The 144,179-nt window shown below is 42.7% G+C and overlaps 2 protein-coding genes across 3 annotated transcripts; both read right to left on the bottom strand.

Moving 5' to 3' along the window:
* Window positions 1-19,856: 19,856 nt before the first annotated feature.
* Window positions 19,857-36,019, bottom strand: ROPN1L (rhophilin associated tail protein 1 like; the record flags this gene model as incomplete). Its single annotated transcript, XM_082650601.1, has 4 exons — window positions 19,857-20,101; window positions 30,341-30,502; window positions 31,689-31,812; window positions 35,889-36,019. The coding sequence occupies 4 exons, from the start codon at window positions 36,017-36,019 to the stop codon at window positions 19,922-19,924; spliced, it is 597 nt and encodes a 198-aa protein (XP_082506727.1). The 3' UTR covers window positions 19,857-19,921.
* A 6,746-nt stretch (window positions 36,020-42,765) lies between these two features.
* MARCHF6 (membrane associated ring-CH-type finger 6) lies at window positions 42,766-117,130 on the bottom strand. Of its 2 annotated transcripts, none has more exons than XM_082651420.1 (26): window positions 116,899-117,130; window positions 98,205-98,301; window positions 97,309-97,382; window positions 94,162-94,305; window positions 89,798-89,870; window positions 85,642-85,810; window positions 83,946-84,135; window positions 82,276-82,337; window positions 81,624-81,656; window positions 78,647-78,698; window positions 74,200-74,258; window positions 72,831-72,911; window positions 72,313-72,381; window positions 72,160-72,234; window positions 70,709-70,843; window positions 68,617-68,736; window positions 67,755-67,855; window positions 65,180-65,317; window positions 63,653-63,857; window positions 61,423-61,492; window positions 57,912-58,093; window positions 56,284-56,418; window positions 50,877-50,966; window positions 48,801-48,933; window positions 47,683-47,818; window positions 42,766-44,889 (listed from the first exon to the last, which is right to left on the bottom strand). In XM_082651420.1, the coding sequence occupies exons 1-26, from the start codon at window positions 116,915-116,917 to the stop codon at window positions 44,799-44,801; spliced, it is 2,733 nt and encodes a 910-aa protein (XP_082507546.1). In that variant the 5' UTR covers window positions 116,918-117,130; the 3' UTR covers window positions 42,766-44,798. The 2 variants fall into 2 exon arrangements, with proteins under 2 accessions (XP_082507546.1, XP_082507545.1); XM_082651419.1 differs by lacking the exon at window positions 116,899-117,130 and adding an exon at window positions 108,217-108,322.
* Between the last annotated feature and the right edge of the window lie 27,049 nt (window positions 117,131-144,179).

Raw genomic sequence — 144,179 nt, 5'->3', positions numbered from 1 at the left:
TTAATGAAAACAAACCTATCAATCTGTGTTTGTGTCGCTCCAGGGAACAATTGAAAGAAAAGAAAACTTCCGGCAGAAATAACCATATTTGTTTATGGCCTATTTATTCATTGATCTGCTCTTCAGGAAGCTAGGAATTTCCTATTTTTAGCACCTCCCGGGCACAAGCGTGGATTTTTCTTTTTCCCTAGAGCTCTCTTAAAAAGTTGACAGCTCCCAGCCTGTAAACTGCAGAGTCATGGCTTGCATTCAACAGGGGGAAACAGTGGGGCAGCAGCTCAGTATGAGGTCCACCCCAGCCCCCAGGAAGTATTCACAAGGCATCTGAAAATTGTAAAGCACTGTAGAATTTAAAGAAGCTTTCATTCAATAAAAAAGAAAATTTTAAACATTCACAAGGCAAGAAAGGCAGACAAAAGTGGCCGGGAAGTGTCACAGGGCTGTCCCCAAAGCAGCCTTCCAGCAAAAGTGCCTGCTCCTCCGCCTTTGTGGACTCTCTGCTCTCTGAAGCTTCCAGGGAGTCAGGTATGAAGGGCCCTCCTCCGCCCTGCCTGTTCTCTTCCGCTTCCAGAGAGAAGGTGTTAATTCTGGAGGCTCCTCCCTGCATTTGCATCTCTGCCAAGCGCACTGGACCAAACGGCTGTTTATAAGCCACTCCCTGAAAAATTTGGGGCGTGTGAGCCGCGGTGGACCCCCATTCTTTTTCTAATACTTTTTTAATTCCTTTTTTTTTTTAACTTTTCTCCTGTTTATTTTCTTCTATTTATTTATTTTTTTGGCCACGCCATGCAGCATGCGGGATCTTAGTTCCTCGACCAATGCCCCCTGCGTTGGGAGCGTGGAGTCTTAACTACTGGACCACCAGGGAAGTCCCTGAACCCCCATTCTAAGCCTATAAAAATATTTGAAAGAGGATGGTCATTGCAACGGGGGTGCTGGGCTCCAGAGTTGTCTAACGCTGACCACGCCAAGGACTTGGGCAAGTCTTTGAACTCTGTGGGTCTCGATTTCTCTGTGAATGACACGGGAGTAACAATTATAGATCCCTCACCACCACCCAGTTATACTCCTGGAACTTGGAAGAGCTACTGCATAGTCCAAGTGACTAATGTATAGCTTAATCATTCGTGATATCTTTCTGAAATATCCAAACCGGTTACCATAATTACAGCAGCCGCCTCAAAAATGGGAACAGTGGGATAATCATAATAATAACAGTAATAATACAGCACTAGAACACAGGAGCTTTCCAAGGCATTCATCTTCTTAACGCCTCTGTGAGGACGGGAGGCTGCTAATATATGAAAACATCATCACTGTCATCATCACACATCTTTCCAATGCACTGCATATTCTTTCCAAAATTGACAGTCATTTTACCATCTTTCCTCACTCCTGCGAGAAGGGGAAAAACTCTTCTTATTTTCTCCAACTAATACTTTTTTTAGACATGAGAATCTAGCAATATGGGGGTAAGGAAATGTAGTGAATTGAATAATGTCCCCTCCCAAAATGCACGTCCAGCCAGAACCTCTGAATGTGACCTTATTTGGAAATAGGGTCTTGGCAGAAATGATTAGTTAAGATGAGGTCATCCTTGAGTAGAGTGACCAATGACTGCTGTCCTAATGAGAACAGAAGGAGACACACTAATACACACAGAGGGGAAGGCCGTGTGCAGAGGGGTGCAGAGGCTGCAGTGATGCAGCCACAAAGCCAGTGAACCCCAGGGACTGCCAGCAGCCACCAGACCCTGGAAGAGACAAAGAAAGATTCTTCCCTAGAGTCTTGGGAGCACAAGATTGATTAGAACTTCCTGCCTCCAGAACCGTGAGAAAACACATTTTGTTTGTATTTGTACATTTGCTTGTATTTGTTTTAAGCCCTCCAGACTGTGGTACTGGTTACATCAGCCCTAGGAAACTAACAAGGAAGGGGGACCAGGACCTGGGAGCCAGAAAGCCCAGAAGGGAGCTCATGGAGGCTTCGAGGATGCTCTGGGGCTGCCACTCAGGCACCTGGAGGAGGCTCAGGGCCCCTGTGGTCCCCGCTGATCCATCTAGGAAACAAATGCTATGGGGACCAAGACAAGGCAACCACGAAGCCAGCTTGATGCCCGTCCTCTCTGCCGGCCCATCCCGTCCGGCCAGCCCACCCTCGCACACACATCTCTGCTTGTACCTGTGGCAGGAGGAGCTTCATCTGAGCAGTCAGTGAAAGTCCCATGTGTCCTCCAGCGCTCACATCAGACCACCGCCTCCTTCAGCTGTACCTTCCTCCCATGGGAGATGATCGAGATGATTAGGCACGTGTCCCTGCTGCCCATTCTTCTGCATGTATGCTCTCCCTTTCCTCCCATTCCAACAAGACTGATGAAGAGAACTTTTCACCATTGTTTTCAGATCCTGTGAGTGCCTTGACTGCCAGTCCAAGCCCTTCCTGCCGCTCCGTGACCAGGTCTCCATGCTGGTCCTCAGAGGCTTCGCATCCTCTTCTGCCTTATCTAGGGACTCTTCGCCTTCTTCACGTATAAAGTATGAAAGACGGTAATGGGTCCTTCCTCACTGCTGCCCTGAAGGCAGCAAGTTCGTGGAGCAGGGCACGGAAAGCCCTTTGCGCAGTGCCTGGCGCTGCCAGCACTCGGGAAATGCTTCACGTCTTTACGATTCAGTAGGTCAAGGTCAATTGCACGGGCCAGTGGGGGGCAAAACAGCACCTGAGCTAAGAATCCTTGTTACATTTATAAATAGCTGAAAGCAAATTAAAGAAGAAGAGTATTTCGTGACATGTGAAAATTACATGAAATTCAACAGTGTCCGCAGGTGAATTCTTATTGGAACACGGCCACGCTTATGTGTCTCTACGTGTCTGTGGTAGCTTTCACTCATCAGCAGCAGACTTGAGTAGTTGTGACAGAGACCACGTGACTGGCAGGGCTTAAAATATTTACTAGCTGGGGGCTTCCCTGGTGGCGCAGTGGTTGAGAGTCCGCCTGCCGATTCAGGGGACACAGGTTCGTGCCCCGGTCCGGGAAGATCCCACATGCCGCGGAGCCACTGGGCCTGCACGTCGGGAGCCTGTGCTCCGCAACGGGAGAGGCCACAACAGTGAGAGGCCCGCGTAGCGCAAAAAAAAAAAAAAAAAATTTAGTAGCTGATGCTTTACAGAAGAAGTTTTCTGGTCCCTGGCATGGACTCTGGAGCCAAATTATCTAACTTTAAATCCTAGCTCCACTGTTTCCTAGCTGTGTGATTTGGGGCGAGTTATTTCTCCTCTCTCTGCGCTCATTTCCACATCTCTAAAATGGGCAACAAGTTCTCATTACAAAATATTATTGTGAGGATTAGATGAACTATCACTCTAAGGTCTTAGAACAGTGCCTGGCACAGAGAAGTGCTAGAGATGGGTTAAGTTACTTTCAGGTCTCCATTTTAACCCTCAGTCTCCCTAAATCCTATACCATCCTACCCCAGAGTAAAATGAATAAAAATTCCCAAGCCTTCGTTTTACTTGACACACGGGGGTTCTTTAAGCTCATCACTTTCTTCCCTTTTCTTCATTTCCTTCACTTTTCATTATTGCTCCATATGCAGACAGATCCAGGAAGCATTAGCTCAGACTTCTCAAATACCAGCTGGGTTCTAATTTGTTACGTTGGAGGAAAAAAGTCAGTATTCCCCAGCAGACGCACGGGAGTGTTTTGTTAGGCGCCCCTGCCACTTCCTTACTCTTCAGTAACAAAGGACATTCTTGCAATCTCTACAGATCTTGACTTTATTAGCAACACAGAATGATGAGACATGGATTTCCCGTGTGGACAGGATGTTTTCCCTCTTTCACTGTCAGTGGCTGGGTGACACGTGGAGGAGTCTGGAAGAGCTGGAACAGAGGAGGTGGGCATTGATGGTCATCCCCCATCTTCCATGTAATCGGGCTGTGGCTGGAACCACGGCCGCTCCATTGGAAAGCTCCACTTCCCAACCTCCTGTGCAGGTCAGCATGGTCATGTGACCAAGCACACCCCACTGGGATGCAAATGGAGGTGACAGCACACTTCTGAGTCCGCTCCCCCACGCTCTCCACCATCCCAGGAACTGCACACACGCAGATGAGGATGGTTCCCTAAGTGATGATGAAGCAACAAGATGGACAGAACCCAGGTCCCTGAGCAGCTCTACTCCCGTGGAGCAGAGCAGCCCTATCACATTGGACCCCTCATGGAAGGACTTATTTGAGAGAGAATAAATGTCTGCGTTCTTTAAGTCGCTTTGTCACGGCAGCTTAGCTTTTACCCTAACACAGAGGCCCTGCAGCCCACTACCTTCAGGCCACAGAGACAGAGGAGGAAACTGAGAGATTGGATGATTCCCCACCTTCTCCAATCCCACACTTAGCTGCAGAACCAGGTCTGGAACCAATCTCTTAATTTGTAGCCCTGTGCTCTGTCCACTTAACACGGGCATTATGTTTGCTCTTTGGAGACAGGACCCTGTCACCTCAGGCCTCTGAATCAATCCACCCAGTTGTTAGCACATGGTGCCCACGTGCTGCTGGGGGACGGTGCGTCAGTTTGGGTCCAATCAGGAGAGAGAAACGACAGGGTCAGTCAATGTAAGACTCTACAAACTACAGGTAAACTGCAATATAAGAATCAGGCACTATGACAGGGTTGGGTATGAGCAACTGGCTGGAGAGAAGTACAGAGAACTCCAAAGAATATGTGAATAGCAAGTGTAAGGAGCATTCGTGACTCCCAGCACTGGGACGGGGCACTCAAGGACAAGCGTTCCCCTTCCCACCGCCAGGGCTGAGATCCGGGTCTCGGCGGCTGGGGCTGATGGAATGGCAGAAAAGTGGCTGCGGTTCTGTGCTGGAAGAACCTGCCAGAAACGAGCCGTCTGGGGAATCGGGGAAAGCTGTTCATGGGAGACATCTCCCTGCTCTGAAACCACCCGAGGGGCTTTGGGGGAAGCTGCCGGCCACACAGAGGGTGATGAGCAGGCAACTGCCATGGACGTTTCGAGCACATTTATGAGTAAGCAAGGATCATCTTTTGCTCATCTTTTTTCTATTTTCTTTAGAGACTTTCAATTTTTTTTTTTTTAACGAATGTGTGATTCATCTAAAAATACAGCTTAAAAATATACATCCATTTTTAATATGGGATCATTTAAAAAACCCACAAAATCAAGGCTCAGCAGCGTTCATTCATTTATAATTGGGAGGAACTTTGGTCAGGAACTGCATTCGTTTTCTATTGCGCATCACCCATGGTGGCAAAGTCGTGGCTTCAAACGGTCCACGTTCATTATCTTGCTGGTTTCGAGGGTGGGGAGTCCCAGCACAGGCTGGCTGAGTCTCTGCTCACCTGGCAGAGACACCTCGTCGAGGTGTGGGCTGAGGCCGCTGTCTCGTCTGACGCGCGGGGCTCCCTTCGGGGCTCACTTCCAAACCATCAGGCTCATTGACAGAATTCAGTTCCTTGCGGTCATAGGGCTGAGATCCCCAGTTCTTTACTGGCTGTCAACAGGAGGTCGCTCTCAACTCCCAGAGGCCACCCTCAGGTCCTGAACACCTGGCCCTCTCGTAATGACAGCTAACATCTGAAAGCCAGCAGGGGAATCTCTCTCTAGTCAGCTACCTCTGAGTCTTATATAATGTAAGAGAACCAAGGGAATAAGTATCCGATTGTATTCACAGGTCTACCCACACTCAAGGACATGAGACTATACAGAGATTATAGATTATACGGCGAGTACATACGGGGGTGGGGGTGGGAATCTTGGAAGCCGTCTCAGAATTCTGCCTGCCATGGAGACTCATAGAAAGTCTGAGAAAATCAGAAAATTATCTAGAGCAAATCTAGCTTCTCCCCATTCTAGAAACCTCTCTGATCTTCTAAATGAGCCAAGATTCCCTCACTACTCTTCAACTTCCCCTATCCTCAACCCCTCTCCACCTCTGGAATCCTTAAAGGGCTTTCTTCAGCAGAAAACAAGGGGTCTACTGACCGCTTTCTTCAGGGGTCAGTAGAAAACCAAATCCAGATCTCGCTTTGGACCATTCCAGAGCTCTGCTCCATTTCTGACACCCCCTCTGGACACAGTTGGCAAGAAAAGAGGTCATGGGGCACATTAGCTTCGCAAGGCTGTTGTATCAAATAACCGTACCCTGGGGGGCTTAACACAACAATAATTTATCCTCTCACAGTTCTGGAAGCTGGAGGTCTACAGTCAAAGTGCTGGCAGGACCGTGCTCCCTCTAAAGGCTCTGGGGGGTTCCTTCCTCACCTCTCCCAGCTCCTGGTGGCCCCAGGCGTTCCTGGCTTGTGGCTGCATCACTCCAGTCTCTGCCTCCGTCTTCACAGGTCTTTCTCTCCTGTGTCTCAAATCTCCCTCTGTCTTTCTCTTATAAAAACCCCAGTCGTTGGATTTAGGGCCCACCCTAAACCGGGGATGATCTCATCTCAAGATTCTTAGCTACATGTGCAAAGGCCCTTTTGCCAAACAAGGCCACATTCACACCTTCCAGGGTTAAGACATGGACATATCTTTTTGGAGGGCCACTATTCAACCGATTGCATGGGGAAACTGATTTAGAAGTCCGGCTATGTCAGTTGCAAAGACCAGATATCCCCCTTGGTCTTGCTGGAGCATGGCAGGTGCCTTGATGGGTGAGTTTAACGGAGCTGAGAGCCTAGCCGAGGTGGTGTGCCCCTGGAGAGGCATAGCGCCGGGATCCGAACCGCTTGGGACGCTGCCGCTCTGCCTGTCCTCTGCACCCCAGCCCCCAGTGCAGAGAGGCTCCTCCACACTGGGGCCCGGCAGAGAAGCACCAGAGTCCTCTGCAGCCTCGCACGAACTGTCCAGCCTCTCTCCTCCTCAGCCGTCGCACCCATAGGAGGAGGTTAATAACGGTAACACCCACTTTATGCGGGTGTTGTTATGAAGATTAAATGAGTCAGTGTAGGTAAAGTGGGCAGAATTCTAATCGGCTCCAAAATTCCCACTATGCTGGTGAACCTGCCCTGCAGAGCCCCCTCTCCTGAAGGGCCTGGCGTGTACTAGTTTAAACTAGCTGAAACTGCCATTCGGGGATGAAAAATGGAGTCTATCATCTGTAACTTGCAGGTTTCAACGGAATGTAAGTATCATGTAACTGTTAGCTACTATTACCACCTACAGCTCTAGAACCACCTCCTGATGACTCTGCAACCACAGGAAAGGAAAAGGACCTCTCCTGCCCAGCTCCAGGATGAAAAGCTCATGGGAGGCTCTGATTGGCTGAGCTTGGGTCATGTGCCAACGCCTTCCACGAGTCACCGTAGCCTGGTGAGGTGTTATGATTGGTCTAGCATAGGTCACAGGCATGCCCTTACTGGCTGCATCCCAAGCCCCAAAACATCAATTCTTGTTAATGATTGGTGGATGGATGGATTGAATATATAATACACACACGGGATAAAAACCAAACCGTACATAAAGTTACACCATGGAAAGTAGGCCACTTCTTCTCAGAAGTTTCTACCAATGCCTTCTGTGTGTGTTAACATTCCAAAAATAATTCATGCATCTATAAGCAAGCATATGAATGCATAGAGACATAGATACAAGTCTCTCGCATCTGCTTTTCACACGAATGATCGTGTGCTGGATGTTTTCCACTTCTTCGACCCTGCGCATTCCTCTCCTCGCTTTGCCCTTTTCCGGAGCCAGAGACACTGATTTCTGTGGCCTGGGGCCTTTCTTGCCCCTGCTTCTGGTTGTGCTTGGCCAACTTAAGGCCCTGGCAGAAGATCAGAGGGTGGGAGGCAAATAGAGAAGGGGATATGTATTCCCCCAGCTGCCCCTCTACCACATAAAGCCGCCACCATGGCTGGCCCAGGGCCCTGCACCCTTCCCTGTGGGTTCCCCTAAACCCTCCCCGCACTGGTAAACAGTCTTCTGTGAAGCCTTCCTCTCCAGCCCTCTTTGCGTGACCCTATCAGATGACACACTCTACACACTTTTCCAATAGAAAATCAAGAAACGAATTCTCCCCCCATTACTGTCCCCTCCCCAAGAGCCACATTCCCCTTCACCTTTTATTTAGAGTAGGGGCTCCCCAGACTCTGAAGTCAGACTGCCAGGGTTTAGCCACAGCTCTGCCACTTTCTACCTGAGTCACCCTGGGCAAGGTACTGTCCTCACCTGTAAAACACGGGCAATGGTAAGTACCCACTTCCTGCAGTTGGTGTGAGAATTCACTGAGCTGTGAAAACAACCCGTTAGCACAGTGTCCAGCACTTAGTAGGTGCTGGTTAAATGCTTTCTCATTTAAGCCAGGTTTTACCCCAACTCAAATGTCCCTGAGGCCCCACTGGACAACATTTGCCAGGGTTCTTCATGTCCTGTCTGGCCATCCTGGTCACGTTGATTCAAACCCGGGTTGGGTTTGGGATGGTAACTGAGTGGAACGTGTGCCCAGAGGGGAGACATGCTCCATCCCGGGTCAGTGCGTCCATCTCAGCGCAGAAAAGTAAGGGACCCCTGCCCCATCTCAATGGGGTTACATACCAGCTGTCCACGAGGCTTCTGGGAGGACCCAGCCATTCTGGGGAAAACTTTTCAGTTACTTTTCCTGTTGGGTCTTCTGACCTCATGGAAAGCCAGCTCCAGGGAAGTGGGGCAGATATTAGAAATGCTGGTTGATGTGGGAAAAGTTGAGAGAGACAGGGGCCTGAGAGAGGGGGACAGAAGGAGGACCTGGGATGACCCTGGCCTCTGAGTCCTAGGGCTCAGTCCCCTAGAAAAGGGGTTATTTATGTTTTTGCAGCCCACCTCATGGGCTTCTGGGGAGAATCCACTTTGATAATCAAGGAGAATGAATTCTGCAGAGTGACATAATGGAGTTGGGATGTTCCTTAGGGAGTGTCTGAACCGCTTTCATTCCAGACGCTGAGGCACAGAGCCTCAGGTAACCAGGGCTTCAAGGACCTTTGAAAACATTTAAGTCTTGAAAAAAGTTAGAGGCTGCAATTATGGAAATAGAAAAATCAAACTCAGCAAATGATTAATTTATATATTCACTCTTCATTAATTGTTAAATTGAGTATACATCAAATTCTCGCTACATTTGAAAACCATTTGTAAAGCTAGATCTTCTCACGTTACAAGAATTCACGACATTTTTTTTTTTTTAATTCCATATATATGTGTTAGCATACGGTATTTGTCTCTCTCTTTCTGACTTACTTCACTCTGTATGACAGACTCTAGGTCTATCCACCTCATTACAAATAGCTCAATTTCGTCTCTTTTTATGGCTGAGTAATATTCCATTGTATATATGTGCCACATCTTCTTTATCCATTCATCCGATGATGGACACTTAGGTTGTTTCCATCTCTGGGCTATTGTAAATAGAGCTGCAATGAACATTTTGGTACATGACTCTTTTTGAATTATGGTTTTCTCAGGGTATATGCCCAGTAGTGGGATTGCTGGGTCATATGGTAGTTCTATTTGTAGCTAGGGTTGAAACAGGAATAAAGACACAGACTTACTAGAGAATGGACTTGAGGCTATGGGGAGGGGGAAGGGTAAACGGTGACAAAGCGATAAAGAGGCATGGACATATATACACTACCAAACGTAAGGTAGATAGCTAGTGGGAAGCAGCCACATAGCACAGGGAGATCAGCTTGGTGCTTTGTGACCGCCTGGAGGGGTGGGATAGGGAGGGTGGGAGGGAGGGAGACGCAAGCGGGAAGAGATATGGGAATATATGTATATATATAACTGATTCATTTTGTTGTGAAGCTGAAACTAACATACCATTGTAAAGCAATTATACTCCAATAAAGATGTTAAAAAAAAAAAAACAGCGCATGTACACCTTCAATATTTATCATGTTTATTTGTCAGCTATACCTCAATAGAGCTGGGGGAAAAAACAAAAAATAAAAAAAATAAAAAAAAAAATAAAAAAAAAAAAAGAATTCACAAGTATGTCAGTGACTGCCAGGAAGTAAACAGCTAATCTTAAGTAAGTTAAATGAGTGAGTTGTAGTTAAATCTTTTTTTTTTTTTTTTGGCCACGCTGCACAGCTTGCAGAATCTCAGTTCTGAGACCAGGGATTGAACCCAGGCCATGGCAGTGAAAGCCCAGAGTCCTAACCACTAGGCAACCAGGGAACTCCTGAAGCTAAATCATTTTAAGAACAAAATCACTGGTCCTGCCCAACGGCCTGGAAACTCCATCCTGCCAGGTGATGGCCTATTTCCAGAATCATCTCTACTTCCACCTTTTCTCTTTCTTATACATCATGAATACCACCCGAAAGAAAACCAAACCAAAGCAAACCTAGTTTAAAGGTGAAAAATACAGTAGCCGACAAATAGGTTGAAAACCAAGTGGTTCGCCGGTTGCACTACAGGGACATGCACTGCAGTGGGACAGTTTGGAAGTCCTAAGGCCAGAGTCACCTTGGGCTGATTGGAATCTGAGGCTTTTCCAATCCTGTTTTCCCCCAAGCCACTCCGTTGAAATCCAGGGAGAGCAGATTTTTTGCAAACCCACAGCTCACAAATGCCAGGGATTGTTGTTCTTTTCTGAATGCTGCGTCTCCATCATTGCCAAAGTCTCTTTTCTAAGTGACTTTAATTGGAAACATCTTCTCTGTCTCTCGAGGGGCTGAATGCAGGCGGGGCCATCTGCCTCCTCAGCCCTCAGGATCCGGGCCCTCCTGGACCCCAGCCCAGGCTCCTTCTCTGTCTAGAGCTCCTTAGTTCAAAACTTCCAGTCACTTGAAGAGTTTATTGTATCCAACACGCAACGGTACTTGCAACGAAGCTTGTGGTTATTAATTAAACCATCTGAGTGAACCCTCCAAAGACCTTTAACAATCTGATTGAAAGCTAACCTTCCTATGGCTGTTTTAAAAAAAGAAATAACTGCAGGGCATGAAGGAGAATAACGCTGATTCAGCTGTACCATAGTTAAGAGTCCACATCAGCCCGAGGACAGGAAATGAGCTGAGGCCTGCTGTCTGGACTCCAGGAAGCTGGGCACCGAGGAGTACACCGTCCAGAGTGGATGCCCAGCAGCACGTGGCTGGATGAGGTGCTGGAACGTGGTACTTGAGGCTCTCAACAAAAATGGGACAGAAAAGTAGCTTCCCCTTATGCTTTGCTAATGGCAAAGTTAGTTCACCCTCCACCTTGATGGGGCCCAGCCTTTCTGGGCACTTGGGACCCCAGCGGCGGCAGGCAACCGAGGGGCCCAGCCTCTGAGGGGCTGGAGCCAGGCTGAGAGTGACCCAGAGGAAGACCCTACAGCCTGATGGCGGAGGGACAGGGACACAGCACCATCGTCCGGGTGTGGGATCGGCTTCAGTATCCTTTGCTGGGACATCCTATGGACCATCGTTAGAGGGATATCCACCTTCAACTCTGCTGATCCAGAGTCAACTCTAAAGAACATTCTGGAAACCCAGCTTGGGTCTGGCTATTGAGATGTTCCTTTACCCTCAGAAACAGAACTTGCATTTTGGTCGCAAAACTTCCCCCCACCCCCAGCCCCTGCCCCCAGCAGATGACCTATGTGTCAGGTGGCATCAACTAGACAAAGGCAAGTTCATATTTCTGGGTCAAGTTCTTTTTGTTTGAACTTTAGGGCCCTGACAGAGCCTTAACTGACCAAAACGATTTCAGGGACTGAAAATTTTTTGAGGGAACGCCATTGCCAGTTCCACGACAAAGTCATTCTTAAGAAAGATCTGCTTTTTAAGACCAGGGACAAACCCCAGAGCCTGTTCGCCAGCAGGATGGTTTATGGGCACCCACGCTGCAGCAGGAGTCAGTACTTCATTCCGTGTGCGCCCTGCACAGACGCACGCCTCCTCCACCACTGACGTCCCCACCAAGGTCCGTTTGTTCCACTGACACATCCTTATCTCCCAGAGGCTACAGCTTACCTTAGAGCCAGTCTTGGTGGTGTACAGTCTATGGGTTTGGACGTGTAGCCATCATTATAGTAACATACAGAGGATTCTCACTGCCCTACAGATCCTCTGTGCTCCACCGGTTCATCGCCGCCCCCCTGCTCCCCGCCCCGCCGGCAGCCACTGATGTTTTTAGTGTCTCCGTAGTTTGCCTCTTCCAGAATGTCCCACATACAGCATGTAGCCTTTGCAGCTAGGCTTCTCTCACTTAGTGATATGCACTTAATGTTCCTTCATGTCTTTTCATGGCGTAATAGCTCATTTCTTTTTAGAGCTGAATAATATTCCATTGTCTGATGTACCATCGTTTATCCATTTACCCACCTCATTCTCTTTCATTACTGAAACACGTGATTTTTTTTAACATCTTTATTGGAGTATAATTGCTTTACAGTGTTGTGTTAACACATGATTTTTTGGTAAGGTGAAACAGTATCCCCTGATTTATGTCTTTTGAGTTCAGATGTCCCCATTAGCAAGTTTATTTATGGCAATATTCATCTATTCTCAGTCTTATAAAATTCCACCCAAATGTATCTTCTTGACCTAAGCCAGTTTGGCTGGTCAGCAATCTGATGAGTCTCTCTTGGTGAAGGGGGGTGGCCTCCAGCAACAAGAGGAGGTGCGGGCTCTATGTCCCCCTGTAGCCCCCCCCCACTAGACAGTTACAGTGAAAGCAAGTCTCACCCCCAATTCTGCCCAATGGACAGACACTTGTTAGCAAACAGGCCCCAAAGTAGTCATGGGCCCTGCCCCTGTAAGCTTGGGAGGGGCCCGCTCTTGGTCCTCAGGCCCCTAGAAGAGCACCTTGTTTAAGCAGCTCTGAGAGGCCAACTTGGTGACTTTCTGATGGCTGAGCACCTGCCTTCCCGCTGGGCCAGGCGGCAGGGTCCTCTGGGAAGCAGCAGGCCTGGCTCCTGGGGAGCGACCGTACAGGAGGGGCCCTCTCCTCTCTGACGTGGAGTCTGTTTAGAGACTCATGGCCCACTCCAGAGAGCACATTTTTAGAGGGAAATTGAGAAAACGGTGTAACCCCGGGGGGGCAGCCAGAGCGGCAAGGAATCTTCTGTATTGCTGGAGGACGGTCATAGGGGTGGATCCCTGAAGAGCTGGGCAAGCGGAAGTTCATTCAACCTGACTTTTGACACGAACCCGAAAGTCCATTACAGCTTGTTGCTAGTACGACACTTTGTTCTGGGCTTCACCTTGAACATTCCCTACCCAAGACCCGGATCAGTCCTGCTTCAAGGAGCCCCAGCTCCTTTCCATGGATAGAGGGATTTAAGGACCACACCTGGCTGTTAGGTGTACTCCCCGATGACTGGATGCATCGCTGCTTCTAGGCCTTTCCAGTGGACAGGGATGGTGATTTCATACAGATGCTCCAGTTCTAACTCAGGACCACAGGATTTTGACTTAACCTTATCTTTCTTTCTTCATTCCTCCATTCCTGGACAAAAATCCGGGTTCTTACTGACACCGAAATACTCACTTATCCCATTACTGCCAACGCTGATCACTGAAAACAATTTGGGATTTTTAACTGTTTTGTAACTTTTGTTTGTTACTGTCTATCCCACTAGGAATGTTCAAGTGACTTGTTGTAAAGTCACTTGGAATAGTTCCTGTGGTTACACCACCGACTTGATACACAGCCAAGTTCATTGGTTTCATTTTACTTTCAATTTTCAGGGATTTTTTAAAATGTAATTTTGTTTTATAATTATGTAAAATACGTACAGGATTCCAAAATCAACAAAAAGGGACTTTCAGAGAAGACCAGCTTCAAGCCTCCTCCATCTGTTCCCTCCCAGCCTCCCTCCTAGACGTAAACATTTTTTATTTTTTGGTTCAGCTTTCAGAGGTTCTCTCTTTTTACCTACCCACCTGTCTATTTATATTGGTATTTAGGAAGGCTTGTATTTCTGCTGTAATGATTACTGTACGTATCTCTAGATAATATCCTTAGTCTTTTCTTTTCAGGCTATGTGTGTTGGTTCTCTACAATGATCAGTATTGAAATTGGCTAGAAAACTCTTCTTCCCTCTCCATCCCCCAGATATCTGATATGAATGTTGGTTTACTTCTGGTTAATAATTATATGACAATCAGACAGTAAGCTGATTCTTGTCATATAGACCCCCCAGTCTCCGATATTCGATAGATGTTATGTCCCTGTGTTGTCAGCACGCACAGCCATTATACACGATAGCACATCCTTTATCACCATCATTTAGTCTCCGTTCTACGGAGAAGTATACATTCCGCATACACTGGTCCTTACGTTGACCTCCCCAATCTCTCTGTCTGAAACTCTCTAGCAGCTTCCTCAGAAAGGGTTCGTTGGAACAATATCCCCTGAGGATGCTACTTTGTGGCCTTATACCTCAACGTTCCTTGTCAGTTCCACACCCAACTTGGACGGCAGTCTAGAAGTTTGTTCACCCAGGTACCCTGCCGACCTCCAGTGGGCCCAGTGATACTCCAGGCAGCTCAGTCCCTGCAAACCCCGCAGGCAGGTCACTCTCCAGAGCCGCCCCCCGCCCCCAGTTCGGGTGGGGAGCCTCTCCCAAGTCCTCCCTCCGTTCGTGGTGCCCTCTGAAGAGCGGCTATGAATCCATCCATCATATTAAGTTGTCCCTTTTCTGTCCCCTGATAGCAGGCCAACATCTCTTCTCTTTGTCACATGCAAGTGTCCTGTGCTCTCTGCCTCACATGTGCCTCCTGAGGTGGTTGACTGTCTGGCTTAAAAAAACACAAAACCCTCTGCGCCTTTGTCGGGTCTGTGTCAGGTGCACGGGATGGCCAAGTATCGTTTCTGTGTCTTCCTTTGCACACCCCTTCCTGCTGCAGTGCTTCCCCTGCACACATCTGGTCACTCCACACGACTTACCACTGCACTCATACAAAACCTAAGGTGTCTTTCCACTTACCCCCGTGCATGGAGGCTTTATGATTAGAAGGAGAAAAATACTTAAATTCTTTGGGGAAATTAAACTTTGAGAAGGTTTAAAGCAACTCAAAAATTGCAAAAGCTCTTAAAACTCCAACTCTGAAAAGTTTCTTGTAATTTTATGAAGAGTCTCTCTATATCGTCTGTTCACTGCAAGGGTGACTGTAAGTCCAGGAAAACGATCATCTCAAATACAGTAGCTTAGTGTCCAGATGAAAAATATACTTCACACCTTTCAGTGCAAAAAATGACACACTTCTTTAGATAACAACTGCATCTCCTAACTTTGGGTTTTCACAAGTCTTTGAACACCGATAAAATTTACTAGCATGGTAACAAATCTGCAGAGAGAAAACATTCCCAAGTTCTCAGAAAACTAACCTGAGATGTATTCATTGACACTGTCATTTTGAGGACTTTGTATCAAGAGAGCAAATAAAGGATCTCAAGGCTTATCTCTGTCCAGTGGACCAAGTGCTGGTCCAAGTTGATGGTCCAGTTTGCTTCCCAGCCACGGATGCGCTTCCAGCCAGTGAGTCCTTCAGGCCCTCCTGTCACAGAGAAGACTCAGCTTCAGCGGAAGACTCTTCTCCCAGGGAGCCTTAGGTGTGGCTGCCAGGGAGCAGGGGGCATCTGCCTTCCTGACGCTCAGGAGTTTTGAAAGAAGAAGAGATACAGCTGACTTTAAACTGCCCATTCCCCTTCCTACTCTGCAGCATCCAAACATTGTTTTACTCAGATCATTTCACTGCTGTGAATGTTTTGCATTAAGGTTCTTAGGAGAACACGGTGAAGAATAATCATTAAATAGGGCCCCATGATGCACTGGTCACATTCCATTAAAAGAAAAACTCACACTACATATGCATGTGGTTAATGACAAGTTGTATTTGATGCCAAGATTTTAAAAAACACTATTTTGACATTAAAATGTGTTCTTCTCTGTATTAATGGCCTATGTCTTCTGAGTTTTCTTTTCGAGGTTTTCTACATTTTCCTTTTTAGAACGAAGAAAATCTGAAAGTCCTATCATGCCATCCTTTCTAGAGTCTCTAAATTGGAAACAGATAAAGACACTTATTAGTAATTTCTTACTGCACACAATACAATTTTTATGGAATACAGTATAATTTATAAGTTTTACCTTAAAAAATTGATAATTTATGGTCTCAAATCAGTAATTCTTACCTCTAAAAATAAAGCACTCTTTTACAAAAAACGCACATATCTTTCTAGGTGAAAAACTCAGTACTATGTTTGCAGTTTTTTCTTTATTGACAACTCAAATTTTAGTCACTAGTATAACAAAAGTATCTTTCTATTTTAAGCATTGGTCCAGTAAAACTCAAAGGACTGTCTTAAGTCTATGAAACTTTGGCACTGATGAGTATATCTTTTGATTTTTTATCTATAGATAAAAGATGGTGAACATTAGTAAATTTCTACTAGCAACTTAGTAGATGTAAAAACACTGAACTGTAACAATGCTGATTTCCCACATCAGTGGGAAAATTAGAGCTGTCTTGAGGGCTCATATTTAAAAGTAAAAGGAACACAAGTTAGCGGTTCTAAAATATATTTTACCGTAAAAAGGAACCATCTCTTACGGGCCCAGGGGAACCACACCTGTGGGAGAGCCTCCCACTGTGGCCGCTTGGCAACGGGCCGAGAGGATGGGGATTGGACCATCCTCTGCTCCGGAGCAGGGGAATCCCGTTATTGTCTGTATTTTCAAACACCAGGTTATAAACCCCGACCTCCCAGCCGGCAGTTAAATGCCCTTCTTTTTACCTTCAGCCCCTCCCTGTGGAGGTCAAGCCTACCTCCCCGTTCCTGGGAGTGTGAGCTGTACCCGCGTGGGTAGCTGGAGGCCACACTTCAGCTCCTCTGTCCCCATCACTCCTCGGAAATCACCGGTGCCAGGGGCACAGTGACCTCTGTGGCCAGCGTAAGGGACAGCTTTGGGGTCTGCCGCTCTGGACAAGGCCCCTCACTGCCTGCCCCCTCCCCCAAGCCTTTCCTGGAGTCACTTCCTCCGCTTCACTCTTCCTGCTTCAGGTCCTCCTTACTCACTGCCCCCACCTCAAAAAGGCTGGACTCCCACTGCCCCACCCTTGGTGCTCTCCTCATACTGGGATGCCCGGCGTCCCCCTGGGAGGATCCCAGCCTGGGTCTGAGCTCCCTGACACGTCCTGCAGCACCCCCCGCCCCGACCCCGCCACAGGCCCATCAACTCACAAGTACTGCCGCCCCCAGGTCCTTCCTGGGAGAGACACAAACATCCACCCGGGCGGGAGCCACTTGGGCATCCTGGAAGGCTCTCTCCCCTCACTCCTCACCTCCAGTCAGCCACCCAAATCCAAGCAGCACTAAAAAGCCTCTCGCTTCTTTGTCAGCTCTTTTCCAGACCTTCGCAGAAACCTCCTAGCTAGTCCCCTTACATCTGCTGCTCAAGGGGTCTTCTAACCAAAATTCACCACCACTCTCCCTAAGACCTTCTATGGATCCCTAGTGCCACCAGACATAACCCGAACTCCTTAGAGGCTCCCGTGTCCCGCCATCTCCACCACCCGTGGGGTGCATTCACCGATGTCCCCCCAGCACCGCTCCGCGTGCAGACGCCACCCCAGGCTGCTGAACCCGCCGCATGGCTGTGCTCCACGCACAGCACGGAAGACGGCTTCACGGTGGGACCCAGGGCGGAAGGTGCTGCCTCATGGGCAGAGCCCCTTAGTGGAGGCCTTGCTGAGCTGAGGACCCTCGGCAGCTGTGCAGATGGGCAGGGTGTCTGAGGCCAGGGCAGAGGCCTGGAGTCGGGGCAAGCTTTGTCTTCTCCAAACCCAGGGCGGCGTGTGGCTGAAGCGCCGCGGGCGGGAGAGACGCACAGGCAGCGCTCACCAGGCAAACGGTGGCGGGTCGGGCAGGAATCAGCCCCTGGGCGCGAGAGGCCGGGAAGGCGTGGCGGGGACGTGACTCGAGTCATCATTCCCGGGGACGGTGGCCGCCGTGTGGGGAACGGCCGAGCTGGGGAGGTGCAGGCGGGAGAACCGGTGGGGCCAGAACCAGGGGCAGCAGCGGGTCCCGGGGGGAGGGGTCGGGGGGAAGGGGCTTCCGTCGAGAGTCACCCACGTCTTGTCCTGACCTAGTGGGGGGACGGTGACGCGGTCCACAAGCGGGGAAGCAGAACTGCGGAGGGGAAGGTCCGGGAGATATGGAGTTCTGTTGGGACGTGTTAATAAGCCTGACGTGTGCACCGGACCCACCTACACGGCCGAGGAGAGGGCGAGCGGGCGCTGTGACATCCGAGTGTGGAGGTCAGCGGCCAGACAGGGGCCGCGTGCCAGGAGGGGCTGGGGTCCCCGCGGGAGGGGACAGGAGAGGGGAACGGAGGGCCGGGCTCGGAGGCTGGCCACAGGGCGGGGGACAGGAGGGCTCTGGTCAGTGCGTGAGTGTGAGCCGCTCTGGGGCCTGGTCGGGGACGGCAGCAGGGGCAGGGGGCGGTCCCCAGGTCAGACGGCTTTAGCAGGACGCCAGGCCCCCCTCGGGCTCGTCCTCGGTGAGCGGGCGGCACGAGCGGGCGGCACGGGGCGGCGGGGCTCAGGAAAGAGGAGGATCAGGGAGGGGCGACCGCTGACAGCGGGCAGATTCCCCTGGGACGGGCGAGGAGAGGGCCAGGGAGTCGTGGTGTCTGGGGAGACGGGGAGGCCCAGGAGGATGAAGGAACCGCGGCCGCCAGACGGAGGTCTGAGAGGTCAGAGTGCGGGGCCGGCCGCAGGTGTGTGGAGAGGCGGAGAGAGACCGAGGCGCCGCAGCTTCGAGGGGGAGGGGAGAGGTTGCCACGTCGGTGGATGACGGACCAGAGGGAGGAAAAATGGGAGGACGGGGTCTGGAGGCCCAGTCCTGTGGCGGGTCCTCAAGGGGGTGCGCTTCTGAAGGGAGGAGGGGAGGAAGGGACAGGGAGGGCTGAGAGGTCAGCTCCGGGGCACCCCAGACGTGGGCGGTTGGGGACGGTGGAGGGCACCGAGCCTGGGAGGTTGTGATGGGCCTGCCGGGCGTGGGCTCTCAGGGGCCAGGCGGCGGAGCTGTCACCGTCACCAGCTCCCAGCGCTGGCTCTCTCGTGATCTGAACCCCCGACTACATCCCGGCACAGAGGCGGCACTGGGAGGCCTGGCGGCACTGGGAGGCCTGGCGGCACTGGGAGGCCTGGCAGCCTGGGGCGCTGCCCTTTCATCACAGGGCCTCCTCCTCCCTCTTGGCTTGCCTGAAGCAGCACCGTCACCACCCTTAGAGGGGCGGCCCTCCCCCCGCGTCCCCCCCCCGTTAGAGGGGCGGCTCTTCCCCCGCGTCCCCCCCGCCCAGAGGGATGGCCCTCCCCCCGCGTCCCCCCCCCGTTAGAGGGGCGGCCCTTCCCCCACCCAGAGGGGCGGCCCTCCCCCCGCGTCTCCCCCATTAGAGGGGCGGCCCTTTCCCCTGCGTCGCCCCCCTTAGAGGGGAGGCCCTCCTCCCCGAGTCCCCCCCGCCGTAGAGGGGTGGCCCTTCCCCCGCGTCCCCCTCCCCCACACACAGGCAGCACAGCACGGGGCGGGGGAGGGCAGAGGGCACGGGGTCTCTCCTCACTCACGCCCTCCACCTGCAGGGACCCATTCGGTGTTTCATTGTTGAGAAATGTATTCTTACTTTTGAACATGCCCCGGTTTTAAACCATGTGACATCCCGTGTTTAAGAATCAAGATGCGTTTTGGATACATGTTTCTTAAGGACGAGATAAGTTGTCTCCCTCTGAAGTCTGCAGAGACCGGCACAGCCTCCCGAGGCCCGGGTATCCTCAGCATCACTGAGTGACACCTCGGGGCACAGCGTGTGCCGCCTTCCCTTCTACAAAAGGCCGGATTCGCGGGTACCACGTTATCTGAGAGCAGAGAAGAATGGGAAGAAAGAAGTCGTCCCGCCACCGAGACACCTGCGTTCCTGGGCCCTCGAGCACTTACATGCTGTTCTTCAGAGAGGAGAGGTAGGACTCCGTGTCTGATGCAGATATATCCCAGTCGAGTCCCGACAGGTAACGGTAGACGTAGGAGAAAGTCTCAAAGGGAATGCGCGCAGGTCCCCCCTCGGGGTCAGCAGTCAGGATCTCACACAGGTGCTTCATGGCAGTGTTCAATGACTAGAAACACCACAAACCAGGTGGAGAAACGGTTACTACCGGGATTCACTAAACTGAAAGGAAAGACAGCAGCAGAATAAACACCTGAGTACATTTTACAGAAGTTCTCTCAAAAGTACATCCTCTCGGTGTGAATTAAGAACTAGGGGAATTTATAATTGCCTTAAGAAAGAAAAAGAAAAGGGTTGATCGAGATGTATTGTAATTGGCCTGAAAAAAATTTGATTCCCAGATTTTATTTTATTTATTTTTTAAATAGAGTTAATTATTTTATTTATTTATTTTTGGCTGCATTGGGTCTTCGTTGCTGCACGCAGGCCTTCTCTAGTTGTGGCGAGTGGGGGCTACTTTTCATTGCAGTGTGCGGGCTTCTCATTGCAGTGGCTTCTCTCATTGCGGAGCATGGGCTCTTGGCATGCGGGCTTCAGTAGTTGTGGCACATGGGCTCAGCAGTTGTGGCTCACGGGCTCTAGAGCGCAGGCTCAGTACTTGTGGTGCACGGGCTTAGTTGCTCCGTGGCATGTGGGATCTTCTTGGACCAAGGATTGAACCCGTGTCTCCTGCATTGGCAGGCGGATTCTCAACCACTGTGCCACCAGGGAAGCCCCCAGGTTTTATCTTATGTTAAATGGGAATGACTCTTACAGCAGAAATTAACACAACACTGTAAATCAACTATACCTTAATAGAAAAAAATCTAATGAGGAAAAAAACAAAAGAATTAAAAATTTTTTTTTAAAAATGGGAATGACTTGGGACATCCCTGGTGGCACTAACATCGAGCAGCTGCCACTGTAGGGAGGACAGAGCTCAGACAGCAAGCCTAGGAGACAGACTAGAACCCTCCAGAGAAGCTCCCGTGGGAATGAATCTGGGCTGCACTCACAAGGAGAAACAGCAAGAAAAAACCGGTGGGATGGCTACAGAGGACAGTCCCCAGGGGAAAGGTGCAGGTTTAGGGAAAGTTGCACGCAGACCTGCTTGACCAGAACAGTGACTGTGGGGGAAGTACATCCCATAGCCTCAGGGACACGCAAAGGGCCGGAGCCAGCTCTGTGTAAATTTTAAACCACACATTCATTCCCTCTCAGTGTCTGCGGGTCAGGAGCCTCGGCACTGCTTCGCCGGGCCCTCTGTGAGGCTCCAATCGGGTGGCAGCAAGGGTTTGGTTCTCATCCAGAGGCTCGACTGGTGAGGGATCCACTTGCAGCCGCCCTTAGGGAAGGGCAGAACTCACTCCCTGGGGCTGTAGGACTGGAACGGGGCTGGACTCTTACTGGCTGTTGGCCGGAGACCCCCCTGAGCTCTGAAAGGCTGCCTGCAGTTCCCGACACGGGGGTCTCCCTGAGGTCCTCTTACAACACAGCAGCTTGCTTCTTCGAGCGCCAGGAGCTGGACCAGGTTCTCATGGTCAATATCAGAGAAAAATCACCTGTGCTTCCGGCAGCAGGAGAGGAAAGGCAGGGGGACTGAAATGAGGTTCTTGCACAGAAGTTGCGAATGGCTGGCACCCTCCACGTCCCAGGGACCCTCTGAGAGCCTGACTTGGCATCTCATTTACTCGTTACGGTAACCTCATGAGATGAGGCCAAGGGGGCCCAGAGAAGCTAACTTGTCCCAGGTAAGCCAGCTGGGATGGGACGCAGGCAGCCAACCTCCTGAGCTTGGCCGTGACCACCACATTCCACCACCGCCAACAGTCACTGGGCTGGCTCGGGGAGCGAGTGACAGGGCTTACACGTGCCTGGGTTCCAGGCATTCGGCTGGACCATAGGAGCACATCTCCCCCATCGCCATCAGCTGGGACTCGGGGCGTCTGCAAAGCTACCAGCCATGCCCCACCCCGACCGACAGCCCTGCTGAGACAGAATGCACTGGGGTGGGGCTGGGGCAATGGCGCAGTCCTGACGTTAGCCCAACTCTGCGGGCAGAACGATGCTCTAGTTAGAAAAATGACGGCATTCATTTCTGCAAGGAAAACTGCCCACGCCGGGCCCCCAATAGGCTGTCCTGAGGGAGGACTTGGTGAAAACAAAATTGTGTATTTTACTGGCTCCTTGCTTGAAATGTCTCAGGGACGCATTGCTACATTAGATGCTGCTGTTTTAGCCCACACAGCGGAGGGCAGTCGTCGCGAGGGTGGGACCTGGGGCGGTGGGGGGAGGTAGCTGGCGAGGAGCCTGCACAGGAGCGCTGGGTGACTGATGTTCCAGCGCTTCCGAGGAAGAGCTATTTAAGGAAAAAACACATCAAAGTGTTCTGGCATCACTTCCCTCTGCAAAGGCGAGATGACATTACCAGTGTTGATGTTTCTGGCAAAAAGATTTGCAGCAATTTTTACACCCTAAAGGATTCATGAGGCACCTTGCCTGGTTTGGGGACTTTGTTTCCTACAACAGATTTCTCACTTCCAAGGGTTGTGCGCTGTCAGGCTACTGGCTCACCAGCCACAAGGACGGACCCCTCCCTGGCCAGCGCCCCCTTCTCCAACCGCCTGCCCATTATTCCCTGGTTGGAAATTCGTCCAGGAGGAGGTGGCTGCACTGTCTGCAGCCCAGAGTGCACGCCTGAGCCGGATCTCAAATCCAAGTGGAGACGCGTGAGAAACACGGGCGCTGCGGCCTCCTGAGCATCTCCAGCGCCAGTTCCGTGGGTTTTTCCAGTTTCAGAATTACAGCTGCTCTCGTGACGACACCATGAGCCACCTCACAGCTCCCACCATGTCCCTTTTAGCTGCAGGAAAATAGCAATGTGGACAATATCCTGACTGACCCTTTGAACAGAGTCAGGACCATGGGGGTCTCTCTCCTGCCCTGTGGCCTGAGCTCAGGGTCACACAGCGGCACTGATTCCAAATCTCAGTTTTAAAAAGCCTACAACACAGAATTAAAATGAAAAAGGGGAAGTAACTGACACTGCAGAAATACAAAGGATCATGAGAGATTACCACAAGCAACTCTATGCCAATAAAATGGACAACCTGGAAGAAATGGACAAATTCTTAGAAAAGCACAACCTTCCGAGACTGAACCAGGAAGAAATAGAAAATATAAACAGACTAATCACAAGCATTGAAATTGAAACTGTGATTAAAAATCTTCCAACAAACAAAAGCCCAGGACCAGATGGCTTCACAGGAGAATTCTATCAAACATTTAGAGAAGAGCTAACACCTATCCTTCTCAAAATCTTCCAAAATATAGCAGAGGGAGAGACACTCCCAAACTCATTCTATGAGGCCACCATCACCCTGATACCAAAACCAGACAAAGATGTTACAAAAAAAGAAAACTACAGGCCAATATCACTGATGAACATAGATGTAAAAATCCTCAATAAAATACTAGCAAACAGAATCCAGCAGCACATTAAAAGGATCAAACACCATGATCAAGTGGGGTTTACCCCAGGAATGCAAGGATTCTTCAGTATACACAAATCAATCAACGTGATACACCATATTAACAAATTGAAGGAGAAAAACCATATGATCATCTCAATAGATGCAGAAAAAGCTTTCAACACCCATTTATGATAAAAACTCTCCAGAAAGGAGGCATAGAAGCAACTTACCTCAACATAATAAAGGCCTTTTATGACAAACCCAGGGCCAACATTGTTCTCAATGGTGAAAAACTGAAACCATTTCCACTAAGATCGGGAACAAGACAAGGTTGCCCACTCTCACCACTCTTATTCAACATAGTTTTGGAAGATTTAGCCACGGCAATCAGAGAAGAAAAAGAAATAAAAGGAATCCAAACTAGAAAAGAAGAAGTAAAGCTGTCACTGTTTGCAGATGACATGATACTATACATAGAGAACCCTAAAGATACTACCAGAAAACTACTAGAGCTAATCAGTGAATTTGGTAAAGTTGCAGGATACAAGATTAATGGACAGAAATCTCCTGCATTCCTATACACTAATGATGAAAAATCTGAAAGAGAAATTAAGGAAACACTCCCATTTACCACTGCAACAAAAAGAATAAAATACCTAGGAATAAACCTACCTAGGGAGACAAAAGACCTATATGCAGAAAACTATAAGACACTGATGAAAGAAATTAAAGATGATACAAACAGATGGAGAGATATACCATGTTCTTGGACTGGAAGAATCAATACTGTGAAAATGACTCTACTACCAAAAGCAATCTACAGATTCAATGCAATCCCTATCAAACTACCACTGGCATTTTTCACAGAACTAGAACAAAAAAATTCACAACTTGTATGGAAACGCAAAAGACCCCAAATAGCCAAATCAATCGTGAGAAAGAAAAACAGAGCTCGAGGAATCAGGCTCCCTGACTTCAAACTATGCTACAAAGCTACAGTAATCAAGACAGTACGGTACTGGCACAGAAACAGAAATACAGATCGATGGAACAGGATAGAAAGCCCAGAGGTAAACCCACACACATATGGTCACCTTACCTTTGATAAAGGAGGCAAGAATATACAATGGAGAAAAGACAGCCTCTTCAATAAGTGGTGCTGGGGAAACTGGACAGCTACATGTAAAAGAATGAAATTAGAACACTCCCTAACACCACAGACAAAAATAAACTCAAAATGGATTAAACACCTAAATGTAAGGCCAGACACTATAAAGCTCTCAGAGGAAAACATAAGCAGAACACTATGACATAAATCACAGCAAGACCCTTTTTGACCCACCTCCTAGAGAAATGGAAATAAAAACAAAAATAAACAAATGGGACCTAATGAAACTTAAAAGCTTTTGCACAGCAAAGGAAACCATAAACAAGACGAAAAGACAGCCCTCAGAATGGGAGAAAATATTTGCAAATGAAGCAACTGACAAAGGATTAATCTCCAAAATATACAAGCAGCTCATGAGCTCAATATCAAAAAAAAAAAAAAAACAACCCAATCCAAAAATGGGCAGAAGACCTAAATAGACATTTTTCTAAAGAAGATATACAGATTGCCAAGAAACACATGAAAGGACACTCAACATCACTAATCATTAGAGAAATGCAAACCAAAACTACCACGAGGTATCACCTCACACCAATCAGAAAGGCCATCATCAAAAAATCTACAAACAATAAATGCTGGAGAGGGTGTGGAGAAAAGTGAACCCTCTTGCACTGTCAGTGGGAATGTAAATTGACACAGCCACTATGGAAAACAGTATGGAGTTTCCTTAAAAAACTAAAAATAGAACTACCCTATGACCCAGCAATCCCACTACTGGGCATATACCCTGAGAAAACCATAATTCCAAAAGAGTCATGTACCACAATGTTCATTGCAGCTGCCTTTACAATAGCCAGGACATGGAAGCAACATGAGTGTCCATCGACAGATGAATGGATAAAGAAGATGTGGCACGTATATACAATGGAATATTACTCCCCATAAAAAGAAACGAAATTGAGTTATTTGTAGTGAGGTGGATGGACCTAGAGTCTGTCATACAGAGTGAAGTAAGTCAGAAAGAGAAAAACAAATACTATAAGCTAACACATATACATGGAATCTGAAAAAAAAAAAAAAAAGGTTCTGAAGAACCTAGGGGCATGACAGGAATAAAGACTCAGATGTAGAGAATGGACCTGAGGACACGGGGAGGGGGAAGGGTAAGCTGGGACGAAGTGAGAGAGTGGCATGGACTTATATATACTACCAAACGTAAAACAGATAGCTAGTGGGAAGCAGCCGCATAGCACAGGGATATCAGCTCGGTGCTTTGTAACCACCTAGAGGGGTGGGATAGGGAGGGTGGGAGGGAGACGTAAGATGAAGGATATATGGTGATATATGTATACGTATAGCTGATTCACTTTGTTATACAGCAGAAACTAACACAAAAATGTAAAGCAATTATACTCCAATCAAGATGTTAAAAACAAAAACTAAAAAGCCTGCGACCCTTTTTGTTTCCTTATCCTCGCAGCTTTCCTAATTTACAACGTGGTCCTGGGGATTACGGCCGGTGCCGCAGGGAGACACACATTCTCCAGTTGGCCGGACATGGTGCTGGAGTGAAGCCAGTCCATCAGGCTGAAGGGACGGAGGGGCTACCAGGCCCAGCATCCGCCAACCCCACCCCTGCTTCCCCACAGAGGAGACGCTCAGCCTGTGGGGCAGCGAGCCCGGGGGCCCACGACCAGCTGCTTGGTCAGCAGAGGCAGTTCCTAAACGTGCCTGCGGCTGGACGCCTGCACTCACATCAGGGCCACATCTCTGCACTGGCCGCAGGGGTGGGCGTCTCAGAATGGACTCGAGAGGCCCAGCGGGACCCTGAACTGGGGGCCCTGGGGAGAGCGGCCGAGAGCGAGCCAGGTGCTGCCTGCAGCGCACAGGGCATCTCGACGAGTCACAGACAGCTGACCCAACAGGCGGAGTGGACGCCGTGGAGTGGACGGGGCAGCAGAAGTCTCTGTGGCGCGTGCGGGCAGAGCGGCCAGACTGCAGCTGGTCCAGAGCCAGAGCTGTTGGGAGGCTGACACAAAGATTTCTGGGGTGCGGATCACGTGAGGACATAAAACGGTATCAGTGGGAAGGCCTAGGAGATGTTACTCTCTGACACGGTGTCCCAACCTGAGGGCGGCGCACTCCCTGGGCTACAGGGGTATCCTCAGGGGCCCCTCCATCCCCCGCGTCTACCGGTGGCGGCACCTCCGGAGCCCGTGGTCTGAGTCCGAATCCTGCCCGACCACCTCCACCTGAGGCGCCGAGCCTCTGCCCACAGCTCGCCACCCTGCGATTCGGAGAACAGGACTCTCCTCCAAGGGCTGCTGGGAGGACAAAAGAGAAAACAGACAAAGGGCTCCGAACATTCCCGCACCTGGTAAGAACCCTAGAAACGCTGGCCGTTCGTAAGCAGTACGTTCTGATGGGAAATTACGTGACACGCGCATATGTTGGCAGCTGTACACACGGAGGGATGCTCTCGTGAATGAAGTGCAAAGGCTTTTCAAACCCGAACCAGAGGCAGGTGGGTAGTTTGTCATTACGGGCTTTGTCAGTCGTGTGTGGGTGCAATAGGGACTTGGGCCACAAGTTTTTACATTACAAAAAAGATGTCCATACTTAAAAAAACAGATGACAAATGTTGATCCACCTCTTAAATGCTTAGGACCCCTGATGGGGCTGCAGAAACCTAAGGTGAAGGTCACAACACAGACTTGTTTTCGCTTCGCCCGGCAAGGGAGAGGTGCCCACAGACACGGCCGGCCCCCGACGCTCCCCCACCCCGTCTGAAGCGTCGATGTGAGAACCAGAGCAGCGCTTGGGGCTTCGATGATGTACCAGACGTCCCTCCACGGGCAGGGGCTGTCGGGACGCTCGGCACTCAGGGCGAGGCCCACAAAAAGCCACACTGACAGACGTCCCTGGAAGGAACAGAGGGTGAACGACGCGCGTGGCTCAGACATCTGAGGTTCCAATCTTTGCAGAGAACTCGGTTCATCTGACTAGAGTGGCTCCGAAGAGCAACTGAAGAGCCACAAGCCGTGAGACGCCGTGGAGTGGGCGGGGCAGCAGGAGTTGCTACGACACGTCCAGGCAGAGCGACCAGCGTCCAATTTCACAGAAGTCCTGTGTGCGACGAGGTGGACAGCAGTGACCCACGAAAGCGTCCTCCTCACCTCGCTTCACTTCTTCATCTGCTCCTTTGTGAAGGTTTTCTTTTTTAAGCGTAAAGACAAATGCTAAGATGCCAAATTAGATGAAGAAGCGTCTCCCAGAAGTCACAGCACTGTGCTCCGGGGGCATCTCCAAGCTACCCCGCCAATGCGGGCACTCGGTGCATCAACAAAACAAGTGCCACCTTGGGCCTGGCTCCTCCTGGCCCCCGTGGACCCAGAGCACGGCTGTCAGCCCTGCACTCGGGGTACGGGGGTGGGCAGGCCAGGGCAGAGCTGGCATCTCAGGCTGCGAACTTCGCCTGGATATGAAAGTATGAAAGGTTCCCCGCTTTCCACAGTGAGAAGGGGGCCACTGGCACCAGGAGAGAGTCAAAGGCCAACAGCAAAGACTCCTGGCAGAGGTGGATTCCTCAGGGGACAGGCCAGGGTCCCACACTGGCTGACGGGGATAAGTGACACGTTATAGGAAGAATAGAGAAGCGTGTGTGTGCTGTTTCCCTGTCCCTTCCCCAGCAGTCACTTCAGAAAGGAAGCTCCATCCTTAACAAATGTCTCCATCTAGTGTCACACCCCACACACAGTAAGAGGTCTTATCTTACAAAACAGGCTTGGTTTGGTTTGAAATCTAATGGCTGATTCTCCTGAGTAGGGAGGTAGAAATTACAAAGATGGATCCCCAAATATGAAATAGTCTAATTTCTCATCATTATAAAAATCTAAATTTCACAACTAAGTTTAGAGGAGCAAACCATAAAATCAAATATTAGTTATTAATTTTATATTATTAAAATCTTGCTTCCAGAGTTCCAGATGAACAAAGCAACATAAAATTTCCTCCAATAGGGCTTCCCTGGTGGCACAGTGGTTGAGAATCAGCCTGCCAGTGCAGGGGACACGGGTTCAAGCCCTGGTCCGGGAACATCCTACATGCTGCAGAGCAACTAAGCCCGTGCGTCACAACTACTGAGCCCGTGTGCCACAACTACTGAAGCCCGCGCACCTAGAGCCCATGCTCCACAACAAGAGAAGCCACCGCTATGAGAAGCCCGCGCACCACAACGAAGAGTAGCCCCCGACCGCTGCAACTAGAGAAAGCCCGTGCGCAGCAACGAAGACCCAATGCAGCCAAAAATAAATAAATTTATTTAAAAAAAAATTTCCTCCAATGAAACCCCGCTGGGATTCTCCCTGGTGGCCTCTGAGCCTAGAGGAGGGAACTTGGTCTGAGGTGTCCAGCCCAGGGCTGACCGCTTTCTCTATGGCTGACCGGAAACACCACGTGTGGGCAGGTACACAGCAAAAGGAAGCGACTAGCCTAACACCCGACTTTACTGGGGTTTCAGAGGTTCTCGCTGGGACCACTAACAGAACCAGTAAATAGCACTATATTCACACAGCAGAGGAGATGAATGAACCACAGCGTCTGTAATGATACAGATGAATAAAGAGAAATCTACTTGGCAGTGAAAAAAAGTTCCAGAAGATTAGTAACAACATAAAGTTAAAACCAACTAAATGATTTATTTCTTGGGGTCCATATGGGATCAATGGGAAGCGTGAGATCAGGGGAGCTGATGCTTCAGGAGTGGGCGGCAGGGGGACAGGTTGGAGGTTAGTTGTGTTAGTGGTTTAGTTGTGTTAGTGGTCACGCAAGGTAGTGTTACATAAAGTAATTCTTAAAAGTTAAAACAGAATTAAGGAGGCTGATGCGTGGACCCGAGACGAGGGCACCCCATGAAGTGAGGACTAAGAGTTAGCCAGTTACGTGCTCTGGGGTCCAAAGACTGAAGGGAGAGGGTAGCAAACTTTGCTCGTCTCTGCAGTAAAGGGAGCTAGCTCTCTTTTCTCAACCCCTTTCTTCACAAACTTAAAGTGGTAACTTTCCCTGCACTTGACCCGTGTGTCTCACAGGGTGACTCAAATACTAAGGCTAAGGAGAGATTCTAGACTTCCACCCCCTCCCTACCACACCCACCTCCCTTAAGGGACGTCTGTGTCTTCATTCCTTTTTCTTCTTCGTCGTCTTTTTTTTTTTTTTTTTTTGGCCGAGCCACCTGGCTTGTGGGATGATCATAGCTCCCCAACCAGGGATCAAACCCATGCACCCTGCAGTGGAAGCGCGGAGTCTTAACCACTGGACCACCAGGGAATTCCCTGTGTCTTCATTCCTAAGTTGTATGAGTTATACTTTTTAACATCAGCAAGGTATCTACAGTATTAGTTACTAATAACAGATTTTAACTAAAATAGAAAATAATCTTATGCCTCTTTGCACAGATGAGGGCAACATAGTATCATTTACCAAGTGACATGTAGTTTAATAAAAGTCACTGATGCATTCTCTTCTAAAAACTAAACACATTTTAACAGTGTCTGTATGGTTTGTCTACTGTTAACATCTTTTGAATTGAGGCATTCATAAGTACTTAACTTCTGTAAACTAAAGTAACTATAAGCCTAAAATACAATAAACATCTGAAAAAAATTGCTTTTCTAAGACAAGATTACTAAAGTAATGAAAGTGTTGCTTCGGTTACTGAAACACCTAAATCATTTTTAAGCCAGGTCTATGAGCACACAGAATTATTAATATGCTACTTATAGGTACGTACCCCACCAAGCATGCTGCATCCAAGCGCTAAAAATTTTATCTCCTCGATTTTGTCTTCGCAAGGATCCAACTGCAAGAGAGCTCTGAATTTTTCTACCGGCAGGCACAGATTTTTCCATTTCTGCTCAAGATCTGCTAATTCCACATATTCCTTGTGGCTACACTGTTTAGAAAACACAGCATGACACAATCTACGTTAAGTTTAAAAGCCCCAAGAAGTAATAGAACGCTCTTGAAGACTTAAACAGAGCACCCATCCCCTTTCAAATATGAACTCTGAATTCACTGCACCATTAGCCCTGGGGAGGGGAGGGGGGGATGTGTGTGTCTGGGGACAGGGGATGCACAGGCAGAGAAGGGGGCTGGGAACTAGAGACTGGCAACAAGTTACTTCTCAAGAGAAAAAAGGACTGGGAAACAAACATGGCATAATGTTATGACTTAATAAAATGGGCACACAGACATGGCGTACATGATTCTCTATTGTCTGCCTGAAATACTTCACAATACAAATAAAACTCCAATAAATCAAATAAAATCCAACCCTGAAACATGCTAACAGTTAAATGGGGTAAATCTCAACACTGAAAATAAATTTATTCCTTCTACTCTTTTAGACAACTTCATGAAAACTGGTAACTCCTGTGATCTGCTAGCAATATTCTGCGTGAAAGAGGTTTGAGCAACTTTAGCATGTCTTTTCCCAAACTACCCCTTGCAGTGATTATTCGTTTTCCCTTAAACTAGACATGGGAAAAATCTAGAAAAACTAGAAATGGGAAAATCTCGTTTCCAGAAGTCACTGCACCCCGAACAGGAACACAGGACTTCGAGATGTAGAATGGGGACGAGTCGCTTTAAAACTCAGGGTTATACCACTGAGGTTGTTTTTAGCAACACAGCCCAATCATTCAGATAAAATACACTTTCTATGAACTTTCCAAGTGAGATGGTGGGTCTCGAGGGCTCTCAGGAGGGCTGGAAGCCAGACGCCTGAGGGCAATCTGTCTTTCAGATGAAGAAGGTGGCGGATTATCATGTTAGCATAGTTTTTACAAACACATATTTCAAGAAGGATCTTGCAACTCCCATGTCTAAAATTTCATATTTTCAGATATTTTTCTTAGTCTAGCAGCCTCTTGCATCTGAATTCGGTATTTAAAAGAAATTATATTTCTATATAATCATGAGTAGCTATCTTGGGTTCTTTAAACCAGAGAAAGGCCCTGAATCCAAGATTCCTTCTTTGAATAAACCTTGAAGGTTTACTGCAGGGAAGGCGGGGCTTGCACGGAGCTTTCTGTGGCGTTTTATCTCAAGTTCAGCTGACTGATAGCAAACTCTTATACCTGCTTGTGCAAAACTTTAAGGAGTCCTTGAGTCAGGCCTGTGTCTGTTTTCTGAGTAGCCATGGGTATTTCGATTCTGTCTTTTACAGGAAGTGGATCTCCTCTTGACAAAGCTGAAAAATACCTAACAACGACAGACATCTCTGAAGGCTCATCAGCACACAACCAGCCCCTGAATTCATGTACTTCTGTCAATGAACCCAGAGGGCGACAGTGACGAGGGAGGACAGTGCTGGGTGCCCTGGCCCAGCTCCTGTCCCGGCTCCTCCACTCAGCTCTCCGACTTCACCTCCACCCGTGCCTCAGTTTCTCTATCTGCACCGCATGGACAATGGCAGCCCCGGTCTCAGGGCCCTGGTAACAGGTGCTACACTTATCCAGCGAACGCCATCAGAGTCCTGAGACTGCCAGGGGATGTGGAGGTCGGGGCCCCGCATGACCCGAGTGCAAGGTCATGGTCCGTCATGCCACTTTGACAGTTGAGGGTCTTGGCCTTGCTTTTTGAGGGGCTTGATTTCAAGCATCTCTGCGCCTATTCAGCTCTAAGGCACCTGGAGCAGGGAAATCACTGTTTGGCTAAGTCAGGTGCGGACCTCCCCCTACCCTTCACTTTTCCTGCCTGTTTTTTTTTGTTTGTTTGTTTTTTAGTATTTTTTTCCCTTAATTGTTCCTTTCTGGGACACGGATATTACTGCTTAAACTGGGAATAAGCTGGGGCACAGAGACAGTTTGGGGCAACAAGTCAGGAGGGGGTGTACACCTGGGCTCTGGCTGGAGGGGGGCAGGGTGCCAGGCAGGGTCCTTCTGTGAAACTCACTCCCCTTGGGCACGTGTCAGCCGGGGCCGGCGGCTGAAGCCACATCATTTGCTGCCCCCATGACTTTACCTCCATCAAAGAAATGACATATCCAGGAAAACAAAACACTAAATCATCCACGGCCACAGGTAATAACTTAAAAGATATGAGTAGGGCTTCCCTGGTGGCGCAGTGGTTGACAGTCCCCCTGCCGATGCAGCGGACACGGGTTCGTGCCCCGGTCTGGGAAAATCCCACATGCCGCGGAGCGGCTGGGCCCGTGAGCCACGGCCGCTGAGCCTGCACGTCCGGAGCCTGTGCTCCGCAACGGGAGAGGCCACAACAGTGAGAGGCCTGTGTACCGAAAAAGAAATAAAAATAAAAGATATGAGTAATGATGGCTACCAAAGGGGAAATGGTGGGTGGGGAGATAAACTAGGAGCTTGGGATTAACATACACACTACTCTATGTAAAACAGATAACCAACAAGGACCTACTGTAGAGCACAGGGAACTCGGCTCAATATTCTGTAGTAACCTATATGGGTAAAGAATCTGAAAAAGAATGGATAGAATCACTTTGCTGTACAGCCGAAACTAATGCAACACTGTAAATCAGTTCTACTCCAATAAAATTTTTAAAAAAGATATGAGTAAATAGAGACATCTCTGATGTAACAAAATGTAGATAAATAGGTATTTGTTAGGCTAACAGAAATGTTATATCTCATCCCCTTCTTCTCTCTCCACCCCTCAAATTTGACTTTGTTTTCACGCTTTTAGGACAAGTCCAGTCATATTTTGTGAATTTAATAGTCTGAGAGAAAGCTAAAAGGCAGGCAGTTAGACAAACGTGGACCTCAAGACCTACAGGGCCAGGTTGAGGGGGTGCTTCACTTTGCCATGTTCCGAATTAGGGTTTTCAACGATTTTGCGGACTTTACTCCTCACCACGCGTCAAACCAATCACCAGGCTCGGCCCAGCCTCTAGCGCAGCGCCCCTTCCCCAGGAAGGCACTGGCAGCGTCTGGAGACACTTCTGGTTGCCACAAGTTGGGGTGGATGGTGCTTCTGGCACCTGGTGGGGGCAGGTCAGCAGGCCGCCAAGAACCCTCTAATCCACAGGACAGCCCCACGCCCCCCAAAGAGATGTCACTCCAAAGCAGCCATAGAGCTGAGGTGGAGGAAGCCTGCCTGAGTGGCCAGGCCAACTTGTGTCACATGCCCTCGAGTATAAGGCGCACGTGAGCACAAGCCTTCAGGACTCAATGACATCATCATGTACAGCCAATTAGCCGCTGCGTCGTGGCAGAGGCTGGGGGTGAGGCTCGTCTGAGAAGAACCCTCCCCTGAATGCGTGCTGGAACCTTCCACAGCAGTCTCTTCCAGACGCACCCTGGCTTTCTGCTTTGCTTTCCACTGCTTTTCCCTTCCTGTCGTGGCCCTCATGTTATACGCTGTTTCCTCTTCTGCCTTGTCTTAACCCCAATCACTACGAAATCTTTCAAAGACCAATTCACCCTCTTCTGGATGACATCTCTCCCTAACAGATTCTGTTCTGAGAGAGTTGGGACACATGACTAATGCTTGCTTTTTCTCCTAAACTCCAAAACTGCTCTTAAGAGTAATTAGCTGCATGGAACATTCAGAAATTTCTCGATTAAGCCTTTTAAATTAAAGTGAAGCTTAAAATAGTTGTCTCTAAAGTGTTACCAAATGTAATGTTCCAAGAAAAAAAAAGATTAAATCTTGGAATGTTTGGTAGAGAACAAATAAACTCTTATGAATCAGTTGTATCTCTTATTTAGGCTTGAATAATGGTTAATACTAGAGGCCACAATTTTGGGCAAGAACCTTGAGAGAGTCTTTCAGAAGCAATAGACAGAAGCATTTGTCAGAAGGCAAAGTGCTGGATTAACCAGTAGCCTCTGGTGGCAGGTGCAGTAAGGGCCCCAAAGACATCCTCATCCTAATCCTGGAAGCTGTGGATCTTCTTTTACACGGTAACAGGGAGTTTGCAGATATTGAGTGAGGATTTTTTTTTTGCGGTACGCGGGCCTCTCACTGTTGTGGCCTCCTCTCCCGTTGCGGAGCACAGGCTCCGGACACGCAGGCTCAGCGGCCATGGCTCACGGGCCCAGCTGCTCCGCGGCATGTGGGATCTTCCCGGACCGGGGCACAAACCCGTGTCCCCTGCATCGGCAGGCGGACTCTCAACCACTGCACCACCAGGGAAGCCCGAGTGAGGATTTTGAGATGGGAAAATCATCCTGGCTTATCAGGATGGTTCCTAAATGCAATCACAAGTGTCCCTAGAAGAGGGAGGCAGAGGTAGATGTGAGGATGCCAGTATTGGCGATGGAGGTATGCCAGGAGCCAAACAATGCAAGGAATGCAGCTCTAGAAGCTGGAAAAGGCAAGGGGAGGGATCAGACTCTCCCTAGAACCTCCAGAGAGAGCAAAGTCCCACCAATATCTTGACTGTAGCCTGGGGAAACTGATTTTGGACTTTTGGCTTCCAGAACTGTAAGAGAATAAACGTTTCTTGTTTTAAGCCAACATGTTTGGTGGTTATCTGTTAACAGCAGTCATAGGAAACTAATTCACTTTGGTCACACGGTTTAGAGAAGGTCAGCAAAATTTGACGGGCTAGTTACTAAAAAATATTAAGTTAAATTTATACTGATTCTTGGGACCACAAAATTGAGTTTCCGAGTCTGAATTTGTTTACTGAAAAAGGACAAAGAGCCTTCCTATAAAATCAACAGGGTTTATTTTAATGGTTCTAAGGTCTGTTGAGTTGTGACTTTTAAAGTATTAATGTCTGTTCCTGGAAATGGTTAGAATGTTTGCTGCAAGAAACTGCGAAGATTCATGTGTTGTGAACTAAGCTGGGCAGAGTTTGACCTTATAGCAGCCTTGGGATGGTTACCCCAACGTGAACCAGACCTTCTGGTTCCAATAAACTCAACAGGTACCTAATCCTGGAGGGTTCTCTGAAGACAAGGAACATAATCATAAGATTCCTCCTTGTAAAAATCATTTCACAAATAAAGAAACTGTGATAGTTTGACTTTGTAACACAATGCAGAAACTTTTTACCCAGTGTAACTGTTTTATAAATTTTAGTCTACCTGCATAAATACCACTCTCCAACAATGGAGCTGTCATTGCTTTGTAGATAAATGAGCACTTTGCAGTAATTTCTGGTCTCGTGGTCAATAAAACCATGATGTTTCCTAGATGATACTTTAAGGTGTAGATACCACCAATGCTAAAGTGGAAGTTTTGCCGGTACCCTAAGTGTCCCGAGCGTTGGACCACTGGTCCAGGAAGGATTCACTAGGCACGACTGGGCACGGGGACGGGCCGGCTCTCCCAGGCGCTGGCCCTGGGGCGCTTACCCCGCGGACCACTGCAGCACGTCGGCGGGCTGGGTGCGGATCGCAGCCTTGGTGAACTGCTTCAGGATGTCCGGCAGTTCCGGGGGAATGTGGATCTGCTGCGCGCAGAACATGGTGTCGGGAAGAGGCATCGCTCTCCGCAGACCAGGACCAAGCTGGGAAGAATCAAGGTGTGCTGCGGGGCGAGAAAGGGAGGGTTGGTCAGCCTGGGGCGCGGGGGAGACGCGACGGCCACGGGGCTCAGGGCCCGGGGTCCCGGGTCCGGAGTTTGGAGCCTGGGGGAGGACGGGGGTTTAGGGCGGGACCGAGGTCCGGGATCCTGAACCAGGTCGGGGTTCCAGGTTTAAACTGGGCCAGGCCTGGCCGCCCGCCTTTCCCCGGGTTTGGGGTGGGGCCGGGGCCAGGGCCCGGCCGGAATCCTAGGTTTGGGGGCGGGCCGAGAGGCCGGCTTCGTGAGGCGCGGACGGCCGACGAGGGCTCTTACCCGCTCCTTCTCGGGCTCCTCGTAAAATAAGGACCGACCGCCAGTTCTAGCAACAGCCGCGACACGGCAACTGGAGCGCAAGCCGCAGCTACTGCTTCGCAGCGGTATCCAGGCAACCGAGACACGCGCGGGCCCTGCTCCTCTGGCGTCGCGCACGCGCACAGGACCCGAGCCGAAGCCGGCCTTAGGCCGGTGCTGGAGGAGGGGGCGGAACGCGCCTGAGCAGTGTGGCTTCGGCGCCCCCTCTGCTTTAACAGACAGCTCACAGCTGCACGAGCGGAACATTTCCCTTAGGAAAGGGCCTTTTGATAGATTTCCCACTGCCAAATGTGAGCGGCGAATTCCCAAAGGACCCCCCCCCCCCTTTCCTTGGCATGGCCTCCGTGAAGCTCTGGAGCGAGATGCCTCGTAGACTCCAAGGTAGGAAGCCATTAAAGTCCTGGAGGCTGGTGTGTGCGCGCAGCACGGGCCTCCCTGAAGGAATCTGGCCCCTGCCTTCCCAGACTGACGTGTCTGTCCTAGACGTGTCTGACCTCGACGCCTTCGCAAGCGCTGTTCCCGTGGCCCAATCGGCACCACTTAGTGAACTCACTGGCAGTTCAAAAGCCGCTTAAGAGTTTAGACAGTGGGCAGTTTCCAGCTAAAAGAAGATTCTATTTAACTTGTTTTCCTAAGTAAGATAGGACGGTTGAGCCAATCTAATCGGGTCTAGGAGAAAATAAGCTACCTTTTCCGATACAATAGTTTTGGGTCCAGGGGTAGGAGAAACTGTTCCATTCTGGTGGATGCTGACCAGGGCAGCGTACAAAGTGTGAATCCTACCTAGTTTAGGGGTCTCCTGGCTGGCTGCTGCAGCTGCCCTTAACACCCACACTGAATGAAACAGGCCCTGAGACCCACCTCCCCTCTTGACACGAAGGTGAAGAACTAGAATGAGCTGTCTTCAGGAGGGGCCAGTGACAAGCCCTCCTTCCTTCCCTAGAGGTATCAACCCCCAAACACAACTTCTCTACTGGGCAACTTACCTACCAAATGAAGACACACACGTTTCCAAGTTAACAGCATTAGCAAAACTGAAAATAGGCACTATTTAATGTTGATGACGATATGGGGAAACGAGGAATCTCATACACTGATGAGAGGAGTGTTAATTATTACATTTGGGGGCAATTTGGCACTTTAAATATGTTTGATGATTTAGCAGTCTTAATTCTAGGAATTTATCCTACAGAAATACTAGTAAAGTAATATGGACAAAAATGTTTACTATAGCATGTAATAAAATGGGTTAACCAATTGCCTTTCATAAAACTTAAATCATAATCTTATCCACACAATGGAATACAATACAGCTAAAAGTTTTAAATGGGATAGCTACTTATGTACTGACATAAAAAGATGCTCAGAAATATAAAGTGAAAGAAGCCACCTGCAGAGCAGCCCAGGGCACGTACCACCCGTGTTGATAAGAGCATCAGTGAACGAATGCTTATGCAGAGCACAGTCTGGAAGCAAACACCAAGCTACTGACAGTGCTCACCTCTGGAGGATGGCTTTCAGGTTTTATTTTAACCATATATACATTATTCTGATTCATTTATTTACTTACCCAACAATATTTATAGAACGCCCAATATGTCCCAGGACTGTCCTGGAATACAGTAGTAATCCCCAAATAGTTTTTTTTTTTTTCAATCTCTGGAGCTTACATTCAAGTGAGGGAAAAACATGCAAATACAAACAAGATAGGTAAACTGTACAGTAAGTTAATACGAAAGAGAAAAATACAGCAGGAGACAGGAATGCCCAAGTAGCTACAATTTCAGATAAGCCTCCCTAAGAAAGACATTTTAGTATAGAAACGAGGAGGTTGGGGAGAGCTTGGAGGAAGAATATTAAGGCATGGCAAACAGCAAATGCAAAGGCCCTGAGGTTTGACCTGTTGTGGAAAAGGGGAGGCTGCCTGGAGCACAATAAACACAGGGGGTGATGGGGCAGAGGGTGTGAACTTGTGAAAAGTTCTGTTCTGATTGCTTCTATCTTCTAAGTGAAATAGGAATAAAAATCATCAGCCAAAAGTCAGGAAGGCGGAGAAGGTGGCACTTTGAGGAAGAGGAAGGTGTGAAATGGTCAAAGACAGTATATGAACATAATACTTTTTAAAATTGAGGTGTAATTAACATTCAGTAAATTGCACAAATTTAAACTGTACAGTTTGGTACACCCTGACATGTCAAACCAGAACTCCATCAAGATAGTGAACACATCCGTCACACACATGCGTCCTCTCCGCCCCGTCTCTTCACATGCCTGTGAAATCCCCCCACGTCCCTCCTTGCCAACCCCTACCTGCAATGATCTGCTTTCTAGATTGCTGTAGGTTACTCTGTATTTTCTAGAATTCTATATAAATGAAAAGCACACAGTACACTTTTTGTCTACTTCCACTCAGCATCATCATTTTGAGATTTGCCCAAGCTGTATATACGGATAGTGAACTGCTTTCTGTTGCTGAGCAGTATCTCATTATATGGATAATCATTTATCCATTCATCAGTTGATGGGCACGAGGATTGTTTCCAGCTTTGGGTTAGTACAAATAAAGCTACTATGAACACGCACGTGTTTAAGTCTTCATACGGACTTGCACGTTTTCTTTTGGTGAAGACCTAGGAGTGGTAAGTAAACAGATTTTAACCTTTTAAGAACTGCCCAGCTATTTCCCAAAGCAGCTGTACCATTTTACATTCCCTCCAGCGGGGCGAGTTCCGGTTTCTCCACATCCTCCCCACCACGTGGTATGGTATTTTTAGTGTTAGCTATTCTCATAGGTATGAACGGGCATCTCATTGTGGTTTTAATTTGCATTTTACTTATGGCTAATTCTGTTGAACATCTTCTCATGTAATTTGCCATATATATATATATATATATCTCCTCTTCAGTGAAGTGTGTTAAGTATTTTGCCCATTTTTAAAATGGGCAAATAGGTTTTCTTACTACTGAGTTTAGAGACTTCTTTATTCCGAATGCATTTTATCAGAAATGTTCTGTAAATATTTTCTGCCACTCCATGGCTTGTCTTTGTTTCTCTAAACACTGTATTTCAAAGAGCAGACGGTCTCAATTTTGATAAAGCCCAATTCATCAAATTTTTCTTCTATGGATTGTGCTTTTGGGGTTACAACCCAAGGTTGAATATTTTCCCCTTGGTCTTCTTCTAGAAGTTATATAGTTTGGGGTTTTAACATTTAGGACTGTAATCCATGAGTTAATTTTTACAACTGTTGAGATATGGATCAGTTTTTAATCTTGTATCTGGACGTCCAATTACTCCAGCACTATTTGTTTGACTTCTGCACCTTTGTCAAAAAGCAGCTATCTGTATACATGTAGGTCTATTTCTGGACTCTCTATTCTGCTCCATCACACCTTTGGATTTGTGCAGCTAGCAGAAGGGATTGCTCCATTTAAGCAAAGAAAGGAGTGAATGAGTGGGGTTCTCGTGTATGAAGCTTCTTGTCCTAAAGAAAAGTTACTGAACAAACATGGAGAAGCAGAAAGACATGGCACTGTTACATATGTAAAGGAAGAAATTTCAAAATGACGATTAGACAACGTAAAGTGGGTTACTGCTGTTGACATACAGACAGGTGTATGCCATGTGGGACTGAGCAGAAGTAGACTGCAAGAGGGTGAAAGAGGAACTGTGGTGTGGGTGTGTGGGAGGGGTGCCTGTATACACAAAACAGGACTTGAGTGCCACCAGGTCATCACAGCCTCGCCCAAGGTGAGTCCTTTCTGTGTTCCTTGTGGCATTTGACTCCTACCTACAATGGAAACTTCTGCTCATTTTTTTGTTCTTTTCCATTCTAACTGGGCTCCTTGAAGGCAGACCCTATACCTCATTCTACTACAGTACTAAGTACAGTGCTGGAAACAAGAGAGACACCAAAAAAAAATGAGAGTGGGGCTGGGGAGAATTCACCTCCTCAGACCCTCATTTCACTCGTGATGTTGGCTCTGTTCGCAACAAGAGTGGCTGCAAACTGCACAGTAGGAGAAGGGAATTCATGGCCACTTTCTGAGATTTCACTGTACAATTTCCTTTGCAATAAAGTTCAACTTCACAGATTACACATGCCCTATGGATCAAATAGCATTTCACCTACCACCACTGCATTTGAAATAAATAAAAATGCATAAATGATTTTAAAAAAATCATAGAAAAAGTTTTGAACCTAGAAACAAAAATTAGAAACAAAAGGATCTCTTCACAAAGGGCACTTTAAAAACCTCAAGCAACCCTTTCCTTTTTCTCTGATACATATGATCAGTATGTGAAGTGGACTTTTACTCTATCCAAATCTCCACCTAAAAGACAACCTGGTGAAACTTTACACTCAGATCTTGCAGTGGAGGCGCAGAGCTGGGTGGCATCCTGCCTGTGGCACAAGAAGAAGGGCTTCGCTCTTCCCAGTGAGGATGGGCTGTAACCACAGTGGAGGGAGAGAGGGGGAAGGTGTGTCTTCTGCAACTATACTTTCAAGTTCCTACTTAGAACGGAGGGGCTATAATCATATGTAACTTGAGTTTTTTCTTCCATAATTATTATACTTTTAACGATCTGGATTATCTGCCTGTGCCAACTAATAATGCATATTTCATAATTCTGAAGCAATCTTGCAACAAAGCAAAAATAAACCAAAAAAACTAGACTACAACTAACGTTTTTATTCAATTTTTCTCTCAACTCAGAAGGCAACAAACAACCACATAAAAAAGGGAGCACTTTAGAATATATACACATAAAGTTGGTCTGGGTATCTAAGGTATTTAATAGAAAACTAACATCCCAACTAAGTAAATGTTCTATTCATTGAGCTTCTACAACAGTCATTTCTAGGCCTTATGGTCATTACATTTTCATTTAAGGTACTATATTAATTTCATGACTACAAAATGAGGCACTCATACAAAATAGATGGGAATGAAAACAGATGTATCCTGTCTTATCTTTATGTTGTATTAAATGCCAAAGATATTGTTGGGGATTACCTGAAAGAAGCCCTTACTCGTGATGGCTGTTTTATTGATTAAAAAAATGACACAGGGCAGTAATGGACTGAAAGGAAAACATCTGATTGAGGGGCACGTTAATTAAGTAGATACAAGGAAGTTAGAGAATCTCCACAAGTGAGGCTTCAGTAATACCTTTGTAGTAAGACATTTGTTTTCTTCTTGATGGCAACTGAATAGGTAACATTCTAAAGGAGTATTTTAAACATAATCATTTAATTTTACAATATAAAAAACTTATCACAGTAAGTAGAGAGCTTTAAAATACTCAATCCTGAAAATGAGAGTAAGTAGCTCACTTGCAACGTTTAAAAAAGTGCCAGTGTTCTGATACTGGTGCAACATTCTTCAGAGTGAGTGTGTGTGAGAGTGTGTGTGTGTGTGTGTGTGTTTGCAAATGCAATACAATGTAGCAATGTCCAGTGCTTCACTGTTTTGTTTTAAAAAGTCATCAATTCAACCTAAATTCAAGAATTACACTTTAATAGTAGCATTTTGCCAATACAGAAAGGACATATCATCTAAGATCAAATCATCTGAGAAAAAGTTCTTCTCTATTACTTGAATAAGGGAAAGAAAAAACACAAGACAAGAATCCACAGTAATAACAGTTATATTAAATGCTGAAATAAAAATTACTTTTCATTTCCATCTGGAATTGAGATGTCCAATCTCCACTGTTTCTCCAGAGAACAGGAAAAAAATCACCTAAAAACATGGAGGTTTTTAAGGCTAGCTATACACAAACTTCCCATTGGCATTTTTCTTCAGTGTTCATCTCAACTATTAGTACTTAATAGTTTAAAAATCAAACAGAATTTGCTAATAATGAACAACTGCATACTTCATACTATGACCATTTGATAACTGGTCATGTAAAACTAACCCCAAATGTTGATTTGTCTTCAATTTATAAATAGTAAAAATAAAGCAAAAAGGTCTTCTTTCCTAATTAAATTCCTTGAAGACAGTCTTAGCCCAATGTAAAATGAAGCAAAACTACACTATTATTATTTTTTTAATTCTACATGAAGAAGGGCAGCAATACTAGCACTTTCTGAACTAGAAGTTTTAAATATTTATAAGACTATTGGTTAATAATAAAATCTTGATGCTACCCAAGTAAATAGTATGCCAGCAAATGCTTTCCTTATGAAAGTATTCACCTTATTGAAAAAAACAGGACAAAGCACAACTGAAAAACCAGGGGAAATCCTTAAGTAAGACAAGATAAAGTTATCTGCCAGTGAAATGGAGGGCAACTTTTTGGCCATTCATATATATATATATATATATATATATATATATATATATATATTCACACACACACATATATATATATGTATATTATATGTTGTTTTTTGGTGTTTTTTTTTTTTTTTACAAAATATCTGATAAGATTCACTTAAAATTTTGTAGAATAACAATTTTTAATCTTTTGTGATATCTGCCTAGATCTCTTTCTGGTAAAACAGATAAGTGTGTTCCAATAACTTTATATCAAGATCTACAAATTCTCTGAAAAATTAAAAAAGAAACTTAAATTAACACGATCAAGTTATATGCCCAATTTGATAATATTTTTCTCCCAAAGAGAACAATTGATATAGACATACACCATGACAGGTGGCATTATGTTTAAAATGCTCCTAATTTTTACAGTAGGACTAAATTTCTAAGTAAAGGTAGGGCTAGCAAAGGCCTTATTTCAAATATGAGAAAGGGCTACTACAAACTGCGAAAAACTGTAACACTGAATCCTATGTCGTTTTTTTTTTTTTTTTTTTTTTGATACTGATGTTTTAAAGTAATCACTTACCACTTCAGGAAAAACTGTTGAAATATAAAACAACCAGAACGTGTTGCTTTTGGTAACTTATGTTTGGCTGACTCTCATATTTTAAAAATTCTCAGATTTAAGCCTATGGGTTTTAATACTATATGGAAATTCTTTTATGGTTTCTTAAGATCTATGCTGTCCATTTTCTCTGAGAACTAAGTTATCATTCAAAAACAAATACTACCCTTACCATATACCATCACCATTAAAAACCTGGATCACATGCCCAACCATTCTATTTCTCTAAACTTCTAACTTGAAGCTTTGGTTATGAAGGAAAACCAAGTTTCTAAGTGTTCTGCTTTCTGAGATTTTTACAGCACGTTTCCAATGAAATACATTCTGTACTCCTATGTTAAAAGGCCAGCTCAGTCAGCTTCCTTCTGGTCAAATAAAATCAAGTTGGTTTTATTTATAGTTTTATTCTGTAAACAAAAAGCTCTGGAAACTTTGGAGAAATGCACTGCCCCTAATCCTCACCCAATGATGCACTAACCAGCAGGACCAGGGGTTCTAACCCGTCTTCTCTAACGCTGTCAATCTAAGACCACAAATCCCATCTACATTTGACAAAACATTTCAGTATGTCCTTATTCCAGGAAGATGCAGTATCACTGGTGATGTTATCCTGTAAGATTTATGATCTTCCATGACTTTGGCCACTGCTGACGAAAAGACAGCTGTGTGTGGGAAAAGGGGGCTGGAGGATCTAAGGAAAAATCTTCTTTTGGACTTCTTCTTTTCTCTAAGTATAGACACGTCCCTAACAAACACAAAACCCAACTCCTGATGCTGATCACTAGGAATATTAAATTATCAAAATTAAAAATAATTTCCTCACCTAGCACAAGATACTATACAATATTACAAACACAGACACATGAAAAAAAATCAGGCAGTAGAAAATGTACAACAGCTTTGGTGTTATACAAAATAACTTCCAAAAACGATTGACAGTGAAGCACAAGTTCATGTTTTCTTACCACAGACACTCCACTGTTGATTTCTACTTATTTCCTTTTATGTTCTTGGTAAGGTCTGAACAGCCAAGACAGAATGTACAGTTCACTTAATAAGAACTGCTAGGAACACCAGGACATTGCATTCCAAAAGACGTCATTAAGAAGTCTTGCCTCTGCACTATGGCTCTGTGGCACATTTCCTGTCAAGATCACAGCAGGTCCAAAATAAAGTGACAACTAGATTTAATAAATTAATATACATTTTGTTTAAAGATGTACAATGCACATTCTGTTTAATCCAAGGTTTTAGGGTATCCCGGAACTTCTATTTACACATATACAGACCTCAGACAGCAATGATGTCAGAAGATGCAGGAGGGGCAGCAGAGCCTCGCACTGCTGCTTGCTGAATGCTGAAAACCCAAGTCAAATACCCTTAACTTAAAAACAATGCTGAGAGATCACTGGGGAAAATCTCCAGAGAGAAGTCCACAAAAAAGGACACGTAAAGGCGGGGGAAGGTCAACGTAGTTGAGACAACCACTTTATTCTTGGGATGACTGTGGAGGCGGCGGAGATGTGCCTTGTTTGCCAGATTTCCGTTCATAGTTCACGAGGCGTTGGCCCACAAGGTACCTAGGTTGTTAAAAACAGGGTGGTTACTCTCTTATGTGATCTTACTAAAACATTCTTCCTTAGAGCAGCCAGTGATACATTTTTTAAAATGTAAATCAGATCACTTCACTCCCACTTAAAACCCTTCAGTAGTTAGGTAGGTACAAGGGGAGTCTAGAATGAATACTGGCAAACAGCACAAAAGCAGGCATCTCATAGCAAAGGTATGGATTTATGGGAAGACATGAGAGCAGCACATGTCAGAAGGCCTCAGATGCTATGCAGTGGAGTACAGGCTCTGGTCCATAGGTGAGGGGCCCTCATAAACTGACTCTTGGAGGCCAGAGGTAGGTAAGGTAGAAGAAACTTATTCAGGGGATTTATCTGTTATGGATCATATTTTACAAAACAGGTAAGTGGACAGATCTGAAGAAATGGACTGGAAATATGATAATCAGAAAGCTGGGTAAGGAGGAGAGTAAAACCTGAAAAGCTCTAGTTCTAAAGAAAAGGAGAAATCAAAGGACAAAGATTTCAAGGAGGTCAAAGGAAGAGGGCACAGAAATGACTGTATGCAAGTGACTGACAGAAGGTACGAGGTTATGGTCCAAGAAAGAGTATTAAGTGCTCCTAACCTATGAGAGGTGATGGCAAAGGGAGCAGGACTGCAGAAACGGAGACAGAAGTGCCTGTGGATGGGATGACAGGGCTGGAGGTCCTCCACCAGGACACAGCGTCCCCATGATGCCAGCAGGAGCTGGGGGGAGCAGTAGTGGTGGGCTGCAGTGACCGTGGGCGAAGGGCCTGGAAGCTGACCCGGGAGAACAGTGGGTGACAACGCTGATGGCAACAAGCTGCGGGGGGCGGGGGCGGTGTGGGTGATGGTTTCAAGCGGGCACGGGGACCCACTTGGAGGCAGCAGTGCAGACCAAGACGTGCCCGGCAGGACTTTACACATCTGTGTAAGAGGAGGAGAGTGAGGCCAGCACGTGACAGGGCTGCCAGGGAGCTGGGGTCTCTGAGGCTCAGTTTGCTCTTCAATAAAATGAGAACAATAGTCCTATGATTGCTGTAAGAAACAGAAAGCAGGCAAAAGCCTCGGTAACAAAGGCCTGGCATGTGTGGAGGGCTCCGTGTGGCAACTTTTATTTTTCCCCGTGACTTCCTCCACCCTGACTTTCATCTATCACTTTTCTGTTGACAAACAGGTCTCATGAGGTACTCTGGCAATTTACGCCAAGAAGCTTAACATTTCACTTTTTAAAACATTCCACTAACCCTACTGCTTCTTCATCACAAGCTCACTGTTTCACCCCTTTTCTTTTTGTCTTCTTGATTCTCTTCCCGAAGTTAATCATTCCTTATCCCACTGTCCCCCAACCAACCGGTGTTTTTTCAACTTGTGAGGAATTTGTAAACTCTTTGAACAATGACAACTGAGCAATATCTGACATGATAATACACATGGCACTACCTGACACACATGTAATCACAAACCACATCAAGATAGCAAGCACAGAGAGAAAAGGAAGGTAAACTTGCCCCAAACCGAAAAGTAACTCAGGGGCAGAAAAACGAGACTCTGAACCCATAGCCAGTTCTATTACCCCAGCAGCCTCTCATGCCCACAGCGCACACGCACACACGCACACTTGGCACCTCCTCGGGATCAAGCCCTGTGGCAGATACACTGTGGATGTATAATGGTGAACAAGACACGCCCTCTGTCGAGCCCGAGTTCAACGGTTTTCTGCACGAAGCAACGAAGCAACGGTGGGGAAAGATAATAGAGTGCACTGGGCTGCAGGCAGCTCCCGAGGGTGTGTCTCTTTTGCGCTGGTGCCGGACTGACTGTGCCGCCAAAACAAGCGAAGTGAGGGAAAAGGGCTTTCATCGCTGAAAGCCCCTCCCCATTCTTTCGTGGTTGACAGAACTTAATACTCAGCCTGCCTAAGCCTTCTAGTGTTTACTACCATCAGTAAGTGCTTTGGAGAAGCCCTGAACACTCTCTAAATTTCATTCTTAAACATATTACTCTTAAAGAGCCCTCAGAGTAAATGAGGTGACCATATAATCTGTCGCCCAAAGCCGGCACTCACGAGTAAAAGGGGGCGCTGTTAGTAATGACACGCAGGCAGCCTGTGTAAACTGGGACTCTCCCGGGCAAACCAGGATGGGTAGTTACAAACTTACTTCCTCTGTGAGGCGCCATTAAAGCAGAAGAGGACTCAGCCTTCCATTAGGACATGGAGGGTCAAATGGCTGCTACCCCAGAAGGTGTTTTCCTTGGCTGTTCTCAATTTCTCAGAGGTCAGGTCGCAGAGTTTCCTCAAAACAGAGGGCGCCACAACGCTTCTGCAGTAACCTCACAGCTTCTCTCAGCAATGGTCAGAGTAACCCAATGGCCCTTGGCTGCAAGAAGGGCTTAGGCAGGCACTGCTAATTCCTAAAGCAGGCTTCTTATTTTTATCTAAAACTATTTAATATATTGTCAGACCAAAACATTTGAAAACAGACTGAAAATTATTCCAAATGGACATTAAGAACTCTTCCTCCCCAAACCGGTTTCTCCCAGTCTTTTTCATCTCCGTAGATGACAACTCTGTATTTCCAGTTGCTTGACCCAACCAAGTCCTGATAACCCCCTTTTTCACATTCTACATCCAATCTGTTAGCAAATCCTGTCAATTCTACCTCAAAATACGTCCAGAATCTGAGCACTTTTCCCTCCTGTGATTTATCACAATAGACACAATAATTAAGAAATGAGACATCTTAACAAAAAGCAGCTAGACAAATGAAGTCTAGACTTACTTGTCATTTTTAATATGTTCATAAAGGCGCTTAAACTGGCGGACCTGGAAGGACAAGATTCCCATCAACACCACGACCATCAGTAAAAATGGATAAATCCGCCGGTGGACCAAATTTTGCATTTCCGCAGTAACACCTGGAAAACCAAAAAAGAAAAACTCTAAGTGTATAAAGGCTGACAGTGAAATGAAAGTATGTCCTTTTCCTAAGAAGAGGGGAGGGGCGCTTAACTGAAACTCATCCTGTATGAAGTGGAGTGAGGCAAGGAGTGCCGTCAAGCTGGAGCCAGCCCCAGCTAGAGGAAGAGCCTCGTGAACTATCCCGAGGAGCTGGACTGTGTTCTAAAGGCACAGAGGAACCAACAAAAGGATGTTCACTAAAAAGGTATGAACGAGATTTATTCTTCTGAAAGGTCATCGTGGCCGCAGTGTGGAGAATGAATTAGCGATGGAGAGTTCAAAACAAGGCAACCAGACGAGAGGCTGCTGAGGTTGAGGTTAAGGTGAGAGCTGATGTTCATCTCAACGTGAGCTGCAGGCAAGGGCTCCAAAGATGAGAGAATGGGTTCCAGAGGTCAGATCAGAGGCACTTGGAACCCAGCTGAGTATGAAGAGCAGAGAGCCTCAGGTGACACGGATGACCTTCAAGGTTTCTGACTTATACACCTTGTTGGATGATAATGCTAGTAACTGACAGAGGGAATTCAATAGAAGCAAAAGATTTGGAGGGGAAAACTTTGTGCTTATAATTCTGAACACATTGCTGGCTTTAAGGTCGTGTGAGGATTCTTCAGTACATAGCTGATAATATCTAGATGTTAAAGTGTCACAAATTAGCTTCTCCTCTTTGGTTTTTCTTTTACGCTAAAGGATATTTTTTTAAATGTCAATACTTTCTCACCTGCCTAGGGAAAAAAACTGTACCAAAGCGTTTTATGATCCTCATCTTGCCCTAACTAGTGAAATCTAAGAAAAACAGTCTTTTAAAATCACTGTTTTAGCTGGATTTATATTTACAATAAAGCATTTGGAGCCAGGCAACCTTTGATACCATAAGTGACAAGAATGTAATGATGTGAATAAAGGTGCTCTCTGAAGCCCTCAGCCAGCATTACCCACCAAGTAAAGGAACGACGCCGGACGCGATGACATAAGGTACACACAGGGAAAGCAAGAGCACAGAGATCACTGGCGCTGCCAGTTTCCGAATGATATACTGAAGGTCAATGTTCCGGATGCCATTTGCGTAAACCTGAAACATAGAGGTAAAAAATGAGAATAAGGATACAAGACAAATTCCTCCAGGTTAACAGAGCAATCTGCTGAATTCAAGCACAGGGAGCTGGATCTACCAGCCCAAAAGATTCAAACTTGTTATTTTTTCAGAAGTCAAGGCAAATTCTGGAACACAAACATAAGTATGGTATCCATAAGTTTTTAAAGAAATGCATTTACTTCCTTACACTTTGCAGTTAACTCTGCTAAGAGATGAAATAATAAGATGCTAATCTAGAATAATAATTACACTAGCCTTGTGCTATACGATACCAGATGGCATCCAATAATATTAGTTGAAGACTACACAACTTGAAGTAACTTCATACATAAATTGTTTAAGAGTGACCTGTGTTACTACTCAAGATTGCATTCATTTTATCTGAATATAAGAAAACACTATAAACAGGAAGCATGTTTCTAAAAAGCCTGTATAAATTAAATTTCAACAAATCGAAAGGTATTTTATGGAACAATTTAGTATGAAAGAATTCTACAGTGAATTTTTTTTAAATTTAAGAATTTCTAAAATATTTCATCTCATCTAGAAAGTTCTACGGGATAGTACTGCAGAGGAAAGAATGGATGGAAGTGGGGAAATCTTGGGAATAATGGAAAATAAAGATGGTATACAGAAGGGGACGAAACAGCAGAGCGTTGTTTGTGTTTTTCCCCCAGCACTTCAACCTCTCCTGGCCCATAGTCACACAGTGTGGTGCAACTCCAATCCCCAGGTCCCTCAGAAGTGGGCCAGAGCATTTCAAGGTGAATGACAACAGGCTTACTGCTCCACAGGTCCCCTCTGGCCCACCAAAATCCTTTTAACCCAAATGCATTTAAATTAATGCAGCAAGGCATCCCGGTGTTTCTCAATCATTTTACTTAAACTTAGACACATGTATGAGAAAGAATGCATCAGAGAGCAAAATATTATAGAGATCAACAGTGTTTCACAGCCCCCAGGTGTAACTTCATGCTTATTCTCCACAAGGGTCAGAGTCTCATCTGGAAACTCTAGAGTGGACCGGTCTGTACTCCTATCGTGAATGGACATGCTGCCACGCAGCCCGCAATCCATCTCACTTCAGAATCAGCCCGCACTTGAGAGATGCATGCAAACACACACCAATTCCCTGGCTCTCCCCACCCTCACAAATCTCCAAGTACAGAAATTGTTGGGTGAGTTTCTTGTGCATACTGGGCTGAGAACTACTGTATTTCCTATACATCAAAAGGAGGTATACCTTCAGTGCTACAACACTGTAACACCTTATTAATTTGATGCTGCCCTAAGGACAAGAGGGTTGTCCATAAGTCCATTCTTTAGGTAACTAAAACTTAAAAGAAATAAGTACCAAAATCTACTATGTTGGTTACTTTGGAAGAAATCTTCCTAAAATGAATTATCCTACTTCCTAGCCTTATTACCAAAGTACAGAAGTACCATCTATTTTTTTCAAGGTGATCACCTCAATGACCACATTATATGATAGCTCCATAACACAAAACTGTCTTAGGTGTTACATAGCTAAAATATTCCCAAAGAGCTCTGCTTTTTTAAATCTATTTTTTTCCTGCCATTTTCTTTATTTATTGCCTTGAACAATAACCTCTTTTCCTTACTACAGGCTTACAAAACTGACTACCAAGCCTTCATCAGAACTCCTGCTCTAAAAAAAAGCACATATGCTAAATTTTGCCTTTACTTTAGTCAGGGTTCTAGGCACTTTAAGCTACTGGTTAACTTTCAGATAAGGGAAGTGTTAAAGAGTAGCTGATGAAAATTCATGGTGTAAGAGTAAACTGCCTTTCTCCTTAAAGAAAAAAAAAAAAGTTACATATGCTCATTAAAGAAAATGTATAAAACTTAGAAAAGTGGGAACGTGGAAAATAAGAGTCCCATAAGCCGAACTTGCTTACCTGCTCAATTACAGTTTTCAGCCACCACTGAGGACCCATCAATGTTATAGCTGCAATGATTTTGGCATGCAGGACTCCAAGTGCCCAATCCTAGGATAATAAAAATCATTTAACAGATTTTTGTTTGTTTTTAACAATAAACCCAGCACAGAGGCTATTTCTTGCATTATTAACTTCAAAACAAAAACTCTGTTGGATTAGTAACGATTTCACAGAAGAATAAATACGCTGGAAAATCCAGGGAATTTTTTCCCCAACAGCTCAAGTTCAATGTTTCTATCAAAACTCATTCTTGTGTCTTTCAAAAAAAAAAAAAAAAAAAACACAACTACATTATTTTCCCAAGAGAACTAAGAAAAGTGTTTAATGGAGATCTGAACAAGCAAATAAATAAAACAGTGCCCTGACTTTATTTCATCAAACCATCCTTGGGCTGTTTTTCCAGTTGGGCTCCTGAAGGCTCAGAGCGCTTCCAGCCGGGTGTGCTCGCAGTTCTGCTGAGCTGTTACTAGGACCTCCCCAGTCACGCCAAGCTCCCCGCTGTGCCTCTGGCCTGCCCACCTCACTATCCACCAGGCAGCCAAAGGGATCACCACTCCCACTGCCTAAGTGATCTCTTAAAGTGCAAGTCAGATCATTTAAGGAGACCTCCGTGCTTACAACCCTGAACACAGCACACAACGTCCTTCATAACTGGTTCTGTTTATCTTAAAAATATATATATACATGTATGTTTTAAAAGTATCAAGTAACATTTAAATCTATTCTTACATTAAACTGAAACCTTTCCAGAGAAGGCTGGAGTCCTCTGTGACCACCAGCCCAAATCCGGATCCCTCCCCAGCAATAACCACTGCTAACATTTGGTATGTACCTTCCACGTTTGTTTCCTTATGCACCGATCTATGTCTATACATGTATGTCCCATAGGAAATATGTGTATCAGTTTTATATGGATTTTGCTCATACTGTTCTGTTCCGATTTTCTGGTTTGGTTGGTTGGTCTTCCAAAACATCTTCAAATAGGGTGGGAGGCTGATGCATGCACTGAATTCTTGGATAATCTCAAATATCACTCTTCATCCTGACAGACAAATGAGTGAATGACGTTTTTTCTAGGTATAGGAAGGTTGGGTTTTGTCCCTTTTATCTCAATGGTCTCTAAATGCCCTTCTACCTTATGGTTTCAGTGCTGCAAAGTCCACTGCTAGTATGCTTTTTTTTGAAGCTTGTGATTTAATTCAGAAATTTTACCAAGATGTGCCCAAATATGCATTTTTCTCATCAATTTTCTTTTCACCAAACCTGATGAGGTCCTTCAACCTACAGATCAGTTCTTTCTTCAATTTAGTTAAAAATGTCTATTTTTGTTTCAATGCTGTCTCCTATTTTTGTTTCAATGTTGCCTCATATTTTTGCATTGCAGAACCCTTATTATGGCTATATTAAGTCTCCTGGGTGTATCCTCCAAGACTCTTCCTCTCCCCTCAATTTCCTATTCTTCAGTTTTGCTCTGTGCATCAGTCTTCCAGGCCTCCAATCTGACTAGCCACATCTTTAATTCATTTACTGAATTTGTTTGAAATCCACGCTATGTAACATCACGACGATTTCACTCTGTTTTATGGCTGCTATTGTGTGTGCATGCCCACATACCCCTGTGTTTTTATTCTTCTATTTGGATGCTCACGGCTCTGCAAGCAGTTCTCCATCACCGGGCATGTGTTCTGATGGCTCTGCCTGGCATTCCTTTCTGTGGCTGCTGGGCCCCCCTTACATAAAACATGTGTTATTTTTCTCTGTTGGCTCAATGTGGTTCAGAGGCTCGGATTGAGAATATCCTAAAGGGCTGCAAAAGGATCTTTAGCCTGTTAGACCTCTGGGATAGCAAGCCAACAATTCCCAAATAAGAACATGGAGAAATCCTCCTTGCTTTTTTCTCTATCTTTCCAGGCTCACAAGCAGGGAAGATTCAACCACCAACTCAGCTTTCTCTTGGCCTTTGGGAGTCCAGAAGGCACCCAAGTGAGGTTAATGTTCACCTGAGGAGGTCCACAGATCACTGAGGTTCCAGCTCTTTCAAGATCCACTGCTTTCCAGTCCTTTCCCACAAAAAAAGACATACCACACTAGCTCCTCTGCTAGAATTAAAAAAGAGTCCAGCCTCCCATAGGTCTGTAGTCACTTGACGCAGGAAAGGCAAGCAGCTTTGAGTCAGGGATGGACAAAAAGCAAGCTGTTCTCTCAAACTTTGGGATTTTATCCAGAATATTAAGGATACCATGCTGCACACTCTGTTTGCAAGTTGTGTTTTTCCCCTACTCAAAAACACGTGAGGGCTTCCCTGGTGGCGCAGTGGTTGAGAGTCTGCCTGCTGATGCAGGGGACACGGGTTCGTGCCCCGGTCCGGGAAGATCCCACATGCCTGGGAGCGGCTGGGCCCGTGAGCCATGGCCGCTGAGCCTGTGCGTCCGGAGCCTGTGCTTCCCAACGGGAGAGGCCATAACAGTGAGAGGCTCGCGTACCGCAAAAAAAAAAAAAAAAAAAAAAACCACGTCTGAGAGCTATCTATATCAAAACATATAGCAAAACAAAAATACAAACAAGCGAAGAAATACACAGCTCTACTTCCTTCTTTTTAACTGCGGCACTGGATTCAAAAGCAAAGATATATCACATTTTATTTAGTCATTCTCTATTGATGGACATCTGGGTTGCTTCTAATATTTTTGACATGGTAAAAAATTATATAATAGCAGAACCCTGTTCATGTCTCCTGCACACATGTAAATGTTTCTTTGCAGGATATTCTGAAAAGTGAAAACTGATGAGTCATAACATATAAGCATTCTTAAAATTGAATAATTTCAAATAATTCTCCAAGGTCACAATGTTGGGCACTGTCAAGACCACCAGAAACACAGGTATAAGTGAACAAGCTGCATCACTACTCAATGCAGTGAGGGAGAACAAACAGTATGGGGAAGTTGGAGCCCTTAGTAAGAGTGTTAGAAAAGGCTTATTACAGTTTCCTGGCTTGTGTGAGGTGATTTGGGGAGGATTTAAGGAAGCAGGGCTTTGCTCTATTCCAGATGCTAAGTAGAAAGTACAGGTAATCTATAATTGGGTATCTTAATAAATCTTATCCAGAAGAAGGGACAGGCTGAGGCTAATCAAACTGTAGTAGCAAACAAAGGAGCAGCCAATCATGTCAGCCAGGGTACTGGCATGTTGGGGCATTTTTGTGGTTTGAACAATACTCATGTTTTGCCTGCGTTCAGACATGATTATGGAGGGGTCTTGAGTTTGTCTTGATCCATCTTGGTCACAGAGTGGCCTTGTGTGATGCTGATGTTCTGTCAATTGTTCACATTCAGCAGGAGGCCTAGCTCCTGGACCCCAGGGGCTGTTTTGCTCGTTTTCAGTGCCGCGTACTGCACAACCTCAGGAGGCGTATACCATCTGTTTGCCACATCTGCAGTGATCTCTTGGGTTACGGTAGCATCTGCCTGACCCCTCCCCTATAAAGTTGTGTTTCCCTCTGAGGTAGCAAGTAATCTGTAAGGTGACACTTTGTCACCATGCAAACAACCACTTCTGCACTGTAGTGGCATCAAAACATGACTGCAAATCCTTCTCCCGTGGAGTGGTAGGGGTCTATATCCCCTTCCCTTAAATCCAGGCCAAACTGTGACTTGCTCATACCCAGCAGAATGTAGTGAAGAGCAACACTGCAGGACTTCTGAGAAAAGGTCATAAAAAGTGATGCAAGTCTGCCTTGTTTGTAAGAAGCCCAAGTGCCTTGAGGCTACCAAGCTGTAAAAAAGCTCAAGTACATCCAGGGGCTCCAGCCAATAGCCCAGATACGGTGCAACCAATAACCAGCACCAACTCTCACACATGAGTGATGACGTCTCCAAATGATGCCAGCTAATAAGGCTGTCAGATCACACTCAGCCACTGAGCCTTCCCAGATGAGACTCCAGATAACATGAAACAGACACAAGCCAATATACCCTGTCTTAATATCTGATCCACAGATTCTGTGGACAAAATAAATGGTTGTTTTATGCCGGTAAGCTGGAGCTGCAAGGTAACTTGCTATTGCAGCACAGTAGCTAAAGAACCATCGACTTTCACCTGATAGGTTCAGAATCCATTGACAATCCTTAGAATCAATTATTTTGTTAATTATTGCAAAACAGTAACTTTCCTAATTAATTGTTAATTCTTCTACCTTTATTGCGGGCATTATTCTGTGAAAAACAGCCTTACTTCAATCACTGATGCTATTAGACTACACTGCAATGCAGCTCCTACAGAAAGGCGTCATATATGCTTAACGATTCCCCTTTCTTGCTCCTTTTCACTGATTCTAATCTATGAGCACACCGGATGAGAGGAGGTCCCCTATGTCGTATGCTCTGTCTCACTTCAAAGTCTGCCCACTCGCTCCCTCCTGGAATACACTTCTTCCTTTCTCACCCACTCCTCCGCACTCTGTCGTGCTGTCCTAGACATTATCTCCTGCAGAAGACCGCACCTGAAGCCCCCAAGCTGGGTAGATGCCTCTCCCACACGATGCAGTGCTTCTTGTGCTTGCCCCAATCACAGCACAGTAACCATCTTTCCCACCAGCCTTTAAGGTCCCCAAGAAGTTCCTGCATTAGTCTCATTTCCATCTCAGTTATACAGTACAGGGTTTGGATGTACATTAAAGAATTCAAGTAAATATTTGCTGTTAGATGAAGTTTATGGGGGTTCTTCATCTGGAAAGTAGAGGACAATTTTCATTTCTGAAAAATTCATCATAATCTACTAAAAGGAGATTTTTAAAACAAGGCTGAAAAGCCTTTGAATGACTGAAGTCAATACCTAGCTCTTTCTCCTAACATCTCTTAAAAACTTGAGGTCTATGACATTAACTTCAGGCTCTAAGTATGACAGAAAAGTTAAATTTCTTTTTCTGTGAGCATTTTAAGGCCTTTGCTGTGACCTGCATAGGTTCCCTCAGAATGCTCTTTTTAATAAGCCTGTGACTTTGTGGGAAAAAATGCTGCAATTTTTCAAAAGGGTAAGTTATTACTTCGAGTCTCAAAGCCAAAAGGAGCAAGGTATCTCACCCTACCTAAAAGTGAAAAGTTCAACACATTAGTTTGTATCTTTACACACTGGTGAAGCCTATAGTGACATTTTAAACCTATAAAGTAAGGTATTTTAAAGGTGTTGCATGACCTGCATATCTCAAAAGCTAAAATGCATTATCTAATCGATTTTATGAGTTCCTACAATAGAAAAAAGTAAGGAATCTTCCTAAACAAACTGCTTAAAATCACTTTAAACAATTAAGAATTTTTCTGATTCCAAATACATAAAGAAATATCATGAGCAAAAGATACACACTTACCTGCCATGGGTAAAAAAGAGGAGTCTGATCCAAAGGAACCCTCAGGGGGGCAACAATAACCAGCTCAAACAGAAGCCCCAGAAGAAGCGGGACGACTCCAGCCAGCAGCACTGCAACTATCACGGTCTTCATTATCTATCAGGGAATGAAAAGCCTTGTCATTAGAGACTCTATGACTTTTAAGCCAAGCTCTTTATCTCATGTGGAAATTTACTCTTCTTTGACCTGATGCCTAACAGAACGAATATATACCTTAAACAACTTACATTTTATGTTACACGTTTAAATGAAATCTGAATGTGTAACTATAAAAACTCAAGCTATAACAAAAACATGAAATTACTATGCATTACTGCTACAAAATTATAGGAAATTCATTTTATTACATATATTAATCAGGTGGCTTTGCTGCTTTTCTCAATCTCAGTCTCAGGAGTAGGCTTTTCTTTGTCCATGAAAAGCTACTGGTTGTCCCAGGCCCCTGATCCAGTGGTGGTCCACCCACAGGCTGACCTGTGACCCCTGAGATGGACTGGTATAGTTGAAGGGCTCTGCATAACCCCAGTTAAGGTAATTACCAAGTTGATCAAATTAGCTCCCCTGAAAACAGTACAGTCCAACAGAGCTTACTATGATGACAGAAATGTCCTGTATCTGTGTTGTGCAATATGGTAGCCATTAGCCACAGGGCTATTCTATTAACACAGTTCTAGAATTTGGACAAAGTGGCAAAATGAAAATAAAGTAGACACAAAGAGAAGAGATAACATGCAAGAGCCACTATGAAATCCTGACAAAGAAATCAGTTTTTAAAGTGGCCTTGATGTCCCTTTTTCTTAAGGGAGCCTCAGTAAGCACATTCATTTCAACAGCAAGAGATTAAAAATGGTGTGCATTGAGGCAGTACCTACTTCTTCACATGGCAACATGATATGGAAGAATATCAAATGAAAAGTGGTACTAGCTAGTTTCTGTATTTTAAATATAGGTAAGTGTCTCATCTTATGGATTACACAGCAATCAACTCCCTCCATTCTTAATATACAATGAATCTCCTATGTTTTTCTTTCAACATTAATATTAAACAGCTATTAAACTTTCAGTGAAATCAAGATATAAATTCAGATACAAAACCAGAGTTAATTATACAAATGAAAAGGCATAAAGCAGTGACCTAAACATATTTACCAGTCATAGCCAACATTATGATCAATCAGTAAATTACCACACAATTTCCCATTTATGTGAAAAACACTGACTTAATCCTGAAGTCAACATTTGATGTATTAAAAAATCTTTTTTCAATCAGATTTTAGAAAAAATATCATTAAAGGAAATTTCTACTTAAATTGATTTTAATTTCTACAGAATATCTTATTACTCAAGGGCCTTACCGGATCATTTAATAGCATGATTTTCTTTTAACCCTCAAATACATCTGACTATATTTCTCAGAATGAACCAGAAAACTACTGTCTTAAAGGAACACTCTTTCTAATTCAAAAAAATCAACTCTCTTGACTCTATCAACACAGTGAAGAAACAAAAGTGAAAAGATTAAAAGAAATTACTGGAAAAATATTCACTACTCCTGTCAGACAAGATCAGTCTGTATTAGGAAAACCTACCATAAGGGACCACTCCTTAACCTTCTGGAAGATCACTCTGCGTCCCTGTGGCATCCATGCCACCAGCACTGTCACCGCCCTGATGGTTAGCCAACAAACATAGAGACCACAAGCAGCTGTGTAGAGCTCATGGATTTTGGCAGTCCCCGTCCAAAATGACATTAACCAACGGCCAGCAAATACTGAAAATAGAAAAGCTGATATATTACACATGTAGTCATGTAAAGAGAACTCTAATCTTGATGTCAATGTTGTACTACTAGTATTTTCAAAAATTTTAGTCATTTTAAGTCATTATTAAAGAGACATCACATTTTGATATATCAGTGTCTTTGTTAAAAGCAAACCAACAAAATAAAAACAAAACCCCCCAAATTCAAAAGAATGTAATTATTTGACTAAGATACAACCAGACCACAGTAAGTCACTGGGGATGAGCTCTCCTGTGACATGCATTCTGACTTGCCAGGCCAATTACTTGTTCTTTGGGGACTGAAACCACTTGAGGGGGGTGTTATTTTTATTGTCTGTATTATCAAATGAAATCATTATGCACATAACAGGCCAAAAATGGAAAATTTACTTTCTATTATTTGTGTTGTCAATACTTTTAACATTTAGGAACATTACAAATAATTTAGAGTAACTTTCTTTCAATTGGGTCATTCATTAAGATAGAAAACTAAGCTTATTTTAATCAGAAGTGGGCACATTAACAAAATACCACACTAGTTTTTCTTAGGAAAAAAATTAAGATCTAAATATAATGAAACTTAGGAAACATGTGAAAGTTGTCTAAGGGACTGCCTCACACAAAGAGTTATTACAAATAAACTCCACAATGTACCCACAAAAATCTAACTACCAGTCAAGATCATTTATATAGTAACTTTCTTTACATGGTTACTTATCTTAATAAGGCTGGAGAAAAAAGGAAGACTCCATTTCCAGTGTCTTTTTCTCCTTAATACAGTACTTACCTGTTACCTTTCAATGTCTAAAAGGAGCTAGTGGCTGTGCTGAACATGTTCCATACATTTTCTCATTAATCCTCCCAACAACCCTGCAAGCAGCAATGACCTCCACTCTGAAGACTAAGAAACCGAGGCTCAGCAACAGAACCTTGCCCAAGCAAGGTCACACAAGGGCGGAGGCTGAATGTGAACTCCTGTCTACAGGACAGAGCTCATGCTCTTGACCGCGGACGCACACTGCCTCCAGTCAAGCTAAACCACCCCAACAGTCAGGTTTACAAGCCACAGTGCTGATAACGTTACACACTTCTTTGCAATCTCACAGACAGCTTGGATATGAAGATAACTCATTTTTTGAAGACAAATACATGTTAAGTATTTATCTACATGAAATAAACACACGTGCATGTTAAAGATATAAAAATACCACTGATAATTCAGTAAAAATGTCTAGCATTCTATATATACATATTTCTACTCCAAGATTCTTTGTTGTTCTTTTTCGGTTGGTTTTTAAAAATTTAAGGCTTCCCTGGTGGCACAGTGGTTGGGAATCCGCCTGCCAATGCAGGGGACACAGGTTCGAGCCCTGGTCCGGGAAGATCCCACATGCCGCGGAGCAACTAAGCCTATGCACCACAACTACTGAGCCTGTGCTCTAGAGCCCATGTGGCACAACTACTGGAACCCGTGCTCTGGAACAAGAGAGGCCACCACAATGAGAAGCCTGCGCACCGCAACGAAGAGTAGCCCCCCCCTCGCCACAACTAGAGAAAAGCCTGTGCGTAACAATGAAGATGAAACGCAGCCAAAAATAAAATAGAAAAAAAAAAATTTAAAGGCTGCTTTTCATTCCATACTTCACATACTTCTAAAGTGTTTTTGAGAGGTCAGGGTTAGTTTCTAGTTTGCAGTAACTTAACATTAGCTAAAATGCAGCTACAATAAAGTAACCTATGGGGAAAACAGCATCCTCACCACCTTAAATGTGTACTATGACAAAAGCATTTCTATGATTAAACATAACTGCATTCCTTCCACTAGATGGTGGGACTGGATTAACAGGGAAATATTTACTTAACAATCTTTAACGAAATTAATGTACCTGTATTGCCAAATTCAAGCACTAAAACTAGGTTTCCTTCTTTTGTTAACTTTTTAATATTTCTGATAAAAACATGAAAATGGAACACAAAAATCACAAATGTAAAGCTGTCCAAAGTTCAAAAACTGAGTTTTCTCAACAATGTTTACTACACTGCACCCAATAGTTAACTAGACTTTGTCTTTTTAACAGCTGAGGTCTGAGTAGTGAACTTAAGAGCAAAGTTCTCACGGTCAAAAATCATTGTGCAGAAACAGTGAAAAACAACACAACTTTATTTTTACCAGTTTAAGGTGAATCACAACTCTTACAAATTAGAAACTATTCTTTTTTTTTTAAGAAACCTCACTTGAAATTAACTAGCTGCTCTTCCCCAGCCTTAGCCCTCATGGGAAAACTCAAGTATTTAATACAAATTTGATTTATAAAGTTATACTGAGTTAGTGCTATAATCAAGACACTAACTCAATAACATGTACAGGCTTGATAAGACCTGAAAATTATCTTCACTTGATTATTTAAGTGGCTAACACATATCAGTATGATTCAGAATCTTCTGGCTTGCTATAACACTAGCTAGGAGGCGGCGGGGGGAGGGGGCAGCAAGTTGTTTCTGACACTTTGTCACTGGCTTTGGACTCCACCCCCATCTACCCCTGACCTCTGCAGAAGATGACAAACTACTATATTCATCGACAGCTTCTTACTTGTTAGATGAAGAAACCCTGTTTAGCTGAAATTTAGCGATTAGTACTTATGATTACCAGGTGATAAAGGGAAACAGCCTGGCTTCATAAAGGTCTCTAGCAATAGCATGCAGTGGATTGGAAAGATAACTACATAATGAAGGCAAACATAATTAACATCAAAACACTAGCTTGAAAAAAATGACTTAAGCCACACAGATGACTTTTTTTTTATGCATACATTTTTATTTTAAAATGCTGAAAAATTTTTTATAAAAAAAAGTTCATGAAAAATTTCAACATATACCCAGGCAGAGAAAATTCTATAATAAAATCCTTTGTACTCAATCACCCAGTTTCAAAAATTATCAATTCACAGCCAATCTTAACATCTTCTATAGTTTTGCCTACTTCCCCACCCCCAGAACGCTTTGAAGCAAATCCCAACTTTTTGAGAACCCACACTGCAATAAGAAAACGTCTATATAAAATGAGTGACCACAAGTACTTTACTTCCAAAAATTAATCATAAATTGTATATTGACTCTGTCCCCCTCTGCTCCGATACAAATGAGTCCAATGAAACGCAGAGCCCTATAGAGAACAGTATCCCATATTCAATAAAAATGGGGATAACTACTTCAAGTTTATATGTGATGGAAGATCACATGTCAGCAAGACATACCCTTTTAAAACAAAGCATCTTTTCATGATGTCATTAGCAGAGAGCTAGGATAACCTCATACCTGGTAGAGTAAGGCAGATGAGGCTGGCGATCAGTAAGGTTATACACATGAAGACAATCAACAAAAATATCTGCAAGGCAAAACACAGCAGTGCATAAACAGAATTCATCTGTGCTCAATGCATTTTATGACACTCCTCAAAGAATCAACACAATTCTCCCAGTAAAAAACGATCTGCCTATATTTGTATTTCCAGGATCCCTTCCATTTCACATAAAAAGGAAATTTTCATTTTAGGTAATATTAACTATAATTTTGGCCGAAAGGAAACTGTGCCCACTTTCATATAATCAGATACATCAGCAAGTACCAATACATTTTGAATCAGAGAGCACAAAAATAAAACATAATCAGCTTAGGGCTTCCCTGGTGGCACAGTGGTTGAGAGTCCACCTGCCGATGCAGGGGACATGGGTTCGTGCCCCGGTCTGGGAAGATCCCACATGCCGCAGAGCGGCTGGGCCTGTGAGCCATGGCCGCTGAGCCTGCGCGTCCGGAGCCTGTGCTCCGCAACGGGAGAGGCCACAACAGTGAGAGGCCCGCGTACCGCAAAAAAAACCAAAACAAACAAACAAAAAAACATAATCAGCTTAAATTTTCCCCCACTATTAATTAAAACTAACAATATTTGCTTATTTTTATCAAATTCTCAAAAACAACTTCTCATGAAAGGAAAGCTTATTCCCTAACAGTGCTATCCAATTAGAACTTTCTGTGATAATGGACATGTCTACTCCTGCACTGCCCGACACAGGAACCACTGGCACAAGTGGCCACTAAGCACTTGACATGGGGTCACCATGAATGAGTAACGGAATTTTAAATTCTACTTACTTTGAGTGTGTGTGTTGTCTACAAGAAATGTACCTTCTTTTCTTTTTTCAGTTTCATTGAGGTATAAATGACAAATAAAACTGTAATATATTTAAAGTGTTCAATGTGACTTGATATATGTATACACCGTGAAGGGATTCCCACCATCAAGGTAATTAACACATCCATCACACCACATATTTACAAACTGTATTTATTTTTAATTAAGTTTAAAAGTAAACAGCCGTTGTAGCTATAGCTGGTGGCTCCTATACTGAGAAGTGCAGATAAAAAGGAAATACACTGAGACAAGAGGGAAGTGGCTACCCCGGACAGAAAGACAGGGTGCTGCTTGCCTTGACCTGACTGACTAAGCCCAAAGGGCAGAGCTCCAGCAGGAAGACTGGAAAGCACTGACGATGATAACACTCCGAGAGGGGGCTGGAGCCTTGGTCAGCTTTCGCCGCCAGAGAAATCCCTTAGTGATTCTCTCTCTAATCTAGGCCAGAAGTACCTTCTGCTTAGAAAATACCTTTTGTCAATCCGAAAGCCTCAAGTCTCACAGCTCCACCCCCATCTCTGAGAGCTCCCTCCCCAGCTCTTGCAACTCGCCTGCACCTCCCACCCCCCACTCCACACATTCACCTCCCTGCAGGTTCCATACCTACCATGGCTAACCTGCCTCTTGTCCTGACACAGGGCTGGAATGCCCTTCCCACTTCCCATTTTTTAATCTGCCTGACCCCAAACTTTAAAGACTTAAAGGTATCAACTCCTCCTCCACGAAGCTTCCTGAACAAATTTCAAAAAAGTGTTTTGCGGAGCAAGAAGTGAGCAATCATATGACACGCTACTAATATAGCAGGTGACGTGAGGACTAACACCTGGCCATTGAATCTAACCCCATGAAGGTCACTAGTGACCCTTGACAGGAACAGTTTTGGTGAAGTTTGGGGTAAGTCTTGCTGAGCCAAGTACTTCCTTAACTAATCTGGTCTTCAGTTTTATCAGATGTAAACAAGAGATTACTACTCATACCTTGCAGCATTGGGATTAATACTACAAGGATTAAAGAGAGGAAAACACTAAAATACCCCCTCCAGTTCCTGACACACAGGTGAAATGAATCAGGAATGGCAACTTATTTGATCTAGGGTCTTCTATCTTGTTCCTTTCCAACAGCAGGGACCAACAGCACATGGACTCCCAACTCCACGGCTTACATCTAAAATTCCATCAGCTTATCCGACATTTACATATATTATGTGTTGAGAGGCCTAAAATGTGGGTTCTTGTCAGGAAGACTGCAAGATGCGTCTACACAGAGGACCATATACTAACAGCGCCGATAACAGCAGAAAAACTCCTCAACAGAAGCTGGAAAGTTCGATCCCTGCTAAGTCGGGGCAGCACCTACCCTGAGTGGGAAATGCGGGGGCCGGCGGTAAGGCTGGAAGCCAACAGGCCCGCCCTGCTGGAGGATGGCTTGGTGGGCTGCATGCAGGCCCTCCCCCACCACGGGGAGGGCGTTGTTATTTCGAGCGTGCTGGTTATTGTTAGCTTGTTGGTTTGCACTGTTCTCATTTTCTTCCTGGTCTCCCAACAAATAGGAATGAAGATCCCTGTGTAAAAATTGCATCAGTGAAAATGCTCACCTCAGATCAGAATAAAACAGAAGACGTGAGACGCGAGACTTACTTTCTTGGTAATTATTACTTAGGGGAGAAAATGTATGAGTAGAATCTATGCACAGCACTGCTATTATCTCAATCAGCTCTAAATGTTGCTGCGTGCTTTAAATTAGACCTTCCCAAACATAAAGTTAATTAGCCTACAAAATACCCATTCAATCTATTTTATGTTTTCTTCAGCCAGTATCTGAGAAGAATCAGTAACTGAAAAAAAAAAAAAAATGTGCAATGCCCGAGATACTCTATGTGAAGAATTTTAGGGAAAAAACTATCAACTTCTTTTTTTCTCTGTAGATGACTACTGTGTCTGCTGTGACACGCAGCTCGACTAAAACATCAAGCCACAAATCAGTTAAGGCACAAATGAGATGGGGGGAAGGAGAGGGCTCACGGTAGGGCACTGAGCTGTTAGAGAAGGATAAATGTTCAAATACAACCAAATGCATATAGGCATCCCTTGGAGATACTGTGGATCTAGTTGCAGACCACTGCAATAAAGCCAGTATTGCATTGCAATCAAGTTTTGTGGTTTCCGAGTGCATACAAAAGTTATGTTTATACTATACTGTCATCTATTAAGTGTGCAGTAGCATTATGTCTTTAAAAACAATGTATATGCCTTAATTTAAAAATACTTTATTGCTAAAAAATGCTAACAATTATCTGACAATGCAAGGTTGCCACAAACCTTCAATTTGTAAAAAATACAGTATCTGTGAAGCACAATAAAAGAAAGTATGCCTATATTTCACATTAAGGTATCTACAGGATGCCACATATTTTCTGAAAAAATGTTTAAACTACCGAGATTAAACTTCTAAATAAGTATATAATATATGAAGCTTGAAAAAACTTAAATGCATCCTGCTGACTAAATGACTGAGAAACCAAATCTGAGAAGAGCTAGCTCACTTATCAGGTTAGGACTTCTAAAATAAGGGTAACTTGGTTTGTTTTTAATGCACTGAAAAGTATTTTATTTTTACCCTGTGTAATGAAATGAAAGAACCTGGGCCAGCAGCAACCCTCTGTGAGAGGGTAAAAACATGTACACATTTCTCCATAAAAGGATACACAATGATTAGAAAAATAAGAAAAATTTAAAACTTTAATAAGCTTTAAACAATACACCTGCAGATAACACTAAATTGTCTCTTATTAAAACTAACTTTTCCTGAGTGGGGCATACTTTTTCAGAAAGGTTATTAAACTGACACAAATGACACACGTACGAGTCACCTGCCTGTACTTACAGCAAGTATCCAGCAGTAACAGTCCACGCTCGCACCAGTCCCTTCAGCCACTGCCGCGTGTGTCCCTGTTCAAGTAACGCTGGTAAGACAACTTGAAGCAGAAGCAGCTCAAGGGACAGTTCACTCACTGGAGCATCACTGAGAGTTACGAAAAACCATATTTTACAATGTGAATTCGATTTTCCCTTATAACTGTTAGACATCATATTAGACATTTAATGGAATGACAGCAAAACTTCTTGAAGAGTCAAATGAACTCACTGTCTTTATCACCTCATATCCATTCTTCCTTAAAGAACAAGGAACATCCCTCAACCAAAAACTGCTCCCGACAAGGGTTGCAATGACCTTCGTGTTGTTAAAGTGGCAGTCAGGTCTTGGTCCTCACCTCATGTGCCGGCTTAGTAGCGTATTACACAACTGGTCGCTCACTGCTCCTCAGAACACTTTCTCCATGAACACCTTTCCGAGACACGCTGAATGCGACCTCCTGGGGCTTCGAATAGCACCTTTCTGTAAATTTCTATATACTGCTCAGACATCTTCCCTAATTCCTAATTTATACATCCAAAGTGCCAACTCAACGTTTCACAGTACACACGAGACATCTTAAGTTGATCATGTTCAATATCAAATTCCCACTCTTCCCCTTAAATCCTGCTCTTCCGCAATCTTCCTCATCCTAGTAAATGGCAACTCCATCCTTCCAGGTGCTCAGGACAGATACTTAGATCCCTGACTGCCTTTCTTCACCCGACATTCAAACAAGCCAGAGAATCCTACTGACTGTACCCTGATACCCTGAATCTAACCACTTCTCATGACTCCACTGCCACTTCCTCCCTCTCAGCCACCGTCGCCTCCCACGGGGATCACGGCATTACCCCTAGCTGCCCTCCTGCTCCGGCCCTGGCCGTCCCAACCCTGGCTCTTGTCACAGCCTCCAGAGTGATTCCTGTGAAACTTCTGTCAGACCACTCTTCAGCTCAACCTTTCCAAGAACCCCCCAAATCACTCAAGTTAAAGCCAAAATGCTTACTTACAATGGCTTACAAGGCTCTCTAGGACCTGGCTTTCCATGACCTCTCTGACCTCACAGCCAACTACTTTTCTCCTCCTTTTACTGCAGCCAAACTGGTCTCCCTGCTGCTCCTCAAACAGACCTCAGGCCACTGCATGTGCCCACCTCCCCTGCAAGGACACTCTGCCTTCAGGGGTTCACATGGCTCCCTCCCTCATCCCCTCCTCCTTCAGGGCCTTCCTCACCTGTCACCTCCTCAGGTCCTCACTAGTCACTTCCTTGCTTCGTATTTTCCCATAGCACTTACGACCCTTTGACATATTATGTATTTTATCTATTTTATTGGCTGTCTCCCCAAGTGAAATATAAGCTCCACAAGGGCACAGATTTTTCTTGATTCTGTTTTGTTCACTGTTACATCCCTTGTACATAGAAAAGAACCTGTTATATAATGGGCCCTCAATTTTGCTGAGTGGAAGAACAGACTAAACACTGTTACAAAAACTTAGCTAAAATTCTAGGTATAAAGAACTACCAAAAAATGGGTCTACGCCAACAATATATAAAGCCAGAAACCGTGCTTCCTGGTTCTCACTGTGACGACCCAAATACATAAGGAGGGAGAACCGACTTTCTCTAGGTAGGGAAAAACTCAGAATAAAACCTCGATTTGGATTTTGACGAAAAGACCGCAGAAGCATGCCAGGCAAACATGGGGAAGAAGGTCATTCCAAACAGAGAGGGAAAGACCAGGAGCAGCTAGGCATTTATGGGGAGACTCAATGGAGGCTGAGCGTGGCTGGAGAGGAGAATTCAAGTCAGACAATGCTGGACAAGATGCTCGAAAGGCAGTGTGAGATGCCGAGCCTTGGATGTCATTCTAAATGACCCAGATATTATCGTGTACATTATGGAGGAAGAGGCAGGTGTGTTAAGGATGGATTATAAATGGGAAAAAAACAGGAAGGCCTAAACTAAGGTATTAAGTGGTAAATCACATTGAATTAGACAAGAGACTGTAAAAAGAATTAGAACTGACAAGATTTAAAGACTAATTACAAGTAAATTTGAGGAAGAAATCCAATTTGCCTGGCATATTTAGGTGATGGAAGGGATGAGGCAAATCACTGAAAAAGGGATTATAGGAGGAATGGTGGAGACTAGGTTTCCAGGTTACTTAAGTCTTTAAATCAAAAAAAGATTTTCCATTTATAAGCCATACAGCCTATTTTAATCTACAATTAAGTGTATATCTATGGCTACATTACTTATGATGTGCTTTTCATACAAAGATGATGCTACTAGGTATCTCTCATTAGGAATGTTAAACATTACAATGCTAATCAAAGGCACACTTCATTTGCAGAAAAGTCAGTCCTTCTTTGGAACATGTAACTGCTAAACTAACAATTATGTGATTTAGAACATGGCAAAATTTAGTTATCAGATGATTTCTAATATCTGTAAGAAATGAATGTTTTAAATAAAGGTACTCTGAATATCAAATTCCTACCAGAGTTAAATTAGTAAAGTTTCCGAATTTCAACAACTTACCTATAGAGCATGACATTGTACGGAAGAAAATTAGGCAGCAGACTCTTAATTATCCGTATAGGTAGCCAAAGCATCAGGAGTACAATGGAGCCAAAGACAATCTGCAGCAAGAAAAAGGGCAGGGGACCGCTGTAATCACTGTAAATCTGAGAGACAGGCAGACTTCTGAACGTACACATCCAACACACCATCCAAGTCTATACGCGCCCAGGCCACTGAGTGTTCTCATTCAGCACACTATACTTGGCTCACTCTATGTGGAGACTGCATACCTGGGACAGCTGCTCCTCTCTCTCTCTAGGACACGAAGGCTCAAACAGGAGCCACAAAGGATAATCACTGCATGGTATGTGAAAAGAGAGCTAGAAACTCATAATGAAGGATCAAAATTGCCTGCATCTTAATAAACCACCTGTAACAATAAGACATGACCCATACTAATGGCTACAAAAGTTTCCAAAGAACACACATCATTGCTTTTAGAATTTTATCTTGGAAAAACTTAGATTTAACTAGGTAATTTCTTCTTCCAGGCAGGGAAGAAACTTTGAGTTGCTTCTGTTAAGAGTTTAATTTAGAAGCTATTAACAAGTCTCCATTGCTTCAATGCAAATTAAATGTAATTCAGAGACCCATAATTTGGCAATCAATTATACTACTAAAGAACCAAAAGGCATTTTTCTTTACTTACATTTTATTTTTATCAAAGTAACCAATAAAACAGCTATTTGATAACCAACTTCCACAGGCTTAGATAAACTTAATTCAATCTACTCTACCAGTCCTCCTGACCAAAAAAAAAAAAAAAAAAAATCTAAAGGGTAGCCCATTTTACTTCAAAAACAAAAAAAAGTATGCTTACCACTGACAAAATAAATCTTCGGAGATGCCTATAAATAGGCAAGTGAATCATTTCTTGTACTGGATTAAAATCTGGATCATTCAAATTCCTTAGAAACCATAAGACACCAGGTCGAAGTACCTGCAAATATATTTTAAATGCTATAAATACTTACCAATGTCTTCAGGCTCTGCATATGAGCTAAAACATTAATAGAGAAATAAGCTCTTAAAATTATTTTGGCATCTTATAAAATGGGCCCTAGAAAATTCATATAGTTTTCCTGGGAAAAGAAGTTCCTAAATCAGAATCTTTATTAAAACTATCCTGTGTTTGATGTCCTTTGATGCTTTTAACCATTCAGTGGAAAAATTTAAGTACAATTTGTCAAGAAATCTAGATCTCCAAGATGAAAAATAAGTTTTGTTTGTTTGGTTTTTTGGCCTCGCCACGTGGCAAGAGGGATCTTAGTTCCCTCATCAGGGATAGAACCTATGCCTCCTGCAGTGGCGGCACAGAGTCTTAACCACTGGACCGCCAGGGAAGTCTCGAAAAATAAGTATTTTTATAAAAATTATCACTATATTGTATAATCTGGAAAGGATTAGGTTACAATTTATAAGTGTCCTAAACGGAAGATGTGATTTCAGTCTCACACTTCCCGAAAGGAGTTACATTAATTAAAAAACTTTCAGTTTCTCAGTATCTTCATTTTACCATCTACATCTTTCCCCCTTGCTCAGTAGGAAGCATCAACCCTAAAGGCTATGGGCGATGGGCAATGAATGGGTCTGGGGATTAGTTCTGGGTGGCTCACACTCACTGAGCTACCCTGTATAAAAAGCATCTCATCTGCCCAAATTCTATTTCTCCACCTTCCAAACAAAGGGGTTATGATATGTGAGCTTTAAGGTTCAATCTAACTCTAAAATACTAGAATTCTGTATCAACAAAAAACCACCACATTGATAAAATGAAAAAATTCAGTATAAAATAATCACTGAACAACGCAATTTAAAGGTCAGGTATAATTACAATTAAAAAACACATTATTAATGTAGTCTCAATCACTAATTTCAAAACAAGGATACAAGCTTTGTTTGCAAACAGAATTTACTGAACTTATACTATATGATTCAGGAGAATATTTTGGCCCCCAGGCTCATCCCCAGCTCCTCAAATCTCTCAAAGAGCAAAGTAACCAAGAACTGCATTAAGCGTTTGTGCTTCTGTGTTCCATTCACACTGGATTAGTCGTCAGCCTGCTCCTTTGGGCCCTGCATATCTCCATCACCACTCTCAATGGAGTAAGCTGACTTGTTCCATGGCTGTATCCCTTCCCAGGATGCAAAAATCAAGGAGAGTGGAGACTGTGTCTCTGTTTCTCACTATTACCCCAGCATACATCACAGTGTCTGGCACAGAGTGAGCATGCAGTACTATTTGGGGAAAGAATGCACAGAGGAAAGTACACTTATCAGAATTACTCAAGTTTTATACTTCATTTTGTAGCAGATGACTAAGCATGAGATGTATACTAGTCAAATACTGACCCTATTTTCACTGCCCCCGAATCAGTAAGGACTGCATTCTGAAAACAGGATTAGTAAAAGTACCCATCTGGTGAGTGAACCAGAATCATAAAGGACCCTCACTATAATTCTATACTTTAGGTGTCTGCTTCAAGACCACTTTACATATTTGATCCTGCAAAACCATACCCTTTGGGTATTTCCAGCATTAAATGTCCCTGGATGAAGTCCAAGACAGGCTCACATCACATAAAGTTCCAAGAATATGTATTTGAGGATGGTTAAAATACCAAGTAAAACAAGTGTTTTAATTTAATTTTTATCCCTCAGTCTATTCATCTTTCAAACTCAAAACTAATTAGACAGAAATAATAAAACTTGTCAATTTTTGAGACAAATTACTAAAAAACAGTTTAAAGCAATTGAGCCAAACTAGGCTATTAGCTGTTCCCTCTTAGAATAAAATAACAGAGAAAATGATTTAGCTAGGAAACCATCATAGCCTTTAAGGCATGACTTATGGTTAAGGCAAAAGTCCTTTTCGTAAATGTACAGTGTTGGAACTTCCCTGTAGAACTTACCTCTCTCAGTAACAGAATGAAGGAGGCAAAGTAGAACACATATACCATTCCCACCAGCCAATGCAGAAACATGGTAGTACCTGGAGCCGACTGAAAGCTCAGTTCTCGATCTTTCAGAGTAGCATCAAACATTTCCTAAATCAAAACAGTACACGAGAGAGATCTGTACTGCTTACATCTGCTGAATTAATATCTTCATATTCTACGAAGTGAATGAATCACTATGCATGTAGGTTCTGATGTTTCTAGAATTACAGTTCTCTTAAAGCCATTTCATCGTATCAGAGAAATACAAATGATATAGGTTGGATACCATTTCAAAGACGTATATGACACTTCAGAAATTTTACAGAGGCAATACTGATAAACCAGTTGGTGAATAAGAACTTTACCAATATTGCTATTGTGAAAGAACCATTTTTGGTTAACATAATACTTTCCTTTCTTGGTTACAGGTATGAATTCATGACAAGTTTTAATAGTAAGGTATGGGAGAAAATGTTACTTCAGAACCAAAGGCAGTTTTTCTACATTTAAATTTTTTTGAAAAGTAAAAAAGTGGACTTCCCTGGTGGCACAGTGGTTAAGAAACCGCCTGCCAATGCAGGGGACATGGGTTCGATCCCTGGTCCGGGAAGATCCCACATGCCACAGAGTAACTAAACCCGTGCGCCACAACTATGGACGGAGACTGCGCTCTGCAACTACTGAGCCCACGTGCCACAACTACTGAAGCCCACCCTCTTGTGCTGTGCAACAAGAGAAGCCACCGCAATGAGAAGCCCACGCACCACAACCAAGAGTAGCACTGCTCTCTGCAACTAGAGAAAGCCCACGTGCAGCAACGAAGACCCAATGCAGCCAAAAGTAAATTAATTAATTAAAAAAGAAAAGAAAAAACTGATGATCACTGACAGTCATTAAAGATTTTAATCAAGACTAAACACTTTAGTTAAAACAAATGGTTAGGTTGAATTAATTATTACAAAGGCAGTCTTCTTTTCAGATTACTCTTTTTCGGTTTTTATTTTTTGCACTGCATGGTGCTGCCTGCGGGAGTTCCCCAACCAAGGACTGAACTCAGGCCACAGCAGTGAAAGCACCCAGTTCTAACCAATAGACCACCAGGACCTTCCTCGAATTACTCTTTTTATACACAACGTCTTGGCATCTTCATAAAACTCAAAAGAGTTAAACGAGGAAAAGAACTCTCCACTGGTTATCAGGAAGGTTCCAGTCAAAATACTCTAACATCAGAAATGTGCACAGAGCCTCACAAAAATCAGGTACTCAGGAAAAATTAGCAACATTAAGACTCTACAATGATACATTCTCCGAAAAAACAAACTATTATCAAATATTGACTTTACATTAAAGGAACACACCCTAAAGACCACTTTTTAAAAAGCCTTTAAATTATCAGATTGTATGACAATGAATAATAAACTCACCAGGGAACAAATATCCAGCCACCAGCCACAAATGAGAGGGAACACTCCAATTTCTACCACCACTAGCAAAGAGACCTTAAGTAAAAACAAAGGTCATCAACATCATTCAAATGGGAGAAATCATTTCCAGTCTTAAGTTATAACAGGAATTACCTTCACAACAATATAGCAGACTCCCAGCAAGCGACGAGACCTATGAAATTTAACAAGAGTTGCCAAGCCCTACAGCATGTAGTCAAGGAAAACCTGAACATTTAAAGAAAGATACAGAAAAACAAGGTCCTACTGTATATAGCACAGAGAAACATACTCAATATCCTATGATAAACCATAATGGAAAAGAATATTTAAAAAAAGAATGTATACATATGTATAACTGAATCACTGCTGTACAGCAGAAATGAACACATTGTAAATCAACTATACTTCAATAAAAAATTTTTTTTAATTAAAAAAAGGATACAGTGAAACAGGTAACTATTTAGGTTAAGTTAATATTATTTGACAGAGAGAATTTATTCCATATTTTTTCTGCTCTCATCCTCACTACAAATACCTACAACTTCTACTAAAAAGACAAGTAGAGAGAAATAGTTTTGTCATTAATAAGAACAACCCTTGGGTAAGCACAATAACATTACTGAACACTAAGCTGGTTCATTAAAGGATACATGACAAATTATCAGTGTTATTGCTAGAAGTATATACCCAACTATGGTCGTGATTAGGCCTTCAAAATGGGATGCTTGGACCTAGAAATAAGAAAATAAATAAACAAAATGTAATTTCACCACATGGCCTACACCCCAGTTTAACAATGTTTATTAAACAATCCAAGTAGACTAAATGTGAACTATCTCAGGAATTTGTAACTAAAAAACAACTATAAAATCCCCTCTGGATGACACCTCTGCAAACCAGATTCTCCCATGGACTGCTATTTATTACGAAAAGATGAGGTAAAATGAAAAAATAACACTTTACTCAAACAGACAAAATAATAAGAGTAGAGTGAATTAAATTTTACAAAAATAAGAAAAAAGTTGTAACCATCTGCACTTCAGTCCATTCTGAAGTGGACCTGCTAAAGGCTGAGCACTGAAAAGAGCAGCACAGAGTCCAAGCCGTCCTCTGGCCAAGGTACATCTTAGCCACCCTATCTCCTAACCACAATGTTGCAGTTTCCCTTGCTCGCCAAATCTGTTTCATTATCAACTTTCAAAGAGTTAAGAGTTTGGATAGTGACATATACTGCCCAAGATACCATCACCTTTTGGTTCCTGAATTTCAGGTAGCAAGTGATGATAGTTTATAAAGTCAAAATTTATCAAAGCATTTATCTGAACTTTCCAAGTTCTTGCATTTAACTAGTGAGAATTTGGAGATCTCTATTAAATATCAGAACATGTCTCTTTGCCATTTCAGAAACTTCAGAATGTGATCTCTCAGGATTCACATATACAAATTGACCAGAATATTCCAGCTATGTCAGCTTTTCTTAAAAGACTAAATATTTCTGGGGACCCCCCAAAATAGTAGTAGTTGTCCATCCAAATATTTATCTAATTCTGAAAACCCGCAATAAAATGTCAAAATTAAAGCAAATTTCTTTAGAAAACACCACAGTCCATCATTCCAGCACAGATCAACATTTTAAAAAATTAATATATCATTACCTTTCTGAATTCACTATGGGGCAACTAGGGAAAAGGGAGAGAAAGGAGCACATAGGCTAACAGAGCAGGTCAAAAATCAGCCTGTAAGAAAACTTTCCCACAGTATGTCTCTGGCCTGCCCAACGGGAAGGAAGACAGTGCATCATGGGGCTCAGAGAACATCTTCCACAGCTGGCAACATGTCCTACTATGTCTTAGGCCACTTCTGGCTTAGAAGAGGTGAACGAGATGATGCTGGATAACTATTCCTTTGTATAAGGCAGACTGAGAAATGAAGTAACTCTTTACAATATTATTACTTAGTCAACATATATCAAATTTGGGGTAATTAATAAAATTAAGTTTGCAAAAGTATCATACTCACGTGTTCTTCAAATCCCAAACCAACAAGGGAGAAGTGGCCAATGTGGTACGGGCAAAATGCTAAAAGGGGGGGAAAACGCAATGAAAACTTCAAAATCAAAACAACGAACACTCTTACTACCAACCCCACTAAAAGGAACAACGGCTTCTTGGAGAAATGCAAGATCTCAGAACCAAAAATGTACTGTCGGGCTTCCCTGGTGGCGCAGTGGTTGGGAGTCCGCCTGCCAATGCAGGGGACGCGGGTTCGTGCCCCGGTCCAGGAGGATCCCACATGCCGTGGAGCGGCTGGGCCCGTGAGCCATGGCCGCTGAGCCTGCACGTCCGGAGCCTGTGCTCCGCAACGGGAGAGGCCACAGCAGTGAGAGGCCCGCGTACCACTAAAAAAAAAAAAAAAAAAAAGTACTGTCTGTGACATTCTCTACAACCGGAGAACAAAAAAGTTACCAAGCTCCTAATAAACTCATGGTGAAAGGACACAAGAACTATTGTGAAAACAGTCTCACAGGCCTGTGGGAAGAGAAGAAGATATGAGCATCCAAAAAAAAAACCACAAAAAAATCCCAAAACTGATGAAAACACACTGAATACATACAAATTCATGAGTTCATAATACTCAAAAAAGGGAAAGCCAAAAACAAAAACCACAAAAGGAAAAAAGCAACATAATAGAAAACACTTTTATCACTAAGGAAAGTTGTTAGAACATCAATTCCTTATCCTGAAAACTAATAATTTAAGGAAAAAAGCTGCACATCTGTCCTGCTTCTTCCAAACAAACAAATTCAGGTTAAGTAAATAGTTCTAGCTGATAAGATCAAGCTCTTCTTTACAGAAAAGCCAGCCAATAAATGCATAAAAATGACAGAATTTGAAAATCACCATTTTGTAATGCCTAATAAAAATAAATTAATTCAGGCAAGTATCAATGGATAATAAACATATTCGGTAAAATGCTGATGGAACACTAGATATCTGCATAATACTAAAATACCACCTCCCACAGATTACTTTCTGATGTTTAAAGGGAAAAATGAAACCTAACAATAGAGGCTTCAAGATACTATCACCTGAACCACAGACAAAGGTGGATAACCAGACATCATGTACCTCCTGATATGTCATAATAATAGGCAAAGCATGACCAGTGAAAATTCTGTCCCAGAAGTACTGAACCTGAATCTAATCAGGCCTCAGATTTAACTTCCAGTTTAAAAGAAATATGGAGACAAAGGAACAAGGTAACAGAATCAACAGGACGTCATCGGAAGAAAGTAGAAAGTGAGACATGTAGAAGACAGCTGACCTAGTGTCATCAACAAATCAATGGCAAAATAGGGTAGGGGTAGATGAGGGGAGCAAATAAAAAATATTCTAGATCAGAAAAACTTAAGATTTAACAACCAAAAGTAACAGTAAACTACCAGGTGTAAGACAGGCTCAAGGATGTACTACTGTACAACAAGGGGAATACAGCCAATATTTTGTAGTAACTGTAAATGGAAAGTAACCTTTAAAAATTGTAAAACAATAAAAAAAATTTTTTTTAATTACTGTAGGTTTAAAACAATTTCAATATCTGGGTAAGGTAAACCTCCCTCAATATACTTCTTTCAAAATCTCCTTGACTATTCTCAGCTCTGTTTTAAAAACAGATGAACTTTAGTGCAATTTAATGAATTTTTTTTTCCAAAACTGAAAAAAAAAGGTAACAGGTAGACCTTATTTGAATTCTCATTCAAACAAAGCAACTATAAAATGATATTTAAGGAGACAATCTAGAATTTTTAATATGATCTATTATTAGGTAATATTAAATTCTGGTAATTTTGTAAAGTGTCATGATATTCTGGTTAAATAAGAAAATAGCCTTAAGACAGGAATAAAGACGCAGATGTAGAGAATAGACTTGAGGAACCGGGGAGGGGGAAGGGTAAGCTGGGATGAAGTGAGAGAGTGGCATGGACATATATACACTACCAAATGTAAAATAGCTAGTGGGAAGCAGCCACATAGCATAGGGAGATCAGCTCGGTGCCTTGTGTCCACCTAGAAGGTGGGATAGGGAGGGTGGGAGGGAGATGCAAGAGAGAGGAGATATGGGGATATATGTATATGTATAGCTGATTCACTTTGTTATAAAGTAGAAACTAACACAACAATGTAAACCAATTATATTCCAATAAAGATGTTTAAAAGAAAAAGAAAATAGCCTTAAAATGTTCATATTAAGAATTTTGATAGTCTCTTTTCCTCAAGTCTTTCTTTCCATGTTAATATAACTGTAATTCATTCTCAGTTAATAAAATTTAATTACCTTTTTTATGGCAAAAATAACGGAACAGTATAGATTATTAGGAAAGGTGAAAGGGAGACTCAATCATAAAGACAAAAGTCAGAGTGAATCTACAGGGATCTGGCTGCCAAACCTTTTTGACCAAGTATTCATAAATAGAAAATTTTTTTAACAGGTATTCCCAATACACTTGAATTTCTTTATAAATTATACACATATACTATTTTATTAATATTATGTGTATTATGAAGCACAGGCAAATTTTAAAGCGTGCGAAATAACTATATGCAGAATTTTTCCTATTTTATTCTCACACCCAACTCTGAGGACAACTCAAGCAGGCCCTTGGGAAAGGCAAACTTTCCAATTTCAACTCTATTTATATATATAAATATTAACCTAAAGCACCAATTTTAACAATCAATTTCTATCCCATTACACAGAAACTACTAGATAGGTACCCTGAAATTAAGATCAGTTTCTTAGGATTGTTCCCTTCTACTGAGACAGCAGCACTGTAAGGTTTTATTTCTGCAAAGTATAATACATGACCACAAAGGTCCAAGAATGCCAGTGGAAACTGCAGTAAAGCAACCCAAGTAGGAAAGAAACATGAGTGTTGCTTAATCCCAATGACTATGTTCATCTAAAAGGAAAAGCATATGCCTGAAAAAAAGAGGAAGTTTTCCTAAAAAGAGGAAAACTTCATGTTTCATTTCAAAAGATCCTAAGTATAATGTGCATACTAAGACAAAAAAAATTTTTTTCATAGTATAAGCTTAGGAAGTTGGATTAGAAAAATTTACTTAGTTGCGATTTGCTTTATATAAACAAGAGTTCTTATTTCTATAATTCATGCTTTAAAGGTGACTTATTCCTTTAAACATTAATTTAGCACTAAGTTTTTCTTGCAAGAACAAAGACTAAAGTCTATATAGATCATTTTTTCCTCTCAAAGAAAATTTGGTCAAAATCAAGAGTTTCACACTCTATATATCAATTATTTTACGTAATGAGAAACAAATGCAGAATAATCTGCAGACACATTTTCACCCCCAAATGCAAGGGAAAACAACAAAGAATGGGCTTCCTGTTAATTTGCACCATCTTAAATATCTACTAAAAATTAAGAATGAATGGAACTTTTAAAAGATATTGTGTTTCAACAAGATACAGATAAATTTCTTTTGCTCTTTTATAGATAATATTCAGAAAACAATTTTTTTGTCTCATCCTTGATCTATTTATTCAGTCTCTTCTTTGACCACATGGCTTCCTATTGAAGACAACTGTTTCCTGATGAAAACACTGCTTTCTAGTCCCTAACACAGAGCAAATAACTTGGAATTTGGTGGAAGAAACTTGGAAAATAGTCCTCCTTCTTAGGAGTAATTCATATGCACTAAGGAAGGAATTTCTCAAAGATATTCCCTATACAGAGATCTGCAGCCTGAGGTCTCTCTATGAGACACCAATAGTACAGTCTAACAATAACCCAATTCTATCAGACTCCACCTTGAGGAACTGAATTCTAAAATCTTGGTTTACTCAACTGTTTCCCTTACCTTTCCCCAAAGCAGAAAAACCTGTCAGCTACATCTCAACCCTGCCTTCCTTACTCTCATGACTCCCAATGGGAGGGACTCTTAGTGTTGTCACAGAATCCGCATAGCTACAGTTGTTAAAGTGTTTGGAAGTAAACTTTGCTGGAATCTGGTTCTGAGGGGAATTACACTTTCCTCAAGCCTATATCCATCTCTGCGACAGATCCCAAGCCAAGGTCTCTGGTAAGGCCTTGGTCAGGATTTTAACAGATGAAAACAGGATCTTCTGCCATAGGGAAGAACACACAGATAATCAGCACGAAATTAATTCCAGATGTGGAATATTATATAGTCTCAAGTCAGTCTAAAATTGGCTTCTACAAAGAGAGACAGAAGTGCGCAACAGAAGCAAAGTTGGTAAATAACCGTAGTCAATGTTGCTTAGGAAAGAAAGTAACTGTATACCTGGTGTCTTCCTATACCAGATGACTGTCTAAAACTGTTTCATATATTCCTAAGTTTAAAAACAAAACAAAACCTGTAACAAGACTCCTAGAAAACTAAACTCCTACCATAATACCATAAATAAAAGCATAAACGCCACTTACCAAAAACAAGAATGAACAGTGTGTTTAAAGACACCACCCAGAAGACATGTTCCTAAAGGAAAAGAGCATTAATAAAACATATTCATCTCCTATTTATGTTTAATCCATTTATATAGTTATAAGACTGATATTTTTACTATAATTTTGAGATTTTGTTCAGAAATTATGTGTAACTTCATTTTTCATTAGACAGCTCATAAAACTAAACCTAATGAAACTTAAAGTTCATAATGTCCACATGAAAAAAAAATCAAAGAAATCAATCCATAAACATTTCCTCTTCAGAAATTAATACTCTATCACAAACTATACAGATTCTCATAAATAATCGCCAGGTTTAAGTCATATGACACTAAAAAATTCTAAGTAAAGAAAAATTTGAAAACCACATTATTTCTGAACAACACATCAATGTAAACTGCACAGCACTTCTTTCAGTGTCCAGTGTGTTCTCATGCCTTAAGGTCACTTGATCTTCTCTGGTCCCTTCTGTCCCCATGGCTTTCTTTGTTCAAGTCTCAGAATATGTGCTCTCACCTGTCCACACTCCACGCTTATGTACTACCGCCTCCAACATGAGGCCCACCCATCTATTCCTCCGCATGTGCTCAGTCACGCTCCACACTATCGGGACACCCAAGCCTGTTTGCCCAGGCCCACTACCTCCCCCTACAATCAAGTTAAATGATCCTTCCAAGGGGGCCATGGAGGAATATTTTCATGAATCTTAACACGGTAAGATTTTCTTTTTAGAAAGATTATTCTAATCAGGTTCCCAATTTGCCACAAATCCAAGTGGCAAGAGGATGATAAGTCTGTTTAAGAGAGGACTACTACTGTACATTCCTACTTAGCATGTGGGCTCATATCACTTGAATTTTTCAGCTTCTCTGCCTTAAGGGCTCCCAAACTGTCCTTATCCTCAATATCTTTTGTGCCTCAACCTCTAGTTATCTTCTATAAAAATTCCCTGCTGACAACTCCCCTCTACTAAGAAAGGCCTGACTAAGCCCTCTTCTATGCCTCTCGTGTCCTATACACACTGTTTGTCAGTCTTTACCTAAAGTTCTTTGTTTACATGTTCATTTCTCTCTACTAAACTATAAAGAGTCTTTGAGAACAGGTACCCTATTTCATTCATTTCTGAATCATCCAGTAACTATCACAGCTGGCACATGGTACATATTAAATAATTTGTAACAAATGCATGAAGTCATCCTGTGGTTTTTTTCTAAAAATTAGAATGGATTTGAATTAACACCACTGCCTCAACGACTTCTATCACTCATCTATGAGGGACTGATAAAGTACAGAAATGAGTATACAGCCAAATAATACCCTCTACACTGACCATACTCAAGCCTTGAATAGGAGCTCACTAATATCACATTCTTACTAATCTGTGAATTATCATCAAATACATTCCTCAAAATCCTCACACTACTAACCTCAACTTCCTATTCTGGCCTGAGGAGCCAGCCTGAAGAGGAAGCCAACACTGTGGAAAGCAGAGGAGACAGATGGAAATTATCTGACTCTTCAATGACATTGCTGAGCCCCTGGATCAAGCACACCTGAAGCCCATCCTGCCTCTGGACTTCCTCCTGTGTTACTGGTTTGGTCAGCTGGGGTTTGGCTACCTGCAGCCAAAGTCATCTTGATACCTAAAGCTATTTAAAAATCCCAAATGGCAAGTGATTTTGTATTACAGAACCTGAGAAGAGCATCATTTCTCCTTAAAGAACAAGTTAATTAAAGAACTGTTCTTCACCTTACAGTTGTACTCTTTATTATTAAGGTAAAGATAGGAGAGGCGCAACAAACAGGGGGTTCTCTCTGTGAATAGTGTAAAACTGCGCTGTTTTCACCAGTTCTGGCATTAAACATTGCAAGGTGGGACTTTTTTTTTAATCATTTTTTAAAAATTTTTATTATTTATTTTATTTATTTATTTTTGGCTGCATTGGGTCTTCGTTGCTGTGTGAGGGCTTTCTCTAGTTGTGGTGAGCGGGGGCTACTCTTCGTTGTGGTGCGCGGGCTTCTCTTGTTGCGGAGTATGGGCTCTAGGCGTGCAGGCTTCAGTAGTTGTGGCACACGGGCTCAGTAGTTGTGGCTCATGGACTCTAGAGCACAGGCTCAGTAGTTGTGGCACACGGGCTCAGTAGTTGCGGCTCATGGACTCTAGAGCACAGGCTCAGTAGTTGTGGCGCACGGGCTTACTTGCTCCACGGCACATGGGATCTTCCCGGACCAGGGATTGAACCTGTGTCCCCTGCAATGGCAGGTGGATTCTTAACCACGGCGCCACCAGGGAAGTCCCACAAGGTGGGACTTTAAAAGAAAGCCAAGTATTCTTAACTACCATCAACTTTGAATTTCATTTTCTAAAAATCAAATATGTTTAATAATTTCCTTTGTAAATAATATTACCTTTATGCTTTGCCAGTTATTTTCAATGCACAAAACAGACTTTCTTCAACATATTAAGTAATCAAAAATCACAGGGCATTCTGACCTTTAATATAAAAAGCCAGAACATACTGTAAACCTGAAATCACTGAATCACTAAGACACATAATTAAGTCGCAATTCTGTTATTAAAAAAGATTAGCTTGCACTTCCCTGGTGGTGCAGTGGTTAAGAATCTGCCTGCCAATGCAGGGGACACAGGTTCGAGCCCTGGTCCGGGAAGATCCCACATGCCGCAGAGCAACTAAGCCCGTGTGCCACAACTACTGAGCCTGCGCTCTAGAGCCCATGAGCCACAACTACTGAGCCTGTGTGCCACAACTACTGAAGCCCTCAGGCCTAGAGCCCATGCTCCGCAACCAGAGAAGCCACCGCAGTGAGAAGTCCACGCACCGCAACGAAGAGCAGCCCCTGCCGCCGCAACTAGAAAAAGCCCACGCACAGCAATGAAGATCCAACGCAGCAAAAAATAAATTAATTAAAAAAAAAAAAGATTAGCTTTACTTACCAGAAAAACGAGTGATCCATCAAGTCCTAGCATCTAAAATAAATAATATGTATTAATTTAAGATGTAACAGGATTTTTTATTCTATTTATGAAAAAAGCTCATTTTCCTTTTAATATTTTTAAACATAATATTTACCCACTACTTTCCAATACAGCCTATCATTTTCAGAGAGTGAAAAACTTCTGTTCTTGGGAGTTTTATATTTTGTATCTTCTTTTAATCCAAATTATATGATTATAAAGTTAAAATTTTCTATCTTGGGTTTCAACTCAGTAGATATGGAGCCAGTCAAGATTTCATGATACAACAGTATTACTTTGTCAACTGAAGCATCAGAATAATACTTAAATTTAAATTGTTACTTCATTTTCAAAAGTCCACAATTTCAAGTTAAAGATTTTGTAAGTGGAGCAAGGTTTGTATTAAAGGCCAGAAGATAGAAAAAGGTATCAATAGACCTTTATCATAATATTTTTAATATTTTCATCACAAATAATACATTACTTAATTTTCCCTAGAAATTAAAGTTCTGGTAATTGTTTTCATTAAATGTAACTGGAAAATTAGTGTATACATCTAAATATGGTCAACTTTAAGATAGACATTAGGATTAAAACACTAGGATACTTGATAGAAAGAAGTCTTACTCACTCTTTCCCATGTAAGCTCTTCTGCAGCTCGGTCCCACTCTAAAGCATTCCAGTTCATGTCGTCTGGAAATATAATTGTAGTTTAGAGATTACTGATAGAACTTGAATTATAAATAAATATACTCTTTTAATTTGGTGTTTTATAACTGTTGTTGAGAAGGTAAACCACACTTAAAATATTTCCAAACTGAGTATTTGCTTGTTAGGCAATTTTTAAAAAACATAAATAAATACAACATATAAAATAAGATGATTCTAGATTGTGATAAGTGCTAGAAAGAAAATAAGCAGGGTTATGTGAAACAGAGGCATTCAACAGCTCTAAATCAAGAATGAATATGGTGGATTTGAGAAAAGTGAAGAAGCCAGGGGACTAGAATTCTCTGGGTGAGGAGGAGAGGGTGGCAGAAGATGCAGTATGACAGACAGACAGGGATCAGATCATACAAGAGGAATGTGAAGCCTGAATTCTGTTTTGTTCTTTAACATAATGGGGAGATCACTGACAGATTTTAAGGGCAGAGAGCAGTACAAACACTATGTGGAGCAAGAATGGAAGAAGGAAGACCAGGCAGGGCTTACTGCATTAGACAAACAGAAGGAAACAAAGGTCAGCACTAGGGTACAGGAGCCACAGTCCCAGAGCCTTTGAACATATACCCACCTCTCCCTGCAAAGGCCCCCTGCTCCCATTACACAACTGGCTTCTTTTCATCCTTCACGTCTCAGCTCCAATATCACTTACTCTGAGCTACCTGCGGAACCTTATTTAAAATAGGTCTCTCCTCAGTAGCATCCTCAGAGCAACGTGCACATTTACCACAATGTGTAATGACAAACTTGTTCACTTGGATATTTCTACTTCGTCACTAGACCAGAAACTCCATGAAGGCAGGGACCTGGTGTTTGAGTGCCTGGCACACAAGAAACACTCAGGTATCAGCAGTGATAAGTGGACCCAGAGACAGTGCAGCGCTTGACAGGAAAACTCTGGGGCCAGAGAAAAGAAAAGAAGGTGGTGAAACTACTGACAGCTGACTGGCAGGCTGGTCTCAGAAGTTCTTTACCACTCTGGAGTTATACTGCCAGAAAATGAGAAACTGGTTTCTTTGGGTGCTATCTGGCCTGCAGAGTACACTTCAAGAATTCTTCTTTGATAATAAAAGTTGTACTGACTCAATAAAAATGGCAAAGGAATAAGATAAAACTGTATCAAGTTCCATTTTAAAAAAACAGGATCTATTCCAACTTACAAATAATTTCTTCCCATCCATCCTATAAAAAGTCCTGTGTAAAGTAGAATTTTATTTTATCTCATCTAATCTTATTTTATTTTATGGCCGCACCATGCGGCACTGTGGGATCTTAGTTCCCCAAAGAGGGATTGAACCCATGCCCCCTGCAGTGGAAGCTCGGAGTCTTAACCACTGAACCACTAGGGGAGTCCCTAAAGTACAACTGTAAAACTCAAAATGTGCCCTGCTTCATAGAAAAAAAAAAAAGTATGCATATGTATATCCATAAATGCAAGTCTGTCAAAATAAAGTAAAAACAGGTTAGAAACAGAACTTCAAACCCATGAAATTTTGAAAACTCCAATGCTCCCCAAGGTGAGCTGGGAATGGACTCATGGTCGTGAAGGAAGGCTGAGCACAGGCCGGCGGCCATTACCCTGTGCCCCATTGTTGGCATCAGCTGCATCTTCCCCGCCCGCGTCGTCCTCCTCCTCATTCTCCTCCTCCTCCTCTTCTGCCTGGTCATCCTGGGCTGCAGGGTTTTCCCCCACCACTGCATTCTCAGCTGGTGGGTTAGCAGGCTGGTCGGGGGCAACATTTTCAGCACCATTTCCTCCTGCTGGAGCCTAAAATAACAGAGGAGACCAGAAATTTGGCTAACTTGCCTCAGTTTTGCTCTATTTTCAAATAGCACCCTCCCTTCTAAAAAAAAACAAAACTAGCAAACAGACACAAACTCTATTAAAATTCCAGAAAAACCCCACCTCTCAAGGGCATTTCTTCTAAATGTATCTGAATTTGGATCAACTTGGTATATAAGAACATAAACTCATTTAACAGTGTACATATTCATTCAATATAATTTAGAGATGAACATTTCACAAAGCATTACAGGAAACAGGTTAACAAATCCGGCTATCTTGAATACATCATTCCGTAATCCTTCTTTATAAGGCATCTCTTGTCTTTACTGACCACTTCAGGGATGAAAATATATTTATGTATCTGTTTACACACATACTGATTTATAACTTAATTCTCAGTTCACACTTGAGGAAAGGTTTCTCATTTCTGCTCAGGAGGGTAAGCCTGTCCATATGAACTTTATCAGTTTCCACAAGCACCCTTCTCTGGCTCTTCCTGAATTCTGCTACCTACCAAATGCAAAGACCTAGTTGTAGTTAATTAAAACACTGAACTCCTATGGAGTTAATGAAGATTCTAAAAGAACTGTATTAAAATGCTTCAAAATATGAGGTACAATGATGAAAGTATTAACACTAGGTAAAAACTTGCTTAATAGTCCCATTTTTCATATGTGTGGTTTTCAAAGGCGAAGTTGTATTCTTAATTCTGTAGAAAAAAGGGTATGGCAGAATTTGATGAAATCAATCTTCACACTAAAAAAAGCCAAAGGTCCTTAATTGAAAAATTAAGTCGTTAAGTATCGTTAAGTATTATTTTGAATTTTATAGTCAATTTTTTCATAATAAAATTTTACAAAGGGCAAATTGTTTTTGTATTGTGAGTAGCCAGTTTGGGTTCTTTTTTACATTTTCAGCCCTATAATTTCTCAGTAAACAAGATAATAAAAATCATTTATCATATCTTCCTCTTCTTAATGTCTCTAGCAGACACTCTTGTATCTAAGCATGTCATCTCATAAATAAAAAGTAAAACTGTACAAGACTGTTATCAACAGTACTCCAATTTTTCTACTTTTGGTAATGTTTCTACTAAAAGCAACAAAGGTGAGGCATTTTACACATGAAGAAACTAATGAACAAAGAGGGTAAGGGGGCTTCCTTAATGTTATGCAGCACGTCAGAAGCCCACGCAGGAGGTTTGTATATTAACTGCCAGGCCGGCGGTAAGCTGTTAACCCAGGCAAAGGGAATGAAAGAGCATGCAGTATACCCCCAGTACTGTTCCCAGTCTTGCTAGAAAACTAAGAGGCAAAGTAACAACAGTACTCTTTTGATTTTTCACATCTCCTTTAATCTTCTCCCAAACGTTGTCACTGTCCTGCTTTGCAATGAGGGACACGGGAGTCAAGGGTTTGGGTCTTAGAGGGTGACAATAATTCTTATGTCCTACCCAAATAAAATGAATTTGGGGATAGAGGGAGCTACCTCATTTTGGTGATGCCCAGCAGCGTTGAAGGGCGGAGCAGCATGCTCCAGCCAGATCGGGGCTCCCCCGTGGACTATCTGCTCTCGCAGCCACACCAGGCTGATGAACGCACACAATGTGCACGTCACCACAAAACAACCCTGCAAACAATCCGCCAACAAATTGTCCCTATTAAAAAAAAAAAAAAAGTACATAGAATTACTCCAAAGAACACTTAAAATTAAGAAACCAAAGGTAACAACATTCATTTTACATAAAAATCTCAGAAAGAACAAGAAAAGTCAGTCATAACTTTCTGGTGAAAAATCAGTCTCTCAAAAAGAATTATTTCTGAGGATGGTGGCAATTTATCTATCTTATAAGCTGGCCAAACATGTTTATTTATATATTTGTATTATATGTGTTCATATTATAGAAAGCAAAGAATAACATCAGAACTATATAAATTGGCTATCCAGCCTCTCTTTGAACATAGCTGAGAAAAAGGAAGGCAGCAAGCAAAAAACTGAAAGTAGCCAAATACTTGACAAAGGTCAAGTATTAAATACATGTAATTTCCTAAAGATACATGACTCTGTCCAACCCTTACTAAGAATATCCTCATCCTTATTTTATACACAAGTTGAACCAACTTAGTTAGCTGATACTTAAACCCATGTAAATGAACAGAATCAGAAAATCAGAAAGGTGGAGAAGGGCCTCTAGAAAGGCCTAAAGACAACATAAAGGAAGGCTGAGAAATACACAGTACACAATGCGTGAGGCAAAGGAGCCTGTGGTACATTTTACAAATGCCTCATTTAGAACGCAGATTAAATTTTGATGCCAACTGCAAATACACCAAAAGTATTAGTTTCTCAACAAATCCAGACAGATCAAGTATGGTTCACATGAAAATACACGCAGTATAATAATACTGAAGACCTCTTTGTTCTTTTCCTCTCTGAAGGAGCATATCCTTCCCTGGTCTATGTCTGATTTCAGAGTAATTCAAAGGTAACTCAAGAATCTTGGTAGCCTTTGGAAAATTCACCACCATAATAGACATTTTTCCCTCCATGGAGAACTTAAGGAAGGGTCAATTTGGGAGACCTCGGCCTGGTAGCTCCAAACTGAACTAATGTGGCCCTCAGATGTTATCTGGAATATACCTTAATCAAAAGAGGAATACTAATCACCCCCTTGCTAAGGACCCCTCCAGACCATTAAAATTTTGATAGGTTGGGACTAAAATACCCCCTTCTCTACTCCTTCCTTGTCATCAGCAATAAGAACAGCAACTGCTTATTGTAGAGTTTATTGTAGATTTTTAAATGGTGACAAACTGTAGAATCCTTTCCTTTTCCCTCACACCTTGAATCTGGGCTGATTTGTGAACTGTCTGGACCAGAAGCGAATTTCCTGAGTTCTAAAGCCTAGAAGAGAGCTTTCAGGTAAGCTTCCACTCTCACCCCTTTAGAATGCTGCCCTGAGGCCACCATGTAAAGAAGCCCCACTAGCCTTCTGAAGATGAGAAGCCATATGGAAGAGCCAAGGTACCCCATCTTAGACTACCCAACCCCAGTGACACATATGCATAATGGAGGCGAGCCCAACAGATAAATGGATCAGCTGAGCCCAGCCCAAACTGCTAACTCCCAGAATTATGAGCAAATAAAATGTTTGTTGTTTTAAGCCACTAAGTTTTAGGGACAGCATGTTTTGCAGCAATAGTTAACTGATAGACTGTGCCTAGAGATGCTGAGGAACTGAGCTACAGAATATGTAGCAGCTGCTAAGATATTAAGAAATTTTAAGTAAAATTTCAGAAAATGGATTCTATAGAGAAAAATGAAACATTACTCAGAAAAAATAAGTGATTTACTTATAAGTGCTTTCAGAAAAACTGGCTCAATTCTTCAAATTCTAAAAGGCAGCATGAGATTATAAAAGCAACCCACGCTTACAATTTCTTTCCACTATTCCCACCAAGCTTTCAGCATTCTTCCCATGTCAATGAGGAAGCTCATGAAGGCAACTCAGGTGTGGCCCACTAACCAATCAGGTCACAGAGAAAAGGAGAGCCTGCCAACATAAGGCAAGCAACAGCTCTGAGTTTTGGTGATAATTTTGCTATGTATTAACATAGTGCTCAAAATACATATAGTTTTTACATGTATTTGTGAATTTAATCTTTGAACAGCCCGCCCAAATCCCTGAGGCATGATCTTCCTCATTTTACAGATGAGGAAACAGGGGTTCAGAACTGTCCAGTGATTTGCCCAAGGTCACCAAAAAGTTGCAGATGCAGCAACTTTTAAATTCCAATGTCAGGGTTCCTTCTGTTACAACCAGCTACATCTTTGCATCACCTAAGTGATCATACTTGCCAAAAAACCAGATGTTTAATGGTTCCGCCAACAAGAAGTAAAGGTGGTAGGCAAGTAAAATACTGCCTTACTTGAGACTAAAATACTAAATTTTCACTGACATGGCTTCCATAAACACCTGTTTTTCACAAAGCCAAAGCCTACCAATTTAAGCTTTGGTAAACATTAACATATTTAGCCACTTAAAACAGAAACCATTAAAGAAGTAACACACCCCCACTTTACTGAACAGCACAGATGGGACCTCAAGTCACCTCTTCTAAACAACTGAGATACTGACTGGCTGCTACACTGCTCTCTCAAAAATTACAATGATAAATACAACTCTAGCCTCACACTAAATGGAACAAGACTGCCCTGTTTAGAACGGTTCTTTTATTCGTTCATAGATATTAAAATATAACTTCCATCACTCTTAGCAGTCACCCCTTGCTTTTTTCTGATCTCCCTCGCTACTTCTAATATGTGCGTTTATTTCGTATACGATTCCTAAATGAAAGCCGGAGGTGAGCTACATCATATACATGGAGACATATGAATGACACTTCAGCCAAGACTGATTTTTCTTGCCTCTATACTAAGACTGTGTTCTGGATGGCTGATATAAAAATCTGATGTCCAAAAATAGTAACGCTGTCCTATTTGTTTCACTGAATCATTTCACAGAAAGTCAATATTTTCATACAAAGGGCTACCTTATTACACTATTTCTAAATTCTCAAGTGTGTCAAATTACTGCTTCTCCTTTTTATGAGAGCCACAGCCATTAGTGCCCTATTTTCAAGATCCTTGTCTACTTATAAACATTACTTCGAAAGCTGTTGTAATGTAAATAAAGTTCAAGTTCAAAACCTTTTATCTTATCTATTCCCTATACTGCCAAAGAAACACATAAATTAAATAACTTGCCTGTTCTATCCAAAAAAGGTAAAACTAGCAAGCAGGAAAAACAAGTTGCAAACACATCTAATATTTCTAAGTATTTTCAGCCACGATTCAAAATAATGATGCAGACAAAAGAGACTTAAAAGACCTCCTCGATTTCTTTTCTATCAGAAATGTAACATGCTTTCCTGCTCTCTTCTATTGCCATTTGGCTTATTTTTATAATATATTCCGCATGCTTCTGTCCTAAAAGACAGTCTTATATTGTTCTTTGCCCTTACTGACATAGGGATCAGAAACCTAAGGTCAATTGGGTACAAAAGAAGATTTTAGCAAACAGAGGTGCAATCTTTTGCAAGCTTAATATTCTAATGATCTTGATACAGTTTATCATTTACAGCATTTCTAACATCAATAATTTTGAAAACACATATATGTCTTTCCCAAGAAACCGCAATTACAAAGCTTTATGTCAAATTAAAATACAGTAAAACCACCACAGTGAACAAGTTTTTACAGTCCATCTCCTAACAATCACAAAAAACATTTTAAAAAGAAATTCGACTCAAATGTCTGTGTTGTTTAAACACATGTTTAAATGAACGCCCAGCGTATCACTATATGGAACAGTACATTTCTTGCACTACACGACAGCTTATCTAACTAGCTGTCCCACCGTTACCAAACTGTCCTTTAAGATGGGTATGTTTTAAAACATCATTTATATATGTCAGCTACTTCCACTGTAGCTGTAACTTTAGAATAGGTAACAAACATAAGGTATTATTTGTCCTTGGAATAGAAGGACTTTTCAAATTACAACAAACACAAGTATGCAGAAGAAAAAATGAGCACCATTCACAATGTGCAGCCTTCCACCACCACGAGGTTCAATACTTACGTGGACAGCATGTCTAGTGGCAGTGTCAGCAGGGAGCTCACAGAGCCAGTAAACAAGCACTTGTAGATGCGACCTACCAAGAAAGGGCATGAAGGTATACAGTCACAACTCTCATCGTAACTCATACAGTTGCTCAACTAAACAGATAAAGTGGAACACTGCGAATGCCACTGAAATAAACATTTAGTCTTTGCAAGGTTGAGCCTCATAATACTAAAGTTAAAAAAAAAAAAGTCAAGCATTAAAACTAGTGACAGTAAAGAATAAATGTTACACAATGTTTAAAGTTTTGATTCTCTCTAGATTTACTTACTTGTTTTTATTAAATGAGCTTAGATGTTTGAAGGGGGCGGGGGGACCAATCTCAAGAAAAGATCTCCAAAATTATAATACAGAGTATTTTCTTTAACCTAGAATTCTAAAATTCATTGAGTCTGCTCATGAAAATAAAGTTTTGGGGATACACATTTTTGACATTGAGGACTTTTCAGTAGAGTACATGCTTCAATGCTATGAAGCAAACTAACAACCAATTTTTGACAAACAGATTCAAGGGTCCTCAAAAGGACAAAATCTTAAATCTGGCCATGAAGGGAAAAGATGAAGTAAGGGCAAATACACAGCCATCCCCTCATCCTCTTAGTCAGAAAAGGCAGAAACAGATTTGGAAATGAGGCCCAAAAGCTGAGGTTTTCTTTCAAACCAGTACTTGTGTATTAGTTTAAGCATTTCCTATATAGCCTTGTACCAAAAATTTAGTGACTTCAATGGCTGTTCTCAAATGCCAAGTCAAAATGGAAAGACAGGAAAAGATTTTCTGTGACAGGAATTACTTACATATATGTATAAAACATTCAAAGCAAGTATGCTTGTAACAAGTAAAAGTGACAAACAGCCAATTGTCTGTAGATAAGAAAACAGACTCATAAATTAAAGTCCTCCTTACTAGCGTGCTTAAAAATAAGGTAGCTCAACACATTGCTACAGGAAAAGACAGCCACGGGTACATTGCTAACTTAAAGAAAGAAGTTACAGAATGTGTAGTGGGTGACATAATTTAGATTTTAATTGTGTGTGTGTAAACAATTCAGAACAGAAATCAAGCTTGTTACCTGTTACTTAAATCCTCAAAGTCCTTACTTAATTTTTGACTACTTGATCTACTGATTTCAGAGAAGTGTTAGTCTTCCACTATAACTATGAATGTTTTACATATTTCTAAGTCCTGTTTGCTGGTGCATAGAAATTCTTAAGTTTTCTTAGTGGACTATGCCTTTTATTAATATGAAATAAAATGCTGTTCCTCATTTAAAGTGTTTCATCTTGAATAATGTCTGGCTGGCGAATACTGTTCCTGCGTTTTGTCAGCCTTTGTTAACAAATCCCTCTAGCATTAACCTGGGCTGTTTCGTACTTATCTCTTGTAGCGGAACACTTTTATACATACACAGTTATGAGGCTCTATCTACACCCTATGATCACAGATATTGCAATCTTATCTTTTCTTCTCTTTTACTCCCCTTCCTCAGCCCTCCCTTCTTGTCTTTCCTGTCTTTTGTCAGACTTTACAAATTTTACTCACTGCTACCTATTCCCGCTCCCTAGGATGAAAACTCATCATCTTATTTCTATTCTCCTAACAGTTACTTAAATTTAAGTTTTGTTACTTTTTTATTAAGATAAAATTTACATAAATATTAAGTGTGTCTGGGTGAATTTTTATATTCGTATATATCCGAGTAACTGTCAGCCAGATAAGATTCTCAACATTTCTAGCTCCCCAGAAGGCTCCTTCAAGACCCTTTTCAGTCAATATCTCCAGCAAAAGGTAACCACTATTCTGATCTCTATCATCATAGATCAATTTGGCCTATTTTAAAATTTCACATAAATGCAATCCCACAATCCATACTCTTTTGTGCCTGGCTTCTTTTTCTCAAAGAAGTGAAGTTTATCCATGTTATTCTATGTTGCGTCAGCCAGCTCCTTTTTCACCACTGTAGTATTCCATTATAGGGATAAGCCACACTGTATCCATTCTACTGCTGATAGTTGTTTGGTTGGTTCCAGTTTTAAACTACTATTATCAAAGCTGCAGTGACGACACCATTACACACGTCTTTTAGTGGACACAAGGTCCTTATTCCTGTTAGCAACATCCCCAGAAACAGAACTACTGGATCATAAGGTATTTATAATATTTACCACTGATAGATAACATCAAACAGCTTCCCAAAGTGGCTATACTATAATACTCTTACTATCAATGTATGCATGTTGCAGATGCTCCACATCCTAAGGAGGATTTGGCACTGTCTTTTCTTTTAATTTCAGCCATTCTTCTGAGTACATAGCAGCATCTTCTTGTGCATTTCCCTGGTGACTAATGATACTGAGCACCTTTTCACGTGTGTATTGGCTATTTAATCTTCTTTCCAGAAACACCTGTTCAAATCTGCTGTTCTACTTTTTAATTGGCCTGTCTTCCTTTTTCTTACTGATTTATATAGTTCTTTATATATCCTGGATACAAGTCCTTTGCTGGATATGTGTATTGCAAATACCGTCTCTCACTCTGTAGCTTGCCTTTCTCTCTCAAAGCTATCTGAGCATGAATTAAAGTTCTTAATTTTAATTAAGTCAAATTTCTCAGTATTTTCTTTTATGGTTGTTCGCCTATACTTTCTTTTAGCAGTTTTTTGGTTTTAATGTTCACATTCAGGTTTACGACCATCTAAAGTTAACTTGTGTCAGGTGGGCGGTAATGGTATGGGTCACTTGCTCCACATGCCCGTCCAGCTGATGCTGTACCATTTATTGAAAAGACCATCTTTCCTCCCCTGAACAGCAACAGTGGCACCTTTGCTGTTTATCACCTTTGCCAGTTCTGGACTCTACTTGGTTATTCCTGTATTTTTAATGCATAATTACACTGTATTTTCCTGTTTTATCTAAAGCATCTATAATTTCACCACAAATAAGACAACCTAAAAAGCTCTCAATTCTATCCTCCCCTCACAATTTCTCTTGTTAAGATCATCTAGAATTTTAGTTTCCAATTGATACCTAAAAAATTATTAATTATTGTAGACTAACAACAATTATGATTTAGCTGTAAGAAGCACTTGTTTCTTTTTCTCTGGAGCTCACACCTTTCCCTGTCTTTGATTCCTTGCTCGTTTTAGTAAAATATATTCTCAAACACTTTTTTCATAAATGATTTGAGGTAGTAAGCTTTCCAAGTCCTTGCATCTATTGAAATGTCTGTATTTTGTCCTTCTATCTGAGAATAATAAGATTTTGGGTTCAAAAATTTTGCCATGTGTTGACTATTCTGCTGTCTTCTAACATTCAATGTTGCTGACTTTAAGTCTGATGCCAGTCTGATTTTCATGATTTTGTAGGATAATCTGAAAGCATAACATCTATATACCACCCTATTCAGCATTGGAAAACTTCACAATGTGTCTAGGATTGTCTTTTTCCTTTATCACAGTCAGCTCTCTCTCTTTCAATCTCTTTTACCCTCTGGAACTACTTACTAGACAGATACTGAAACAATCGGATGTAGCCTCCATCTCTCAAATTTTTTCCCTCATACTTGCAACTTCCTGTCTCTGAGTTACATCCTGGAGAACTCCTTGCTCAATCTTCTAGCTCACTAATTCACTCTTCAAGTGAATAGTACCTATTCTGCTACTTTCGTAAGATTTTCATTTTTATAACTGATCGAGTTTATTTTACTTTATTTTAAGGAGACATGAGGATATTATTATACTTATTTAAAAATATTGTTTGTGGCTAACTTTAAAGAATCCTATCTATATACTCTGGCACCATATACTATCGACCCCTTTCCATGTCTTTAAGAACACAAAGAACCTAAAAAGAATCAACTAAGAGTTAGTATACCAATCTCCCAAAGAGCCTCCTATATTTGAAAGACACGCTTCCCAATTATTCAGCACCATTAGATATGTGTTTTTTAAAAGGGGATAAAAAATATCTCAAAAGAACCCATCTTTTGTCATCCTTGAAAGCTCTAATAAACTTCAAGGAATAAAATTCAATTTCCTTCTAATTATGGTTTGATTTTGCTTTTTCAATTCTTTCATGAACTTTCATTATTAGCCTCTGTATGCTGTGTTTTTCTTTCCCACATTCATTCAAGAAACTGACCTGTTAAAAAATGGTTTTTATTCAGCTGAATAATATTTCTTAAATGAGGTTTTCCTAATACATGACATTATAATATCAAATAATTAAGTATCATTCGAACAAAACTATGATGCCATATTACTTTATAATATTAAATAGTTGTGCAATGTTTAAATAACTCCAGCCACAGAAGAATGAATACTCACATGCTGTAAGAGGAACAACTCCCAACCATGCAAAGGCCACAAGTGTATAATGAAACCAATATCGTATTGCAGTGCCAATACTTGTAACCAGTCCAGCAAATATGTCTTGGATTGGAAGCCGCGAAGGCATATCTGGGGAATAAACTATAAGGGGAAAACGTTCACATAATTTCATGAAGATTCAAATAGGTTATATTCTAGGCAGGTAGCACTATCTTAACTTTCAACATTTGCAATTGCACTTAAATATTTTTTCCTATAAGAAAAATGAATCAAATAATTGCAATAAAATACTACATTTACCCAGAAGTCATTTATGAGAGCAAATCACATAAGAAATGTAGAAGCCAATGAAACAGGCCTCTGAGCAGGAAAAAATATTCAAGAGAAGTACACATCCCTCACTCATAGCCAGGAACTTTATGTAATGCTAATTTACACATATTTCAGCATTCAAACACTGTAATTATCTGGTTTCTCAAATTATAAAAGATCACATAAAGCAAAAAGGAGCAAAAGGTGAAGCTGACAGATGTCATCAAGAAAGAACCCTCCCCCATGCCAGCCTCAGAAATAGCACTCAAAATGCACAACAATCTGCAGCAGAGCCACTTCCTGTAAGAGCCAACAGCCCGCTGACGTCTGTTAGCCACTCCCCACCCCATTTTAGCACAATAATCAACATCCCAAATGGTAAATTAAGGTCTTCCCACTTCTCTGCAAAGTGTGGTTCAATATTCAGAAAAAGAGGTTCTGCCACAGGTAATATTGTGATTTATAAGAAATACATATCTGGTCATTCAAATGACCAAAATATATTTCTCATATACATTTGGTCTTCGTCCACAGTTCCTGGCTCACAGCTCCTGAAACTCTAAGAATTTTCTATGCAACGTAAGCCATAAAGGTGTCTTTTGTTATGTTAATGAGATGACTTTTGAACCTGTCTGGGGCAGGGGTGGGGAGAAAGAGTATGGCACGGGTTTTCCAAGGGAGCCAACCAAGTAATTAGAGGGTTGGAATTTTCAGTTCCACCCTTCAGACCTCTGGGGAGGAGCGAGGGACTGAAGGTAGAACCAATGGCCAACAGTCAACGATTTAATCAATCAAGCCTATGTAATGAGGCCTTCATAAAAACCCGTAAGGCCTCAGGTTCAGAGAGCTTCCCTCTGGTGAAAACAAGTAGATCTGGGGAAAATGGTGCAGTTTCCCTTCCCACATACCCTACCTTATGCATCTCTTCAATCTGGCTGTTCCTGATAATAAACTGACGATCTAATAAGTAAAATGTTTCTCTGAGTTCTATGAGCCACTCTAGCAAATTAATCAAATCAATGAAGGGGTCACTGGGAACCCCTGATTTAAAGTCAGTTGGTCAGAAAGGCAAAAGCAAAAGTAACAGCCTGGGTTTGCGACTAGCATCTGCAGGGGGTTGAGGGACGCCAGTCCTTTAAGGACGGAGCCCTCAACCTGTGGAATGGAATGCTATCTTGGAGCAGACAGTATGAGAAGTGGGTTAAACTGTAGGACGCCCAGCTGGTGTCCTGCAGAACTGCTCACTGATGTAGGGAAAACCACCCCACACACATGTTGGAATTGGTACCAGAACCTATGTACACACATTTTAGAAAGATTTCTTTTGTAAACGGTTCCAGTGAAAACCACTGCTCTACCACAGGTTTCTCCGAAAAAACATACAGAAGGAACAAAGGCCTCTTTCTCCAGTAAGGCCAAAACAAAGAGCTATGATAAATAAAGTTTTAAAATCAGTGATGTGAAATTTATGAGAGCACTATTACAAAACTGTTCACAGCTACAGACACAAAGGAGTGAACAAGTAACAAACAGCAACTTTTTACAACATACCCACAAAGACTTTAGAGGATTTTTGATATACAGGAGCAAGTCATTAAACCAGTAAACAGAGTTTTTGAAAAAGATAAACAGAGCACATGATGTCAAATGAAAACTAAAAGGTACAAACACAAGCTTTTATTGGCCTCAGAATAAAGAAGCTCACATGAGTATTTCTTATCAATCGAACTTCATGAAGATATTCAATTATTTAGTCTTGCAGTTTGCAATAAACCTTAAGCTGTACAGTTTTTATGCCCTACAGAAAATTAAAGACTACAAAATAACAGAATTGACATTTTTTGAGCACTATGAATACAAAGCTTCAAAAGTGAAACTGTAATGATTTTAATTATATACACTCATCACATAAAGACAAGGTAAAACTAACAATAATTTACAGAATTTACACTCAGCAGCTCAAGATGCTTAAAACAAACAAAAACTAAAGCATAAAAAAATCTCTGGGAGGGGAGAGCAATATACTAGGATCTGAGAATGAAAATGTGCTTCAAATTATTGATAACCTGCCAGTATAAACCTCTACTTATTTAAGATGAACAATATTAAGTATCAATCCATAGGTAAAGGAGTTATAAATACAATTAGAATTTTAAAGATCTGCAAAACATTTACCAAAGCCTACAAAATACTGAGCTTAAAAAGTCTTATTTTAAAAAAGTGAGTTGTCTTTATTATTTGTCTTTAGTATTTGTCTTTATTATTATTCCAACCAACATAATTTAAACTCAAAAGATGTCCCAAATTTGAACACGGATGGGATATTTGACAAATTCAAGGCATCAATAATTTTTCTGGGTAAATAATGATATTATAGCTGTATTTTTTTTAAAAAACCATTACTCTTTAGAGATACATGCTAAAATATGTACAGATGAAATCATAAATGATGGGATTTGCTTTAATAAGGATGGAGAGGTGAGAACAAGAGCATAGGGAATGACATGTAAAGGCTATGAGTTGAAAATGGATGAAACTGAGTGATGGATACATACAGGCTCATTATACCTTTGTACACGTTTGAACTTGTCTAAAAAAAAAAGAAATATCCCACAAATTAAATCACGTGCGTGTGGTGTGTTAAAAGCTGACGTGTGGTGTATTAAAAGCTGACGTGTAGTTTTTAAAAATATTTTCCAAAATGTTATAGCAATACTTTCTATTACCATAAAAGACAAATTAAGCTGAACACAGTTGCTTTAAAACTGTTTAAACACCTTTATGTGGCCAGTTATAACCTAGAAATGCAGTGAAAACTTCGAAAGAACTTACTTGGTGTGAAAGCAAATCTGTGCTTGCATAATTCACAGTATTCTTTTCGACTGTGTTTCAGCCACTGAACTAAGCTGCAATTACAAATACATTCATAAGTATAGTGTTTATAACAAAAAAACTTTTAAGGTTTCATTGAAAACTAATATTGCTTTACTAAAATTTTACATATCACAGAACTTTTACAATTTTAAATTTAGAAAGTCCTAAACTTTTTATCATTAATGCCCTCTAAGAGTACAGAATTATAACAGATAAAGATAAAAATGACATGTATTTCCTCTATTAAAAAGCAGTTTCAATTAACTGAACAATTAACTAATCAAAGTAAATTGTAACGTCCTCAAAGATAACTGAATATAGAAGAACCTCCAAGCATCAACATCAGTTCTAATATTGGTCTAAGGATACTGCTACCTGGTGGCTAGGTCTATCACTAATTGGCTGGCTGTGTGACATAGAACAAGTTACTTAACCTTTCAATGCTTCAGTTCCCTCATCTGAATAATCATAAAATCATAATCATACTCCACCTTACAGTTTTGTTGTAAGGATTAAATGAGTTAAAATGTATACAAGCACTGAGTTATTACCTTACACAAAGCATTTCCTAAATGTAAACTATAATCATGCCAAGCAAAACTACAACACCATAACACTTCCCACAAACATAAGCTCTCCATGGTAGAAATAAACAAATGGGTACTCACATGCATCTGAAAGACAATATACCAAAATGACATGGCATGGTAATAAGAAATATGGGTAATTTCCAAATTTTCACAAAAAAAATTTTAAAGAAATAACTAGTTACAGAGAAAGTTCACTGAAACAGTATCCCTTATATAGATGACAGAAAAGCTCAGACATAAAAATTTTCTAAAAGGATGACTCACCATTCTTGATGGATAAACTTAATACTGCCAGTACACACACAAGGATGATAAAGAGGTTTCTCAGGTGTTCCTTCTGACCGACACACTCTACATATGTCTATTAATGAAAAAGAAAAATTGAATTATCTTTGGTTATAACTTTTAAAAAAATAATAGGCCACCAAAAACTAAAATACTGCATGCTAAAGCAAGACTCTATCACTAGGTAAAACATTAATCAACATCATGGAAAACTAAAAAGTGTGAACAGGATGATAATCTAGTATATCTGAAACTTAAAAATTTTCTATTATATAAAAGGTCAACTGTCCCTTTGTATGAGAGCTCTGTAAATAAATCAAAATTGAAAATAACGGAAACTGTGGTTTACTTGAAACTGTACTTTCTCATAACTAACAGATTATAGATAGAAATATGCAAAATCACTTCACCATTCCTGTCCTAACAGTTTAAAGTCTAAAGTCCTAAGTCTGGTCCTTTTTGTGAAGTTTAAATTTCACAAAAACACATCGAAACAGCAGAGCGGCCCTACAGGGAGAGACAGACAGGAACAGACACACACACAATAGCGTGTGGAGGGGGCACCCCAAGACCACGAAGGCCAGAGAGAGGCGAGCCAGAGACCACCTTAAGCAGAAACTACGGAAGCTCAGGGCTATGGGTCGGCCACCAAAGGGCAGCAGCTCTTCCTTCACTCCCTCCACCCCCGCCCCAAGTGATTCTCATGGCACTAGCGTCAGTCTTGCCTGGGGTGGCAGGTGAGATACAGATGGCCGAAAGTTATCCCTCAAGCTCGCTTGCTCGGTCCTTAACGCGGTCTTTCTGCAGGACCACCTACCGAAACCTGGTTGCGATTTTCATTTAGACCATCTTCTCAGCAATCCACCAAGACCAAATGCCAACCCCAAGTGGGCAATCTGAGGGGCGATGGGCAGTATGAACAACGGGCAGGGACTTAATGCAAGCTTCTGATCTACTCTCTTACAGGGAATTCCTCATTAATGAGGAATAACTGCAACCCAGAGCCCAGGACTAATGGATTTAATAATGAATCCCCAGCACCTGTCAGACTGGGATACGCACATGCTGAGAAGCGTGGCGCAGTTACAGCCCCTTAAGAGCGTCACAGACTTGTGATTGCTCAATCCTGGGTGGCTAAGCAATATTTGTCGAAGTTAGGGATATCAAGCACTGGGGGTAACCTAAGTGGTGAGCACACTAGTCTCCCGGTTATCAAGGAGCCAGACAAATCACTCCAGCACCACAGAAAGGCCATGCACCACCACCCACGTAAGAGCTATCAAAGTGCCAATCCTGTCTGTGATGGAGTCGCGTAGGGTTGTCCAGCTTGAGTCAAATTAAGCGCAGACCACACCGCTGTGCCTTCAAATTTCAGCTCTGGAACCAGACACTCCAGCTACCACCATCCGAAGGACTTCAGTTTCCCGTAAGCTGCCAGCAATAAGCTGCCGGCACATTACCGGAAATAACGAGGGCAGTCGGCATTGTTTATGGTCAGACAACATGGGATCAGAATCTCTTCAAACCTCCCATTTTCACCTTCATCCTTAAGTAATGAAAACATCCATGGCAAAAGCTTTCACTCTGGTCAGTCTTACATCAATCTAAGACTTTGAGCTCTAGCGGTGCAGTATGAGCAACCCAGCCATCCCGTCTAATGGGCCTCCACAATCAAATTCCAACACAAACAAAACAGAACCACGCTCCCATTCCAGGATTTCCAGCAGCAGTGTGCAGGCAGCTCGCGCCTGCTTGGAGTACTTTAATTTCTTCAAGTGCACACTTCAGCCCACGGAGACTCGGCTAGAAGCCAGGAGGGCACTGAGAGGTAGGGGGTAGGGATAGGAACGGCGGCTCCCCATCCGCAGACCCGCACGGCAGATCACACAGCATTTTAACTGCACCGAATTCAATACCCTGCCACTGAAGCTGGGGATTACCTCAGCTGCCAGTACCAGATTTGCCACACAACAGATCTGCCTTAAAGGATTTTAAGTGGACTCATTCCGATTACCAGACCTCGAAAGTGTCCAGTGTTGTTTTTCATCACTGCCTCCCCACCCTCAGGTCGCGAGTGGCAAATCTGCTACCTTCCTAGGTTGGAGTAGTCGATTACCAGGCTTCCTGTATGGAATCGAATCCAGATTTCCCATCACCCGAATTCCCAGTCACGGTGGTTGCCATGGTACGCAAAACGGCTCCTTAATAGGGCCACAGAACGTGCAATCCTGGTCATCTAGAATCATCAGAGCAGAGCTGCTGATGCCCATGGGCATGGATTAGTTCTAGAATTACCACAGTTCTGCAGGTAGGAGCCAAATAAGCGCTCAAAGTCATTCTCAACATCAGGGTGTCTAAGCCAGAAGTGCTTAGACGGCCGTGGATTAACTTTAGCGACAGGCATGTGCTACGGCAGGATCAACCACTCAGGGTGGGTTTGAGTGCGAGTGTGGGGAGGCAGCTGCAGTCATAGGGCAAAGTGGTTTCCCCCTCATCCTGTCTCCCCGGCCAGCTCTCAGGCAGCTGCGGGAGTAGAAAGTAGGGCGCAGTAGCCAAAGCGCGGCAAGAGGTGTCCCGTAAGCAAGACACAGTGCAGAGGAAAGCGGCAAGAGACACCACTGGGCTTACACGAATGAGGGTCACCACGTCACCCTCCACCAACATGATGACTGGTCAGCCACAAGTTATGCGGCGATGAACTGGGGTGGGGCAGGGACAGCCTTTGTGGGCACACCTGGGCTAGCGGGATGCAGGAACAAACACCGGAAACAGTATCAACATGGGTGTGAACGGCTGATCGGCCGATGCCAGCCGGGTGCCTCCTAGACAGGGACCAGCCCCACAAGGTGACCTAGCCCTGTGTGGCGCAGGGAGCCGCGGCAAGGACATCACAGCGGGAGGCTGAGGGATGTGCCCACCCGCAAGAGACACAACGTCTCCCCACACTCCCATAGCACGGCCGCGAGGGGAAGGTGGGGTTGGGTGGGACTGGAGAGACAGCACTTCCACTAGCAGGACAGAGAAACACGTGAATACGACCAGACACTGATCTTCAGAAGACTCCATCCTTCTGAAGGACGAACCAATAAACAGAAAACTAAGCAAACACAACAAATCTAAATCAAGGCCCAGAGCTCTGCTCGACAGTCTAAAGTACAGGACTGGACTCACCTTGCCCTGCAAGGTCAAAACTATTTTCACCATAACACTAATAGTGTTTTACTCTCATTGTCTTGCCAGTGTACAGTGGAGTTTTCCAGAGGCTACATGAGACACCTGTTTGAATGCAGCTGCCTCCCATTAAACGAGACATTTAAGAGGTATGTAAATATAAAACAAATCCACTCTTCTCACCAATATTTTGGGTTTGGAATATACAGTTATTTTCATGAAAAAAATTTTATATTAACACATAATGAGTGTGTTAAGTGAATAAATATTTCTAAATTTTTTTATTCTCTTATACGGCAATTAAAAGCTCTTCTGAATCCTTTAGAAGAATTTACAGGGATCCTGAGACCAAAAGAGTTTGAGAACCACTGCTCTATCGTAGTGGTATGTTTAGGTATGCTGAGAGATAGATAGACAGATAGATTTTGCTCACAGAACATCTGAAAAAAATCAGAGAATAACTATGGCTCTCTCAAAATACACATATGCATACAATTATCATTATTGTATCAGGGACTTCACAAGCTCCACTGATTATAAAAGGAAAAGGGAAGGGAACATTAGACTTCTGAATCACTTTGTTTTACATGGATATCTTTTACATAATAATAAAAGTGGAAATCATATAATAATCAAAATGCAAAATAAACCAAAAACAAATCAAATGAACCTGTGTATATCAAGCTTAATCACAGAAAATAATTACTTTAGACTTTAAAACATGGTAATATATCCTCAAGTAGGCTATATCCAAAGACAGAAGGAACTATAAAGAAATCCTAAAGAGAATTCAGTAATCATCATGTTAATAGTAATAATATTGATTGTTACTTTAAAACTTGGAGGATAAAGACAGTAAGTATGATACTGGTATTGTGGTTATTTGTTTAAAAAAAATTATCTCTTAGAATACGTAAGTATTCATGGATGAAAAGATATCGTATCTGGGATTTCCTTTAAAACAATCCAGCAGAAGTGTGGGGAGGCAAGAGATAAAAGAATTGAGATAAAAGAATTATCAACCATATGCTTGTATCTGTTGAATCCAGATGCTGGTTATACGGAAGTTTATTACATTAATCTATTTGTGAGAGTTTGAAATTTTGTATAATGAAACTTTAAAAAAAACAATCAAAGGTTAACATGCAATTTGTAAATATCATAGCTGAACTTTCACTTTACTAACACTACCAAGTCCTATTTGTTTGTTTGTTTGTTTATTTATTTATTTATGGCTGCGTTGGGTCTTTGTTGCTGCACACTGTCTTTCTCTAGCTGCGGTGAGTGGGGGCTACTCTCTGTTGCAGTGCACGGGCTTCTCATCGCGGTGGCTTCTCTTGCTGGGGAGCACGGGCTCTAGAGCACAGCCTCAGTAGTTGTGGCGCACAGGCTTAGTTGCTTGGCGGCATGTGGGATCTTCCCAGACCAGGGCTCAAACCCGTGTCCCCTGCACTGGCAGGCGGATTCTTAACCACTGTGCCACCAGGGAAGCCCACCAAGTCCAATCTTATCAGTGAAGTTCTTTAGCAGGAGGTCTTTGCATGTGGTTTATTTAACATACACACACAAATGTGAAAACTCATGTTAGCAATTTTCCTATTTCACTGACCATGTTTTTCAAAATGTGTTAAAACTTTCACTGGCTATATCTTCATCAGGGAAAGAAAGCAAAATAAGATCTAAATAATCTGCCTCAACATTCCTAAAAGCCTACTGCTATGCAACCCACAACCCATTTCTATTAAAACCATTTCATCTAAATGACTCTAATACAGAATCTGGTCCAAGAAACAACATCACAAATCTCTTTTGCAGTACTGACTCTTGTGTTTCCCCACATGATGAAGTTGTGACTGAGTTTTGCTCAAGAGTACTTTATGTATAAATATTTCCCTAAATGGAAAGGCAAAGATTGTTGCTATAAATCAACCAGAATGGTGATAAGCCTCAGCTATAAAACTCTTCAAGGCAAACACTCAGCTGTTTAGCAGGCCCTGAGCCACACCTGATTCGGTGTGGCTTATCCACTCCTTATCAGGGAAATGGAGGTCAGGAAAAGCTACCTAAGAGATAGGCTGCAACTGCCATTGCTCTATATCCTCAACTCAATTTCCTTAGCTAGTCCGTGCGTATGGAGTAGAAGCAATGGAAGGTTCTTCCCTGCCAATCTATATTCCAGGAGAAAAATCTGAAACAAGGCACAGGTATATAAAGGTCATAGTTAAACATTTATTCTGGAAGAATACATAAGAAACTATTAACAGTTGCTACGTTGTGCGGATCAGGGTTGGGGGAAAGAAGTTCTTTCCTTATTTTATAAGTGTATGTTGCCTATAGTGCAGGTGTACCTAGGCATCCATGGATGGATTGCTTCCAAGAGCCCCCATGTATCCCAAAACTCCAGGGCACTCAAGTCCCATAGTTGGCCCTCCACATCTGCAGGTTCTGTCCACATCCACGGATTCAAGCAAATTCAGATGAAAATTCTGATCTACAGTTGGTTGAATTTACAGATGTGACACCCACGAATGGGACAGGGGCCAACACCATATAAGTACTGGAAAAGATCCGCATATAAGTGGACCCAAGTAGCTCAAACCAGTGTTGCTGAAGGATCAACTGTATATATTTGTGTAGTATTTTGCTAATATCTTACTTAAAATTAATAGTTTCCTATATACTTATGTTCAAAGACATGTACAAGAATGTTCATAGCAGCTCTATTCATAATAATGCCTCCAAAATGGAAACCACCCGAATTGCCTAAATTTGGCAAATAAATTTGGATAAATAAATTTTGGTATATTCACATAATTTAATACTTCATGGCAAAAACAATAAACCAACCAAAACCACAAACCACAATTTGGATTTATCTCACAAAATGATGTTGAGTGATAAAGAACCCCAGACGCAAAGAGTACCTACTCCTATATAATTCCACATGTAAAAAAATTCAGAAACATGTAAAACACATATCATTTAGAAAATAAGGATAAAGGTTCGCTCTAGAGAAAGGCAGCAATAAAGACTAAAAGACGAATGAAGATTCTACACCAAGATGAAATAGTAGGAGTTTTCTGCCTACTCCTCCTGCCAAGGACAGCTAAAAACCCCAGATATTATAATACAAAACAAACATAAGAAGACTCTAAAAGGTGAAGAGAAGGCAGATCAGCAAAAGAAGCTGGGACGCCAAGGAACCACAAGGCAGTGAGTTCTCTGGATTTGTGTTTTGCCTCAAGTATCCTGGACTGGAGGCTGAGGTGGAGAAGCTGGCAAGGTAGAAACACCAATGAGAACAGACAAAAAAAATTCCCCCCAAAAGCTTGCTCTCTCTCTAGCCAAAGGACCAGGGAAGGGCAACTCAGCAAGACAGAAAACTTGAGACAGTAACTACTGCTGTACCCCAGCCAAACAGTACAAGAAAAAAATTCGACCCTACCATCACCTCTAACAGTCAAGAACAAGTGGGGAGTAGACTTAAGATTAGCAAACTCTATTTCTAATCCTAGCCCAACTATATTATCAAGCAAGTTAATAAGGAAATGAGGATTTAAAACCTAACCCCCAATTCCAAAAGACAACTTTTTGACGTTATCATACACAACCTGTTTATGTGATCAAGTTTCCTTGAATGTTTTATTTTTTCATAATTTAATGTCAATATCTTATATATATCTACTATCTACCGCTCCAAATTTATAATTTTCTTCCTTTTGAACAGTAGATTTGCTCCCTCTAATGAAACACATTACTGAAATATAAGGGTAAAACTAACTAGTACAACAGCTAAGTAAGAAGTAGTTTTATTACTAGTGAAGCTGGATATTTCCACATTTTGCCATGTTCTCTTTGTGAACTATCTATTCAAATTCTTCGTCCAGCTTACTAATTCGCTCTTAACAATAAGAAAATAGTCCAAAAAAATTCAGCAAAGGATTTGAACAGATACTTCAGCAAAGAAGGTCTACAAATGGAAACAATGCTGACTCATTAAGGAAATGCAAATTAAAAACAAAGTTAAGATGCTGATGACTGTACAACAATGTGCTTATATTTAATGCCACTGAATCAGACACTTAAAAATGGTTAGAATGGTAAATTTTGTTATGTAAATTTTACATTAACAACAAAGCTTAAACCACAGTAAGATTACCACTACATACCTATTAAAATAACAAAAATAAAAACATATATACTCTTACCATACATCCAGCAATCCTATTCCTAGGTATTAACCTAGTAAAATGAAAACTTATGTTTGCACAAAAACCTATGTGAATTTCATTCATAATTCTCCCAGACCGGAAACAACCAACCCAAGCATTCCACAACTGCGGAATGGATAACTGTGGCACATCCCTACAATAGAATACTACTCAGCAATAAAAATGAACAAACTGCTGATACAGGCAACAATGTGACTATATCTTAAATGCATTATGTTAAGCTGAAAGAAGCCAGACTCAAACAGCTACATACTGTTTAATTCCACTTATGACATTCTGGAAAAAACAAAACTATACAGACAGAAACAGATCAGTGGTTGCCAGGTCTGGGGGTGGAGCTGACCATAAAAAGACACGAAGTTATTTTGGGGAGTGAAAGAACTATTCTATATTTTGATTGTGGTGGCTACATGACTATATGTACTTGTCAAAAACTCAGAGACATTAAATAAGGAAGACTTTAAATACACTTTAATTTTAATAAAATCAGGTTTTCTACAGTACTAGTGTCTAAACAGACATAGAGAAAAAGAACAAATGAGAAAAGGTAACGACATGAAAAAAAATTAGTTCCCTCTCTAAAATGTGTTCTAATGAAGTTGTAGATTGAAATATACCCCAATGAGCACATTTATTTCATCCGACCAGGTAGGAATTAATGTTGCTAGAGACTGTGGAAATCATCAGCATTGGTCATCAAATATTTTTGGCATTCTACTTTCTGGGTATGTGGCAGTACTGCACTTCCCTGTCACCTCTGAAATTATACCTGAACATGTGACTTGCTTTAGTCAATGAAATATGAGTTATAGTGATGTGCCATCACTTCTGGATAGAAGTCTTTGGGCACCAATAAACACAATCCATCACACTGCATTTTCTTGCCTGAACAATTGTGGAATCATGTGCTAAGCCATGGTCTCCAATCTAGATCTCCAAGTGACCAGCATTATTAGCAGGAGAATCTTTCCCCAGCCACACTGGACGTGATGTCAGTGAGAAACTTAAAGCAACCTTCTGTTGCTCAGGTTTGGGGGAATTTTGTGACTAAGACATAAATTAGCCTATCCTGTTTTATAAAAGATCTTAGCTGCTTCACAAAACAAAAACTAAAACAAGCACAACCACCACCAACACAGAAAGTCAAAGAAAACTCTTTTCACCATCTTTCCGTGCTACCGCAATGGTGTGCATGAATGACCTGGCTGATGCTCTCAAGAGCATTAACAATGCTGAAAAGAGAGACAAATGCCAGGTTCTTGTCAGGCTATGCTTCAAAATCATCTGGTTTCTAATTGTAATGATGAAGCATGCTTACATTGCCAAATTTCAAATCACTGATGATCACAGAGCTGGGAAAATTATTGTGAACCTCAAAGGCAAGTTAAACAAGCATGGAGTGATCAGGCCCAGATTTGAAGTGCAACTCAAAAATCTAGGAAAATGTCAAAATAACCTACTTCCATTCTTCTAGCTTGGTTTCACTGTACTGACAACCTCAGCTGGCAGGACAACCATGAAGAAACAAGACAAAAACACATAGGAGAGAAATCCTGTAATTTTTTTTCCTAGGAGTATATAACAATGTGCAAATAAAATGCCTCAATGGAGAAAAGGGGGGGGAGTCAAAGAAAAAATAATCTATTTTGTTTACTAGGATCAATCCCACTACCCAAAACCTCAAGAGAATAACAAGGCCAAGGGTACAAAAGGAGAGTGCAGTCTACAAAAGGTGCAGCCTGAGGCCCTTCACTAAAAATGAAATAATGTTCTGTGGTGGAGTAAGGCTCCACCAAATTTACATGCAGTAAAATTACAAATCTTGCTCAGGCCAAAGTAAAATCAATGCACTCTGCTGGTTATGAATGCAAACTTACCTAGAACAATAACGCAAAGCTCTTCCTGGTTTTCAAGGGTAAATTTCTTCTGTTAACTCCTATGGCAACTTTTGTTGCTTTATTTGAATACTTAATATCTTCACAAAGCATACCTTTTAGAAGTTCCTAGCACAGTACCTAGCTCAGTAAGGTTTTTTTTGAATGAAACCTTCAAGTCCTTAGTGACTGAATATGGAGACAGCCCATGAGATGAAAGGGAGGGGGAACACCCAATAGTGTGAGAGGTTATCAAGTTGGTGCCAGCTGTGGAAGTCAACACCCATTCAAGGCTAGCCCATCCCGTTAGTTTTTTTAGCCAAAAATCCAGTTCACCAAATATATTCTAAGTATCTACTATGAGAAAAAATGCAAAACAACTCTTAAAGCTTTGGGTACATCTTAACTCTTAAGCCACTGTCTATCCTGAAAATTGTTTCACGTAAGGTTTCAAAATGTTTCCACTTTCCTTCTGCTGATAAACTAGTGATAATTTAATAAACAAAGGGTTTAATACACTTTATTTTTTAGAACAGATTACACTTACAGAAAATGTGAGGAGACAGTACAATGCTCCCCCGTACACAGTACCCAGTATCCCCTCTTATTAACATCCTACATTAGGATGGTAGTTCTACTACACTTAATGAAGCCATAATGACACACTATCATTAACTAAAATCAACGGTTTATTCAGATTTCCTTGATCTTTACCTAATGTCATTTTCTGTTCCAGAATCCACATTACATTTAGTTGTCACGTCTCCTTAGTCGTCTCTTGGCTCTGGCAGTGTCTCACACTTTCCTTGTTTTTGATGACTTTGATTTTTTTTTTAAATTAATTTATTTTTTTGTGTGCATTGCATCTTCGTTGCTGCACGAGGGCTTTCTCTAGTTGCGGTGAGCAGGGGTTACTCTTTGTTGTGGTGTGCAGGCTTCTCATTGCAGTGGTTTATCTTTGTTGCGGAGCACGGGCTCCAGGCACGCAGGCTTCAGTAGTTGTGGCTCGTGGGCTCAGTAGTTGTGGCTCACGGGCATAGTTGCTCCGTGGCATATGGGATCCTTCCAGACCAGGGCTCGAACCCCTGTCCCCTGCATTGGCAGGCAGATTCTTAACCACTGCACCACCAGGGAAGTCCCCAGAATTGGTTTGATGTTTTTGCTCATGATTAGAGTGGGGCTATGGGTTCTGGGGAGGAAAATCACATAGGTAAAGTGCCATTTCATCACAGAATAGGAACGGTACATTATCAACATGATTTTTATGACTGTTAATGTTGACCTTGATTCACCTGGTTGCAGTAACAAAGGATTTTTAATAGCTGATTAACAAAAATTTTATAATTAGTAGCTACGATTACAGTAAACAAATATTGAAAATACATTATTAAGAAGTATTATTCAAAATATCTGTGGATAACCTATATAGCTAAAACCAGAAGTGTGGCTACATAAATTGTGGTACATTTACTACACAAATGTCTATAGTCCCTTAAAAATAGCAAATATTAACAGTTATATGACAATATGGAAATCTGCATAATGTTAAGTAAACAAAGCAGGAATAAAAAAATGAATACACACTGTCCTTAGAACTAGGGAAAAAACACAAAACAGCCTAAAACAGAAAATACAAAAAATGATAGCCATTATATTGGTTAGATGAGAACATGCGTGATTTCCTTCCCGTTTTCCCAAAGTTTCTACTGTTTCATTGCTACTTTTACAATTACAAGAAAATTTTAACTGCTAAAATTCTGTGAAAAACACTTCCATTTTGACTGTGAAAGTATACCTATTTTTTTTTTACCATGGATTTGGTAATTAGGCCTTGAAAGCATACATTTAAATTCCAATTCTCCATATATCCCAATTCTCCATATATCCCAAAGCTTAGTTATTTCTTATCTCTCCAGATTACTGATCATTACAAAACTAACATTCACCTATACTATTGCTCCTGGAAGCCTGAAAACTACATCTGCCTTGCTGACTAGGCTTGAGTTACATGCTTTCAATGAGAAGCTCTTCTGTGGGATCATAAGATGGTGGGAAGGTGTAAAGCCATTTCCTACTTCTGGCTCTAAAAACAGCAGTGGCAACTAACTGCAGGTACTGTGGACTCCTGCAGTAGTTAGAGTTCGTGGTGAGGATTTTGCCAGCAGTGGGCAAATGCAAATTCAGCAGCACAGGCAATAACTCCCAAGTTTTAGCAGGAGTGTGCCAAGTATCAATGTACTGAATATTTCCTCTCAGGTCCAAATTTATCCTTCAGTACCACCTGTTCACTGATAAGAGGTTGGACTCTTTTAAAGAGTTTTTAAAAATAAATTTGTCGGTAGAGGGTGCTGAAGGGACCACACAGGAGGACTGGAGCCCTCCTTGCTCCCGCTGCCCTGTCAGTAGGTTTGCTTTAGTATCCAACTTCTCACAGCCCTACTGATAACAGCTCAACACACTCCAGGCCTTGAGCCCACAGTGGTACCCTAACTCTGTCTGCATGCCTACCCATCAACCTTGAGCCTCCTGCATCCACCCTGGAGGGTTGTTTCCTGCTCACCCAGAAACTGTGGACTAGCTCTGGCTTGGACAACTCCATACTTCTCCAATGAGGTCTGAACCACAGCTGTGAGGAGGGGCCCTCACCCCTCCCCAGTCTGTCCTTACTTGGGCATTTTCCCTCAGGCCCACAGTACACTTTACAGTAGTCCTTACATCTTTATAATTATATAATTATATAATTATTCTAATCATAGGTTAACAATTCTTTCAACTTCCTCTAGTTAAGTTACTGTGTTTTCTGTCTCCTCACTGGATCCAAAGTGTCAAGGAAAAAGAAGATTCAAAGAAGAACCAAGTGGAAATTTTAGGTGAAAAATACAGAGAGTGTGGACTCACTCCTGGACTCAGGCTCAACAGCAGTGTTTGTCTCAAGAAAAAGCACTTGTATTACTCTTTGGAGTTACCAGCTGAACTAACTGCTTCCCCACCCCCACCCCCACCCCCCACGAAACACCATTTTTACTATGAGAAAAAACAAAACAACAACAAAATGACAAACAACAGTTATTCAGACAGATTTGGGTATTCGGCAGGCATTGTGTCACAAAAGAATGAAGTGAGCCTAAGAACCAAGGAAAACACTGACAATATTTGCTGCCACTGACAAAAATAAAACTTTCAAGCAAATATTAGGATTTTAGAAAACCTACATCCACCACAATAAGAACGACAGCTTCTCCAATACCTAAAGCCTTTTTGAGATACGTGGTGACATTAATGAATGTGACTTTTATGTTACACAGGAAAATGTGTCAAGATTTGGAAGATTTGCATAACTTGATCCAACAGCTACCAAATAATCAATACATGAGGTTACAAAGCCATGCATGAGTAAAAGACAATGGATTTTAAAAAACAGTTTTACTGAGGAATAACGGACATGCAATAAAATACGCTTACTTAGAGGTTATCACCTGATACGCTTGACACTGGTAAAACTGTCACCACAATCAAGATAATGAACATATCCATCACCACCAAAATTAACTCATGCCCCTTTGTAATCCACCTTCATCTCATCCTTTTCTCACCCATCTTGTTCCCTCCCAACTAACTGTTCTCCACAGCACGTATAACCATCTCATCATGCCACATAATTTACTACATGTTTATTTTCTGTCCTCCCCTCCTCCTCTACCAAGCCAAAAACAAGAACGTAGGTTCTATGAAAGAAGGGATTTTGTCTATTTTGTTACCAGCCTAGCCCAAGTGCATAAAATATTGCCTAGCTAGTTAACAGGTGCTCAATAAACACTTGTCAAATAAGTGCATGTATGCTTGCCCGTAAGCATGCCAAAGCAGTGAAAGTTGATCTGTGGCAAGAAGAATGAAGCAGGCATTACTGGAAGCAGAGATGAAAGACCATGTGGTTCTAGAAAGACAGTAACTAGCTGTCTGGTTCTGACAACTTCCTATCCTTTTAACTCATTACTTCCAAATCTAAGTCACCTCAAGGTTTTACCATAATAGATATAGAACATGATCAACTATGATAAAGTTCAGCTTCATCCCTTCCCAATGAATATGACTCATAAAGCATAAAGAACAATTGTTTTGGCAGTCCATAAAAATAGGTTGCTAAGATTTTATACTACATTCTGCTAGTGTGAGCAGTAATTTAGAAAAATGAAAAACATCAGCTCTATATATCACTGGGCTGAAATGAGAGCACCCTACTATGGCAAAACGTTTAATATCTTAATGAGAGTTTCATACATCAATACTTGCAACATTTACTCCAATGTTGCAGTGCTTTTACTTTTAAAAAATGTATATCCTTGAGCAAAGAACAGATTTTTTTTTTAAACTGAAAAATATCAGTGCTTTGCAGGATCAGATTCCTAGTCGATAAAATGAGGAAGATCTAAGATCTCCTCAAGCTCTGAAGTTCAAATATTTGATGATACAGAGCAGTTTACCTAACAGAACTTCTTTCAAAATCGGAGTCAATCCTCTTACACCCTGCCCCTGCCTTACCAACTAAGTTTACATCATATTCTAAATGCTTTGTTGTCATTTGAACAACTTTTCATTTCATCTTCACTAGGAGCAGATTCTGTCTCAAGAAACCACTTTCTTTGCTCATCCATAAAAAGCAACTCCTCATCTGTTAAAATTTTATCATGAGATTACAGAATTCAGTCACATCTCCAGGCTCCACTTCTATTTTTCTTGCTATTTGTACCACATCTGCAGTTACTTCCTCCACTGAAGTCCTGAACCCCTCAAAATCATCCATGACAGTTGGAATCAACTTCCAAACCCCTATTAATGTTGACATTTTTGCCTCTTCCCATGAATTACAAATGTTCTTTTTTTAAATTTTATTTTTTTTATTAAAGTATAGTTGATTTACAATGTTGTGTTAGAATCACAAATGTTCTTAATGGCATCTAGCATGGTGAATCCTTTCCAGAATGTTTTCAATTTACTTTGTCCAGATCCATCAGAGGAATCATTATCTATGGCAGCTATGGCCTTATGAAATGCATTTCCTAAATAATAAGACTTGAAAGTTGAAATTACTTCTTGATCCATGGGCTACAGAATGGGTGTTGTGTTTGCAGGCATGAAAACAACACTCATCTTGTTGTACATCTCCATCACAGCTCTTGGGTGACCAGGTACATTGTCAGTAAGCAATAATATTTTGAAAGGAACCTTCTTTTTTTCTGAGCAGTAGGTCTCAACAGTGGGTTTAAGATATTCAGTAAACCATGTTGTAAACAGATGTGCTGTCATCTAGGCTTTGTTGTTCCATCTACCGAACACAGGCAGAGTAGATTAAAAATAATTCTTAAGCACCCTAGGATTTTTGGAATGGTAAATGAGCAATGGCTTCAGCTTCAAGTCACTAGCTACATTAGCCCCAGCAAGAATCAGCCTGTCCTTTGAAGGTCTGAAGCCAGGCATTGACGTCTCCTCTCTAGCTCTGAAAGTCCTAGGTGGCATCTGCTTCAAATATAAGGCTGTTTCATCTACACCGAAAATCTGTTTTTCAGTGTGACCACCAAGAATTATCTCAGCTGGATCTTCTGGATAACTTGCTGCAGCTTCTACGTCAGTATTTGCTGCTTCACTTTGCACTTTGGTGTTATGGAGACAACTTCTTTCCTTAAACCTCATGAACCAAGCTCTGCTAGCTTTAAACTTTTCTTGTGCAGGTTCCTCAACTTTCTCAGCCTTCTCAGAACTGAAGAGAGTTAGAGCCTTGCTCTGGATTAGGCTTTGGCTTTAGGGACTGTTGTGGCTGGTTTGATCTTCTCTCCAGACAACTAAAACTTTCTCTATATAAGCAATATGGCTGTTTCTTATCATCCATGTGTTCACTGCAGGAACACTTTTAACTTTCCTCAAGAACTTTTCCCTTACATTCACAACTTGGCTAACTGGTGCAAGAGGCCTAGCTTTCAGCCTATCTCGGATTTCAACATGCTTTCCTCACTAATCTTACTTATCTCTAACTTTTGATTTAAAGTGAGAGACATGAGACTCTTCCTTTCACTTGAATACTTAGAGATCATTACAGTTATTAAATGGCCTAATTTAAATATTGTTGAGCCTCAGGGAATAGGGAGGCCCCAAGGAGAAAAAAAGAGACAGGAACAGAAGTTGGTGGGGCAGTGAGAATACACACATTTATCTATTAAGTTCACTGTCTTTGTGGGCACAGTTCATGGTGTCCCAAAACAATTACAACAGTAAATCACAGATCACCATAACAAATATAATAATAATGAAAAAATCTGAAATATTTAAAAGAATTACTAAGATGTGACACAGAGACATGAAGTGAGCAAATGCTTCAGGAAAAATGGCACCTACAGACTTACTCAATGCAGGGTTGCCACAAACTCTCAATTTGTAAAAACAAATTAATATCTGCAAAGCTCAATAAAATGAACACAATAAAACAAGGCATGGCTGTATTATGAGAATGGATTATAGAACTGTTGATTTTACAAAAATAAAACAATACACTGAACACTTTAGAGATCTTTAATACCTAGCAAACACAAAATATGAAGGGTCAAAATCCATCTGGCAAACAACCAATTTTCTAATAGAATTCAGTCTTGTTTACTACAAATATGAAACATTCTGAGCATTCTAACATCATATATGGTAACATCATATATGGTACCATTAGAGGAAAGCAACAGGCAATTTTTAAGAGATGGAAGAGCTTAACAATCTCTTTGCAGGTTGGTATTTCAGATTTCTGTTTGCTCAGATTAACATATTAAAAAACAGATAAGTAAACAACATCATCAGTGTTTTTAACAAGTGATAAAATTTAAAGATTTTAAAAATTTTTATTTTCTTTATGTTTAGCCATATTTTCCAAGTCTCCTACCAAAAAAAAAAGTTTCTTTTATAATCAAAAACCCAATTGCATTTTTTAATTGAAGAAATAACCTGTAATAACTCATTTAGCAAACAGAAGTTTCCAAGCTTTTCGGTGTCTTCACTTTGTCATTTTATCCTGAAATCTTCTGTAATCCTCCCTTTCCTTCCAGCATTTTTTCAAGTTAAATTTACATTAACTTTGAAAATTTCAGAAGACTTCCAATTTGGAATTTTGCAAAATTAGGCATTAGCAGTATTAAAATTCACTTTCATTTCATGACTAACAGTGTCATAAAACAAACGCAAAGTAAAGCTTTGTCAAATTATGTAGATGATTCCTCTTATAAAGGGAGTGACAAAAATACAGTCATCTCAACACTGGACACTGGGTATCCACTTATAAATTTAACCACGGAGTCTGACAGACCTGAGTTGGAATCTTGTCTCTGACATCTGTTACCTGTATGACCTTGGGCAAGTTATTTAACCACACTAACCCTCAGTTTCCTCATCTGTAAAAAGGGAATGGTGCCTACTTAACAGTCTTAGGAGAGTTAAATGAGATGTGTATAAAATGTTTAGTGAAGTACATGCCGTCCATCAAGTCCTCAGTAAGTGTCAGTTATTTCAATAGAGAACAGTGTTCAAGTCAGTAAATAAATATCATTTGTACCTCACCCTGACTGAGGGGGGTGGGCAGTGCACTAGAAGCACTCAGAAAATATTTCTTTCATGATTCCAGCTTTTCGATTCTGCAATTCATGAATCTCCACTATCATACCATAAGTGTATGCAATTACTAAGTGCCTAAGCTCAAAGAATGGGAATTTAATAAAACATGCCAGTATATATCAATCGATAAATCAATAAACACATGCATTACTAGACTGAGTCATTAAAATTTGAATCCAAAAGGATGTATGGATGTAGATGGAAATTTACACACTAGGACCACCTGTCAAAAGAAAGTAATTCCTAACCTCCTCAGCAGTTTCACTTTACTATTTTTTCCAAAGGAGTCTCCTGTGGTGATTACCTTTCACTCACAGCACATAATAAAAACAACTGAGCCATAATGAAAGGAAAACTGTGTAATCAGGATACCTAGGTTCAAATCTTTCTCTTACTAGGATGTGAAACTTGGACAAACTATTAAAATAACTAAACTAACTAACTTCCACACCTATAAAAGATAATAATACCTTCCTACTCCATAGGGATCTTAGATCAAATGTGAAGGCATGTAACTATGCTTTGTAAACTGTCAAGTATAACATGCAAACATCATTACAGTTGAGGTTCTTCCTATCCAAAGAAAGACTTCTTTAAAAAAAATGATAAATTGATCCCCTCCACGCATCACATATACAGACATCAAACTCTTCATCACCCATTACTGCACACCACGATAGTCCCCAACGATCTTCATCTAAAATCATCAAAATCACAACCTGTAAGGTTGCAAGACGCTTATCATATCCCCACATAATAAACCCAAAGCATAAATGTATCTTCACCGATAACCGCAACAACAGGAAAGCGATTAGGAACTTCCTCTATAGACTCACGAAATTATTCGATAAACTCCAAAAAGATAAAACTGCTTAAAAACAACCTAACTACCTTCGCGGGATCAGCAAATGCGTTTCAATAGTCACAGATGTTCAGTCATGTCTTCACTTCTGTATTCAGTTCACAAGAGTCAGCTTGTTCCAGAACAGCCACATCCAAAACACACGCACTCACAAAGCAAAACAGACACACAAAACTCTGCTTATTGGTGCCAGAGACTAAGCACAAAATAAACTACACCGAAACAAAGAGCCTTCCTGCTTCGAATAACCCCGGTGGCCCTGCCTCTGCCTCGCTTAGTAAACAAACAACTAGGGGCCACGCAAGCAGAGGGCAAGGTTTTTAAATACGGAGTCAGTTCACTCCACCAGGCCGTCACCTGGCGGGGTATTTTTCGCGAAGTTTCAGTCAACAAAGAAGTTTTATCGTGAAAGGGTCGGGCCCGGAGAGCGAGGGGCAAAGCGACATAAAGAAAGACAAAACCGAGTGGGAAAGGGCGTGGAAAACGCCCCCAGACTTCGTGCAGCGACCACGGCGCCGTCCCCCCCCCCCACCCGGGACTGGCGGGACAGAGGGGGCGGGGAGCCACGCCGGCCGCGGCCACCGCAGCCCGACGCCCCCGGCCCGGGTAGGGGTCCTGCGCTCCGCGCGCGCGCGCGCGGGCGAGAAACGGCCGGGGGCGCCAAGGGGTCACCTCCTGCTCCCTGCCGCCCCTCGAGCCCGCCGCTCGGCGGGCAAACGGCCCGGGCGCCTCATCCCGCCCGCCGGGTCGCGCCGCCGTCCCCACGCGCCCGCCCCAAGCCGAGGCGCCCCCGCCGCTCCGCCCGCCGCCTGCCTCGAGCGCCGCGGACTGGGCGCGGGCCCGGCCCGAACCCGGTCGCCAGAGCAAGGGCGCGGGCGCCGCCGACTTACCTTCCTCGGCGGTGTCCATCTTGTCTGGGGCGGCGAGGGGGGGCGGCGGTGACGCAGCCGCCAAGCTCCCGCGGCGGAGGCCGGAGCCTTCCGGCCGGGGCGGGGGGAAGGGAGGAGGGAGCGGAGCCGGGCCCGGGCAGGTGCGTTGCTCAGGTGCGAAAGAGGAAGCTAGAGGAAGGAGAGAGGGGGACAGGGAGAGGGAGAAAGGCTGACAGAAAGCGGGCGAGGGAGGGGAGGGGGAGGGGCGGGGAGGGCGGAGGGGAGAGGCCTGGGTGGGGCGCGGAGGCGGAAGGGGCGGGGCGCGTCAACGACAGGTGCCGTCACTTCCGTCGGCGGCCGCGGCGGCCGTGGCTCCTTGGCTCGGTGGGTGGCGGCCGCGGGGACGTTGCGGCGCCCCTCGCGGACAGCGGGTGGCAACTCTCGCGGGTGGCGGGCCGCACGGGCTTTGTCCCGCGGGCTGCGCGGGGCAATGGGGCTGAAACCTTAGAAGGAGCTGAGTTCTAATGACCCCGAGGGAGGCAACAAAGAAGGCGCAGAGCTGAGGGAGGAGAGCAGCGGGAGCGAGCGCCTGACGGCGAGGTGGCGAGCCCAGCGCCGGCCGGGCACGGTGCAGACAAAAGCGGGTCTCAGAGCTGAAGAGTTAGTTACCTGGGCGCCTGTGAAAATACAAGTTCGGCGTCCCCCTCCCTCCCGCCCCGAGATTCTGGTGCCGCGTGTTTGGAGTCGGCCCAGGGATACGCATTTTTGTTCCCCACGCGGGCACTTCTGATGCACGTTTTGAGGAAGTACTGAAATATCACTGAAATTAAAAAGGCAAGCTCTAACTCTACCACACTCCCTCCCGGGGAAACTTCTTCATTTGACTGGAAGGACTGCTTCAATAACCTGCTTAGGCTGGAGGCTGCAACACTCTCCTCTAAGGGAAATCGGTTCAGATACAGACAGGGCTTGATAACACTGCGTGTCGGACGCTTATCTGGCCGGAGCTAAATTGCTTCGGACTGAGCTCTGCTTCCATCAGTACAGCACCTTTCCTCACTTTAATCCCTGGCTTTTTGTCTAAGTGAAGAACTATGTAGAAAATAACAAGTTAGAAAGGTCACCACTTTTAGAATCGCCTGAGTAGAACTAATGGTGTTTCTAATCCCAAGGAAATCTATTTTAAAGAATATGCAGATGACTTGCATATAGATTAGATACATGATACATTCAGGAATGCTAGCAATCTCTTTTCCATCTGTGTGAGTGAAGGAGTTGGGAAGACGCCCTCCCCCAAGCCTCATCAATCAGAATGAGACTTAGAATAAAAATAACGAAGTGGAATCCTCTGTAGAGAGAGCAGCCCTTGAGGACTGATGTCACTGATTTGACCAGTGTCACTCATGTTACCCGAGGTAGGAGAGAATTCAAAGTCTTGACACAATAATGGAGACCCGGGCTTCCCTCGTGGCGCAGTGGTTGAGAATCTGCCTGCCAATGCAGGGGACACGGGTTTGAGCCTTGGTCTGGGAAGATCTCACATGCCGCAGAGCAACTAGGCCCCGTGAGCCATAACTACTGAGCCTGCACGTCTGGACCCTGTGCTCCGCAACAAGAGAGGCCGCGATAGTGAGAGGCCCGCGCACCGCGATGAAGAGTGGCCCCTGCTTGCCGCAACTGGAGAAAGCCCTCACACAGAAATGAAGACCCAGCACAGCCAAAATTAAAAAATAATAAATAATAAATAAATAAATAACCTGAGTTGCCGAAAGTCAGGTTAAGATAGTAAAAAAAAAACAAAAATGGAGGCCCGCTGATTTCAAGGGCTGACCTTGAGAACTGAGCATATTTAAGCTTTTTCTTAAATATGTTTAGACTATATTATCTCCCAAGGAATGGAATCTGAAGGAGGCTCATACCCCAGTCCCCACCCCTCCCGCCCAACAGGACAGAGCACTCACATCCCTTGTAAGGCCTGTGGCAGACCACTCAACTCAGACCAGGGTCACAGTTCAGGACCACCAGACCCAGCCTCAGGGGTTGTACAGCAAAAGCAGGAAGGATTCTGAGAGGTAGACTTCGAGATTTACTGAATGAAGTGCTGATGGTCTTTCCGGGCAGGTATGTGAACCTCCAGGCAGTAGACCTGGGTTAGGATTGGAGGGATGTGGGTGTATGCGGTGTGGGTGGAGGGCTCCCTCGTTTTGTCTTTCTGTGTCTTCCTTTGTGATGCTCAAAGGAAGGTTACTTCTAGAGTTGAGAATTGCCCCAACCTTTTTCATTTTTCATTTGGAGGTTAAACCTAAGAGTAATCAACCAATATGTGTTGAATCCCTACTATGTGCCGGGCATTGGTCCTCACAACAAACCCTTTGAGATACATAAGGCAGTCAGACCTCTCTTGGTTACCAACTAAGCTAGTAGACAAAAGGGAGGAATGGACTGTCGACATGAACAAACTGTGACAAGGGTAGTGGTCCAGTGGGCCCCAGGAATTGCTGGAACCAGAGTCCCCTCTCTGCCCCCATCCCTCTGCTCTGCTTCTCTCTGCACATCAGCTTCTTGTTGTTCCACCAGCTTCCTCCACATGGCTGGGGACAAGGCCCCTGTTAGCTCTCAAGGTCATATCTTCAGCCTCACCATCAGACAGGCTGAAGGCAATGATCTCTGGTCTCAACAATTCCTGGGGAAGGACAGTTCATTGGTCCAGCTAAGTGCCCATCCCTGAACCAAATGATGAGGGTCTGTAAGAACATAACGTGTACACCGCCATTGAACTACATTACGGAAGTGCAGAAAGAACATTTCCCACAAGAAAAGGGAAGACAAAACAATAGATATGCATTATAATTAGAATTCTCTTTGTTTTCAAACAAGGACACCAAGATTATATAGAAATATTTTTATTTGCCACACTTTTATCCAAGGAAACCAGTTAGAATTCATACAGAATTTCAACCTGAGAAAAAGTCATTTTGATCAAAAGAGACACTTAAAGGTATAGCATACATGTGGTTCCAGCCTCTGTGTGTGTGTGTGTGTGTGTGTGTGTGTGTGTGTGTGTGTGTGTGTGTGTGTGCACTGTACCATGAGGATACTATAGCTTAGTAATTCTGGATTTCCATATAACAATCAAAGGAGCAACAGGGGATGTGTGGGAAGACAACAGTATAATTTTTTGAGCACTAACTCAAACTAACAATAACAGTAATTAACCTAACTCCCTATTATGTCCAATGAACGTTAATAGCAATCTTGCAAAGCAAATATTGTAGCCATTTCACAGATGAAGAATCTGAGACAGCTAATAAGTAACTTGCTTTTGGCCATATGTAGAAGAGGAACCAAAATTAAAGCACAGGTCTGTCTTTATCTTCAGACCTCTAATTGTTAAACCTCACCTGTTTGCCATTTGCAGCCACACTCTTAACACTGCCACTAAACTCTCAACTTTTTACCATGAGCCCATGTTTAGATAGAAGCCCAAGGCTTTGCAACAGTTGCACAGAAGTTGCACAGAATTGCTGCTGACCAAGTATACGTATGATAATTAAGTAAAGTGCCTTACTATAAGCTTAACATTAACGTCTATAAATAATTGAAGGCAGTTTATGGCATTATCTTAACATTAAACTCTTTCCTTCCTTCCTATCTTCCTTTCCCTCTCATCTCATCTTCCCTTCCCTTCCATTTTTCTATTCCATTTCTCCTCCCTTCCTGCTATGAGACACAACAGTAATGTGGGCAAGAACATGGATGCTGAAGGGAGAGGCATGCGGGTGGCAGAGAGAGAAGACTGGTGTGGTTCGACAATTGATTATGTTGAATAATGATGACCAGATTTCCCACTGTTGGAGAAAATACTAATATGGAAAATGGGAAGGCTAGAAAGAACCCTGAGGTGTTGGATTGGAAATATAGGTATCATTAGGAACTCATTTTTAAAAATGTAAACAAATATAGAAATATATATAGTTGACCCTTGAAAAATGTGGGGATTAGAGGCACTGACCCACTGCTCAGTTGAAAAGCTGAGTATAACTTTATAGTCAGCCCTCATATCTGTGGTTCCACATCCTTGGATTCAATCAACCTCAGATGGTGTAGTACTGTAGTACGTATTTATTGAAAAAATATCTGAGTATAAGTGGACCCATGCAGTTCAAACCAGTGTTATTCGAGGCTCAACTATATATGTATGTCTATAAATATCATATATAATATATATCAGATATTAAATATATATGCTAGGAAATATATAATGTTTAATATTATGTGTATGTTATATACATTTCCTAGTTCTGTCCTCTGAGATGATAGACATGCAGTGATACCTCAGTAGCTATGAGCACACTGAGTATACAGATTTTGGTTTCTAATACCATGCTCCACTAAAAGGAAGCAAGACTGTATGATCCATAATAATAGACCAAGAGTGAACTGTAATGCAAACTGTGGACTTTGGGTGATTATGACGTGTCTATCAATCATAGCAAATATACCATGGGGGATGTTAATAATGGGGAGCCTATGTAGGGGTATATGGAAACCTCTGTACCTCCCTCTCACTTTTGCTGTGAACCTTAAACTGCTCTAAAAAATAATAAAGTTCGAAAGTTTCAAAAAATATTTATATGGGAAAAAAAGAGGAACGAAGACTCTGAAGAAATGTCAGATTTTAGGGCTGAAGCAGGAAAACTACAAGATAAGCCTAGAACATCTTGTGCAGAAATTAAGGAAAGGCTCAAAAAGTGATAGGGCCATGCTAAAAGGATAAAGAAACTGGCTCAAAGAGGCTCCCGTTGGCCATGCTGAGGACAATTTGAGCATGAAAATAAATATTACATTAACAGATTATAACCTATTAAGTAAAATAGGAATCCATGAGCTCATCATGATATAAATCAGTAGGGAGAGAAAAAAGCTCTTCCTTTGCAGTATAATGCCAACCAATAAATGTAAAAGGAATGATATAAACAGAAAGTCACTTACCAACCTGTTAGTGGTTCAGACTGGAGTTGTCAGTGGAGGCTAAGAATGGGTGAAGTTTCAATGAGGAACAGGATTTTAGCATATTATTGGAACATTTTCCAACAGTTAAAAAGAAAAATAGTAGTTTTACAGTGAAGACATCAACATGAGTAGATGATCAAGGTCTACATCACCAGTGATGGGACAGATTGACATAATGAGAAAATTGAAGTTTGTCAGGAATGCATGCCTGAGTCTGGGCATGAGGCAGCATCCAGTGGAATCAAGTTGAGTGTCAGCCTACGGAATATAAGGGCTGTATTCTCGTAAACTCTCAAGGACATGATAGACAGAAGACTGAGGAACTATTCCAGGTTGGAGGAGGCCAAAGAGACATGACAACTAAATGCAATGTATGAAGGAATCCTAGACATGAAAACTAAGAAAGACATTTGCGGGACAGTTGGCAAAACTAAAATTTGAATAGGTTCTTTGAATGGTAGCGTTGTATCGGTGTTGATTTTCTGACTTCTTGGGAGGTCCTTGTTTAGGGAAATGCACATTAGAGTATTTAGGGGTGGTGTAGAATCAGGTCTGAAGCTTGTAGTGAAATGGTTTAGAAAAAGACTGTGTGTGTGTGTGTGTGTGTGTGTGTGTGTGAGAGAGAGAGAGAGAGAGAGAGAGAGAGATGTTAAAAGTTGGTGAATCTGGGTAAAGGCAATATCGGAGTTTTTTTGGACTGTACTTGCAACTCTTCTGTGAGTCTGAAATTATTCTGAAATCATTTTTTAAAATTAAAATTGCTACGTGCTAATGGAACTATAAAGCAGTGGTTCTCAGATCTGGGGAGTCTCAGTCATTAGCACCTTTGACTATCTGACAAAATCTGTGGGCTTTTTTCCCAGAAAAACTGCATAAACACAAAATGTTGCATACAGTTTCCAGGAGTTCATGGTTGCCTTCAAGTCCAGGCAGAAACCTCAGGTTAGAAGAGCTTCTCATTTAAAGTATTGAGAAAAATGATGATGTTTACTTCCCTTTCCAAGAATATAGCAGGCTAGGTTATTTAGACCAACAGTTGAAAATACTTGATAAAATATTAACATATTTGTAAAACCACTGAAGAGTTGACAAAAATGGTAAAGCAACTAGCAGGCCGGAATCTAAGGACGGGATATAAATGGAACAAGGCAGTTGCTTTTGCTCTGCTGATTACAGGCAAACTTTGAACCTGAATTTTGACAGCTTCCTGGAGCAAGAATAACAACTGTCAAAGCCCAGAGCCTGCCCATGGTGAAACATCTGTTAAGAGACCTACCAGGATTCTCCCCCAGGGCCTCCAGAACTGCGATCTCAGGAGGAATAGTGAACTAAAAGTAGACCCCTCTCTGAAACTTTTAGGAAAATTTGGTTTTGCTGAGCCTTATTAAATTATACCCACGAACCAACCCTGGCATGGATTGCACCTCAAACTCATGACACGCCAGTAACCAAATAATCTCAAGCAATAAATTTAGTTCAAAATGATCCTGAACTACTGGGACCCCTAAGTACCTGGAAGATACAATATAGTAATCCCATATCTGGGAGATATATATATATATATTTATGTATACAAACAAGAACGTACAGATAACAGAAACCATCCTACAAAGACTTCAGATATGGGATTACCAGACAAAGATTGTAAAGAAAGTATACTTACTAGGACCATTTTTGAAAAAAAGTGATGAAACAATTTTAAAATACCAATTTTATGCCAGAATTACATCTTTGCTGCCATTTAAACATACAATGAAAAATTTTTATCAACAAATGAAGGTAATAATTCTTTAGGGTGTACACAAGCAAAATCTTTAGAGAATTCTGCATTAGCATGAATGAGGGTACTTCTGTCCTTGTGCACTTGGAAGTCAATGGCTGTGGATCTTCAACAGCCGTGGCCCCCTTTCATTTACTGATGTTTCCCTTAGGCCAACACAGGTCTGGACATGTAGTAGTAAGTCAATAAATATTGGCTGAATAAACAAAGCATAATTTTCCAATAGATACTTTTTGTTGCTGAAATAGCAACATGTATATGAATGCCTTTCTTAGCAAGAGACACATTCATAAGGTAGCTGAAATATCAATTGAGCAACAGTGATTTATAAGGTTTGGTGTGTCTGTACTTCTGCATCTGCACTTCTCAGTTATAATGAATTCAGTTTCAATGCTTCAGGCAGATAGTCTCAACAAGGAGCTACATTGAGTCAAATCAAATCATAACAAGGTACCAAGTGTTTCTTATCCCTAACATATTCAGATACAATATTCAAATAAAAATTACTTGCAATTTAAGCCAAAATGTTACTGAGATGAAGGCCTTCAAGACCAGTTGTTTTCTGCACATTTTATTATGAACATTTTCAAATATACAGAAAAGTTGAAGGAATAATACAATGAACACCTATATGCCCTCAACCTAGATTCAACAATTATTAAGATTTAGCCATATGTATTTTAACTATAGTTTTTTTTCTGTGTCATTTGAAAGTGTGTGTCTGAACAACTTTCCCCCTAAGCATTTTAGCATGTATCTCCTACAGTTAGAATAATGTCCTTTAAACCCATTGCCACACCATAACAACATCTAGAATCTAAAGTTTCTCAAATTGTCCCAAGAATGTTTTTTATAGTTTTGTTTTGAATTTTTTTTTTGAACAAGCATTCAATTGACCTTCATGCATTGCCACTGGTTTAAGCCTACATAGTCTCCCTTAATCTAAAACAGTCCTTGTACCTTTCATTTTGCGATGACAATCCCTGTTGGAAAATCACAGGACAGTTGTTTTATACAATGTCCTTCATTCTAGATTTGTCTGATTGATTTGTCCTAGTGTCATTTAACTGTTCCTTTAGCCCCTGTATTTCCTATAAACTGGAAGTTAGCCTAGAGGCTTGATATGACTAAAGTTAAACATTTTTTAGCAAGAATATTTTATAGATGATGTGTTTTTCATATGGTAGCAAATCAGGAGGCCAAAATGTCAGGTTGGACCATGATTACTGATGCCGAGTTTGATCACTTGGTTAAAGTGTTGGCTACTGAGTCTCACCATTCATTAATCACACATGAGTAGAGACTTTCCTGGTGGTCCAGCGGTTAAGGCTCCAGGCTTCCAATGCAGGGGGCCTGGGTTCGATCCCTGGTCAGGGAACTAAGATCACACATCCCTGTGGCATGGCCAAAAGAAAATATTTTTTTAAGTAAAACAAAAGAATCTGTGGAGTAAAACGTGAAAGCCACAGTCCTTCATATTCTTTCATTTATATCTTTTTCACGAAGTAGGACAGCCAAAATTTTAAATTATTCTTAAATTTGAAAGTGCATGCTATCATTAAAAACATTCTTGTTGGTATTTGTAATGACAAGTGTATCTTACAAAACCTTCTAAGCTCTTTATTAAAAATTTCTCCTGTAATTTTTGCACTTCCCTGGCAGTCCAGTGGTTAAGACTCCATGCTTCCAATGCAGCGGGTGCAGGTTTGATCCCTGGTCGGGGAACTAAGATCCCACAAGCCGTATGGTATGGCCATTAAGGATAAAAAAGTCTCCTGTAATTTTTCCAATGAAATAAAACCTTGTTCTGTTTGTGTCAATCTCCTAATTCTTGGAAAGAAAGAAAGAGAAAGAAAGAGAGAGAGAGGGAGGGAGGGAAGGAAGGAAGGAAGGAAGGAAAGAAAGGAAGAAAGGAGGGAGGGAAGCAAAGAAGAGGGACCCAGGGAAGAAAGAAGGAAAGAAAGAAAAGAGAAAGAGAAGGAAAGAAGAGAGAGAACAGAAAGAAGAAAGGGAGGGAAGGAATGAAAAAAGGAAGAGGGAAGGAGGGGGGGAGAGAGGGAGGAAGGAAGGTAAGAAGGAGAAAGAAAGAAAAACGAAAAGAGAAAGAAAGAAAGGAAGAAAGAGAGAAAGGAAGGAGGGAAAGAAGGAGAGGGAGGGAGGAAAGAGAGGGAAGGAGGGAGGGAGAGAGGGAAGAAGGAAGGAAGGAAAGAAAGGAGAAAGAGAAAGGCAAATCACGGTTGACGCCTGCAGTTCTTCCCAAGTGACAGCGTCCTGACTGTCCATGTGATGTAACTGGGCCTTGAGAGTTCCTTCTGAAGAGACCAAAGGAAGAAAAAGAGAAGTTGGGCTTAAGCCACACAAATTTAGACTGAGTTGCCACATCTAAACTTATTACTCAATGAAGCACATAAAGAAGATGCTTTATTTGGTGCCGTTTACACAAAACTCACCCACATGTCCCTCAACTATGGTAAAGGAACAGAATGTGAGGAGGGCCTCAGAGGACTTGGCATAACAGAGAGTTCTGTGCTCTCTGCTGTAACATCAAGCAAGTCAGTAAGTCCTGGGCAAACACAGCTGAATCCTGGGATGAAGCAAAGTGTCAGCAGGGGAGCTGGTGCGGAGCAGAGACCAGAGCCCATTAGAGTCAGAGATTGAAACAAGCTCTGAGATTGCAAAGAAGGTCAGAAAGGAGGCATAATCTGACATTCCCTCATTCTGCCAACACAGAAGACACAGTGCAAACACATGCTCATACATTTCCTTTCCAATAGATTTCCCTTCCAAAGCCAAGTATGATTTATGAGTTGTAAAGAGTTGCAGACAAGTTGGGAAATACTGGGCTTCTCTACCATAGGATTTCTGGGTGCCTTTAATTGATTAAAATGTGTTGAGCCTCCTCAAGAGGGAATATGGTCCCCAGTGTTGTTCGCATGTCCTTGGTCTCTGAACTCTTTTCTCAGAGGCCATGTCACACAGCTGGAGTGCCTGGGCATGCACTCTGAAAAATGCTAAACTATACAAGCCCCAAGGACCCCGAGGATAAATGGACCAAGTGGTCCACTCTTGCGAGTAGAAAAGTATCTACGTTGGCCATGAAGACTTCCACATGCAGAGGATCCTTTAGCCCAGGAATTTCTTGAAGCTCTGTTGGATATCCCAGCTATACCAGATTGCTGCAAGCTGGCAGTAAATGCCATCTCCAAGGGTGGATGGATGATGGGCTGTTCCACGTGAGCTCATTGGCTCAGCTCCAGAACGTCTTGGGAGCTCCATGGCAGTCAACAAGCATTTTCAGGAGTGAACTATGAACTTTTTAATGTTCTTGCCTTGGGAGATGAGTGTCATGGGCCAAATGGTGGCCCTCCAAAACACATCCACGCCCTAATCCCTGGAACCTGTGAATGTTACCTTATTTAGAAAAACAGTCCTTACAGATGTAATTAAATTAAGGATTTTGTGATGAGGTCATCTTGGATTATCCAGGTGGACCATAAATCCAATGACAGGTGTCCTTATAAGAGTGAGGCAGAGGGAGATTTGAGACACACAGAGGAGAAGGCCATGTGAAGATGAAAGCAAAGATTGGAGTGATGCAGTCACAGGTCAAGGAACACTAGCAGCCACTAGAAGCTGAAAGAAGCAAGGAATGGATTTTCCTCAGAGCCTCTGTAGGAAATGTCCTGCTAACACCTTGATTTCAGACTTCTCGACTCCAGAACTGTGAGAGAGAAATTTCTGTTGTTTTAAGCCACCTAGTCTGTGGCAACTTGTTACAGCAGTCAAACTAATACTCATGCTTCCCCACCAATCTGAACCTCAATATTGATTTGCTGGCTCCAGAGGCTGTAGAGCCAGCAAGTGTCAACCCCCTCTGCCACACATGGTTACATGCAGTGTCCAGAGGCAGCTCCTGGGGCCCCAAGGGAGGATCTCTTTAACCAATGAGTCTGTTGAAATAAACATTTTCATCCGATATTTCAGATTCTAATCTGAAATTGTGTAGTTGCCCTAAAGCGAAGTTCTTCCTAGAAACTTTATCTTGTGGAACCCAGAGGAACCTTTAGGGATTATCTGGCACCCCTCACTCCTGTACCTATGGAAACCATTAAGCTCTGAAGCTGGATTTCTTTTGTTACCTTCTTGTATGCCTTCATTATCTTTAAACAGTTACTGAGCACTTATTTTGTGGAATATGCTGTTAGGCCCCAAAGATAAGCAGGTCAGGTATATCTAAGACCTGATTCCTATCTTCAAAGGTTACCACTGAATTAGGGATGACTATCTAGTTTTATTGGGAAAGAATCTTTTTTACAACCTCACTTGGAGAACCCATGTAATGATTAGCATTCTGACTAATGTAACTAGTCACATTAAATGTAATTACATTTAGATGTAACTCTGGAGCCTAATTAGAATTTCTAAATTTCTTAGGTTGAATCTTCTTTTTGCACAAACTTTAAGCATATGACTACACATACATGTTATTTCTGTTTGTAAATCTCTCCATCCCCCCTTCTCCTGGCAACAAGATCTGCCTCTCTTTCAGAGAATGGATCCTCCCTCCAAACACAGAATTTTAGGGGACCTGCCAGGCTTTCCACTGGCCTATGCCTCTCTTGCTCCTCCGTCCCTGGGAAGGGCATGCAGTCTAGGCTGGACCGAATGGTGCCCACGAACGATGTGTTTCTACTACTGGCCCCTTCAATCCACTCACCACCCTTCTCTACCCTACTCTGAGGCCAGGTTTCCAACGCTTCAGCTGACAGTTACATTAACACAATTTGACATCAATCCTAACAATATATTTAATTTCAGTTTTTGACCAATTATTCCAAAGCAAAACAATATCTAACATTGACCGAGCACTTGCCAAGTGCCGGGCACAGTCCAGTGAACTTGACGCACATTAACTCAATAATTCTCAGCAGTTTGATGAGGCAGAAGCTGAAGCGAGCACTCAGGTTCAGTGAGTTACCCACGTCCCACACCTCCGAAGGGGCCCTCGCTCCGCATCTAGGGCGTGTGCCAGGAACACAGCCCCGACTCACAAGGGGCTCTGAGAGTCCCCATCAGAGGTGCCCCTGCACCCTGTATTTCTGAGATCAGATGGGTGTTTAACCTCACCCACCTCCCTCACTTTCCTCCCTGTGATGCTCCACGGCCCACCTCTCCTGGGGTGGTCCTCGCAGCTGCCTCTCTACACCGCTCAGTGCCTCACTTCCTTGCTAATAGGACCATGAGGACTACTCTCTTGACTGTCTAACTTCTGGGTGTTCATTGAGAGACTGAACGGACAATAGCCAGGCCATATATGACAATAGAACTCTGACCCACAGTCTGCTGCAACCAGTCCAGGAAGCCAAACCACTACCACTGCAGCAAGCAACCCGGAACGGTCAGCACTTAATAACTGTCAGCTTCCCTAGTTTTTGGCCCGCTTCCAATTCAGGACCAATCAGAGAAAGCCAAATAAGCCACCCTCGCCAATCGCACAGGACGACCCCGCCCCCCGCCCGCCTCCAGCTTCCCCAGGACAACAGCCTCGGATCAGTGCACACCTGCAGCCTTCCCCTTTTCTGTTAGGAGCTTCCCCACGCCTCCCTCGTCTTTGAGCCTCTGCCAAACGCAGGAGGGCGGCTGACTGAACAGCAAGCTCTGCGTAAACAGCCTTTGTTTTTTCTCATTTGGGTGATCTTTGCTTATTTCCACCTCTCTTTAGTTTTAACTGGCCCTTACCTCTTTCTCTTGATGCCCTGACCACCTCTGCCCTTCAGATAACCTTCACCCCTTCCTCTCTCTGAGGCCTGTCCCCCAGCCTCGAATCTGCCCCATTTCTGCACAAATGAACCAGTCTAACAAGCGTCAGGCTTTTCCTGCAGTGACTCATCAATTTCCTCATCGGGCCACACAATTCCATGGCAGGTGAGACCTCAAGCACGGATTGACACCCACAGAGCCTCATTTTAGCCCCAGACCTGAGGAAGCAGTTGCCATAGCGATAGATGCAGCGGGCGGGCTGGAGAGTGGCTCACTGCAGCCAGCCCACGCCGGGAGGGGCCGGGCCTTCCGCGGCGTCTGAGCTGCTCAACTCCCATTCTCACCTCCTCCCCGCCCCCACCCCCGAACACAAAAGGGCTGGGAGTGGGGACTGTCCGTGTGGATCCCTCTTGGAGCCTTGGCTTAGCACATCCCCCGGGTTGGCTGTTAAAGGTTGGCGTCCCTTGGTTGTGCCGCTTAGCCTGTGTTGCTTAGCAACGAAAGAACAAACAACGTAAATCGAGTCCCCCTCGAGTCTTCAGTGAATGCCTCGTTTGCATGGACGCAATCTCAGTGCGCAGCGTCAACCTGGGGGTGGAGACGGTCTAACCCTTTTCAAGTGGAGGATTAACACATACAGCAAAAAGAGCAGAGAGCTTAAGTGCACGTCTTGGAAACTTGTAACTAGCACGCAGATCAAGACATAGAATATTTTCAGGACCGCACAGAATTCCCTCCTGCCCTCCCGATAATCAAGACCCACTGCCCCGTACCTGGGTGTGATTACCATCACCATCGATTTGTTCTGCCTGTTGTCGTCTTCTTCTTCTTCTCCTTCTCCTTCTCCTCCTTCTTCTTCTTTATTCGTCTTCTTCATGTTTCAGGTGCACAGCATTTCAATTTGACATTTTATAACTTGTATACACTACGAGGTGGTCACCACTACGAGTCTAGTTACCATCCATCACCATACAGTTGACCCCCGTCACCCATTTCTCCCACCCCCCACCCACTTCCGCTCTGGTTACCACTAATCTGATTCTGTATCTTTGGGCTTGTTTTTGTTTAGTTTGTTTGGTTGTGTTTTTTTTAAGATTCCACATATAAATGAAATCATACAGTATTTGTCTTTCTCCATCTGTCTTATTTCTTCCCCACCAGTCAGTGACACCAAAACCCTGCATCCCTTGACCCTAAGCCTGAGAGTTAGGGCATCCCAGAGCCGGGAGGCCCAGACAGTCACTGCATCTCAGCCTCAGGCATTAGAATTCTGTTTTCCCCAGACAGTATTTCACTTCTTTCCAATTAGTTTCCTCTTCTAATTTTAAAAACTGCTTATTCTGAAATAATTTTAGACTTACAGAAAAGTTGCAATAATAGTACAAATTCTCATACACATTACGCCCACATTCCCCAAACGTTAACATTTGCTTTGCCATTCTCTCTATCCAGACATGGGTAATTTGTATATGTTAATGTTTCTAAACCGTTTGAGAGTAGATTGTAAACATGTTGCCTCTTTGCCCCTAAATACTTCACCATATATTTCTTTTTTTTTGGAAAAAGGGACACTTGCTTACATAACCACAGAACATTTATCAAAATGAGAACATTAACATTGGCACACCATTGTTATATAATGTACAGAACTTCACACATTTTGCCAATCATTTATGAATGTTCTTTTTTTTAAGTTGCCGTTTTTTAGAATTATTTTTATTGTGGTAAAATATATATAACATTCAATTTGCGGCATTAAGTACATTCACAACGTTATGCAACCATCACCACTGTCTTAGTCTGTTTGGGATGCTACAATAAAAATACCATAGGCTGGTTGGGTGGCTAGAAACAGAAATTACTTCTCACAGATCTAGAGGCTGGAAGTCCATGATCAGGGAGCTGGCAGATTGGGTGTCTGGTGAGAACCTGCTTCCTGTTTCACAGACTGCCATCTTCTCACTGTGTCCTCACAGGACAGAAGAAGCAAGGGAGCTCTCTGGGGTCCCTTTTATAAGAACACTAATCCCTCTCATAACCTAATCACTTCTCAAAGGTCCCATCTCCCAATACCATCAAATTGGGGATTAGGCTTTAATGTGTGAATTTGGGGGGACACAACAGTCTATAGCAACCACTATCCATTTCTAGTACTTGCTCATCATCCCAAACTTGCTCATCATCCCAAACTGACACTCTGTACTCATTGAACAATAACTCCCCATCTGCCCTGCCACCCAGCCCCTGGTAACCACTATCTATTCTGTCTCTATGAATTTGACTATTCTAAGTACTTCATAAAAGTGGAATCACACAATATTTGTCTTTTTTTGACTGGATTATTTCACTAAGCATAAAGTCCTCAAGGTTAATCCATGCTGTAGCATGACTAATGTCCTTTATAAGGAAAAAAGGAAAAAATGTTTTTTCCTGGGCAGGATCCAATCCAGAATCCATATTGCATTCAGTTGTCATGCCTCTTTAGTCCCCTTTAATAAGGAACAATGCCTTAGTCTTTCTTTGCTGTTCACGATGTGGACATTTTTGTAGGGTGCAGGCCAGTTGTTTTGTAAAACGTCTCTCGATTTGATTTGTTTGATATTTCCTCACAATGAAATTCAGGTTATGCATTTTGGGCATGTTGTGCCCTTGTGTTGCATCATATCAGAGCCACCTGTTGTCAATGTGTCCCATTAGCGGTCACATTAACTTTGATCACTCGGTTAAGATGGTGGCCAGGTTTCTCCACTGTGAAGTTAGTGTTTTCCCTTTCGTAGTATCCTGTGGGGAAAGAGCTTGAGACCGTATACAAATCCTGCGTCTCATTAAACTTTCACCCACTGTTTTAGCATCCATTGATGATTCTCCCTGGCACGATTATTACTATGGTGGCTCCAAATGGTATTTTCTAATTCCATTATCCCTTCTACATTCATTAGTCAATATCATATCATAAGGAAGAGCTTTCCCTTCTCCCTATGTACTTATTTTTTTATTTACATGATTATATCCATATGCACTTGTGGATTCTTACTTTAGGCTATGATTATAATAAAGTAAGAATAGTTATAATTCAGTAATATCATCATCTTAGATTTGTCCAGTGGGAGCCTGCTCAAGCTAAGTATCTTTTGTCCTTTTTTTTTTTTTTTTTTTTTTGCCGTACGCGGGCCTCTCACTGTTGTGGCCTCTCCCGTTGCGGAGCACAGACTCCGGACGCGCAGGCTCAGCGGCCATGGCTCACGGGCCCAGCCGCTCCCAGGCATGTGGGATCTTCCTGGACCGGGGCACGAACCCGCGTCCCCTGCATCGGCAGGCGGACTCTCAACCACTGCGCCACCAGGGAAGCCCTCTTTTGTCTTTTTGATATGTTCCTATGATTCTTTGAGCACTTCCTCACTGTCTGGCAGAATAATATGTTTTGGGCACATCTTGTATCTTGAACTGTGAAACTGGCCATTTCTCTGTGGAGCTCTGGTTCCTTTTAGTGGAGAATGGCATTTGGAATGCCCAGATCTGGCGCTGGGTGAGCGTCAAGACTCTCTTAGCGGATAGAATGGGGCGCGCCAGCATTAGCCATGTGGCACTTCAGCCTTCACACCAGTGCGTTCTCACACCAGTTCTGGGTCTCAGTTGACTGCTAAGCTACAGATACGAAAAATCATGTGTTTGTTCTGGGAGGTGGATTACAAGTGACTGATTTTCTTCTTCTTTTTTTTTTGGCCATGTCACGTGGCTTGCAGAATCTTACTTCACAGACCAGGGATCAAACCCACGCCCCCTGCATTGGGAGCACAGAGTCTTAACCACTGGGCCGCCAGGGAAGTCCCTTCATTTTAAAGATGTATGTATTCATGTCCCCTTGCTACTGTAACAAACTACCACAGACTTAGTGGCTTAAAACAACACACATTTATGATCATACAGTTGTGGAGGTCAGAAGTCTGAATGGGTTTCACTGGCCTGCAGTCAAGGTGTCTGCAGGCCTAGGTTCCTTCTGGAGGCTCTAGGGGAAACTCCTGTTCCCTTGCCTTTTCCACCTTCTAGAAGCCGTTTGCATTCCAGGCTAGCGTCCCCTTCCTCCATCCTGAAAGCCAGCAATTGCATCGCTCTGACCTGTGCTTCTGTCCTCACATTTCCTGTGACCCTGACTCTCCTGCTTCCCTATTCTGAGGACCTCTGTGGCTGCACTGTTCCCCGCTGGATGATGGAGGATAATCACCTTCTCATGATCCTTAACTTAATCACACCTGCAAAGTCTCTTCGTTTTTTGTTTTTTATGGGGGGGGGTGGGCTTTAACATGTGTACAGGTTGTGGGTGGACATCTTTGGAGGCCCATTATTCTATTCAGTGTATTTTATCTATTGTTAAATCATGAACACAAATTACTGTGGTAATAAAAACGTTGTAAGAAAGAAGGGCCAAAGGGACAGCTGCCCTCAGTGCTCACCCCTGCAACTCTTGATGGCATCTGCCTCCAGCTCCTGAAGCATCCCTCCACTTTGGCCAGAGGGCAGCAGAGACAGGAACTGGTGACAAGGTGGCCCAAGCTGGCCATATGCACTCTGCAAAGGCAAAGCTCCAGGGTCACCGCCCAGGTGAATGGCTCCGGCCTCGGTAGGGGCTCTCCTTCCAACCCCCAGCTCCCCAGGAGAGACGTCCCCTCTTTTCGGGTCTCTGAGATTCCTCAGGCTGGCGTGCATTTTAGAGGCAAACTCAGAGGACACTGTGGGGCGCCTGGGACTCGGTTTCCATTTGAGTGGCTGGATTGCAATCACGCGATGGAGGAGTTTAGCTTATCTCCGTGCATCTCCTGCAGGAAGCGTCCGCACGGCCGTCTTCCTTCGCAGCCCCTCGGCTTGCTAGCCCCGACCCAGCCTGCCCTGCGAATTGTGCCCACCCCACCGGGCAGGGGTCCCACGTGATCCCGGACCCCCCCCCCGCCCCCCGCCCCGCCTCCGATCTAGCTCCTGGCCGCCTCTCTTCTGCTTTCTCCGCGACCCCCATCCCTACTTCTCTGGACCCTCCTATTTGCTTTTCTCAGTAATACAAATATTGCCCTTTTACGAACCTCCCGCCCCCTGCAGGCCCTTCGATTCTGAGCCAGGTCTCGCTGGGAGAGTCAGGACGGATTCCGCTGACTCAGCGCCCCTTTCCCTGCGGGCCCTCCGCTTCCTCCTCGAGTCCCCGGCGGCCCTTGCGGGACCTCGCGCCCACCCGAGGACACCGCCCCTCTTGGGCCCGGCGGCGACCCCGGAGGGACAGGATCCAGGGGTGCCACCGCAATCCGCGCCCCTTGAGAAGCCCTTTCTGGGCTGGGGGTGCGGTTATGGTTGGTTTCGGGGTCTCCTGGGATGGCTGGGATTGCGCCTGGGGTCGAACAACTTTGTTAGTGTCGCGTGCCACCCTTTCCCTCGGACCGCAGCCCCTGGAGCTCGGCAGGGGTGGAGGGCCCCCCTGGGGCCCCGCCTGGCAACACGTGCGCGCGCCCCCTGGGGGTGCAGCTAGAGACTCCTCACCCACCCTCTGCCTCCCCTAACCCCATCCCACAGCATCTGAGCAGGAAGAGGGAAAAGGGAAAAGGGAGCCTTGCAGAAAAGGTGGCAGGGGCCGAGAGCAGGAGGCTGTTTCCCAGGCGATCTTCTTGCACTTAGGACAGAAATGGCATACCATATCCATCCCTCTAAGGACTAGAATACCCATCCTCAGTGCTCAAAGAACAATTATTTTTAACCTCTTTATTGAGATATAACTCACATTACCATGCCATTCATCCAAAGTGTACGCTTCCACGGTTGATACATTCACAGGGTTGTGCCATCGCCACTACAATCAGTTTTACAGCATTCTCCTTTCTGTAAAAGGAAAACTATTCCCACGAGCAGTGGCTCCCCATTCCTCCTCTCCCCCCAGCCCCTGGCAACCTCTAATCCGATTTCTGTGCCTATAGATTTGACTATTCTGGATCTTTCATGTAAAGGAAATCATTGTACTATGTGATCTTTTGTGGCTGCCTTCTGTCACTTAGCATAATGTTATCAAGGTCCATCGATGTTGTAGCATGGAAGAGTACTTCCTTCCTTTTTATCACCAAATAATATTCCACTGTGTGGATATGGAGCATTTTATTTCTCCATTCATTAGTTGGTAGACATTTGGATCATTTCCACATTTGGGCTATTATGAATAATGCTGCTGTGAACATTTATGAGTACGTTTTTGTGTGGACATATGTTTTCAGTTCTCTTGGTTATATTCCTGGGAGTGGAATGGCGGGGCTATATGGTGACTCTGACATTTCAAGGAACCGTCCAAGACCTGATTTTAGCTATTTGGGAAAAAGGGGGGTGGGGCTAGGTCAGAAAGCAACCAAACAGGATAACTACCTCCCAGCTGATGACAGAGAGCCTTCTGTACAGAAAGCCTACCCTGTGGAGACCTACGAGAGGAACTGCTCACTATGCTGAGAGGAATAAGACCCAGCTCAGAGAGGGCTCGGTCCAGTGAGGACACCCTCCTCCTGGTGATGGAGACGGAGACAGACATCCCAACTCCCAGCGGTCACCCTTTCACATGGGGAGGGCAGAAAGCCAGGGGAATGCCCAGCGGTGACTGTTTGGGGTGGGGAGGGTGTGGGGAGAGGGCAGCTTTACAGCTGAGATAACATCTGTGTCCACCTCCAAGAGACTTTGCAGCAGAGAGGGGGAGCAGCATGGGTTAAAGCCCAGCCGTGTGAATGTGCTTGATGCACTTGGCTGTGAGAAAAGGAGGACAGGAGTGGGGCAGACAGGCCCAGGAGGGCAAACTGAAGCCTGACTTCGATGCCACGCTAGGGAGTTTGGACTTGAACCTTTAGGCCCTGGGAGCCACCCAGGACTTGGGGCTGGGAAGGGTGGTCAGCCCACGACCCGGAGCCAAGCTTTTGGAGGAGGGGAGGGAAGGAGGCCTGAAGCTGGGGGTCTGGGTGGAGGAGAGAGATCAGGAAAATGTCGGGGCAAAGACCGGACGTGAGGGTGGGGAAAGGGGGGAGGAGGTGTATGGGAACCCTGACGGGACTGCGGGAAGGTGGGAGGTGGTGAGGGAGAGGGAGAGCCGCCGCAGTCATAAGGTTTAGTCCTTTCTTCCAGGGAGAAAGAATGGCTACGACCTGGACCGCGCCCAGGGCATGTACAGTTGCTAAACACTTTTACTGTGTGCTTCTTCCCACTGAGCTCCAATAAGGAAACAGCTTCAGATGAAAACGCAACTTCTGTGGGTTCGGGAGAAAGCCTTCACTATCCGTCCCCGCGGAGGGGAGTGGAGCTGCCCATTACATGCCTCCCGCCCCTGGCACACACAGCGCCCCAACCCCCCGCCCAGCCCCACTTCTGCAAACCCCTCCGGGCTCCTCCTAGATGGCTATTTAAGGGCCACCCTAGGGTCATCAGAAGTGTGAAAAGGAAATACTTGTCTCCAGAAGCCATTCTTTTTCTTCCTTCTTTCCTTGTTTCTCTGTTTCTGTGCCTCTTCTCTCTACTCCCCTGTTTTTCTGTAAGAACTCAGAACTCCAGCTGCCAGTGTCTCTGCAGGGCCCGTTCCCAGGGTGGTGTGGCTTCCCCGCCAGTCCTAAGGCTCAGGTACAGGCTGAGGGTTGCAGAAAGAGCCCCTGACTCAAGGGATCAGAGGAAAAAAACGTTCCCTAAGGATGCATGCGGGCAGAAAATCTGGGCTGGGGGCAACAGAGGAGCAAGCCAAAGCCCTTCCAGGACGCTGAAGTTCCTGGTAAGAGTCATAGCACGCTTCATTACTTACACTTGGGGGGTCAAGTCTGAGGTAGGGAGAACTGCTAGTGCAAAGGCTTTGAAGTGGAAGAAAGCATGATGAACTTGGTGAGGTTGAATAACGGGGGCAGGTGTGGAAGCAGTTCCCAACTTTGATATTCTTGCATGCCACTTTCTTCCCAGGGAATTTCTGGAATGAGCCCAGACTGCAGAGGTGGTCAGATGTCGGTGTAGCCCTGGTCCTCATGCAACTGCCGCTCCTTACTGCCAGAGTGTGACAGGTTTGGCAGCCTGCAGTGACAAGAGGGCCAGGTCTGAGCTGCAGGCACAAGGGTTATCCTGGCCTTCTCTGTGCCTTCTGCTGCAGACACCTACCAGCATTACAGCCCTGGTTCACGTGCACGTTCAGCTTTGCCCGCATCCTCTTGGCAATTGGGTCTTTTCCTAATTCTACAACACTGTGAAATGTTTAGACATCAGGAAACCTAAGGGAGTTGACATACAATTAGATAATAATAGTACATTTAAAAATAGCTGATGGATTCGCGTTACTTTTCTCTTAGTTGATGGTTAAAATCCCCATAACCATCAGGGTCAGATTTCTCTGGCTCATCTATAAGTGGTTTCTGATAGTTTTAAGTAAGGATTAACTGCATCAAAGCTGGAATGAATACAAGCTTCTGATCCAAAATAGATCTTTAGTCTAATTTCATCCAGGTTACAGTCTCAGAGCCAAGAGCTAATTTAATTAATGTTTATATGAGCTTTAAATGTTATTAACAATAGTGTGGTGCATTGTGACAGTCATGGCCCCCACAAATGGTGTCCTGTGTCCTCATTCCCTTGCAGTGTGACTTTGCTGCTCTTCCCTAAGTCAAGAGGTGACACCTGTCTCTCCACCCCTTGACTCTGGGCTGGCCTCCTGACTTGCTTTGGCTGATGGAATGCAGCAGAAGTGACACTGTGCAACCTCGGAGACTAGGTCTTCAGAGGTATTGAAGATTTCATTCTCAACGTCTTGGAGCAGATAGAGACCATGTGGAGAGAGAAGCCCCACCAGCAGCCCAAACAAGGTCCCAGGATGTGAATGAGGCCACCTTTGACTCCAGCCGCAGTACCTCCACCAGCAGTCTGACCTGGGGAGACCAGCAGAAACTTGAGAAACAATACCTTGTTGTTCTAAGCCACTAAAGTTTAGGGACATTTGTTACGCACAAAAGATAACAAATATAACTCGTATCCTAAATGGTGGCAGAATGGAGTCCTTTCCCATGAAAACAGACCTCATCCCTAAAAACAAATGAGACATTTCCTCACTTTCTGGAATGGTACGGTAGAGTTTTCACCTTTGAAAGCAAGCAAGCAAGCAAGCAGGGTTGTTCAGGAAAGTCTTTGTGTTGAGGTTTGAAAGCCAAAATATAATAATGTTTATCCATTTTTTAAAAAATTAAGTTTTATTATTCAGACTAAGAGCTCGTTAGGGAGAAAGAAAAAGAAATTGATAAATGCATCCCATGATTGCCTCTCATTTGTCCTGGTCGGTGCTTTGTTGGCTTCCAACTCGGAGGAGTTGGACCTGCCCTCCTAGCACCTGACGCTGAATTAGCAAAATTCTGCTCTCCCTTTCTGTCCTATTTCCTTGCTGATGCCTCCTTCACAGCAGCTCTCACCGCACTAGATACACGGTATCTCTCCCCCCTGATATCACGACCTTTCTCACTTGCAGGCATTTGAATTAAAATGCATCTTCCTATACCAGGTTCATGTGCCAGATGCACAAATGCTGAGATGCGGAGGCTTGCAGCACAGAAAGTGTTTATTCACGAGACAGCTGCGCGAGGAGATGGGAGAACAAGTCTCAAATCTGCCTCCCCAAAGGCGAAGGGCTTGAGATTTTTATGGGATAAAGAATCAGAGTGGCCTGAGGTGTGGGGAAAGAGGATCAAGGCCAAGAAAAAGGTGAAGGAATAGGTGTTCTATGAAGGTGTATCTGAGTTACATGCTTCTATGGGATGCATGTTCAGAAAATGGCAGTGTTATCCTGATCGAATTTGGAGAACTGTCCAATTTCTGAAAAACAACTTAAGCAACCATTACCATAGCAACCCCATAGGTCAGAGGTGTCATCTACTTGTGATATATTGTCTAAGCTACATGAAGCTTGGGGGGAATGCGGTTTGCAAGGACAATTAAATCGAGCTAAGTCGGTGAAGACAGGTTACAGAATATTACTCATTAAGCAAGTTATAGTAAAAGGGATATAAGTGAAGACTCCTGCCCTCAGTTTCAGGATTTCAGGAAGGACCCCTTTGCTCTTTCACTGAAAAAGAAACACATGATGACAATACTCCTTTCATGGGGTTCTCTTGAAATTAAGGAATTTGATAACAGGATTTATTCCCTTTTTCACCAGAATACTGGGCAACAAATACCTAGAGAAAAAGATCCAGGTACAGAATTACTGTTTATCCTTTTTTATATTTGTCTCTTTACATATTTTAAATTATTTTAAATGTACATACTGTAAAATACACATTTGATTTTGGTACACAGCTCTGTGCATTTTAACATATGTGTAGATATGTGTATCCACTACAATCAGGATAAAGAACAATTCCAACACCCCAGAAAATTCTCTTGCATGCTCTTTTGTTGTCAACCCCTCTCCCAATCCCCAGCCCCTGGCAACCACTGGCCTGTTCTCCCTTCCTACAGTTTTGCCTTTCCAGAATGTTGTATAATGGAATCATGTACTATGTAACTTTTTGAAACTGGCTTCTTTCACTCACCTGTTCATGTTTTTGAGTGTGCAATATTGTAATTTATATATATTTGTTCACTCAGATGACCAAATATAAATTTCTCATGTATATATTTGGGCTTCCTCCATAGTTCCTGGCTTACAGCTCCCAAAATCCTTAGAATTTCCTGAGTCATAAGAGCAAGGGGGAAAAAAAAGTGTAAGGGAATAATAATTGGTCTCTTATCCTCCTGAAATTTCAGGAATTTCAGTTCCTGAAATTCTTCAGGGAAGGTGACTTTTGAGTCCCACCCAAGATTGGGGCCCTGATACCAGGAGAATCAATTAAGGGATCAGAAGGTTGGAACTTTCATCACCACCCCCCAACCTCCAGGGAGGGGAGAAGGGGCTGGAGGGTCAACCATTAGCCAACAGCCAATGGTTTAATCAATCGTGCCTATGTAATGAAGCCTCCATAAAAACCCAAAAGGACAGGATTCAGAGAGCTTTTGGGTTGGTGAACACATGGAGGTTGGGGAGAGGGCCTGGAGCGTGGAAGCTCCGTGCCTTTCCCCATGCCTTGCCCTATGTATCTCTCCATGTGACTGTTGATTCCTAACAAGCCAGTAATCTTGTGAGTAAATGGGTTTTCCTGAGTTTTGTGAGCTGCTCTAGCAAATTAATGGAACCCAAGGAGGGGGTCATGGGAACCCCTGATTTATAGCCAGTTGTTCAGAAGCACAGGATGCAACCTGGACTTGGGGTTGGCATCCTGAATTGGAGGGGGTCGTTGGAACCTCCAATTTGTAGCCAGTTGGTCAGAAGCACAGGCTTCCACTGGCGTCTGAAGTGGAGAGTGGTCTTGTGAGATTGAGCCCTTTACCTGTGGAATCTGGTTCTATCTCCAAGTAGATTTAGTTGAATTCTTGGACACCCTTACGGGCACCCAAGAATTGCTCGTTGATATGGGGAAGCATCCATACACAGACGCGCATCACACACACATTGGAATTGGGTCCAGGAACCCTTTGCAAGGTGTGTAAATAATTTGTTCCCTTTTCTATGTGAGTAGTATTCCATTGTATAAACGTACCATTGTTTGTTTATCTGTTCACTCACTGAAAGATATTTGGGGGACTTCCCTGGTGGTCCAGTGGTTAAGAATTTGCCTTCCAACTCAGGGGATGTGGGTTCGATCCTTGGTCAGGGAGCTAAGATCCCACATGCCACGGGGCAACTAAGCCTGTGTGCCGCATCTACTGAGCCTGCGCGCCACAACTAGAGAGAAGCCCGCACACTGCAACGAAAGATCCCACGTGCCACAACTAAGATTCAATGCAGACAAAAAATAAAAATAAAAATAAAAAAAATAAAATAAAAAGATATTTGGGTTGTTACCAGTTTGGGGCAATTATGAGTAGAGCTGCTATAAATGACTCTTTATTTAAATTCATTAACTGTAATGTTATTTATTTCAAAACTACTTTATCAGCAGAAATATTAAACTGTAGTTTATGACACTTTAATTTTATTTGAAGTGTTTATTCTAGTAATTTGGGGGTAAATTAACATTTCTCTTGTATTCACTTTTATTACATAAATATAGATTATTAAATAACTACCATGACTTGTCCCCACAAATCATGACAAGGCAAAGATCAAGTCCATATAATGGATACAAATAAAGTAAAATGGTGGTTTGGAGCAGGGCAGTTTTACACATGATCTGAAGATGGAGAGATAGAAGTTAAAATTTTTAGAAATTTGATGCACTTCGGTTGGACCTTAGAAAGTATTCAATATATTGGCAGCCAGAAATGGATAAGCGAAGGCATGGATTTGTGGATAAGTTTTTGGCATCCTTGAGGGTAGTTTTGGGTACAGAAAGAACTGTGTGGATGTTTATTTTGGCTTTACATTTTAATTTCCCATATATGAAAGTTACAAATCCTAAATCCTTATTCTCTTATTAGTTATTAAAGTTCAGTTTACAGATCTCATTCTTCTTATTATACATCTAGTAAACCTGAGGCATCAGTTGAAAGAGGTTTTTGGATTTACTAAGTTAATGAACCATCTTCAGCTCTTTTAAACAACATTTATACATGTAATGTAACTGATTTTCCTTTAAAGTATTTTTGTTGCCCAAATTAACAACAAAAAAGATTCCTGAATACTACATAATTATAGGAAATTTAATAAATTAATTTACAAAAGAAGCAAAGCTTAAGTTCTCTTACTCCTTTCAGTATGATGAATCAACCTAGTAAGACTCCAGCCTTGAATCACAAATCTAAATTAACTATTTAGTTACACATTTTAAATTGGTGATAAATGGCTGACCTTCTAATTGGTCAAATTCTATTAAATATTCCAAGAACATAAAATACCAAATATGCACACATCTTACCTGAGAAATTTCATGTTAATACTACGGCTTTGACTTTCATAAAGTTTTGATATTTAATTCTAAATCTTCCCCTATTAAAAGGTATTTACCCAGAGGAAAGGATGGTTACCATTCCAGTTAACTGAGGCTACTCAGGCCGGGGGCTTCAGACAAACATGAGTCCTGATGCTGCAGACATTTAGAATGGAATAGAAATCTCTGCCTGACAGTCAGGCACAGCCCTTTCCACAGCTGTTTTGTGATAATTCAATACAATTGACCCTTGAACAACATGGGGGTTGGGGGTGCCAGCCCTACTCCCACCCCACCCCTCTGTCAAAAGTCTGCAAATTGATAAATGACTCAACCAAGGGCAGGAAGCTGAAACAGTTTGGGTAGGATCAGGACTCAAGCCCTAGTTCTTTTGATACATACTGTGATCTCTAATCAAACACAAACTTCCCCATACTTCATTGTACCACGTGGAACAAGATTTTTAGTAAAGGAGCCAAGTGATCAAACTTAACATGACTCACAGTGGGACACCTAACGTTATGTTCCTCCTGATGTCCTAGAACATGAAGTTCTTCAGACTCTTGCCAAAAATGTTTAGCCTGAACTACATCAACCCTTTAAACTTACCTTCCAGTTCACAGGAAATACAGGGAAGGGTAGTTAAATGGACACTGTATTAGCTAGCTATTGCTGAGTAACTAATTACCCCAGACCTAAGCTACTTAAACAACAATGAACAGTATCTCACACAGTGGTCCAAGAGAAGGCAAGGAGAAAGCCCCAATGCCTCATATGAACTAGACTCAGAAGGCACAAGCTGTCACTTCTGCCATATTCCATTTATTAAAAGTGAGTCAATAAGGACAGCCCACACTCAAGGGGAAGTTCCATCTTTTGAATCGGGAGAATCAAAGAATTTGTGAACATATTTTAAAATCACCACAGGGGTTATTTTAGTTTAAAAAAAGATAAAGAAAGCAGAAGAAATGTGTGAATCCTGATTGGATCCTGGATTTTCTAAAAAGTCATAAAAGTCATTTTGAGGACAATCATGCTTAGTGAAACAAGTCAGACAGAAAAAGATAAATACTGCATGCTATCACTTATATGTGGAATCTAAAATAATAAAACAAACTAGTGAATATAACAAAAAAGGGGGCTTCCCTGGTGGCGCAGTGGTTGAGTCCACCTGCTGATGCAGGGGACACGGGTTCGTGCCCCGGTCCGGGAAGATCCCACATGTTGCGGAGTGGCTAGGCCCGTGAGCCATGGCCGCTGAGCCTGTGCGTCCAGAGCCTGTGCTTTGCAATGGGAGAGGCCACAACAGTGAGAGGCCCATGTACCGCAAAAAAAAAAAAGAGAAAGAAACAGACTCGCAGATATAGAGAACAAACTAGTGGTTACCAGTGGGGAGAGAGAAGAGGGAGGGGCAAGATAGAGGAAGGGGATTAAGAGGTAAAAACTACTATGTATAAAATAAATAAGCTACAAGGATACACTGTACAGCACAGGGAATATAACCAGTATTTTATAATAAGTATAAATGGAGTATAATCTTTAAAAATTGTCAGTCAGTATGTTGTACACCTGAAACTTAAGTAATATTGTAAATCAACTTTACCTCAATTAAAAAAAGGTAAGACACAATGATATGTTGTCTACAAAAGACTCACTTTAGATATAAAAACACGAAGATGGTTGAAAGTAATGGGAAGGAATATATGCACCTTGCTCACATAAGCTTAAAAAACTGGTATTACTATATTAATATTACTCAAGTAGACTTCAAGACAAAGAGTTTTGTCTGAGATAAAGAGAACTATTTTATTATGATCAAAAGATTG

This window comes from Grampus griseus, assembly GCF_964374135.1.
Source record: "Grampus griseus genome assembly, chromosome: 3".
NCBI lineage: Eukaryota > Metazoa > Chordata > Mammalia > Artiodactyla > Delphinidae > Grampus > Grampus griseus.
The sequence above is the reverse complement of the archived record's forward strand: the minus strand, read 5'-3'. Positions and strand labels throughout refer to the sequence as shown.

Coding starts and splice junctions, on each gene's coding strand:
- MARCHF6 (XM_082651419.1), bottom strand. CDS start 108,247: ATGTGGATTCTGGAACAGAAAATGACATTAG. Junction 68,737..70,708: donor TCATTCTGTTACTGAGAGAG/GTAAGTTCTACA, acceptor ATATATTTGCAG/GTACTTCGACCTGGTGTCTT. Junction 63,858..65,179: donor GTTACTGCTGGATACTTGCT/GTAAGTACAGGC, acceptor ATTTTTACACAG/GGATCTTCATTCCTATTTGT.